The 144,179-nt window shown below is 41.2% G+C and overlaps 1 protein-coding gene across 1 annotated transcript; it reads right to left on the bottom strand.

Moving 5' to 3' along the window:
• Positions 1-61,742: 61,742 nt before the first annotated feature.
• FRMPD2 (FERM and PDZ domain containing 2) lies at positions 61,743-143,135 on the bottom strand (the record flags this gene model as incomplete). Its single annotated transcript, XM_084245431.1, has 26 exons — positions 61,743-61,791; positions 65,528-65,868; positions 69,257-69,355; positions 71,806-72,020; positions 73,729-73,873; positions 75,661-75,746; positions 76,912-77,005; positions 77,997-78,098; positions 78,538-78,743; positions 81,844-81,958; positions 82,042-82,151; positions 82,748-82,840; positions 84,009-84,109; positions 86,380-86,584; positions 94,375-94,522; positions 101,633-101,818; positions 106,138-106,293; positions 110,572-110,710; positions 111,323-111,473; positions 113,958-114,132; positions 115,601-115,672; positions 125,268-125,504; positions 127,599-127,664; positions 132,604-132,761; positions 134,318-134,443; positions 143,111-143,135. The coding sequence occupies 26 exons, from the start codon at positions 143,133-143,135 to the stop codon at positions 61,743-61,745; spliced, it is 3,600 nt and encodes a 1,199-aa protein (XP_084101557.1).
• Positions 143,136-144,179: the final 1,044 nt, after the last annotated feature.

Genomic DNA, 144,179 nt, shown 5'->3' with positions numbered 1-144,179 from the left:
ATAGTATAATATCAAAACCAGGAAATTGACTGTGGTACAACCTCCAGAGTTCGTTCAGATTTTGAAGTTAACTCAGAGTTTATTCAGTTTTACATGCAATCATCTGTGAGTGTGCATGTATGTGTTATCATGTGAAGATTCAGATCTGCAACCACATCGAGTTATATAACTATTTCATCACAAGACTTCATGCTATTCGACAGAACTAATCTGTTCTCCATCTATGGTTTTATTATTTCAAGAGGATTATATGAATGGAATCATGCAATAGTTAGCCATTTCAGATTATTTTTTTCACTCAGCATACTTGCGTTCAGATGCATCCAAATTGTGCCTGACAATAGTTCATTCCTATTTACTGCTCAATAACACTCCATGTTTATATATATATATATATATATATATATATATATATATATATATAGTTTGTTCATCAGCGTATTGAAGGACATCTAGGTTGTTTCCAGCTTGGGGTTATTATGAATACATCTGCTATGAATGTTTGTGTACATGTATTTGTGTGAAAATAAGTTTTCATTTCTTTGCGCTAAATACCCAGGAGTGCTATTAGTGGGGTTACACAGTAAATTTGGTTTAGTTCTTTCCTTAGGGAAATTATAAAACTCTTCCAGAATGGGTACACCATTTACATTCCTACAAGTGATGTTTCTTCAAATCCTCTCCAGAAATTGGTGTTATCACTAGGTTTTAGATTAGACTTTCTGACACAATCTAGTAATACTTCCTTATGGGTTTAGTTTCATTTCCCTAAAGGCTAATGAAATTGAGCATCTTTTCGTGTGCTTAGTTGTCATCTACATTTGTCATCTCTTTGGTGAGCTGACTGTTCATACCTTGCTTGTACCAATGTTCTGAGTTTTTTTTTCAATTGTTTGTTTTATTTTGTTTGTTTTTGCTACTGAGTTCTTTATATGTTCTAGATGCAAGTCCTCTGTTGGTTATGTGGATTGCAAACAGTGTCCCCAAGTCTGTGTCTATTCATTTTATTCATACAACCATTTACAGAATAAATGATTTTAATTTGCTTTTCCTCAAATATCAGTGATGGCAAGAATGTCTGCCCTCACTACCTATATTTAACACAGCACTTAAAAGTTCTAAGTGGCACAATAAGGCCAGACAAAGAAACTAGGGCAGAAAAGGAAATGAGGCATACAGTTGGGAAAGGAAGAAATAAACATGTCTCTATTTACAGATGGAATTATTTTCTATGCAGAAAATCCCAAGGAATATAAAAAGCAAAAAAAGGGAAAAAAAACATAAAAACCTCTTAGAAACAGTAAGTTCAATAAAATCACAGCATATACAATAAACACACAAATATCAACCATTTCTTCATACTAACTATGAAATCATGGAAACTGATGGCAAAACAAAATAATTTACAACTCCTCCAAAGAAATGAAATAAATCTAATAAAGCAAAATACAGAATCTGCATTCTCAAAATCACAAATGTTGAGGAAAGAAGATCTAAATAAATAAGAAGACAGACCATCTTTTCTTAGTGATACCACAGCTTGACAAATTCAGGAACTGGTTAATGAAAGAGTGGTGGTACCAACTTATGTAACAAATTAAAGTAACAACGTTTTCACCATTGTAACTTAATGCATAGATAGTGCTAATATACTGATTTTTTTAAATATTGTGTAATTTGAACATAATGTGATAAAAAGAGAATTCTTTCTTTTTCCAATTTGGTTACTGACAAACACAACCAGTTCTAAACTGTAGAAAAAAGCAAAGTACTACGTTGACAACAAATGTGATTTGGATCTTAAATGTTGTATTAGGATTATATTCTGGTTGTAGAACTACAATGACAAGTGAACAGTCAGAGGTTTAGTTATACAGATGTAGGACTTTATATTGGATAATCAATATACTGCTTCATCAAAAAGGTCTTGTTACAAAAAAAAAAAAAAAGAAAAGAAAAGAAAAAGAAAAACCCTGGCAGATGAACCAAACAATAATAATAGTAAGAATTTTGTGTGGATTATTCGCTTCATTATATGATGATAATATTGTTACTGACAGTAACTGCTACAGCATGCTGAAAATGGTTAGAAGAGAAAGTTTCATGGATAATGTTTGAATTACAGAGCAATCTCAGTTTTCTCTTTGTCAGTTACTGTCTCTGCAAGATAATGTCTCTGCAAGATAAGGATCACTTTTATTCTCAATGTTTTAAGGATTTTAAGCAGGTTTTGATTGAAAATAATTTTGGCAATACACATAACAATAAATGACTACATATTCTCAGATTTTCATATCCTTGGAATTATAATTCATAGACTAATCTTAAAATATCATGGGTCACGACTCATTCGAGTTCACACAACTGGTAGTCAGCTTGCAGCATGGAGACCACCCCCCACATACGCTCCACAACTGGCAGACTGGTCTACACCCTACTAAACAAGACCAACCCACTGGTCTTGCTCTCAGATGTCACAGCAATACACCAAATTGCTTTCAAAGTTCCTAAATGCTTACTCTCAATTTCTATAAATTTATCTTGCTGCAGATAACAAACATCCACAGATTGGTGCTGGTCCAAGACCTTATTTTGAGTAGCTCTGGTGGACAAAATTTCTGAAAAGAGTAGAGAGGAACACCTGTAAGAACATTTGACAGTTTAAAGCTCAATGGAAAGCCAATAAGGAAACAGGATTTATTTCCTGTTTTTGAACCACTATATTTCATCAAATCTAAGCATCCTCATTATAGAATGCACCATACCACTAGAAAATACAGCACCAATTAAACTCACATTTACTGTGGACCTACTATGTTCCAGACACTGTCCAAAACCAATCGCTTGCACTTTGTATTTAATCCTCACAACCACCACCAAGAACCTGCAGCAGTTAAATACCAAAGCAGTTGATCTTTCCGAAGCAGGTACACAATGCTCACAAGTTTTCTATTCACTAAATTGTTTTCGAAGGTCACAAATTGTCTTCAGGTACTAGAAGGCTATTAAAAGTAGTGTGTTTACGAACACTATCAGTATATCTACTTAGTTCACACTTACTGGAAAGTTCTTTTCAATGGCACATAACACAACATCCACACACAGGAGCACCCCTGTCCGGCCCACGCCAGCACTGCAGTGAACAATCATGGGTCCTGTATGGTGGCTCTTCCTCACGTAACGAACATACTTTATAAAACCATCTACTGAGTCAGGAGTGCCATGGTCTGGCCAGTTGGTGAATTGCAATTGTTTTACAGAATGACTCTTTCCTGTCTGTAGAGAGAGAGCAGAAGAGAAGGAGGGAGAGGGAGGGGGAAAGATTTATCAACTTCTTATAGTAGAGATCTGATTTCAATTTCTAATATGTATCACTACTAATACCACTAATAAAAATATCTATATGGTAATAAAAATAAGAATACTACCAGGTAACACAAATCGAGCACTTATTATGTGGCAGGTAGTGTCACATAAGGCTTCACATACATTATGTCACTTAATCCTCACACCAATGTTGAGAAGTAGGCACTATTTTATCCTCATCTTACAGATGAGAAAATAAGGATTAGGGTGACTAAGAGGTGGATGTTAGGTCAAAGGGCTCTCAAATGTTTAGAGCTGGGACAATAATGTAGGCCTCCTGCATCCATGAGGCTGCAGAAAAACCAAGAATCTGAAAACCTTAGAATGAAAGGTGGGTTAGCATGTTAAGAATAAGATAGAAAGGCAATCTGTCTTAAATATTATTCTAGCAAATTTAACTATAACATAAAGGTGCTGTCAGGTTGCTTGATGAGGTGGGGAGAGGAGGTGTCTGCGAAGGTACCAACCTCCTCTGGAAATGAGAATAGGGTGGTTAATGGCCAGCTAAGTTCCCACTCTTACACTGAGGGCCCTGGAAGTAGAGTCATGAAACCACCCTCAGGAGAAAAAGGACTTTGACTTTACCCACCATCATCCCTTCCAAGAGATCACCCATTGTCCAATATGGAGTCCTCACTAAACTTCACTCGGGCCCCTTATGGGAAATCCAAACATCTACTCTGCTTCTCCCCAGCGCACCTCCTTTTCCTAAGTTCCAAATAGAAGTAAGCTATTTTAAACCCCAAATAGAAAACTAAAGTTTGAATCCTAGTACGTGAGGATGAAAAACAATACTTGAAAATCATATGATGGTACCAGGTTTAGGATAGCTCTTACTCTACCAAATATTAGCAATGAAATTTCTCCTAACACTGTTGCCCACTGAGAATCTGCACAAAGGTAGGACTTTCCACTTTCCTGACTCAGTTTCATGAAGACTGAACCCCTGGCACAGATTTACTCATGGTTTTGAGGCATGTGGGTCTCAGCCTGAAGACCACCATTCTAGACTCCCATACCAGGGCTCCACAGGTAGAGCCCAGAATTTGAATCCTGGAAGACAGAACATTCCTTTGTTCCTCCTACCTCACCTATATTCTCCCAGCAAGCTGTCCTTCTCTACCCTAGCATGTACCAAACATTTAGAACTGATGTGTTTGGTGCCTTCTTCCCCACTAGACAGTGTAGTACTCTAAAAGTTGAGATTGTATTTTCTTTCTATCTCCAGCACCTGGCACAATACCTAGTTAATAGGATGCAATCTGCAAGAACTAGAGGAGTAAGGACCAGGCCAATTTCCAGGTGTACAAAATAATAGTGTCTAGCACATAATCAGCAAGTTCTCCAATCATTATATTGGCTCCCCTGGTCACTACTCTGTGCTCCAGGTCCCCCACCTTTCAACCTCCCTGCTCCTCTATGTCCTCAACTTCTCATTCTGCACTTAGGACTCCATCCCATAATAAAATCTCTTTCCTAAATGTTTCTTCCTTGCCTAGTCTTCCGCAGGCACAGCACTCCCTGCCCTCTCTAATCGACGTCACCTATTCTCCTGTGTTCCTGGCACTGCAGAACATAGAGATTAAATTGAAGACTCCCTGCTGCCCATCCCTATTTCCAATTCATTATTTCTTCTTTTATATAAAAAACCCTCTTACCTCTGAGTTTCATACCGCTTAGCTTCATCTTCCCGATTTTATCACTCAAGGGCTAAATCTTCCAGTTGACCTGCCACATTCAGTGGAGATTCTGATCTTCTCCCTACCACAAACTCTGACATCATCCAGAGCAAATTCACAGTCTCAATAGCCCAAGAGCTACTCTAAACTCACAGCAGTTTTCTCTCTTGAAGAGAAGACCACTCCTATGTTCTAGTCTCTATAGTGATAGTCACTCCTGGGATTTACCATCACTTCTAATGTCCTGTATCAAAAATCTTCCAGGTTCTTAAACCCCAATATCACTCCTGACCAGAAGGACATCTGTCTACTACTGCCTGATTTATGCTTCATTTCAAGTGTAACAACAATGTAATCAAGTGGAGCTCTCCTGCCCCTTATATCCTCCATATATTTCTAGTTGATTAATGCCGGATTCCACTCATCTTCCTAATAAATTTAAACTACATGCCTAATCCCAGTCAGTCTGCCAAGAAGAATATATTAACATAGATGCATATTTTATTGCTCTTACAAATTGATGGGTTCCAACCTCAGCAACCCTTTTCCTGGTCAATGTCATCACTCCATTCAACATCTTTGGTGATGATGCCAAATCTCATCACTCTTTTTAAGTTTCCTATATAATTTCCACCCCCTTCATGCCACTGAACACATGCATTACCTACCTGCTAATCCATCCATGTAGGGCAATGTAACTCATCACTGTAGGGTAAGGAAAAATGTCAGGCTTTTCTGCCCTTCTGCCATCAGGATAGATGATGGATCCTTGCGGTCCTGAATGCATGCCTGATGGCGGGCACCCAGAGTAGGGTGTGGGCCTAGGTAGATGGGATTCACCTGGGCTAAGACTGTGCTTTTAAGGGCGGCGTCACGGGGATGCCAGCAGAAGCAGAAAAAAGCCGAAAGAGAAGCTGAGAGAGAGAGATCACCGGAGAGCCCAGATAGAGTGAAGACTTGCTGGGGGCTGGGAGGCCTGCCAGCCTCCTGGCCCCCCAGCACCCCTGCCTGCTTTGTACCGGGTAAATCCCAATAAAAGACCTGCAAAAACCACTGAGGACTCTGACTCCTCCTTTACCCGGTCTGCTGGATCAGAAAACCTGCTCAGTGGCCCATTCCTGACCTTACAATCACTTTCTCCTAAATACCATTCCTTTTCTATTTCCCAAATCTTTCAGAGCAAGACATCTTATTAATTATACTAGACCACCAGTCCTCAACAGAACATTCTACAATGATGCAAATGTACTATATCTGCACTGCCCGACATGGTAGCCACAAGTAGCATCTGACTAAACACTAGAAATGTGCCTCTGAAAGTGAGGAACTGAATTTGCTATTTCATGTAAATTTAAATCATTTAAATTTAAGTTTAAATAGCCACATGTGCCTACCATATTGGATAGTATACTTTTACCACTCTTCCTGTCACTTTTAAGTTCATAAGTCATGTCACATTTAAGTCTGCCAATTTTACCTGAAAAACAACAAATTCTCTGATTTACATCTCACTGCCAACTGATCATGTTACCTTCTTACCTTCAGTATCTCCCAATTACCTTCATGATAAAGTTCGTTTTTGCTCCTTAGCTTAAATCAAGACATTTCATGCTGACTGCTCCCAGTTTACTTTCTATAGCTCATCATCATATCTCGTTACTCCCTGTCATTGAACTTTTACATTCCAAAGAACTTTTACATTCCAAAGACATTGAATTAGTTACATTTCTCTATATACATCTCATGTTATTTTATATCTAAAAATTTACTTCTTTCCACATTTCTCCTTTCGATAATTCTCACTCAGTCGTTGCCTTGTCCAGCAAACATTCTCCCAAGTTCCAAGTAAAGCTAAGTTCCACTAACATCAGTGAGTATATCAGACTCTCCACAGTCAGTAGAGATAGTACCTGGCACAGTGATTAGCATACCTAAGGGAATGAATTATATCTCATACTCAGCAGAAGTATCCCAGGATTAGGCAACTTTATTCTCCCTGCCCCAGCTCTCCTTTTTAAGTTTTTAATCTCTCTAGTCAGAGTTTGGCTAAGCAGAGGTGGTCGTGTCTTACTTTCTGGTACAAAGAAGTAAAAACAAGTTACTTAAAAATGTATTCCCAGTCTATATCCTATCCTACTTCTAACTGCAACACCTGATATGTGTATTTATATAAACGCTACACATATATAATACTTATTTTTTTAATAAAACTTACAGGCTTCCTCACAACTTGAAATAGTCGAATGATGAAATATTGAAGTATCTGGTATTTTTCCAGGAAGATACGATAGTTTTTCAATTCCAATGGCATTTCCTTAGAAATGGGCCAGTAACGCTGGCATTTGACAACTCCACATTCTGTCTCTCTGGTTATCATGACAATAATATTAGAGTTATTTTCTAAAACCATTTGCCAAAAGTCTTCTATGGTTTCTGTCAGTGGTCCTTGGGTAGCAATATAAAAATACTCTTCTTCAGAATTGACTATTCTAATATAACTAGCATTGATGTAGTCCTTGTTTTCCCCAAGAGGAACCCGTGTTGAATCATCTGTTACAAAAACAGAAACATCCAGTAGATAAAAGGAAAAGCAGGAGATGCAATACACTCAGACTTCACAAAAGCCTTTCACACAGGTAAATCCATTTCTCTCTTTGAGCAATAGAGAAGATGTCATGGAAGTTTCTTTTCAAAAGGATATTTAAGTTCATAAATTTACATTTTTCCCTCCCAAAACCTATTGCTATGACCTTAGAAATATAGAATTAAGGGAATTTTTTGTTTTGCTTTAAATCAGTTTCCACTAAATAGAGGATACCATCAGTATCCAGGCACTGAGAGATTTCAGTTAGACGTGGCACAGGTGGGTTTGGATCAAAGAGGCTCCTACTAGTCTGCAGCTGAACACAGGAAAGGAGGAGCCTGCTGACGGAGCAAGTTAAAATTATTCTTTTACAAATCGGGAGAATTTGTATACTAGAGCAATACTAGAGTAACAGGGTCCAAGACACAAACGAAAAACAGGCTCTGGTAGTTGATAAAATACAAATACTAGGATTAATGGAATTGTTTCAGTGTCCCCACACAAGGCAGACATCTTTTATTTTACCCTCAGCCTTCACCTGGTGAAGTAGCTATTACCGGAAGGGTATAGTAGCAACAGGATGCTATGAAAGGGGTTTGCTCCAAGTAACATGGGACTCATTATTATAAATTTAAAAGGGAGAAAAACAGCTCCTTGGCTCACTAATGAAATTCATTGGCCCAGGAATAGTCTTCATCTGGGAAGTCTTCACCACTTTACAAAGATACCTGGGGCTACTGTTACTGCTCCCCACAAAGAGAATAACTGCCCCCAGCAAAGGAGGGTCTCCCTGCCAGCCAGAGGTCTCAATAGCCCCTCCTACTACTTAAAGTTATGTGGAACCGCATACCTAGAAAATATGCTCTGACCAGGATAACTGATCAGGATAACTCACACAATGTCTGACAAAACCCTCCTCAAATTCCAACACAGCAAACATACTCCTCCTTTTGGAATTATGAATATTTAAAGGAAACAATCCACTAGATATAGAAAGATATCACAAGAGGAGACCATTCTGAGAAGCGGCAAATGCTTTCCTTTCTATGAAAGGGAAGAATATCTTAAAAACTCCTACTTATATTTTAAATGAAATCTGAGAGAACAATATTTTATCATTTGAAAGGATAATGCTTAGTGACATAATTATGTCACAAGAGGATTTAGTGAAATCATTCTCTAAGAGCCATCTGTTTTCTGCACAGGTTAAATACATGAGTTAAATGAGGATGTGGGGCCTCCCCGGTGGCGCAGCGGTTGAGCGCTGGGTTGCGAAGCTGCCCGCGGCCTCTGCGGTGCCGGTTCGATCCCCGGCTGCTCCCAGGCCACTGGAGGAGGGTCCCACATGGCGCGCAGACCTCTCCTGCCGCCCGCTGCTCCCCTCAGCAGTGTACTTCGGTCCTTCTGTCTGCTCTGCTCCCCGCTCTGGCTCTGGTGAATTCTCTCACCCTCCCGCGCTTCTGACTGTACCCAGTGCATGTATAAACAAAACAAACAAACAAACCAGCAAACAAATAAAGCATGCCTCTATAAAAAAAAAAAAAAAAAAAAAAAAAATAAATGAGGATGTGGTAGGAATCACCACCCCTGAGTCTTTTTAAGACCTTGATAGTAGCACTAGCCTCTGCATTATCTCCAGGGATACAGTATTGCTTTTATTTTACTAATTTCCTAGTAAAGGCAGTTCTCTTGACTTCCACTTGGCCTTTTTCGCCACAACAGTCCTTATTCCACAGGTCACAGAACCAGTGTGGGGGAGTGGCCAGTTATTGAGTATGTGTAGGGTAAAGAAAACGTCAGGCTTTTCTGCCCTTCCGCCATCAGGATAGATGATGGATCCTTGTCCTGAATGCATGCCTGATGGCGGGCACCTGGAATAGGGTGTGGGCATAGGTAGATGGGATTCAGCTGAGTTAAGACTGTGCTTTTTTAAGGGCGGCGTCACGGGGACACCAGCAGCAGCAGCAGCAGCAGCAGCAGAAGCCGAGAGAGAAGCCGAGAAGCAGCAGAACGAACGCTACAGAGTCCAGATAGAGTGAAGACTTGCTGGGGGCTGGGAGGCCTGCCAGCCTCCCAGCCCCCCAGCCAGCACCCCTGCCTGCTATATGCCTGGTGAACCCCAAATAAAAAACCTGCAAAACTACTGAGGACTCTGACTCCTCCTTTACCCGGTCTGCATGGGATCAGAAAACCTGCACTGTGCCCAGTCCTGCTCTACAGTATGTCTGTTGCTATTATGCATTCCAAAACTAGGAAAATAACTACAGTGAATCAAGACCCACTGGACCCACTGTGAAATGGACCTGAGCTAAACCTCCATCGATTATCTGACCTCCTAATGTGCTTCTCTAGCTGGTAGCCCACAGTGATGATTTGGTTCTCCTGGAATTAGTGTCAGATTAGGGCCGGTATTAGTACTAATGTCAGAGAAGACCCTTCAGGGTTTAGGAGCTTGATGTGTTCATCTTCATATTCATCTTCCCATGTTTCCATTCCAATTTGCAACAGCATTCATTCTCAAGCAATGTCCTAACTTTAACATCCTGCAAAGCTGGGAATTCAATTCCATTGTAATTCTATCCTTTGCAGAATGAGACTCTGGGTTTGATTTTCAGCAGTCTCAGCTCCATATCTACAGAAGGTAAGGGTTTCCTCCAAGGCAGACAAAAATTCTGGGACATTTATGTGGCTCTTGAGCTGGAAATTTGAAACCCTGAGAGCATTCTTTCCTTTCCCACTTTACCCAGTATAATTAGAATCAACCAGTCAATTTCATTATACTTGTTAGTTTGATAAAAAATGTTCTAAGGTATGAAAAACACAGGTCATCCAGAACCTTGCTTCATGTTAAGTATTGGAGTAGGAACATCCAATGGTGAGATTTTGTATGTCTCCTCTGCCACATCTCACCACAGATTACCAGTGCTCTCTTTGTCACTGGAAAGAAGAGTCATTAATTTCTTTTAAATTTTATCACAATGAACCAATTCATAATATTCCTCTTTAAGATTTTGTTTCTCTAGAACAGAACTACTCTTGGTACCAAAATTAGTATTAATCAGTGTTCTCCAGAGAAATAGAATTAATATAGTATATAGAGAATGAGGTTTATTTTAAGGATTTGGTTCACATGACTGTGGGGGCTAGCCAGCCTGAAATTCGCAGGACAGCTTGTGAGACTGGAGATCCAGAGGAGAGTTGATGATGAGTCTTGAGTCCAAAGGCAGCCTGGAGATAGAATGCCTTCCTCCTCGGGGGACCTCTTTTACTTTTAAGGCTTTCAAGTGATTAGATGAAGTTTACCCACCTTTACAAGGACAATCTGCTGTATTAAAGTCTACTGATTTAAATTTTAATGACATCTAAAAACACCTTTACAGCAACATCTGCACTAGTGTTTGACCAAATATCTGAATACTGGGCCAGTTAAGTGGCCCATCAACCATCACATGAGCTAAAACACCTAGCAGAACATTTGAAAGAGAAGATCTTTCTTTTTTCTTTTTTTTTTTTTTTATAGAGGCATGCTTTATTTATTTGTTTGCTGGTTTGTTTGTTTGTTTTGTTTATACATGCACTGGGTACAGTCAGAAGCGCGGGAGGGTGAGAGAATTCACCAGAGCCAGAGCGGGGAGCAGAGCAGGCAGAAGGACCAAAGTACACTGCTGAGGGGAGCAGCGGGCGGCAGGAGAGGTCTGCACGCCATGTGGGACCCTCCTCTGGTGGCCGGGAGCAGCCGGGGATCGAACCGGCGCCGCAGAGGCCGCGCGCAGTTTCGCAACCCAGCGCTCAACCGCTGCGCCACCGGGAGGCCCGAGAAGATCTTTCTTGAAACTTCAATTAGTTACCTAGAAAACCAAGTGATAGAAAACAAGAAAAAACCGAAAAGAGAAAATACATGCAAAAATACCAATAGAAGTAAAGAAATAACTAGAGAAAATATGAAAGCCTTTGAAGGCAGATCCAAGACATGGACCCTACAGGGAGCTCCAGAAAAAGAACAAAGAGTAGACTGAGGAAGAGCAATTACTAAATAACTGAAGATACTTTCCTACTGCTAAAGGAAGATGAGTCTACAGACTAAACAGTTCTATAAGGTTGATGAAATGAAACACACCAGATAACATTTCTGAATTCCAGAAGACAATAAAATGTTGAAGGGTTTGAGGATAAAAGAATGTGTTTCATAAAGAAGTGACATGATTAGTCACTGATCATGATACCCTCTGTTATTTACACAGTGATCTAATGACTGATAAGCTAGAAGTAGAGTATGTATCTTACATAGTCAGTCATAGTTAACATATCATTACTGAAATTTGAATTGTGTGGTCAAGGGACCGGTATTTATCTAAACATTGTCTGAAATTTATGCATGTAGGAGCCATGCAAAGCGGGAACTGCTGTACTTGCAGTGTCCTGCGCTGTGTGAATTCCCCCCAGTTAGAATGCTCAGCACACTTCAAGAGGAAGAAAAATTATTCCTCTGGCTTTCTTGATGTGATTCTTCAAGAACCTTCTCTATAAATTAAAAAAATGTGTGGCAGAGAGATCAAAGAAACTTTCTATGAGTTATCACTTAATTTGGCTGGTTTTAAATTACACTGAGGTATGAAGTAAATAACTCAGCGGTCTTTAAAATAGAACTTAGTTGAATAATAGTTGATTCTCTTAAGAGAAAAGAAAAAAGCTTACATGATTTTCTTTAGTTGTAATCACTTAACTCTTTTTCATATTTTTGCATCATTTTAGCTGCCATTCTTCTTGTACGGAGAATAAAATGTTTAAGTCAGATCAAATGCTAAATTACCCTATGCCCAATATTCTTATATTCGTGAGATTATAAAATGCCAATTGTATCCAGTCTCCCTGAGGGCTACTTGTACATGTAGGGGTAGGAGTAGATAATTGGGATATTTGAGCTCAGGGTAGGACCCAATTGTTTGCATTCTCTTTTAAAATGTCCAATAGCAGTCCATCAGTCATATTTCAGAAATATTCAGCAACGCACTTCTGCACACTCTCTCCACAAAAGATAGCAAAATAAATTATTATTTTTTTTAACTATCTTGGGAGGGTTACTCATTACATTTAATATCATAAACTTATTTTAAAGCTGAATGAACCAAGTAAATATGAAGGTGTTTAGCCACAGATAGCCATCACTATGTTCTACTCTGGTATTTATGATAACCACATCAATTCTAATAGGAGAAACAGGAAAGAAAACAGACAATTAAAATACACGTTTTGGGTGAGTGGGAGAAGGTATTCACAAGATGCTTTGAGGAAAACAAGGACCGCCTAAGCAAACTAAATCTGAAAGACAGTAGGGATTACCTCAGCAAAGGGTGGATGGATGGAATCACAGGTTCAAAGGCCTGCAGACAAGAAAAAGAGAATGATAAATTTCAGAGACCAGAGCAGCTCTGTGGGAGTGAGGATAAAGAGATGTAATTTATGGCATGCTATAGAATTTTACCACGATGGTAACAGAAAGCCAAAGAAAAGTTTTAAAAGGATGTTCTGATTTACATTTTGAGAAAATCATTTCTGTAGCTGCTGTTAGTATATGGGACTGGAGGCAGTGAAGATGTCAGATACTAGCTGAGAGATCTAAAAGGCTCAGTCTAAGTTAGCAGAATCGGGAATCAAAAGATGAGGGAAGATTCTAGAGGCATTAAGAGGGTAAAATCAAAAGGATCTAGTGACTACTTTTGGATATTGCCATTTTCTGGCTTGGACAAGTAGGTGCTTATGGCAAATAAGATATAGAGTAAAGGGTGAAGGTCAAGTTGGAGAAAGAAAAATGACACATTTAATTTGGAAAAAAAAAATCTATCTTGAAAGGAATGAGAGGCCCTGAATGAGATTTCCTGCCTAAGATTAAAACTGTGCTGTATCTGTTTCTGCTTTTTGGATACTCTGAGACAGATAAGTCCTGTGACTACCTTTGGGTGTAGGGGGAGGGTGGTGTGTGGTATCACTAGCATCACTGAGTAATGTGTAAGGCCCTCTGTGGAGACAATCAAAGGGCAGCCTCCTGTTGGAGGATAGGTTAACAGCTTTGTTGGCCTACACAAAGGATATAAATAGCCGCATTATATTTTTGTCCTTTTGTGTCTAAACAAAGGGATAGGTAGGTAGTCAGGGATCGGGGTACCAAATATGACAGATGTCTCAGACTATTAGACTTTATGTTTTAGATGGTTTATGACCTGAGAAGTAGCACTGCACAGGAATTAGGCTGAAGGATTGCTATAAATAATTCTCTTATATTGGCTAGAAGTACTACTTGGAATGGAAGATTTGACCTTTACTATGTCCTAGCATATCCAAGAACATGCCCAGGCCACCCACTGCTAGCTATCAGAACTCTTCATCATGGTCATGGTCAAAAAGCTTAATACTGAAAGACATACAACCAACTTTTTATCTTTTCCCAAATGTCAACAGGAAAATAATCAAAACCATTTTTAGCTTACATGGAAGAATATCCCGATATCTGTTTTTATCTCTGTTGTGTGGTTCATTCCCAGAGTTGAACTCACCAGGCAGATTCTTATTTTCTAAAGACTTTAAAAGGTAAGAAATATAAGTCATGTATTTACTATAACAAAGACATCAGGTTATGACCTGATGTGAAATGTATTGTATAGAGAAGTCAGAACCCTATTAAGAAATACTATATACAATATCAAATTTGACATGTCAATCAACAAATTGCTTGATAAAATGAATTTCAATATCCTTTCTCATAAAAAAAAGGCAATGTAGATTATTCACTTCTTAGGACCTACCCATAAATCTATCATTTTATAAATAAAAATAATAAAATAACATCAACTAAGTTATATACATATAAACAAAGAAATATAAACAGTTTTAAAATGCTTCTTGCCCCACAAAAAACAGTATAGCCAAGATACCAATGAAAGAATTCTTCCTATTAAAAAAAAAGTCTTAAATAAATAATCTTACCTAATTGGAATGTTTCCCATAATGGCAATTGTAATTCTAGGTTCTTTTTAGTCAGATCATGCCATTTATCTAAATATGTGCAGATTTTTTAAAAAAAAATTTATTTAAGTAACATGGCACCATAACATTATAAACATTTCAAATATGCATTATTAAAAATGTCTTTACCAAGTATGAATTCAATAAGCATTTATTGAACTTCAGTAATGTACTCAGCACTGTTCTAGATATTGGAGCACACAGATGCATCTGAAATATGCTCATCTTTTTTTTTTTTTTTAAAGATTTATTTATTCGGGCCTCCCCGGTGGCGCAGCGGTTGAGCGCTGGGTGGCGAAGCTGCCTGCAGCCTCTGCAGCGCCAGTTCGATCCCCGGCTGCTCCCCGGCCACTGGAGGAGGGTCCCACATGGCGCAATAGACCTCTCCTGCCGCCTGCTGCTCCCCTCAGCAGTGTATCTCGGTCCTTCTGCCTGCTCTGCTCCCCGCTCTGGCTCTGGTGAATTCTCTCACCCTCCCGCACTTCTGACTGTACCCAGTGCTTGTATAAATAAATAAATAAATCTTTAAAAATAAATAAATAAATAAAGATTTATTTATTCATGCATACAAGAACTGGGCTACAGGTCAGGTATACGGGAGGGTGAAAGAATTTACCAGAGACAGAGTGGGGAGCAGAACAGGCAGATCTACTGAAATACACTGCTGAGGGGAGCAGCGGGGGAGACAGGAGAGGTCTGCTGCGCCATGTGGGATTCTCACCGGCCAGCTGGGATCAAACCCGCACTGCAGCGGCTATGGACAGCTTCCAGCGCTGTAATCAACCGCCTGTGCCACCAGGGAGGCCCCATGAAGTGTGCTCATCTTTAAGGAGTTAACAGCACATGGTCAATGTAGAGATACTGGTACAGAGGACAGCACCGGCTTGTACCTGAGGTATGGGAAGGAAAGCTCCAGGAGGGAAGCAGTACTTGAACAGGGCATTCCTGAGTCATCAGAACTTAGCCACATGAGCGTGTGTGTGTGTGTGTGTGTGTGCACAAGGAGAGCAGAGTGAAGGTGCAGTGCACCACTCTCGGTGGGACAGGAACGTCGCATATATGTCCTCATGGGGAATCCTGAACTGTATGGGAACAAACGCATACAACCTAGTCCAATGAGACTCAAAATTAGCTAGTAAGACCTAGTCTCAGCTAAAAAAGAAACTGAGATATATTTATTTCTACTCTAGTAATAAATATTTGTGAATAAAACCTGAAAGTCTGTACATTTTAAAAGCTTTTCAGTAACTCCTGAGTAGCCAACTTGGCACTCGGTCATTAAATAGTAGTGGTGCTCACAGCCAGTGGGCAATGAGGAGCCAGTGAAAGTTTTAAGAAGTAGGATAATATGGTAAAATTTTCACCTTTTAAATCTTTATGCAAACCAATTCTAAAATTAATCTGAAAAATTCTATAGGGAGAACCAGAATAACTTTGTAGAAGAAGAGTAATGAGTAAAGATGAGTCTTAACAGATGGTAAAAGATAATAAAAGCTATGCTGATTGAAAGTTTGGTATAGTACATGAATAAGCAAATCAATGAAAAATACCCAAAAATAAAATTAAAATACATGTGGGGCTACAGTATATGACATAAGTGACAGTTTAAATGACTAAAGAGAAATTTTAAGAGGATATTGGGACAACTAGATAGCTATATAATGCTTGGTCTACCAAATACCTTCTGCTTGGTCTACCAAGCTATATAATGCTTGGTCTACCAAATACCTTCTCTTGAATTAAATTCTAGGTGAATCAAAGACTTAGATATTTTGAAAAATAATAAAAGTATTAAAATACTTTTAATATTTTATTTAAAAATATGAAATAGTTATTATTATGATCCTAGAGTGAAAGGGGCATTCCCAAATACCATAGAAGAACCTGAACTACCAATCAGTTAATATGACCCTGCCACATTAACCACTAACGATTAGCTATTTCTTCTTAGTAAATGTGTGGGTGTGCACACACGTGTGTAACACAACCAACAAAGTGTAAAATTTTACCACATAGAACACAAACAAAATGGGTGATTTCTTCTTTATATAAAGAGTTATTGATTGTAAAATGTAATAGAAAGTTGGGCAAAGAATTGGAACTAGCAGTTCACTGAAAATAGGCATGAAAGGCTTAAAAACAGATGGAAAGCAATTCATTTGTTCTCAAATAAAGAAATACCAACCAATCATCAGCAAGAAAGCATTTGTCATTTAAGAGATGAGCAAAGTTCCAAAACTTTAATAGCACATAATACTATCTTTCTAGGAATTTGTTCTGAAGAATACTTACATTCTCAAGCATATGAAGAAGGATAACTGTTGTTCATGATAACAAAAACTAGAAAAATCTAAATGCCCATCAAAGGGGACTGTTTAAAGAAGGTCTTTATCATATAATTAACTACCATGTAACATGCAACACTTAAAAAGAATGTGACAGAGCTATCCATGCTGATAATACAGTTAGAAATAATTTTGAACACAAATTTGTTTTTAAAAGGAAACAAAGGTTGGAATAGTGACAAGTCCAACAATTTTATATTTTATATGTAAGCTGATATGACAAAAAGTTGATATGACACAAAGTCAGGAGAAAGAGAGAATATCCATTTTATAGCCTTTTTGGCTACCTGACTTTTGCTACATACTCCTATTACTTTAAAAACAAATTTTAAAAACATGATTATCAACATATTTAATCTGAATAACAGAAAAAAAAACCTCCCTCATAGTAATGTGGAAACAGAGCACATAGAGGCTTTATTAAAAGGAAAACATTTACCAAAAACTCCGCATTGATCTCACTTTCTATTACTTTTTTCTGAAATGTTTTTATATATTCGTTGATGGTTGATTGCTCATAAGACGTGAATATGAATGGTCGAACCTGAGCCAACTGATCTAGTTCCACTTCAGTAACAATTTGCATGTCTAAAAAAGGAGAAAAATTTGTATTTGTAAGTTATTTGTATACATGTGAAAGGAAATTTTGTTTCTGTTGCTTTCTCTTAAAAAAGTCACTTAAAAGTTACAAATTTATTTCACCAGAGAAGGGTCTATTACTTTGAAAGAAAGAATGCCCATTTTGGAAATATCATTGACTATCTACTTTTGAGAACAAAAACTCACTATTCTTGGAGAAAACTGTTCAGTGCTATAAATACAACAGATGTAGTGTGCTGATAAATGTTCTGTTGTACAATGTGAGTTGGTTTATGAATTGACAATTATTCCAAGGTAAGCACAAATAAGACTTGGATGAGAAATAGAAAGAACTTATGCCCTCCCTGGGACCAAGTGTTTGGAAGCCCCTAGAGTCAGAGATGAAAATGTAGAGAGTCTAATACACTTTATTTTAAAACAGATCAAGTATGTACACACACACATACACACACATCACATACAATCCAAGTACAGAATTTATATGATGCAATATTTATAAGACTAAAAAATATATAAATATACCATATAAATATGGTATCTATATATGAGATATACTATATACTATATAATACAATATAAAACATAATACAACACAACTATGTTACGTAATATATTTCATTATACACTTATAAATAACAATAATGGAAAAGAATACATACTATTTAATAGTACATATAGAATCTTTTTTGTAAATAACAACATTTTAGGTCACTTGACAATTTAGATTCCAAATATCTGAAATTTTATAGATCATATTCAGGCCAAAATGCGATAAATATACAAGGGAATATTAAAAGATTATTTTAAAAACTTTTGAGGTAAAATGATCATGTAAAATCAGTTCTTAGAGGATTTTTTCCAAAGCCAAATATGAACAAACACCATGTTAATGCCAGAAAAAAATATACAAAAGCAATTCAAAAACAGGCACAAAAAGTGATGGAAGTTTATAAGAATCTGCCCTGGGAAATTCATCTTGTCTTGGAACCCCACTATTCCCAAAAAGCTCTTGGTAGGGTTGGAGGTGAGAGACTCTTGGCTGCAAGAGACAATCAAAGTAATCTTAAAGTCTCTTGCAAATACATCTACATTTAGTATGAGAGGTGGTCTAGGAAGTCTAGAAGGGGTGGAAAGACTCCCACAAGAGTAAAAGCCATTTTAATCATCTTGGATTCCTAACACAAGGAAAAGAAACCTTAATATCTTCCCACTGTGTTCCAGACTTAGCTACAAAAAAAAAAAAAAAAAAGAGAGAGAGAGAGAGAGAGAGAGAAAGAGGATGGAGAGAAAAGGCATTTGCAGCATTTTCAATAGAAAATCATATTTCCCCATTTTTAAGTTTTTCCTAGTTTTTTCTTGCATTTATTTTAGAAACTTCTTTGTGCATACTTCTGTAGCTCAGTATCCTTAAGAGTCTGCTAATAAAAATAGGGTCAAATCCTACCTTCAAGCTGTGGGTTGGACATCCGGGAAGTTCCTGCAAGCACTTCAGACTCACTGCTCCAAATGCCTCTTTGATAGGAGACATTGGTCATCCATGAGCTTGGCTCACTCTCACTAGAAAAGAAATTTTAACATTTGTTTATGGTTTTTCAACAAATGTACACACTTAATAAAGAATCTCTGATAATCTATATTAATTATTCAACTGGCATTCACCTCCATTCAGTTCAGCTATCTACTTCCATTGTCAGCACTGAGAACTGGCCCACTTCCAAAGAGATAATTCCAAAGTCCAATGTTTGATCACAAACTCCATTTTCGCCCATGTGTTTACTTGGCTTGAAAATTAGTTGTTTTTGGATCACCTATTCACCTTCCTTCCTCCTTTACCCTAGGCTATAGGAGAAAAGCACTGTGGTCCTGGGGTTTCTAATATGAACAGAGAGCCACTTGGAGAACACTGATGGGCTCCTCCTGGGCTTTCTTTACCTTTCCGCCACTGCAGCTAATTTGGAACGAGAGCCCTCATGTAGGCCCCATCTCAACTCTGCTTTTGTAAAAATGTAGCCCTTCTAGAAAATGCAAGCCAGAAACTCTGAACTCTGTCAACTTACTCTCTTTAAAGTGTATATTTAGATGGATCGGCATTCTTCATTACTTGGTACACTCCCCCTGTTCAGATTTAATCCTTCCATGTTCTCAACACCAGACCTTCTGTCTTTGAGAGATTTTTTAATTTATTTTTTCACATAGTATTAATCTCTCCCTATCTACAAATTCTTCCACATTGTGAGAATACTCTATTGTTCTTCATCTTAAAAAAAAAATAAACTATCTCTATGTAACTATAGTTCTATCTCTTATTAGATTTTTCAATTATTATCCCACATTCACTTTCCATTTCCTTTCCAATTTCTCACTAATTAATTGACTCACTTATGCTAAATGCTGTCACTTATGCTACCTGCGACTCCACTTAACAAATGCATCTTAACTTAATTTCTGGTTCTAACATCCAATATAAAGAAAATTCTTCCTAAAATTTAAATTTCATTACATCTGCCCACCAACTCAGTTTTACCTTAAGTCAACACTGCCCTCTTCTAAGAGCTCCAAACACATATACAAAGATTGGAACTGTGAAACTGTTACGATAATAAAGGAACTGAATTCTTTAGAAAGATCTTTTTCTTGTGTTAAAAGCGTACTCATGAGATCATAAATATACTCCACTTCATGTCAAATCAGGTCATACTTACTACAAAGAGCTGTATCTTAAAATGATTAAAAATTTGAGGATCATTACTCACTGTATCCACTCAGAGGATTAGCTATAAATATGAATAAACAGAAAACTCACTAAATACATTAATGATACCTTTCTGTGTCCTCTTTATAAAGATTCTCATATTTACTATTTTGAAAGTTTGGAAGATAGAAATTTGCATTCTCTGAGTTAATTTCATCTTCAAAAACCTACAGATATAAGGAAACAAAATTATGGCTATGATTTTAGGATAGATTGAGAGAAATATGATCACTATAGCTCCTTATGAAGAATACGGTCTTCAATAATAGAGTTAAAACCACAACAGTGCTACTACTATTCTTAGAAATCACTTGAAATGTGCATCTCCCTATTAAGTATTTTCTAATCTGTCAATACAAAGTATAGAGTAATATGCACATACAAGTGATTTTTATGGAATCACTCATATTATTTTTCAAAAATTGATTAAAATAGCTTCATTTTTTCTTAAAAATATTAACAGAATCCAGATCAGATTTTGTAATGACTGCTTATCACATTTAATTTACAATGAACATAAAATTCCTAGCACTATGTTTATCAATATTAATCTAACCCAGTAATTCTAAGTATGTCTCTGCCACTGAGATTTTGTGATGCCTGAGGGAGAGACTTGACTTTGTTGCATTTGAAACTTCCTTTTTTTTTTTTTGTGGGACCCTCACCGGAGGCTGGGGAATGAACCGGCACTGCAGAAGCTGCGGGCAGCCTCGCAGCCCAGCACTCAACCGCTGCGCCACCAGGGGAGGCCCCATTTGAATCTTCTTGTAAGGTACCTGGTCCACTAGTAAACAAAACTGAATATATTTAAGGAGGAAAAAATTACAAAATAAAAGATTCAGTAATCAATATTTACTCCTCAATTTTGCTTCGATTAATCTACTCATTCATTTGACATTTCTTTTCTTGGGGCCTAGTATGTGCAGATATTATTTAAGGGCTACAGATAAAACACTGAACAAGAAAGGCATATGTTCTTCCCTTGTGGAAAACATAAATTCTAATCAAGAGAGAGAAAACATACCAGCAAGCAAATAAAAGTCACAAATGAGCTTTGTGTTAATAAAGTAACAGAGAATGGTGATACACAAATTCCACGTACCTAAAAGGTAAAAGGAAAGGCTAAACAAAGAGGCAAGGAAGTATTCTGAGCAAAAGGAAGAGCAGGTCCAAAATCCAGGAGGACTTCCACTGTCTGCTCTCTACCTAATTTACCACCTCAGGCCATTCTATCGCTCATGCAGTATTTCTAGCCACAATCTAAGTCCTGTCTTTTCATCCTTTTTTGAAATGTCTTTCAATAACTTTGATTTCATAAAAACTTATTAATCTTTTCCCCTCTTGCTCTGTGTGTGTGTGTGTGTGTGTTTCGCTTAATTCCATGAAACTTCCTAGCTCTGGAATACCTGTTGTGGGCTATCATTCCAGAACATGGTTTAATCAATTTCAAAACCAAGCATCTATTATGATAGATATTCTAGCTACACCAGCTGTCCTTTATTAGAATTGCTCTGTGTATTTTAGTATTTGAATTATTTTACTTTGTAATATCAAGGGAAAATGCCCCCCCACAAAAAAGAGTCCTTCTCATAAATCTACATAGATGACCAACAAATTAAATGACTTAGACCTGAAAATTAGTTTACCAACACTAATTGGTAAGGCAAGTCCCTAAAAATTAAATTCAGAATAATGAAGAGTACAGAGATTGTGAAATGGATGAAATGGATGAAATGGATGGAGGAAAGGAAGTGAGAATCATATCACACCAACATAATCCCTCTCATCTCCAAGAAGATACGTGTAAATAACCATTTGTATAGAATTCATTTACTAAGAAAAGTGACATCACCTGAATGAGAAGTCACAGCACAATTTAAACCCAAGACATATTTCAAGTCATGCTTCAAAATCAACTCGATTATATTTATCAAAGCAGCAAACTGTTCTAGATGGCTGCAATTCAAATTAAAGGTTCGCTGAGGACTCTAATATGTCTTTCAATGAAATGTGATTTCACTAACAATGCCAGCAAGGCACAAGGAGAATCATACTAAATTACCAAGGTGCCAGGTCTTTTTAGAGACTGATCACTGAATCAAATTATGTCAAGTTAAAGAAAAGGCTAGATAAATGTTTCCGAGGAGCCTAAGTTAGTTTTTCTGAACTGCATATGCCAAGGATTTATGAGAGCAAAGTGAAAACAGTAATACCAGGAGATAGAAGCCTGGTTTCTAGTCTTTTCTGTGTGGCTGAAGAGATATATGAGCGCAGACACAACATCAGCTCTCTAGGACTCAGTTTTTTCACCTCTAAAATGAATGCTGGACTAAAAATTTCTTGATCTATCCTCCAAACCTAACCATATACAAGTCTATTAGTCCACACAATTCCGAGGGATACATCATAACCAAAAGGGCATCAAATGCCTATTACATCAAATGAATTGCTTCATGAAATATAATAGCAAATTCTGGTAAAATCAGCTAATTTTTTTCCCACACACTCTAAAAACTATCCTAACTAAAAAATATCCTAAGATACTTTTTTTCCCAAAAAGGAATCTTTGATAGCACATCAAAACTCATCCTAGATAGGTTCAGTCATAAAATATAGGGGGAAACCCAAACCATAAAATGTACTCAGTTCAAGAAAGGAGTAATTATGTGGTATATGAAGGATCTGCTCTATTCTATGACATTGCTCACTTCCACATCATCTCTCCCTCAGAAAATTGCTGTGATGAGAGAAAAGTATCAACGGGGGGACTAAAAGGCCAGCACCACACTGAGAGTTAGAGGCTGCCAGTCAAGAGATGTGATGGTGGCCTTCACCAGCCACCTTAAATAGCACAAGGGTGGACAGATTCCTACAGAGAGAACAACCAAACTACAGTTTTATTTTCAAAGCAGCAGCAGATTTGGGTGAAGGTGGCAGTCAAACTGGGAAAGTGGGAGAGGCAGAGATTTACCTCTATTTACATTGGAATTTACAAGAAGTGAGTATAAGGACAGTAAAATGATACAGTCCCAAAGTTCCAGTAGATCAGTTAAGAAGGGAATAAAGCAAGGCACACAAAAGATGTAAATGCTTCCTTCCTGACAGTATCTCCACAAGGAAGGTAAAATGTCCATGTGAGAGTTTTTACCTGATTTTTTGCAACCCTCTCCTTTTCCATAGTCCAGACACACTGCACCATGCTGTCTCTATCAACTAAAAATACCAACGTCAGTATATTGAAAGCTGCTTGAAATTGTATGTAAAATTCATCTTGTATCCCTATTAGTAGCACAAAATGAAATTAGATGTCAAAAGAAAGTATCAAGGATAAGGCCTCCCTGGTGATACAGGGGGCTAAAGTCTCAGTGCTATCAAACTATTGCCAGCCACTGGGCATAAGTTCGATCCCTGGCCAGGTTGCTAATCCACATGGTGCAGCAGACCTCTCTTGTCTCCCTCGCTGCTCCTCTTACCACCTGCACATCTGGCCTACACCCTAGTTCTTGTATGTATAAATAAAAATAAATATTAAAAATATATATCCTGGATAGCATCAAAAGGAGTTTTCTTTAACTTGTGAAATGTCCCAGTCTTTCAAATCCCTGTTTTGGTCATCTTTAACAGCAGAGTGTCTTGGAATTGGGAAATCATTCTATTAATGAGAACAAAATGGACACCTGTTCCTTAGAGTGCTTCATAAGTGATATAGCTATTACCAGTCAATTAGCAGGGATTCCTCTTCTAGTTTTACCTCATAAGCCACTGATCTAGTTTTCTTTTTCTGATTTGATGAAGGTATAGGGTTCCAAGATTTCCGGTCTTTCTTATCAGAGTCATCTCCCTCCTTATCTTTCCCTGAACAAAGAAAAGGGAAGAAATTGATCAAATGCTGACAGAAAGGTTGACCCTAAATGAGAAAAGCCAAGCTACATGAAGGGACTGTTAGCCTAATTTTTCGCTTTTGGAGTCATCTCATCTTTATCATCTATATTAATTATTTTTCTCCCTGTTTTGAAAAAGTAATTTAGCAAAGATGATTATAGAATTCTTTTAGAATTATTCTCAAGAAGTTGGTATTTTGGTTGTTTTTTGTTGTTGTAGTTTTTGCATAGACCTGGGGTGAGAGGATTCACCAGAGACAGAGTGGGGAGGTGAACAGATGGATCTCTGAAATACATTGTTGAGGGGAGCAGTGGGCAAGACAGAAGAGGCCATAGTAGTGATAGCGCTGAGACTTAACCCCTACGCTACCAGGGAGACCCGCAGGAAGTTGGTGTTTAACAGGCCGTTTGTTCCTACTGCCATGTTATTCAAGAAAGCACTTTTGAGGTAAATTCTAAACATATTCAACCAACAGAACTATGCACTGGGATCTACAGAATAAAATTATTCTTTGTTTCAGAGTCTTGGAAAAAGAATAGTGTGTCAAATACATCTCACTTTAATATCTTGTATTATTAATAATAAATTAGCAATATGTTAATAAATACAGAACATTGTTTTAGTCTTTATTGATTAACATAATAGAAATCATCCCTAGGAAACTATTGCTGGTTTTATTACAGGACTGTTGCTAATTATTCTGTTAATTTCACTGCACAGTCTATTTTTCTCAAATTTTATTAATTTGTCAGTCATGTACATAACTATATAATTTGGGGGATACAACTTTATACCTCCATATGTGTACATGCTTGAGTCACTGTCCACCAAAACGCCTATGCCAAAGAACTATCCCCTTACCTTCCTATTTCCTCCTTCCTCCCTCCCTAAACGCTCTGGTTAAAGCATTTTTCACAGAATCTAAAAAAGTATTTTTGCTTTACGTTATCAGTTTGTTTTCTTTAGTTGTTTATACTTCACAAATGAGCTCTACTGAGTCAAAACAGTTTGTGAATACAGCACAGTTAGTTACAGTAAGAACTAAAATACTAAAGTTGTAGGTCATAAGTTATAATAGAAATTATTAATTTATTATCATTTTGTTAAGCTGGCTAAGAGGATAGGTTACAGTTCCAATGCCACAAAGAGCATTCATATTTAATTCAGCAAACTTATTTCAAAATGCATTTCCTAGTAGATGATACATACCCTCTTCCTCAAAATGCTCTTTTTCAACCTTCTTTAACTATCCTCTGATTATCTAATGAGTTGAATAAATTACTTGAGACAAGTCCTTTCTATATATGTGTGTGAATTTCCCTCTAATATAATGCAGTTAAATGAACTCACACTTAAATGCAGAGTGATTTTTCAAGCATAATTTTTAAGCTACAAAGAGGATTGTGTCTACTTGTAAATAATGCATTGGATCATTTTGTCATATATTACACTTTCAAGATTTGATTCAAGTAAATGGAGAACCCTCATGTTCATTACACTGTGCTTCTCTAAAGGAATGCAGGGCTCTGTTAAGAACTTTTTTTTAAACTAAAACAAAACCTTGCTAGATGAATAGATCCAATTTTCTTTTTTGCCTATGTCAGACAGTTTCCTCTCATAATTTATACAATAAAATGGTATTTATTGTCATAACGAGATCTTATTGTTTAGTTAGATTTTACATGAAATAGTCTAGCAACCTCTCAAGAGGCTGTCTTATATAATTCTATCATAACTGCATGGGTTTGTATTAGACAATCATAACTTCATTACTGAACAGCATAGGACTTTAACAAGTGAAATTGTTAAGGGGAAATGATGTCCTGAGTTAATCCCATACAGGCTTTGTGGACCCCACCCCCACTCCAGACTAAAGCGATCAAGACATTGGGAAAGACAAATCCCATCACCACCAAAGGGAGGGTGGCTGGGACCTGAGGGTGGAGTTGGGCAGCCAGTGAGATAATTTGATGCTATTCTCATTCCAGAGCACATTCCTTGATATGTGACCTGTTTTAATCATCCTCCCCTGGAAGCTTTGGGAACTTTCCCCTGTGTTTAGAAATTCCAAAATAATGTACCTTGATGTGATGTTTCTTTTTCCTTTCATTTTAAAAACCAAACACGTGGGCCTTGGGGGGCTCGCTATCGCTCGCTTGCAGCCAGCTCTCAGAGCGCCATTTTGGGATTCCTGATCGGCGGATCAGGTAGGACTCATTTAAAACTTTGTCTCCTACTTTTCTCCCTGAGCTGTACATTTCCTCATTTCCCCTTCCCTTGTAAATAAACCTTTTATTAACTTTTCAGGTGTGCCTGCAGTAAAGCATTGATAAGTCCTTTTAAGTGCGTGGGTGAGGACCCACAGTCAGGCACCCCGTTTTGTATCGGGGTTGCTCTACAACAAAACCAGAGTCTCCCTGTAATCCTTGATCTGCTTCCTCAGTCTGAAACACCTCAGAGTGCTGGGGTCCTTTCCCAATAGCTCTGGAAATATTTTCACACTGGTGTATTATCTACTGTTAGGTTCTCTTCTCCAGAATGAATATATCTACTTTCCCATTCCACTCCTTTAATTCCTTACTTGTTCTACAATGAAAATAAATATGACACTTACTTCATGTCTGAGAAACCCTTTATTCTGGCTTCCAGTGAGATAATTTGATGCTATTCTCATTCCAGAGCACATTCCTTGATATGTGACCTGTTTTAATCATCCTCCCCTGGAAGCTTTGGGAACTTTCCCCTGTGTTTAGAAATACCAAAATAATGTACCTTGATGTGATGTTTCTTTTTCCTTTCATTTTATTGCATACTTGAACTCACTCTCAATCTACAAACTCATGTCTTTCAGCTTTTCTTTAATAATTAGCCCCTCAATCTTCATTTTCTCCCTGGATTCCTAGTAAATGCAGGTTGTCTTGTACTCATTCTTTAACCATCTGTTTTGTTTCCATTTCTTTATCATTTTGTTCTAGTTTCTGAAAGACATATCCAACTTTATCTTCAACTCTGAATATTTTTTTTCTGCTAACACTTGACAAATATTTAAGAGTTCTTTTTTGTTTGTTGAATAGTTCTTGTATTAAACATCCTGCTCATGTTTTCTCCATATATAAATTTTCCATAAATCCAAATTGTTAATCTGTCATTTCTTAAAGGATGACAGTATAGAAACTGCAGATTAATAGTGCTCCTTTTATTCTCTGATTTCTTCCAGTAAGAGCAGCTCTAAGATATTATCAACAAACATTGATTAAACATCTAAATAACATACTACTAATCTTGCTTAAGCAAAGAAAAAAATACTCAACTTTAATCCTCAAGGAATTTGCACTTCAATAGGGAAATATGTAAATAACTTTAACACACCACAACAAGAAAGTCCTCTAATAAGAATATTAATAAAGCCTTATGGAGTTCAGAAAAGCAAATACAAATTCCGGCTGGAATTCTAAGAAAACTACATACCTCTTTAATAAATGATTTTGGGATTAATTAATTTGAAGTAACTTGGTTCTTGTTTTTTCTATCTGTATCTTTTTTTTTACTTTAAATTCATGTATATATTTAACTTTTCAATTTTGCAAAGCATTTTGCTTCTTTGAGAAGAGAGCATTCACTAGGTGGCAATAAAGAACAAAACTATGAATTCCTATAACATAATGTAGTAGTGCTTGGATAAGAAAAATATAGATTCTCAGAATCTCGGCCAATAAAATATAAGAATTGCTTTGTTCCTTAAGAAAACCCACCCAGTTTGGCCATTTGCATATTAATTTGCAAATGTCTTATGTAAATAGGTGTCTCACCTATCTTTCTGTGTGCTCTTTTTGTCCTTTTCAGGAAACTAAAATAAAAACATGGAGTATTTAGAATAAAGAAAAGCTAAGTCAAACTGCATTTTAAAATATTCCAGGAATTTTTATAATGTCAACAGATTCTTAAATAGAAGATTTTAGAAGGTAATTAACTGATAGAACTGTTAATGTAGTTAACTGCTCAAAAAGCAAAAATTTCAAACAGATTTTTTTTTTAAATCAAGCTAACACATAGGGAAATCAATAATCCTGAACAATAATCAGAGAAATGTAAATTAAGCTAAACTCAAAGCATCATTCTATAACAACCAGATTAGCAACATTTCTTCTTGCTGTAAAAATACCATATAATGGTACAGTTACAGTATAACTGGTATACTTCTGGGAACAAGATTAACCTCTTTTGGAAGATAATATGGCAATAAGCACCCAAAACCAAAAATCTATAAGCATTAAAACATTATCAATGCTAATGTCTATAATGGAAGAGAAAAAAAAACTAGAAATAGCCTATGTGTTATGGATAAGTAATACCACAATGAGAAAGTTGCTCCGAGTCTTTCAAAGTGCAAAAATGGAACCAGACGGATAGACTCATGGAGTCAGCTGCAGGGCAGAGAAGAAGCCAGGTAAGGACTACTCTACGCAGAACTCTGGCATAAACCTCTAGGAGAGGGAGCACCACTGATGGCAAAGGAAGGCTACAAGAGGGAACAAAAGTTGAGCTGAACATGGAAGGAATGAGGAAAGGTATAAAAGAAATGATCAGGGCCTCCCTGGTGGCGCAGCGGTTGAGCGCTGGGTTGCGAAGCTGCCCGCGGCCTCTGCGGCACCGGTTCGATCCCCGGCTGCTCCCCGGCCACCAGAGGAGGGTCCCACATGGCGCGCAGACCTCTCCTGCCGCCCACTGCTCCCCTCAGCAGTGTACTTCAGTCCTTCTGCCTGCTCTGCTACCCGCTCTGGCTCTGGTGAATTCTCTCACCCTCCTGCGCTTCTGACTGTACCCAGTGCTTGTATAAATAAATAAATAATAAATAATTAAAAAAAAAAAAAAAGAAATGATCAAAAGTGAGGTATGAAGCAAGATGATGACATTATGATCTGGTTGGAGGACAGCTGACATGTAATTAAAACAGTGCATTAATATAAGTTACCAAAAGATATCTTTGCATTTTTGTATTTTTACATATCTTCCAAATTTTCTGTAATAAATATATATTACATTGATATGGGGAAAAATGTTATTTGAAAAGAGTAAAATGTATCACAAGCGTCTACTCCTTACTACTCTAAGTGTTCTGCAGAACCTTGGGTTCTACCATAGACCAGTAAATCAGAGAATCTTTAAGTTAACAACCACCCAAGTGGTTCCCACATATTTTACAGTACAAGAAGCATTGCTCTGGATCCTCCTTCTCCCGACAACCCCCAAAGTGTGCAAAAATAATAGAACCTACCAGACCCTGCTACGGTTTTCCTGAATGAAGACATGTTATACCCATTCCCAGATGAGAAGGGTAAAAGGCTTCTGCAGGTACTGAGTCTGTGTTCTGAGAGTTGGGCAGAAGGTCTAGTGGTAATTCTGGAATGAGTGCATAATTGTTATTTACCTGGTCAACCAATGAAAAGGAATTTCTATTAGATATCTTCAGTTTTCACACTGTTGGCATATTATCACTGATTCATTCAGTCACTGTCACTGAGTTACTTAATTCTTTTAATGCTCACACATAAGCTGAATTAGATGCTGGGGATTCAATACTGAATAGATAAGAATTAACCACAGAGCTTGTCTTCAAGAAGTTCATGCTCAATCCATTAAAAAAAGTCCTGACACATCAAATAAGCATTTTTTCTTTTCTAATCTTTGCCATAATAGGTCTATAAGCTCATGTTATATTGCTCCCATTGGTTTAAATCTAAAGTATTTTTTGTCTGGTGACCTTTCTATTGGCTATATGTATAGGAGTGGAATTACTATAATAAATCTAAAAGTTAATATTTTGGCACATATATACTTTACAACTTTGAGATACAGGATGTTAAGAAAGAATATTTAAAACATGAATGTGAGGCAAAAAAGGAGGTGGCATGTCCTTTCAGTGCTATATGAGGCTGATGTTTAGCAGGCCTTCTCAAGGATTATTATTGTGTACAGAAGTTCTATATTTAATTCATTGCTTATTGTTGATTAAAAGTACTAAACTTAGTGAAATTACATGTTCACCTACAGATTTCTGTCCAGTAGGAATACAAATAATTTCTGTCTGACAGAAAAATAATACCCCAGGGCCTCCCCGGTGGCGCAGCGGTTGAGCGCTGGCTTGCGAAGCTGCCTGCAGCCTCTGCAGCACCAGTTCGATCCCCGGCTGCTCCCAGGCCATCGGAGGAGGGTCCCGCATGGCGTGCAGACCTCTCTTGCCGCCCGCTGCTCCCCTCAGCAGTGTGCTTCAGTCCTTCTGCCTGCTCTGCTCCCCGCTCTGGCTCTGGTGAATTCTCTCACCCTCCCGCGCTTCTGACTGTACCCAGTGCTTGTATAAATAAATAAATCTTTAAAAAAAAATAATAATAATAATACCCCAAATTATCATTTTTTTTTTGCCCTGAAAACATGGTCCACATTTTTTAAATCAAATATAACATTCCTACTCAAACATTCTTACAAAATACCTATTAAAAAACCTAGACCCTCAAAATACCTATTAAAAACCTCAACTACCTTTGCTACCAACCTGGCGCCTTCATTGAATAAAGTATTTAAACATGGTTTAATTTCTAATTTTAATGAGTCATGTTTTGAAATTTTTTGAAAAGTCTACTTTGACAAGAAAAAAAGGACAGCAGTGGACTTATATCTGGTATGAGATAAAGGATTTAAGAGATGAGCATCCCCAAAGTACACCTGAGAAATTAAATGCCTCGTCGTAAAGCAAAACCACTAAGAATGATACCCAAGCTTCTGCCTCTCTAAACATGATTGGAAGATTTTTAGTGGTACAATCTTAATTAAAGACAAAATTAATTTTCTTTAGAAATTTTGTCAGATAATTTTAAGATACTCCTAGAAAGCTAAAGATATTCTTACTTATTTAAATGCCCACATCTGAATATAGCACAGGTTGCATTCCACCAATTAAACATAAGACAACAGTGAGTGTATGTCCCCCAAACTTACCTTCTTTATATAAACACACACATACATTAATAAGATCTCTCTAGCACACAGATGAGTAGACTGAAATCCAAATTAATCGATACCACAGTCAGCAGTTTCAAATCTTCCATAAAAGTCAGCAGTACTTCCAGAGCAAACAGCTTTGATCAGAAATGCATACCCACTTCTGGTGTTAGTGCAGTGAGTTTGAGATAATCCTATAGAAACATAAGAATCAAACCAGATGAATTTCTCCTCTCTGACATTTTACCATATTTTAGAACAAACAAACAAAATAATGTCAACATTAAGCTGATTAGCATTTAACTCAATGTTTGAGTTGCAGCTACTGTAGCAAATCAGTAATAGCGGAAGATTAGACAATTCACATCAATAAATGTGTACAGAAGGCCAGACAGCTGTCTATAAACTTTTTCAAAATAAATTATGTAATAAATACAGAATCTTTATTTATTATAAAGTAAAAGTTGTCAGGAAATAAAGTGAAAACTTCCACCACATTACCTACCTCTGCCAGGATTGGCTAAGTCCTCCTCCCATTATACTTACTGATTTTTATAATGATTGCTGGACTTATCTCCCCAAGTTGGATTATCGGCATCTTGAAGCAGAACTATAAACTTTTCATTTTTACATCTTCTAGACACTCAGATATGTCTAATGGGTTAATTAGTGAAAAATGTTTATGTATAATGAGGAAATCTGCATAATCATGTCAAGAACTCTGGGAAGTCATGAAAGTCAAATTCTTATAATAAAGTGTCCCTTCAATTCCTGAAGAAGGTGTTGTATTAAGGGAATTAACCTTGAGAAAGAGGATACCTAAAAAAAGTATTATTTGCTTTAGGACATAGTAATGAGGAGAGAGGGAAAAAAGCTCCAGTATGGTGCAAAGTGGTTCCATCTGATCATAAGAGGAAGAAAACATAAGAGGTTTGCCCAGCAGCAAAAGCAGGATATTTTTCTTAGGGTTACAGTGACACAGAAGAGCCAATGAATACTATACATATTCTTAGAGCATTATTTTCAGTCTATCTCAAAATCTCTCAAAACTAAAACAGACATTAGCAAAAACTATTTCTTTATAGGACTTCATAGTGGTGCAAAGTGCCAAAATACAGAATTTGAAAAGACATGCTGAGCATGTCATCCTGGCAATGCTGACCTCTAGGGCTGAATCCACTTCCAATCCCTTTGAATGTTCCATTAAGCTCCACTCTCTAAGACTTATAGTGGCCTGACAGAAAGAGAGTGAAATAAACCCTATAGATCAATACTCACCAAGAGAAAAACAAAAATCAAATAAAGAGGAACAAAGGAAAATTCAGACTTCTTAGTTGAAGTGATTCAAGTCAGAAGACAACAGTTAACATTTTTATTTTTTTAAAGATTTATTTATTATGCATACAAGAGCTGGGGTACAGGCCACAGGTGTGGGGGGGATGAAAGGATTCACCAGAGATAGAGCGGGGAACGGACTAGGTAGATCAACCGAAGTACACTGCTGAGGGGAGCAGCGGGCTAGTCAGCAGAGGTCTGCTGCGCCATGTGGGTTGCTCCCTGGCCAGCCAGGAATCAAACTCGTGCTGCAGACTCTGCTGACAGCTTTACAGGCTGCATCTTAACCCTTGCACCACCAGGGAGACCCCAACAGTTAACATTTTTAAAGTACTGAAAGATAACAACTATCATCCCAGAATTTGATTTCCAGCAATAATATCCTTCAAATATGAGATGAGATCAAAATAAAAAATCAAAAAAGAAAAACAGAATTTAGGGCCAGCACACCTGAACTGAAATAAATGTGAAGGAAGTTCTTCAAGAAAAGATATACACATGGAAATTTAACTCTACCTCAAAAATGTGACAAATCCTCAGAAATGATAAAAATACAATTTTTTTTTCTTGTGTTTAATCTCTTGAACGATAGAAGTTCCAACATGCAAAGTGCTAGGAAGTCATCATTCATATCCTCACAACAAAAAAAAGGAGCTGAAGAAACTAAAAACCATTTAGTTCTTAGATCATTTAGAGAACTGCGTTTTAGGAGCAAATCACCACTTGAGAGTCTGAAGAGACAGAAAAATATGAAGAATCATAGCTAAGACTGACTGACTTACAGTAGAAGGTACCAGAGCCAATAAGTAGTAGAAACACTTAAACAATGACTTTTACAAAGTGCTGGAGGCTGAGTGTGGACTGCTTTGAGAATAAAAATCCTTGAAGAAAAGGTGATAAAAAGGTATAAACTTCCAATTATAAAACAAATATTGGGGATATAATTTACAGCATAGTGATTATAGTTGACAATACGGTGTATATATATAATGATATATACATAACAATGCAGTACCAAATAAATTGTGTATTTCAAAGTTGCTAAAATGAAAGATATGAAATTAACAACTAAGCTCCCACCTCAGGAAATTAGTGAAAAAGGAGCAACATAAATATAAAGCAGGCAAATAAAAGAAACAATAAGAATTAGGGCAGAAATAAATGAAATGGACAACAGAAAATCAATAGACAAAAGCAATGAAATCAAAGCTGGTTCTTGATAAAGATAAACAAAATCAATAAACTAATGGCTAGAGTCAACCAAGGAAAAAAGTGAGACGATACACATTACTAATGTTGGAAGTGAGTGTATGGTGATCAAGAAAAACCATGTTATCATACCAGCATATGCAAAAAAAAGCATTTGGCAAATTCCAAATTCCTTTCACAACAAAAACTCTCAAAAACCTAACACTACAGGAGGGGAATTTCCCCAAGTTGATAAAGAAAATCTACCAAAAAATTCTAAGGTAACATAATAGTGTGAAGTAGATGCTTTCTTTTAAGATGGAAAATAAGCAAGAATGTCCTCTTTCACCCCTCTACAACACTGATGGAAGAAGGTAAAGGTCTAAATAAATGGAGATAATATTACATGTTCCTGGATAGAAAAACTCAATATTATTAATACCTCATTCTTCCCAATGTGATTTCTAGATTTCATGTAATTCCAATAAAATTCCAGTAAGCCATTCTGTGGTTCTCAACAAAGTTATTCTGAAGTGGAAAGGGCAAAAGACCCAAAATAGGCAACACAATACTGAAGAACAAAGTTGGAACACTGGCACAACAGGATTTCAAAATTTACTATAAAGCTACAGTAATCAAGACAGCAGGGTACTAGAAAAATAACAAATAGCTCAAAGGAAAAGAATAGAGGCCAGAAAGACCCATACAAATACATTCAACTGACTTTTAATGGAGCAAAGTTAATTCACTGGAGAAAGAATAATCTTATTGACAAATGGCATTCAAACAATCGAATCTATATATAAACAGAGAATCTTGACAGACTTTATACTTTTCAAAAAGTTAGTCAAATGGATCACAAGCTAAAATATAAAACACAAAACTATAAACATTCTAAATGATAACTGTGGTGGTGCCCAAGGCTACCATAAGTTGGTGGAGGGAATTTTATGGGGATTACACCAAAGGGAAGAAATTCAACGTTGTACAAAAATGAAGAATAATGTAAAATATATATTTATAAGATAAAAAACAAAAACAAAAAAGTTGATAGTGTCAAATAAATGAATACTCAAAGCTGGACAATAAGAAAACAAATCAGTTTAATCATGGGCAAAAGCTCTAAACTGACACTTTACCAAAGAATATACACAAATAGCAAGTAAACATGTGAAAAGATGCCTTACATCACCCATCATTAGAGCACTGTAGAATGATGAAAATCCAAAAACTAGCAATATCAAATGCTGATAAGGATGTGAACTCATTGTTAGGAACACAAAATGGTACAGCCACTCTGGAAGAGGTTTAGCAAATTCTGACACTTAAACAGAGTACCGACATGATCCAGCAAATGTTTTCCTAGGTACATTCCAACTGAAACTTATGTCCACACAAAAACCTGCATTCCAATGCTTGGTCAAAAGCTGAGGAAGAATGGGGACTGAAAGCAAACAAGATATACTGCAATAGATAAGTGGATAAACAAACTGGTATGTCTATACAATAGAATATTATTCAATTATAAAAGGAATTTTATCAAATAGATATGGAGGAAACTGAAATAAATACTGCTAAGGGAAAGAAGTGAACCAGAAAAGGCTGCATACTGAATGAGTAAAACTATAAAAAACAAATTTTTTATCAGATTGAGATGGATTTTATAAACATCTCCCAGTGTGAGGCTTGACTTTATTCTCTTAACAACATATTTCACAGAACAGAAGTTTTTAATTTTAACAAAGTTCAACTTACAAATTTTTTTCTTTCATGGATCATCCTTTTGGTGTTGAATCTAAAACTCACTGCCAACCAGTCACCTAGATTTTCTCCTATATGATTGCTGTGGGTGAACTGTGTTCCCTAAAAAGATATTTTGAAGTCCTAACCCCAATTACCTGTGATGTGAATTTACTTGGAAATAGGCTCTCTGCAGATGCCATCAAGTTAGAATGGGGTGATAAACCAAAGACTAGTGCCCTGGTAAAGACAAGGGAAATTTGGACACAGACCCAGAGAAAGAAAACTATGTGACAAGAGGGGCAAAAGCAGGAACGTTCTAACTACAAGCCAGGGAACATCAAGGATTCCTGGTCATTGCCAAGTTAAGTAGAAGCAAGGAAGGATCCTCTGTCCAGCCTTCAAAGAGCGCATTGCCTTGCTCATACCTTAATTTCAAAATTTTGCCTCTAGAACTATTAAAGAATATATTTCTGTTTTGTAAGCCATCCAGTATATCCATCATAGTACATACCTTTGCTATGCCAACCCTGAGAAACTAATACATATTTTGGTACCAGAAGTACTGCTGCAATAAATACCTTTTAAAAGTGTGGAAGTACATTTGGAATTATGTAATGGGTACAGACTGGAAGAGTTTTGAGGTACATGACAGAAAAAGCTTAGATTGGGCCTCCCCAGTGGTGCAGCGGGTTGAGCGCCGTGCTGTTAAGCTGTCTGCAGCCTCTGCAGCACAGGTTCAATTCCCGGCTGGTCAGGGAGAAACCCATATGGTGCAGCAGACCTCTCCTGCCCCACCTGCTGCTCCCCTCAGCAGTGTCTTTGGTCCATCTGCCTGTTCTGCTCCCCGCTCTGTCTCTGGTGAATTCTCTCACCCTCCAGCACCTCTGACTGTGTCCCAGTTCTTGTATAAATGAATAAATCTTAAAAAAAAAAAAGAAAAGAAAAAAGCTTAGATTGCCTTCAAAAGACTGTTGGTAGAAATAGGGTGTTAAAGGTGATTCTAGTGAAGGGTCAGAAAGAAAAGCGAGCAGGGAATATCAATGAGGAAAAAAATATTGCTAGAAATATAGAACTTCAAAGGTTCTGGGGAGGCATTAAAAGAAATAAAAATATTACGGACACTGGAAGAAATGTGATTCTTGTTACAAAGTAGCAGAAGCTTGGCTGAATTATACTCTGTTGGGTGGAAAGGCTCCTCTAGTCATACATAGTACCCTGCTTTCTTTCTCTTCATAGTACTTTTCATTATCTTAGTTTGCTTATATATAAATTCTGTGTCTAGTGGTACATATACACAATGGAATACTACTTACTCAGTGATCAAAAAAGATAAACTCATGCCATTTGCAGCAACATGGATGGAACTGGAAAGGATTATGCTCAGTGAAATGAGTCAAAAAGAAAAAAAAAATCAGATGGTTTCACTTATAGGAGAAATATAGGGAAACCAAACAAAGGTTCAGAGAAAAAAAAGACAAAACTAGCAGGAGGAGGGGGCGGAGCAACATGGCGGTGAGGAGACGCTGCGAGTAAGATCTCCCATTAAAAACAGTTAATAGGGAGGAAAAGCGGCAGGTCCCAGTGAGAACTGGGACACGGAAGATAAACGGGTGACGCCAGCAAACTACCCAAAGAAGAAAGTTGCCATAAAAGAGGACCAGAAGGGAGGGAAGCGCAGAACCCTGCTCCCCTCCCCCGCCCACAGAGGCGGCACTCTCCGACCGGCAGAGAGGAGGAAAACAACAAACCAAAACGGCCACCAAGAACAAACGACGCAGCAAGTGGGACTGTGAGTGGAAAGGAACTATTGCAGCCACCACACCCCGTGAACGGGAGCTGTGGAGATCCCTGCAGGATTCGCCGCGGCGGTGAGCGAACGGCTTCGGGCGCCATTAGAGAAGAACAAAGACCCCGGGAGACGCGCACACAGCCCGGGCTGCCAGTAAGCTTGCGCGGAAAGCGGCGCGCTCGGCGCGCTTGAAAAGCAAGTGCAGACCAGGATCGTGGCTGCCCAGGTCCCCGCGCCTGCGACCTAGGCTTGCGGGGAGACGCGTGGAGGTCCTCACTGAGGTGAAGGTCCCTCCCTGAGTAAGCAGGAACCAGGCTCCCAGGCACGGGAGCGGTGCAAAAGGCGCCATTCCCGCGCCACTGAACTGGGCTACAGCCCGCGTCCTGGAACTGAGGGCTTTGGAACTGAAACCCGGGGCACGAAATTAGGGGCGTGGGTTCCCCACGACGGTGGGGCACAAGGCAGACACAGCACCCCAAAGCCGTTGAGGTGTACCCTACCATCCCCGCTCTGCTCCCTGTCCCACGGGGTGGAAAATCAGCTCCCCAAGGGCTCTAGGAGAGATCTCTGGCGCCACCTAGCGACTTGAAGCCAGCACAGGCTCCTGAAGGAGCTAGTGGCCAGCTGGGGAGTTAGCCCACACCCGGCCCCTTCCGAACAAGTAGTCTGAGCCCACAGGGAGAGCGAGCACCCACAGCCAGGGCAGACCAGGCACGCAGAAGAGTGTGCCTGACACTGGACGCGCAGGGAGTGTGTCCCACATCACCATTTTAGAACAGGGACATTTCTTCAGTAAAGACTACCTGCAGAAGGCTTCCTCAGGAGCCAGAGGTGAGCGGGGGAAGTTTGCCCACGCCAGGCCCCTTCCGACCAGCAGTCTGAGCCCACAGAGGGAGCAGGCACCCACGTCCGGGGCAGACCGGGTGCGCAGAAGAGTGTGCCTGAAACCGGAGGCGCAGGGACTGCATCCCGCTTCACCATTTTAGAACAGGGACATTTCTTCAGTAAAAACTGCCTAAAACCAGCAGAAAGCTCCCCCAGAAGACAGAGATGGCTCCTGGAAGAGCCAGAGGGGAGTGGAGAAGTTCACCCAAGATGCCAGTCAGTCCGAGCAACACAGTGTCCCAACGCATATGACAAATTAGAAAACAGACAGTAGGGAGTAGAAGAACCACACAACCTAACAACTCCTCAGGAAAGAAGAACACCACAAAAAGAAAACCACTCCCCAGATTGCAACGACAGCAACTTGGAAGAACTTCTGAGCCTTCCAGAAAGAGAATTTAAAATTGCCATGATTAAAAAAGTGATAGATCAGAAGAAGGAAATTGAGTCCCTAAAGAGGGAAGTAAAAGAAATGCAGGAGATCAAAGAATTAATGGAGGAACTAAAGAACTCTGGGAAAAGCAATGAAAGCAGAATAGGTGAAATGGAAGAGCGAATAAGTACTCTTGAAGACACAGAAATAAAAAGAACCAAAACAGAAAAGGAAAGAGAAGTACAAAGGAAAAAGAATGAAGAAAGACTTCGGGAACTATCTGACTCCATGAGGAAAGGAAATATAAGAGTTATAGGAATTCCAGAAGGAGAGGAGAGAGATGTAGGAACAGAGAAAATATTCATGGATATAATTGAAGAGAACTTCCCAAATGCGAAGAAGGAGCTGAAAATTGATATACAAGAAGCAAGAAGAACACCAAACTTAAACGACGAAAGGAAAAACACAGCAAGACACATAATAGTAAAGCTCCCAAGAATCCAGGACAAGGAAAAAATAATGAAGCTGACAAGAGGGAAGAAACAGATAACATTCAAAGGAAAACCAATCAGGCTGACATCAGACTTCTCTGAAGAAACACTACGGGCAAGGAGAGAGTGGAGGGACATAGTCAACAGACTCCAAGAAAACAGATGCCAACCAAGAATACTCTATCCCGCAAAGCTCTCTTTCCTCCATGAAGAAAAAATATGGACCTTCCCAGACAAAGAGAAACTCCGGAATTTCATTAAGACTAAACCCCCACTCCAAAAAATACTACAAGGAATCCTAAAGCCAGAACCTCAGAGGGACGAATAACAACGAAAGAAGACCAAAAAAAAAAAAAAAAAAAAAAGTTATTAAAAGAATAAATAAATAAAATCAAAGGAAAGACAAACATAATGGCAAATACAGATGCTAACATATCAATATTAACTCTAAATGTAAATGGACTAAACTTTCAATAAAAAGACACAGAGTTGCAGCCTGGATTAAGAAACAAAACCCAACCTTTTGCTGTCTCCAGGAAACACATTTAGCTACAAAAGATAAAAATAGGCTCAAAGTCAAAGGATGGAAAACAATCCTACAAGCAAATGGGCCAAAAAAGAAAGCAGGAACAGCTATACTTATATCAGATAAAACAGACTTCAAACTCAAAAAAATAAAAAGAGACCCCAATGGTCACTACATTATGATTAAGGGGACAATACTTCAAGAAGAAATAACACTCACCAAACGAAAGAGCACCAAAATATATCAGACAACTGTTGTCCTCTCTGAAAACAGACATCAGAGAAAACACATACGTAGTGGGAGACTTCAACACACCACTATCAACAATGGATAGATCAACAAGACAAAAAATAAGTAAAGAAACTAAAGCTCTAAATAAGGACCTAGAGCATTTGGGCTTAACAGACATCTATAGAACACTAAACCCAAAAAAACGGAGTACACATTTTTCTCAAGCGCACACGGATCATTCTCCAGGATCGATCACATACTGGGGCACAAGACAAACATCAACAGATACACCAAGATTGAAATCATACCAACCATCTTTTCTGACCACGAAGGCATCAAACTAGAAATAAATCATAAAAAGAAGGCAAGGAACTATCCTACCTCATGGAGATTAAAAGCCACACTACTGGAAGACCACTGGACTAACGAGGAGATCAAAGAAGAAATTAAAAAATTCTTTGAATTGAATGACAAGGAGGACACCAATATCCTAAATGTATGGGATGCAGCAAAAGCAGTAATAAGAGGAAAATATATAGCAATAGAAGCTCACATCAAAAAACAAGAAAGAACTCAAAGAAACAACCTAATCTTGAAGCTCAAAGATCTAGAAAAAGAACAACAAAAAAACCCCAAAACCAGTAGAAGAAAAGAAATAATAAAAACCAAAGCAGAAATAAATGAAATTGAAACTAAAAAAACAATCCAAAAGATCAATGAAACCAAGAGCTGGTTCTTTGAAAAAATAAATAAAATAGACAAACCCCTAGCCAGGCTCACAAAGGAAAAAAGGGAGAAAGCACAAATACACAGGATCATAAATGAAAGAGGAGAAATCACAACGGACACAGCAGAAATCAAAAGAATAATCAGTAACTACTATGAACAGTTATATGGAAACAAGTTCAACAATCTAGAGGAGATGGACAAATTCCTACAACTCTACAATCACCCAAAGCTAGATAAAGAAGAAATAGAACACCTAAACAGACCAATTACAAGCAGCGAAATTGAAATGGTAATCAAAAACCTCCCCAAAAACAAAAGCCCAGGACCTGATGGATTTACAAATGAATTCTACCAAACATTTAGAGACGAATTAGTGCCTATCCTTCACAAGCTCTTCCAAAAAATTGAGAAGGAAGGGACAATACCAAACACGTTCTATGAAGCCAATATTACACTAATACCAAAACCGAATAAGGACAACACAAAAAAGGAAAACTATAGGCCAATCTCCCTAATGAACACTGATGCAAAAATCCTCAATAAAATTTTAGCTATCAGAATCCAACAATGTATCCATAAGATAATTCACCACGACCAAGTTGGATTCATTCCAGGGGCACAAGGATGGTTTAACATCCGAAAATCAATCAACGTTATCCAACACATCAACAAAAAGAAATGTAAAAACCATATGATAATATCAATAGATGCTGAGAAAGCTTTCGACAAAGTGCAACACCCATTCATGATAAAAGCCCTTGAAATTCTTGGGATACAAGGAACATACCTCAACATCATAAAGGCCATCTATGACAAGCCAACAGCCAGTATCATTCTCAATGGTGAAAAGCTGAAAGCAATTCCATTAAGATCTGGAACAAGACAAGGCTGTCCACTCTCACCACTGCTTTTCAATATAATACTAGAAGTCCTAGCCAGAGCAATAAGACAAGAGAAAGACATCCAAGGAATCCAAATAGGAAAAGAAGAAGTCAAACTATCACTATTTGCAGATGATATGATAATATACATAGAGAACCCCAAAATCTCCACAGAAAAACTAATTCAACTCATCAATCAATTCAGTAAAGTGGCAGGATACAAAATCAACGCGCAAAAGTCAGTAGCCTTCCTATACACAAACAATAAATCTGAAGAAGAAGAAATCAAAAAAAACCATCCCTTTTATTATCGAAACAAAAAAAATCAAATATTTGGGAATAAATCTAACAAAAGAGGTAAAGGACCTATACAAAGAAAACTATAAAACACTGTTAAAAGAAATAGAAGAAGACACAAAGAAATGGAAAGACATCCCCTGCTCATGGATTGGAAGAATAAACATTATTAAAATGGCCATCCTACCAAAAGCAATATACAGATTCAATGCTATTCCAATCAAAATCTCAATGGCATTCTTCAAAGAAATAGAACAATTATTGATGAAATTCATATGGAATCACCAAAAACCCCAAATAGCCAAAGCTCTACTGAAAAAAAAAAGAAGGAAATGGAGGCATCACACTCCCAGACTTCAAACTATACTACAAAGCCATAATCATCAAAACTGCATGGTATTGGAACAAGAACAGACATACAGACCAATGGAATCGAATAGAAAATCCAGAAATAAACCCACAGATTTATGGTCAGCTAATCTTTGACAAAGGAGCAAAGACTATGCATTGGAGCAAAGAAAGTTTGTTCAATAAATGGTGCTGGGAAAACTGGGTCGCTACATGCAAAAGAATGAAGCTTGACCACTACCTCACACCATACACAAAAATCAACTCAAAATGGATTAAAGAACTAGACATAAGACCTGAAACCATAAAATACATAGAAGGAAATATAGGCGAAACACTACGGGATTTGCACATCAAAGACATCTTTACAGACACATCACCCAAAGCAGTGATAGTGAAGACAAAGATAAACAGCTGGGACTACATCAAATTAAAGAGCTTCTGCACAGCAAAAGAGACAATAACAAAAACAAAGAGAAACCCCACCAACTGGGAGAACATTTTTGCACCCAACACTAATGATAAAGGACTGATCACAAAAATCTGCAAAGAGCTGATGAGACTCAGCAACAACAAAGAAAATAATCCAGTCAAAAAATGGGCAGAAGAGCTAAAAAGAAACTTCTCTGAAGAGGAAATGCAAATGGCCAACAGACATATGAAAAAATGTTCAACATCACTTGTAATCAGGGAAATGCAAATCACAACTACCATGAGATACCATCTCACACCAGTGAGAATGGCACATATTAAAAAAACTAGCAACAACAAATGTTGGCGAGGGTGTGGAAAAAAAGGAACTCTTCTGCACTGTTGGTGGGAGTGCAAACTGGTCCAACCACTATGGAGAGCTGTGTGGAGATTTCTGGACCTACTAAACATAGAGCTTCCATATGATCCAGCAATTCCACTCCTAGGTATTTACCCAAAGGACACAGAAACATCAATTCCAAAGAGCAACTGCACCCCTATGTTTATAGCAGCACTGTTTACAATAGCTAAGCTTTGAAAACAACCCAAATGCCCAAAAATAGATGACTGGATCAAGAAGATGTGGTACATATATACCATGGAATATTACTCAGCATTCAAAAAAGATAAACACATGCAATTTGCAGCAACATGGATGGCGCTGGAAGAGATCATGCTCAGCGAAATAAGCCAAAAAGAAAAAGAAAAATACCGGATGGTCTCACTCATAGCAGGAATCTAGAAAACTTAAATAAGGGACCAGGAAAATGAATATAAGAAAGTGAAAATCAAAATCAACAAAAAACTATGAACCAGAGACACTTTTTGGGGAGTGGGGGGCGGGAGGGGAAGGATTGGGGTCAGAATGGGGCATTTGCAATTGTATGGGGGAATATAAAAATAAAATTTATTATTTAAAAAAAAAACTAGCAGGAAAATTATAGATCTGAGACATATAGCAGGGGAGAGTGAGGGAGGGTGTCAAAACAGGGGAGGAAAGAGCACAAGGGACTATGGCGACGGTTCACAGAGGAGATGGTGATGGAAGTTTTATGGGGATTACACCTGAGGGAGAAATCAAATATTGTGCAATGTAAGATGCACACTGTACAAGGTGTAAGAAAATAAATAAATAAATTTCACATCTAAAATCTGCTCACATGTATACTGTCTACCTCCCTCAAATATAAGCAGCATGATGCTGGTGCTTGGTCTACCCCTTCACCATTCTCTCAACTCAGCATCAGTAAGAATGATACAAAGTAGAATTCAATATATATTTAATGAATGGCAAGAAGCAGAAGAAAGGAAGCAGATATAAATGAATCTATGGCAGCGAGAAACCCTCCATACAGACCAGCAGTCTACAGAGGGACAACCAGCTGGTGTAGATGAACTGAAGATGAACTGAAACCATCAAGAAGCTACATGGTGTGATAAAGTGATTGCCAGGCTCAGCGACATTAGAATCATTTGGTTAGCTTTGCAAACTCCTGATTCTAGATCACACCAAACCAATGAAATCAGAATCTGAGAATGGGACCCATGTACTGATCATTAGAGGTTGAGAGCCACCAAGGAAATATCAATAGAATCTAGACTTTGGAGCTGTCAACACCTGAGTGTAAATCTTGGGCAAGTTACTAACCTCTTTCAGTCCCCAAGTTCTCATCTATAAAACAGAAATATCAGATACCTCCCAGAGTTGCTGTAAGAATGAGATTAAATATAAATCTCTCAGTAAATGTTAATTTTCTTCTGCAGGGCAAACTTGATGAAATCTTCATTGCTAAGTGTGAGAAATGCTAATTCAATCCGCAATTCATATCTTTCATTGTTACCTGATTAGAGTGAACATTTCATGGAGGAAGTTCAGAAACGCCAATTTTTTTTTCACTTTCCTGATGATAAGATGCGGCCTAAAGCGATGTCTATTTTAAATCTAGGAACAACTAAACTATGGAGGAAAATCTAGTTGATTATTTATGATTCTCAAACCTGGTGGCAGATTACAGTCACCTAAGAAGCTTTTTAAAAATACCAAAAATACCAAATACCAACTGTTCAGACCCTGCCCAAGCCAATTAAATCAGAAATCCTGGGTAGGTCCAGAGCTTCAGTACTTTTTTTGAAAAGCTAACTGCTGATTTTAAAACACAGACTAAAATACCCTGATTTTAACGAATGATATCCCGGGCTCACTGCACATTAAAGTCACTCAGAAACTCTTTTAAAAAGATTGATTTGGGCCTCCTTGGTGGCTCAGGCGGTTGAGCACTGCACTGTGAAGCTGTCCACAGCCTCTGCAGTGCAGGTTCGATCCCAGCCGGCCAGGGAGAAACTCACATGGTGCAGCAGACCTCTCCTGTCCCACCCATTGCTCCCCTCAGCAGTGTATTTCGTCAGTCTGCCTGTTATGTTCCCCGCTCTGTCTCTGGTGAATCCTCTCACCCTCCCGCACATCTAGCCTGTACCCTGGTTTGTGTATAAATAAATAAATCTTAAAAAAAAAAAAAAGATTGATTCCAGGACCCTGCCTTGGATTACTGATCAGAATCTATGAACATGGAGCCTGTCATTTTGCAAGGCATCATAAAACTCCCCCTGATGATGCTGATGCAAACACACTGGGACTCACTACTTTAAATCATACATTTATGCACCACGTTGTGTGCCAGCAAAAATCATTTAGCACTTTCAAGGGCCTCCCCTGCCAAGCCTGCCTGGTTGCTTTTAATCAGGAACTGATACAATGCATCACAGTAAATGTCAATCTTACAGATCTTTTTAGAACATTTTCATGTGCAGCCCACTGACCCACACCATTTGCCATCTCTTGTGCCCAGCACCAGCTATGTAGTCCATTGGCCTTTCCAACCAAATTCCACTAATAAGCTGCCAATTTGGGAACGACAAAATAGAATCACTTTATCCACCAAGCCTAACTTACCCTTAAGTAGTATGCAAGGCCAGGACTAGTGAAATGAACCTCACTGGTCTGATGAGTCTAAATGAAATCTGAGTTGCTTTCTTCCCCTGGAAGCCAATTGTCCTGTTTATTTTCCTCAGAGAGATAATAAAAGCAAAGGAAACAAAGGTGGTCCTTGAGCAGAAATAAAGCACTCTGCAAGTTTCAGACTCTACATAGGTACTGTAAAAGACCCTTACAGACTTTAAAGGCGCCAATAAATAAGTACATATCACACCATGCTGGCGTTATCAGGCAGGTTAACAGAGGCATTTAAACAACCAGGTAGTGGGCTTCCCTGGTGGCGCAAGAGGTTAAGCACCGCACTATGAAGCAATCAGAAGCCTCTGTAGCACGAGTATAATCCCTGGCCGACCAGGGAGCAACCCACATGGCATGGCAGACCTCTGCTGTCTTGCCCACTGCTCCCCTCAGCAGTATATTTCAGTCAATCTGCCTGTTCTGTTCCCCACTGTCTCTGGTGAATCCCCTCCCCCCCCTGCATCTTTGGCCTGTACCCCAGTTCTTATATGCATAAATAAGTAAATTTAAAAAAAAAAATAAAAAATAAGCAACCAGGTACTATTTTAAGCATATTATATATATTAATTCATGTGATCCTCACAATAACCATATTAGACAGGAACCATTATTACTATTCCCACTTCAAGGGTAAAGATATGAAGACACATAGAGGTTAAATGACTTGCCTAAAGTCATAGAGCTATTAAGTGGCAGTTTTTTAACCCAGGTAAAGTGCTCTAGACTATTACCTTAACTATTACAGTGGTGATGACAGCCAAGCAGTCCTCTTAAAAATATTTATATCTGCAGCAGAAACTGGCGATCATACTATGTATGTTTTGGGCAAGTTGCTAAACCTGTCTAAGCCTATTTTTTGCATCTTAAATACAGTACTAACCTCATAGAGTTGAAATGAGGATTTAAAAGTTTTTGTATATGATGTGATTTGAACTTGGCACTTTTAAGAGCTATCAGTAACATCAGCCATTATCATCACTTATGATATTATAGCCCAAGTGGCCAGGGAGAAATGACAACATATTACCGAAAATTTCAGATCCCCTGATCCTAGATCTATAGATTCTGCAGATTCCCAGTACATCAGGTCCAATAAGAAATGCAATAAAAAATATTTTCATAAAAACTACCATAGTGGCAACCCCCAGTCCATTCAATGCAAGACCATCAATTAGCCTGACAATGGGAAACTCTATTTGCTATAGTTTTAGCAAACATTCTCAATTATTAATTATATAAATATAAACACCAATGGATGCTGGTTTGACTGCAGCAAATACCACAGGTTTAAATGCCTCAGCCCTCCTCAGTCACATTTGTATAAACAAAAGAAAAACAAAATGAGAACTCATACAAAAGTAGGTAACACTCAAAACACCCTTTCAAAATTGAAGATTTCATTAGAAAACCACTCAACCCTACTGGTGGATCTCACTTCAAATGCGTAACTACATAGCTCAAATTCAACACTGCTTGGCAATCTAGTTCCATTTCCCTAGGTCGTTCACTTTTCCTCTCCAGAAGGACTATGCTGTATGTCTCGCCTCCAAGTTCCAATATTTCTTCTCTCCTCCCCTACTGCCCTTAATTCTCAGCCAAAGATTACCTTCACAGAGGGTCTCTTTACCATGTATGTACTACTGCACCTGTTTTCTCACCTTCCCTTCTAGTTTACAATGGAATGTGTGGCCCTCTCTCTCCATTTCAAAGCTAACCACCACCTGCTCTGGGGACACTCTTCCTCTCAGGTATACAGGACTTCCCCCTGCAATGTTCCACTCTCTCAGGTGGATAAGTTCTCCCTTACTGGAATATAAACAACTTCTTCTTTGTCTACAACAACAAAAAATTCTGCTAGGCCTTAAAACCCCTCTTGCCTAAAGTTGTTGTCAAAATGATTAAAATCCTCATAATTGCTAAATCCATCTTAATTCACTGTGGTTAACCACTACCTTCCCTTTTCTGGCTTCAGTCCTTTAGTTTAAGTACTATCTTAATGGTTCTATCATGATGGTTCTAAAGACCAACTCTAACACTGAGCTCCCCCAGGATTTCAGACTTAATAGGTCATTACCTATTTGACATCTCAGCTTGAAAATCTACTAGGTGACTTGTATTATGTATATTTTACCACAATTAAAAAATAAACCTACCAAGTGACTGAGAGATGGAGACAGCAATGGAGAGATGCATAGATATGTAAAACAACAACAACAAGAAGAAGCATATATAACTTGATGGCAGGACCCAAGTGGTGTGTATGTGGAGTTCACTGTAGAACTCTTTCCAACTATACTACCCACATGTTTTTTGTTGGAAAATACCTCCTACGCATCTCAAACATAACATACTTAGAAACATAATTACTGATTCTATTTTCCTAAAATGAAACCTGCCCCCTACCTAATGTTTTCCCCATGGCATTAAAGAGCAAGGCAAAAACAGAAAACCGAGGACTGGGCCTTGGCTGGCTATCTCCCACTTGGAATATAACTCCGTGAAAGCTGGGACCTTGCTCTCATCTTGTTTATCCATATCCCCAGTTTCTAGAATAGTGCCTGACACACAGGAGGTGTTCAAAAATAGCAGTTAATTGCTTAATTAATGCTATTTCTCCCTAGGTCCCACAAGCTCCACTGGTCCTTCAGTGAGAATGGAGTTCTTGGCCTCGAAACAACCCGGGTCCAGGCCAGCAAATACGGTGACTTATTACCCGATGATGGCTTCTTACCGCTCATATTAGATCCATGCTCCTCATGGAGAGTTCAAGGACTTTCTTTACCACAAAATTAAAAGTGTTTCCGGTCCCCAAACCTGTCACACAAGGGAACCACAGCATGTTACAGGCCAGCCAGGCATCACACTGCCCACAATGAGTCTCCCCCCAGGCTTCAGGGGTCTGCGGCTGCCCTCTGGCCCAGGGCCTGCTTGAATCCTCCCACTTGGGCCCAGCCTGCCTGGTGTCCACTCTTGGGCCCTGCGCATCAATGGCATCTTCCCTTGGGGAGGCCTCTCTCACCACAGAGCAGTGACCTCCCTTTCCCCTCCCCCGCCCCACCTGGCTCCCAGCCATCTTTCCTCACCTGGACCAGTGCAGAGCCCCAAGGCCCCAACTGCCCAGGCCCGCCCCAGCCCACCTTGCCAGTTGGGTTCGCGTGGGGGCCTGCCACTCCCTGCTGGTCCCAGCCGGTGCTGCTGGGTCCCTGCTGTCCAATCCCGATGGTGCCTGCAAGCCTGCGCACTGGAGCCGGGCCGCACACTGCCCCCGCCATAGGCAAGCCCGGCGAGAGCAAGCATGACCCCCCCCCCTGCTGGTCCTAGCTGGTACTGCAGCGTCCGCCGCACGCCCAGTGACAGGTTTGCGTGGCAGCTGGTCCACGGCGCGGGTCTTGCCTGTCCTGGGGCCGTGCTCATAATGCCATTACTTCTCTGAGCCATGGCCACCTCTTGAAACTGTGGACCGTGATCTGTAGGGGCAGTTGCCTTGTTCACACCTGCCCTTAAGCCCCCTACTGAGTCACAGCGGAACATGGCCTTGGAGAGGGGCAGGGGAGGGGCTCATGGGGGACAGGTTGCTACCAGGTTGAAACAGTCTCAGCCAGGGTAATCAGTACAGAGGGTATCCACGCTACGGACATCGGCTTAATGCATGAAGCCTGAATGTTTCTCTCTTGGTGAGCACAGTTCTCTCCATTTTGTTCTGGCGAGCTAGATCCCTTTAAGTCGTGATGACACCTGACTCCCAGACCACAGCCTTCAGTACTGGTCTAAGGAAAGCGCCCTCTCCATGAACTGAACTGGGGTTGAACAAAAACGTCCTCTCTGTCCAGGCTTGGAGGGGTCAGCTTTCTGACCTACTCAGTCACTGACAGTTAATGCTTCCTCTCCATCAGAAGCCTCACCTCTCCTCAGGAGCTGAGGAATCCTCCAGGCAAGCCACAGCAGTGCCAGGGAGGGTGAAGATGGACGCATGTCTGATGTTCTTTTGTTTCTCATAATGTCTATCCTCAGAACTCTGCACTGGGGTGCCACATGAGCAGTGCGAATGAATTGAAATGTTATAATGTTGTGTCCCTACCTGACTGTCCTGGGGGCCCATAGAGTGGAGAATTCCCACCTGCAACATCATGAAATCCCTGGAGACCAGATGAACTCTTGGTGGGAATGGACCATGAATTCTCATCCTATTCCCTATCTTCCTCCTAAACCACACAATAATCCCAGAGGCCACTGATCCAGAAGGCTTTTCTTGGATGTTCCTGTTTTTACTAGTGAAAAAAATTCAAAGAGCTACAAAGTATAGTGCTTTGTCAAGATTGCTACCATTCTCTGGGGGCCTTTTAAAATCTTAGTGTCTCACCTACAGCACAAGGGTTTTGACAACCTGAAATAAAGTGCTATTCAATGGCTGGTGACTTTGGGCAAGTTACTTCATAATCTCTGCCTTGGTTTCTTTTTTATTTTTAAAGGGACATAGAGTTGTAAGTGCTGAATGAGGAAAAGAAACAGAAGCACTGTATTTCACTCTGCTACTCTCTAAGCAGGGGATTCACAGCAGTCAGGGTCTCTGACCTGTGTGGGTGAGGCATGATACCCTTCACAAATCAGGTTAAATGTATCCATGTACCTTACTATCATGCCAGGAGAAGAGTCCTGCAGACCAGGCTGCTAACATTCCTGTTCTTCTTCACCTTGCTCCTCACAGTATGTGTGGTCCTTCTCTGGTCCTCTAACCCAGGCCTCATCCCTCCAAGTCCCCTTTCTAGCCTGCCCAGAGAGCCTCTCTATTCTCTGCTGCCTCTACATGCTGCCTCCTCATGTCCTGCTTGGTCCTAGGCAAATCCCTGGGGAAGCTCAAATGGGAAATAGTAATGAGAAGCACAAAGAGATACTGATTCTGAAATCCCAAAGTCTATTTCCTATGCCTGATACCCAGATTCCTTCTGGGATGAACCCTGGGGTCAGACAAATGTCTGCTCCTCCCATCTGCCCCTTTCCAGCGTAAGAACTTACTGTCAAATGGGCTCTAATCCCAAGCCATGGGTCTCAAGACACAGAGAGGACCCAGGAAGGCCTCCCAGACCACAGAAGATAGCTCACACCCAGGACTTCAGGGCCCAACATTATTTCTTCACAACCCCTGAAACCCACATTCAAGTTCAGGATTTTCTAAACTTGGCTAGGGACCAGAAAAGAGCAGATAACTAAGAACAAGAAAAATGACAGGGAAAAAAAACCTAATCATTTCAATGACAGCCTACCACAGGCTCCACCAAGTTCCAGGTCTTGGCCTTACAACCTGGTTTATTTTTGGATGGTGTTCTTCACACCCAGTGCCACCAGGTGTGAGCTGATGAGGACCATGAGCTCTGAAAAACTGCAGGAACTTTTCTGTGCACTTCTTTCTCTCTGCTCAGCTTTGAGAAACTTTACATGAAAGACTGTAAAAATAAATTGTTGAAAGTCCAATGCCAATAAAAATCCCAGAAGAGGTTGAAAACTATTTAAAGAGCCAAAGGACAATGGATGCATTGATGTAAAAATTGTATTAAATTAAAAAAATAAAAATAATAAAAAATATATCCAAATAAAAAGAAAAAAAATTTTAAATAATAAAGAGCAAAAGGACATGTACTTACCTTGTTGTGAATTCTCAGCTGCCTGGTCCCTGAGCCTGACACATGGTAGATGTCCAGTAAATATTGATCGATTGATCTATTAGTTGGCTGCTCACCGATTTGCAAAACTTCAACCAGCCCATTGCTCTGCATGCACAGGCCGTAAGGAGGATCCTTAATCTTTGTTAGGAAAGAACTGCTATGTTGACCAGAGACTTGATACAAATTCTTCTTTATAAGTGTCCTGCCTTCCATTGCCTTCTATACTTATAAACAGTAAAACAATGATATGGCAGGAAAAAACTGCAGACTCTGCCAAATTCTAAGAAAGGAGCTAGGCTCATACCTTTCAGTCCTCATCTATTACCATTTGGTCTGTGCCAAGCTCTGTACTTTACAGCAAGGATACAGGTATTGCAATCTTATTGATTTTTATTAACTGAACAGTACATACAGATGACAACTTCTCTATTTCTTTCCAATGTCATCCAAATGCCCAGGTGCATTTTTTCCTGATCCATTGCTATAAAATCTTGGACCTATCTCTAACTTTGAATAGCCAGAATAGCTCCATATCAGTATAAAACACCCTCTAACTTCTTGTATGAGCATTTGGCTCTCTCCACTCCAAATCAGGACTGTCTTGGGCTGGAAACAGGGATGGAAAATGGCACACCAGTTTCTCCTTCCCCACCCAGTTTCATATCCACATCCCACCCTCCTGACACCATCCAGCACCTCTTCAGTTAGACTTCAGCACTGGCCCTCTGGGCCTGGCAGATGTTTTGAGCTGACTATCCTGAAAGTGAATCTTGTGGTTTTCCCCCAAAATTCCCCTGTGAGGTGTCTTCAACTGCTGCTCCATTTCCTGGGTGGTGTTGCCTCTGGTCAACTTTTTCCAATACCTTCCCTGTGCTCCTGTCTTCCATAAGGCCATCCCAGGGCTATCATATACACAGAGCTCTGTGGGTATGTAGTTTGTGGCATGAATAAAGGCACCAGACAAATAAGGAGGTAAAAGCCCAAATGCAGACATGGTTTTGTGTCCCAGTGGAGTGTTTCTCAAATTGAACTCAATTTGCATAACTCATCAGGCACAGGAGGGTGCTTTTTTGTGATTCTTGCCAGCGCTCCCTCTCAGGATCAGCTAAGGCTCTAGTTCTCTCTCTCTTTCTGCTTGGGTACACATCCCTCCTGCATTTTTTTTTAAGATTTATTTTATATTTATACAAGAGCTGGGGTACAGACCAGATATGCGGGAGGGCGAGAGGATTCACCAGAGACAGAGCGGGGAACAGAACATGCAGACAGACGAAATACACTGCTGAGGGGAGCAGCAAGCGAGACAGGAGAGGTCTGCTCGCCATGTGGGTTGCTCCGAGGCCGGCGGGGATCGAACTGGCACTGCAGAGGCTGCTGACAGCTTCACAGCGCTGCGCTCAACTGCCTGCACCACCAGGGAGGCCACCTCCTGCATGTTTTATGACAACTCCAGACTGCCTCGCCAGTAGGACTTTCACTTGACTATTAGAAGGTTTTCCATGTCCTTACTCTGCCAACGGTGTTGACAGTTGACTCCCAGGACAGCTACTATCTCCTTGCTCTCCCACCAGGCATGTTGCTTCAGACATCACCTGTCACATTTAATCCTGTGTCTCCCCAAATTGTAGGAGACATATGTTGTCTTATATTTTCTTAAATAGCCCTTTCATACAGGCAATGATGAATTAAGGCTTCCGATGCCTCCCCAAGAGAGAAAACAGGTGATGGAGAGACATGCCATAACATTTCAACAGCTCTCTCCAGAGGAATCTTCCATTCTGACTTCCTTACCCTCTCAACCCTTACATCCTGTGGGTGGGTGATCACCAGTGCTGCAGACTTGCCAGAGGAGGTGACCATACAGTAAGAGGATGTGTAAATAGAATGAAGAAGGGAAGTGTGCCATATGATTGTTTTGGGCATAGACAAACATAAGATGGAAGATGAAAAAGCATGCATATTCTAGGGTTCTCAAAGGAGCCCCATATGACTGCATGAAACGGAGGCAGTCTGAAAAACTGGAACTGGAATTGGAAAACTGAGTTGTAACCAGATCCCAAAATGTTTTCCATGCTATTCTATGAAATTTGAACATTGTCCTCTAAGGTTAGCCATAAAAGGGTAGTGCATGCTATTATTTCATTTTTAGCATACTGTCTCTGAGTGTGGCATGGAGAGGCATGGTGAAAGTGAAGACTTCTTCAATATGAGTTAAGAGCATCAAAAGCAATGTTCAGAGAATTTAACAAGCAGAGTAAAAGATTTTCTCACTTTTTTCCTATTTCTCAGTCTTCCTAACACAGTCTAAAAGCAACTCATTCTCTTTCGTTTGTCAAGACCTCAGGGAGGCATCGTGATTGGGAGAGAAGGGCATGGACTTTATTCCAGTGCTTCTTTTATTTCAACATCACTATTTTCTTGTGCCCTCTGACAAATTATTGAAACTCTCTTAGTCTCAGTGGCTCATATATAAAAATGACCCTAGTAAGGGTGAGTCAGAGTAAACTAGATTATGTTGCTGCAATAAACATACCTCAAATCGTAGTCATGCAGTAAAGGTGTGGTTCTAGCTTTTATTGTATACCCAGTGTGGGACATGTGGAATCTGTTCCATGATCCCCGACTTCAACAGGCAGACTTAGGTAGCACCCACCTATTCACACGCTGCGATCACTGTGGATGATGGAGAAAGAACTCTGTAGAGTCCTGCCCTACAATTAAATGCCTCACCCTGCAAATGGAATGCATTATTTCTCTTTCATCAAAACAAGTCACATGACCCCACTCTACCACCAAGGGGCCCTGTCTGACTACACAAATACCTACCCCACCAGGCAATGGTGAGGGTTAAATGTGGTTACCAACACTGAATTCCTGGCACAGAGTTTGAAACCTAGCAGGCTCTGACAAAGTTCTTCTATAAAGACCAGCCTTTACCCACAGTTGTTGTTAAGACTCCCAGCTCCTCAATAAGAACTTTAGGAAGGGTTGTATCCTCAACAACACAGGTGAGCACTAGACCTTCCAGTTCAAAATGATAAAAGGAAATCTGAAAATTCCAGTGAATGAAAACTTTGTTGAGAAATACAAATGTCTCTATCTTTGAGTCATAGGGAACCTCAATGACTCGATTGGGGTCTCTCGAGGTGAACCTCAAGGACAGAATTTGGGGAAAGGTAGTTGAGTACCCACAGTGGAAGTTAGAAGACTTTGGGCTGCAAATCAAACTGACTTAGCATAAGTAGATTTATTGTCATGAGAATCAAAGTCCCACTACAGGGCAGGGTTCCAGGTTGGTTGATTCAGCCACTCAATTATATCAACAAAGGCCAAGATTCTTTCCATCATTTTTTGCTCTCACATTCACATTTGGCTTCATCTTAAGACTGGGTCCTCTCCAGCTCATAGAAAGGCTGTCAGAGCTATCCACGAGGGCAAATAAATAATTGCTTTCTGACAACTTCCCATAAAGTTGCCCGGGGAACTTCTCTAAAAGTCTCTGCAAAATATCTGTTTACATTTCATTGGCTTAAATTTAGCCATCAGTCCCACCACACACAAAAAAAGGAGTTGCTCTTAAATCAACCTTACCCTAGCAGGAAGGAGGAGGCGAGCCTACTTTAAAATCAGTGGGTACTGAGAATAGGCAGGTCTGACTTTAGTTGCTGATTCTGAGATAGTTTTCAACTTCTGATCTTTAGCACATTGCTGTCAAAGAGATGGGGTGACATGTTAGGGTATGTCAGTGAGCAGACGGGGAGCCTAATGTAGAAGCACAGAGGAGACACAATGTCTCTCTTCTCTCCTCCTCTGTCCACAGCCCTGAGATACGTACATTCACACTCTCCATTAAACTCTCCCCCTTCTGCACCTTCCTTCATATTCTGTCCATTTTACAGAATCTCTTGTAGATAAGCCATGCATAGCATAGCTTTGAAGCCTCTGTAACTGCACCTCTTGCTACAGAATTCAAGATGATCCTGCCTTAGTGAAAATATCCCTCTGGGATGCTTCATATCCAGATATACCTCTTACTCAACATGTACAGAACCAAACTGATCACCAGATATGATATCCTCAATATTGCCCATCCCAGTCAATGGACTCACCACTCCTCCTGCTCTGGAATTAGCAGTGGTCTCCAAAGTGATCTGATTAATTTTGTCTCCCCCACATCAGTCCTCCCTATACCACAAACAAGAAAAATCTGATCCAAGTTCTCATTATAACAAACACCCACAGAAAAGGCAAGCTTAGTTGTCCCCACCCCATCTCTCGGTTCTTTTATTCCCTCTCAACCCCTTACATACTCTGTCTGTATGCTCTGTCTCTGTTGCCTCCTTCCAGGCCTTTCCATGCTTATACCACTCCTCTCAGAGCTTGCCACCCCATCTCAAACCCTCCTCAGGCATGATTAATATTTCCTTCTTGGATAAATTCTTGTTTCCTATACAATTATGTCCATACTATCTTACATAATTCCCCTTGCTGACAGTTATATTTTGTCTCCTTCACAGGATGCAGCTCCCATACACAGTCACTGTCCACACTCATCTCTATTCCCTGAGCCTTGCCCGGAGCCCACTATACAGTAAGTGCTCAGTGAATGTGTGTCAAACTGAAAGTGAGGCAGAAACAGTAGAGCTGTTCCAGTATATTTCCTGTTTATTTTTCTCCATGATTGCTTGATGCTGAAGCTGAGTCCTTTATTCTGCAGCAGAGATTTATTTAGCTGACGGTCAGAATTGTAATTTATTTTTAAAAATATACTACAAGGATCACAGTGGTGGCACTGACTATGTAGATGGGCTGTTGGGGAATTGTGTGCAATTCAGATGCAGCTGGCAGCTCAATCTAAGCACCCACTCTCAGTCAATGGATCTGTAATATTCTGTAAAAGTTGCCCTGCTAGTACGTGGATCAGCCATCACACAGTTAAAGCAGAGTTGGGAAGGACTATTCTTTTAATTAAACTTCTTTATTTTGAGATAACTATAAATTCACACTATTATAAGAAATAACACAGATGACCCCCCAGGCCTTTACCCAAAACTGGTACAATATCACAACCAGGATATTGACATAGATAAAATCTCTTACTCAGATTTATTTTTTTTACTTGTACTCATTTGTGTTTGTTTGTGTAAACATGTGTGTTAAGTTCTATGCAATTTTATCACATGCATAGGTTCATGCATCCATTTTAGCCATTTTTAATTTGTTGGGTTTTTTTTTTGAGGACACGTCAATGAACATCATAAATGGAAATTTTCTAGTTTTGAATGACTTCTTTAGAATAAATTCTCAAGAATGTCATATTCAGGTTATTGGGCATATGTATTTTTATGACTTTTGATATTTCTAAGAATACTAGCATCATCAAAGTTGGGTAGTAATTATTTTTAAGTTTTGTAATTATAAACCAAAACTAGTATGCTGACACTATTTTGACTTGAATACATATTGTCCACCATTTTTATTTTTATTGTATTTATTGTCTATTGACATTCTTCATTAATCTATTATAAATAATAATGGGTTTTGTAAATATTGTAGATGTTAATTTTTTCACAATTATGAAAATTTTTTACCAATCCATTGTGTTCCAAAATTTGGCATTCCCTTTGTCATTGTTACTGTATAAAAGTTTTAATGTTAAGTATTGCAATGTTGTTCTTCATTGTTATGCTTATCTAATGATATAACCATAGGTTTGTTATTCTTCTATAGATCTGATAAAGGTAGAGTTTGTTTTCTATCAGTTTTTCCTGTTTTTAATTTAATCAACTGTATGTAAGTTTAGTAGATGAAGTAAGTGTTGAATCTAAATCATCCTTTCCAGCTATTTCAGTTCTATAAAGCATCCCCCTACCTATGCTGACATGCTGACTGCCAAGTGCCCATCACATGGAGACAAATGGATTCCCAGACTCATGTTTTGGTCCACAGGGTCTATTATTTTTGTACATTAGCTAATTCCACATGGTTTTAGTTTTTTGTTATTATGGTAGCTATATGTCCTAATACTGGCAATGAGGGTATCTAGCACTTCATTCTTCCTTTGTTATCAGAGGTTACCATTTTATTTGTCCTTTATACAATCACTAGAATCAGGCTGTTGAGTCCAAAGGGAAAGTGCTTTTAAAAGAATTTTATAAATATGCAGTTACACAGAAAAGACACAGAAAAATGTCAAAACACATTTCTATGAACTTTCAGCAAGGTCCTTAGTAGATTCCTTCCAGGGAACTTGGGGTAGCATGAAAACTATGGGTACTCCAACCAATGAAGAACTGAAAAGTGCAAACTGAAATTTTGCATCTGTGCCAGAAAGTGTGAACGCATGCAGCAACAACATGTCACTCTGTCCTTGATGTCGGAAGTTGGTTATCGAATCCTTTCATGTGGGGAAGCCCTGGAGAGCTTGTGCATATTCATGTGCACACACACAAAGCTTTACTCAACATCAGTCCCAGAGCTGGAAAGAAGTCAGAATTATTCCAAATGAGTCTCAGATGAGGCAGGTAAATTCTTTTTGAAGTTAGTTCTAACAACTAGGCCAGACCCTCCATCCCAGGTCTCTCTCTCAGAGAACCTCAGGCTTCACTGTTGATTGTGGAGCCTGTGGTCACATCTTCTGGACCAAGGACATCTGAGGGCTCTTCAGTGTAATCACAGTCAAAAGAATGTCCATGTACAAATCCTCAGGTTCTGCTTTGGGAAATTGCTCCACTTTCTCTGTTCACATAAAACAATAAGTAGTTTTTATTGAGTAGCCTCACCATTTAACCAGAAGCCTTCTCTAAGTAGAACACTTCAATTTCCTTAGGTCCCCTGCCTGAGTAAAGTGTTAACCTCATAAGAGAGAAATATTTTATGAAGGAAATAGCAGGATTTATAACTTGTGATGGAAAGAAGATGTGTGTCCACGCACGTAGAAAGGCATATTCTAGGTGAAATATAAAGATGTACCAATAGTAGAATCAGACAGATGCAGTGTGAATCCATCCTCTTATTTCAAAAAGATTGGGCAAATTAAATAAACCTAAGCCCCATTTGTAATAGAAGATTAAGAACACCTTATTAAAATAACTTGGAAAGCTGATGTAAAGATTAAAGTAAATTGTTTATATAAACTATATAGCTAGTATCACTTTCTTATTGTGCAAAAGGACTAAATAAAATCATTCATTGTAGAAGTTTAAAGAATAAACTACTAGATTCATAAGCAATGTCCTCTTTATACTCTCCCAGACTTCCTATTTCCAAGATGGAAAAGAAAATATATACAATACATGTCCTTAACATTTTGGGGGTTATGGATTTCTTAGAGAATTTAAAGGAGGATAAAACAAGCAGCAAGTCAACATTCTAGCTGCAGAAGTGCCTGATGTCTTGAGGCATGTCTATGGGCTGAGTTATTGAGTTATTGTCTTGAGTATTGTCATTCCTGTTTCATGAATGACACATTTGATTTTTCCTGGGGTCATTTAGTGCATAAATGGCAGAATCAGAATTCAAGTCAAGGGTCTCCTGGACCATGTGACCAGTGCTCTCCTCCTCCTCAGTCTCCATGGTGCCCAGGCTTGACCTAGGTCACTCACACCCACATATCTGCCTCCTCTCTGCAGGGAGAATCACTGACTACGACAAGGCTAGGACTAACTACATCCCATGTCATCATTCATACCTGAGGGCTGTTCAGTCTGCTCTGGTTCCTGACACCTTGACTATATAACAGTACTTTCCCCACCACTGCCCACCTCATGTTAGGGCACAAATCTGACTGCCTAGTTCCTTTGTCTGTGGAATAAAAACCAGTGGGATTGATTATAAGGTTGCATCATCTCACTGAATTCATTTCCTTCTTTATGATTTATAAAGCTAACACCTTTTGAGTCCTTACCACATAGTAGTGTGCTCAACACTTAACATGCATTGTCATCTAACTCTTACAAGAACAGCATGAGGTTGGTTTCCTTATTGCTGTTTGGCAGTAGGTTAGCTGAGTCTCAGATGGCTTAAAAATCATTTGTTGCTGGTCACCCACCAAGTGAGTGGCAGAGCTAGGTTTCAAGCATGAGCTCCTCCAATGACAAAATCCTCACTACTCTCCTCTCTGCAGCCTCCCTCCAGGGCTCTGTGCATCTCCTGGGATGTTTAATATGCACTGAAATTGCTGGTTGCTTCTATGTGAATGCCCAGAGTATTGCTGACCCTATCTCCCCTAGGCATACCCTATGGGAAGATTGCCTTCCACACAGAAGCCACGCCATGCTTGCTCTACACTTTTGTGAGCCGATAGTGCATAATTCCCAAAGTTGTCAGTGTTCAGCTTGTCCATAAATGGTGTGCACAGTCTTCAAAGCCTCCATGTCATCCCCTCTATTAACTTGTTGCTTTCAATTTTGGATAAGAACCAGCCCTTTTGTCATATTTGAATTTCAAATATCCACCCACCTTATTGGCTTGCCTGACAGTGGCCTCTAAGAAGCCAGGTCAATCATTTGTAGTAAAAATGTAGCAGGGACCCAATGGAATGAAGTGAGTCAGTGTGTTTCAATTATACCTAAATCTTCATAAGTCAATGCCTCAGTAGGTTTCAATGTGCCTATGTATTTATGTGAAAGTTTCTGAAACATTTAGCCTAATTTTTTTATACTGGGATATGGGTAGGCACATGTAACTCTTACAAAAACAGCATGAGGTAGGTTTCCTTATTGCTGTTTGACCCCAGTTGTGACTCTGGTGGCATCTTATGTTCTTAATCAAAAAGGAGTTCATTGTTTTGAGATATAGCAGCTCAATCAAAAGCTCAATGACACCCAAACTCTTCTCTGAACTATACCTAGCCCAGACATAGGCAGGAAGAAACAAAACAGAAATCAGCACTTCATAAGCAGTCACCAAAGAGAGAGGTCTGACAAAGACTGTGTATCCAGTCCCAAGCTGGAAGCTGAGGAGGAGGGGAGCACTGGTCACATGGTCCAGGAGACCCTTGACTTGAATTCTGATTCTGCCATTTACGCACTAAATGACCCCAGGAAAAATCAAATGTGTCATCCATGAAACAGGAATGACAATACTCATGACAATAACTCAATAACTCGTTATTGTCATCATGGACTATGGACTACAGTAAGCGCCTTGATGAGGTGTGACACTCAGAGGGGATGCCTGCAGATCACCACCCAATCAACTGCACCAAAACATTGTGACCCTGAGTTCCCCTAGAATAACTCAGCCCAGCCTCATTCCACTCAGACAAACCTGAGGACATCATCATCTGCATCCATGGCCTCCTCTAGGTCTTCCCATTCACTCTCATTATCATGGGACTCTTCTGGAGGCAAAGACTTTGAGAAATAACCCCAGGAGCAGAACTGTGGCAAAGGAATGGTCGCTGAATCTGCCTCCAAACATTCTCCACAAGGTAGTTGGCCGTCTGTTGTAGAATAAATGGTAAGATATGCTTCGGCTGCCATGGTAGGTGAAGGGGCTTCAAGTGGATGGCACATGTCAGCTTCCTCAACATCCCTGTTCAACTCAGGACTAGAAAACAGAAATCCATGTGTCTTCCAGCATTGATCACAAATTCCTCTCCCCACCTTCTCTTGCCTTTCAGGGTGTTGCATCATGACATCACATGAGAGCTATCAGGGCTCAACAATTTCTGCCAGAGACTGCTCTGAGACCAAGAAGAGAATAATGAACAAGGGATGGCCCCTGACCTTGAGGTGTCTCAAATTGAATGGAAAGAGCAGGTGGTTAAAAAAAAAAATGTTTAACAAAGCAGGGAGTAAGTGCTATGATGGAGGCGGCACAGTGCATTATAGGAGCTGGAGGAGCACCTTACTGAGCCCAGGAGATCATGGAGGATGTGAAAGAGGGCATGGCATGGAAAGCAGAGCTCTGACCCAGATCTAGCACTGCACCTTCACTTAGAAAACAAAGTTGTGTAGACCTCTAGGAGGTTTATTAATTTCTCTGGGACCTCAGTTTTCTCATCATCTGCAAGAGTCCCATGATAATGAGAGTGAATGGGAAGACCTAGAGGAGGCCGTGGATGCAGATGATGAGAAAAACGGGAATGTCAAGAAACTTATAGGATTGTTGGAATGCTTAAATTAAATAATTTTTATACAGCCATCCATGGCTCCTGGTACAGGATAAGCTCTCAGTAAAAGGCAGATGCTATTATGACTACGATGGTTATGATTGTTATTATAATGGAGGAAATAGATGGAAAGGGTCAAAGAAGAAGGTTGGGAGCAGCTCAAATAGATGACCTTCAAAGCACTTTGTGCAAATATCAGGTCCTTTTGTAGGCAATGAAAAAGTGCCTATTTGGAGAGGCAGCCAGCTGGAATGACATTTACTCCCCATGTGACACAGGAAGCAGACAAAGGGTGAGGCTCATTGTCTGGCAGTGAAGCTGCAGACACAAAAGTGAAAGAATAAGGCTTCCATAATGTGCCATAGATGCTTTGTGACTAGAAAAAGCAGCTCATGCAGATGGCAGAGCGTGTTGCATAGTACTTCAAACATGCAGAGAAGATGCTCAGAAAATATCTGTTGAAAGTCTGATTAGAGAGGATGAGTAGGAAAATCTAAGAGAAAAACACACAAATTTAGTTTTTTACTGAATACATAAACCCTTGCTCACCAGCCTCCCTTCCCCACCTCCAGTCAATGGGTTGACTTTGCTACATGCCCCCACCCTCCTGCTCCCCTTCCAGCAATGCCTCTTGCTCTTGAAATTAGCTCTGGCACCTCCCAATAGCTATAAGCACCCACACACACACACCCAGAGAGTCAGTCCCCCTCCCCAGTAGAGTCGGGGTGTCTGTCCCAAATTGAACTTTGCTATCAAAGAGACATGATTTCTGCTCATGAGAACATGTCAATGTGCATTTCATGTGAATACATGTACATTCATGTGTGTGAAAGGAGACTGTGCTATAAGGACTAAAGAGGAATTAAGAAAACAATATTTAAAAAAATCTAAGCAAGTAGTTTAAGGGATATTTTATTTTAAAACTTAAAGTACTCAACAGCACTGCATAGAAAATTCAAATTTTCTTGTAAACATAGAGGTGACATCAATCAAGTTTAGTCCAAGAAAATGGGAAATCCAGCCTGTTGCCCAGGCCAACCCTGTCCCAGCCCCTCACAATCCCCCAGCAGGAGGCCTCTCCCTCCCTCCCTGCCAGGAAGCAGGGAGTAAAGGTGCCTAAAGCACACAACCCCTGGTTGCCCTCGCCGCAACTCCCAGCACCATCATCCTCCAGCTGTTTCCAGGAGCCCCTTGCTCTCTGGGTTTGATATGGGGTTCCAGCTACTAACTCTGCTGAGACAGAGACCCAGGGAGGCCATCAGTTTGAGAGGCAAGAGGCAAGGTAGTCAGACTGTCCAGAGGGGGCCTGGTATCTCTTCCCACCCCCCATATCCCAGGATCAAGTCCTGGCCATCATCCCACTAAGCCCAGGAGAATGACTGCTTTTTCATTCCCGGGGATAGGATCTGGTATGTGATTGTAACATGGGAAAAGGTGAGCAAGGAAAGAAGAGGTCCATGAGAGTCCCCAAGTGGAGACTTTCATGGAAGGGGCAAGACTGGCAACCTGGGGAATCTGATAAGGACAGTGGATTTGCTTGGCAGCTGAACACAGCAAGTAAAGGCAAAGTCCTTCATCCAGAGCTCAAGTTTAGATCAGGGGTCTGGGGCTCATACAGCAGGACTCCTGTTCAGAGCCTTAAGGGATGAGGGGGCCCAGAGCTCTCTGCTCACCTCAACTACATTTAATGACCTCAGCTGCTCCCTGCATTCACTCCCTCCCTACCAAACTGTCTGTTGAAAGAAGCCTTTTCTAGACAGACTAGAAGAGAATCTGGAGACCCCACCAGGGCTCCCTGCCCAGTTTCCTCCCCCGTACAAGCTGGCAGAGGCCTGGAATCAAGCCCCACCCCAAATCCTGCAACTCGTTAGCAGCTACTTTTAAGGAAAGGAATCTCAGTCCAACTCTGAGGTGAGTGAAATCATTTCTGCTTGCTACATGATATTGACCCACGCTGGAAGACACAGTGTCCGACTTCCCTGGACAGTTGCTCTTTAGAGACTTGGGCTGCCAAAATCATGTCCTTCTTTCAGGAAGACAAGCCAGATGAGTAGATAGACTTTCAGGCCTGAAATACGAGGATATTATAATTGCCCTATTGGCTGGGATTGAACTCACAACAAAGTTCTGCTTTTGCATCTCTTATATGAGGCTCAGCTTTCTCCAGCTCTCCAGTATCAGCCCCACCCTGTCAGCCCCAGCAAATGTAGCTAAGAACTTAGGGCTTCTGTTCCTGAACTTTAGCATTTGGCAGGTTGGGGCTGTGGTGTGACTAAGACACCAAATAGAGAAGTCCAGCAACTGCTGGGTTTGAAGTTCAAATGATAATCCTGAGCTGCAAGAGTCGTGGGCCAGGTTAGGTATGCCTGGGGTGGGTGCTTTCCCTGAGAGCCTCGAAGTATGTAGAGAGAACCCTACTGAAGGCAGCACCTAGGCCCCCGACTGCTACTGTCTCTGCTCTGCTGTTAGCTGTACAGCTGCTACTGGCCAGGCCTCTGTGTCTGTCACAGTCCAACTCCAGAGTGGCTTTCGCAGGGGTCTTCTCTGCCCCCCATCTGATCAACACCTCTGCTTACACGGCAGCCTCCTCCCTCAGTCACCCTACCTGATAATATACCTAGCATGGCAGCTGCAGTTAAGTTACACCTTTAACCCCCTAATCATCCTCTGCTATTTCAGGAATAGTGGTGCCCAGAAGCTGTAGAGAAAAATTAGGCTCATTTCAAGGACTCTGGTTTAATTTTGTATCATGAAATCTTGTATCATCACTTTTTCACTAAATGATACTTCCTGAAACTATATGCATGTTGGTTACACGAATTTAAGTATATGTCTAGGCCGAGAAAGAACCTTAAATACTAAGTCATGACCACTCAGTGAGCGTTCCCATTCAGCGAGCTCAGCACTGAAGTGAATGTGACTTGGAAACTTGAATTTGACATCCTTCCATCCTGTGAGTGCAGTATTTACAGATAAGCATTTTGCAACGGTGTGGCCATGTGAAACTCAAGCAAAGAATAAAATGGTATGTTCCCATAACAGGGGATCAAATAACATCACACCTTCCAAAGGAATGAATGATATTCAAGGGTAATATGATCTAATGTTATTTTCACCTTTTGCCCTAACTTTAGAAATGAACCCTGCAGTAGATGCCAGTCCAGTAAAGTGCCAAGACCTCCTTCTAACAGGCACACAATTCCAACATTCCTCCATGAAAATGAACTGTATTGCTTCATTACAAAATGTTTTATGAGGTGTATCAATTACTGCCTAGACTATAATAGTAAGGAACTATAAATACATTTTCAGGCCATGAAAATGAACACCGCTGATGAGTGAATGTGTCTGCCCACTCTGTTTCACTTTGGAAAATAGTTGGCTTTTGTTTGGCTGGCATGGCATTCTTTGAAAACACGTATCTGAATGCTCTTAGGGAAGTACATCTGACTCCTAATAGACATAGATCTCATTCTGCTTAATTGAATTAACCAGTTGCTCCATACTTGAAGTTCACCTACCCTTGTGAGTGTCCTAGAATGACCAACAAACGATAACATTCAATCTCAGCAGGTGTGTATTGTGTCAAACACATTGTTCTCGGTTAGCCTGCTCAGTGTCCATGCATTAAGGTAGTACATTCCTAGAAACAGCATGTTACCCTCTCTCAGTATTGGTACCCCTCTCTCTGCTTCAAACAGGTTTCTGAGCCCTTGAGTATGCAGAAAATATATCTGTCAATCTGAATAAAAGAGTATGTTTTCCTTAAGAACAGAACTGAGAATTGAAAATACATAAGGGAGATGTGAACAAAAATACAGACTAAGTTAAAAATTCCTGTTAAAATGAATGTTTCGGTGTGGTTTTGAAGGGGTGTGTGTGTGTGTGTGTGTGTGTGTTTATGTACTGATTGTGAAACGTTATAACAGCAACAGAAATGATGATACATACAATAGAACTTCTTTCTTATTACAATGCTTTAAGAGGGTGTATGTGGACAAAGATTTGTGTGCTGGGGAAAAAAACAAGACCTGCCATCTGGAGGCTCCAAAACTATTAGAGGACCACTGGGTGGTCCCCAAAGCTCACAAGGTGTGGTTAAAACAGCTTCTGACTTTCTCCTCCTATTTTCACCTTCTCTCCAATGCCTACAACAGTGCAGCTCCTGGGTGAGCATCTGAGGTACTGTTTGTTCCATTGCAGTTTCTATCATAGAAACACATGCTTACCTGTCAAGTCTCCTGATATCGCAAACTGAGTAGCAGTTTTGCCTCATATCCTTTTCCAAAGAGGTAGCCAATGCTAATGCATCCATTTCTCGAAATTTGCATAAGTGAGGGTGGGGATCCTGAGGATGCATCAGATAAGTGGCCCAGGGTCTCTCTGGCTCTTGATCCCATTGTGCTTCTCTGGTAGCCTTTTGGCAAGACTGTGGCCGGTGACCCAGGCCCTCCCCTGTGCCTGGGATGGCACAGCCCCTTTGGCTGTCTTCTTGATCCAGGCTGGAGCTCCGCTCTGAATCAGTGCATGTTGCCCTGTTGAATTCTTTGTCTGCTGAGAGCACGGGTGTCTATAAAAGGAACTGCTAAGGATTACTGGATCCAAGGTGCATGCTGAGAAAAATCTAAAAATTACTTCTTTAAAAAATAAAACTTTTTTTTTTCCCATGTGATTGTAGAACAGAGCAGTTAAGAGATGGGCTCTGGGATCAGTCTCCCCCTGTTAGGACCCCAGCTCCACCAGGCCTAGACAATACAGTTCACCACCTCCAAGCCCCTTGGCTCGGGGACATTCGGAAAACTGTTGATAAATGTGAGCATTATTTATTTTTTAACCAAAAATATTTGGTAAACTTAGAAAATATAAAAACAGAAATAACAATGACTTTTCTCTCTCTTTCCATTAAGAAAAACATTTTCAATCTCTTTGTCTTAATCTGTCCTCATCCAAGATAACCTGTTTTCACAGCTCCATCTCCCCTCCCAAACGTTACTTAATTTCTCATCAACTGCTTACATCCTTGTTGGACCCTCTAGGTCCTAGATCCTAATCTTGGTGACCTGCTATTACACACTAACATGGCTCAACCTTCTACAGAAAAAAAAAATCTTCATAGAAAATGCAATCTCTGCAGAACAACCTTCTGGGTTATCTGATTCTAGCTGCATTCATTGTTTTGAGCTATCTTATAGCTCTACATAAATTAACATGTTCTTTGAAATCTCTTTTGAACCAGTTTGCCTGGTTTCCTCTGAATTAGTTAGATAAAATTTTTAGCATGCGTTCATATTTTTGTATCTATGTGACAGCTGTGACTTTACCTTTTCTAGGAAATTACCTTTTATCCCATGACCTACATGCCTGGGCCATAGAGCACATGGAGTTGTGACCCAGGGTGAGCTGGGCTCTCACTCCACTCCCACCTATCACAGCCTAGTGTCTCTTCACCTTTCTGATTACCCACTCCCTAGAGTGAGAGGGGGATACAGCCCCAAATATGCACTTTTACTTAATTATAAATCATAAGCATGTATGATACTACTAATATACAATGTATACCAAAAAATCAAAGTTTGAATGGGTAAGACAAAAATAAATACTAAGCACAGTTACATTTCTCTCATACTCCTTGGAAGAACTTCAGAACTTCGTTTTTAAACATTCCTTTCTTTTCTTTCCAGCCCATCATCCCTAGTACTTGCTCTTCAGAAATCTTTCAACCTCTCCAAGGTTTCCAGTCCATGTACCTGCTATGTGTTCACCCCCATGTCCTTCCACCAGTGTCCTTAGTTTCCTTTTATTCTGCTTAAACCCATATCCCGCCCTCCCTCCCCCTCTTTCAGTTGCCTAATACAGTTGCCATCTTCTACCTTCTCTTCCAAACCGGCAACTTCTGATGCCCTTTCCATAGCTCTTTTCTCAGCAAAGTCTTGTCAAATGACCTCTTGTGGTCCCAGCATCATAAGAATCTAAGTCACCAAATGCCCTGTGTCGTCTTTAGTGACAGTCACTCTCAATAATAAGCGACTGTCTTTATCAGCGTCTTATAGATCAAGCATCATGACACTTAGGAATGTCAGACAACTGCTGACGCCCGGGCAGCAGATGCAGGGCAGAGCAGGTACAGGAGATTCTGGGGTACCCACACAGGCTCCCCTCTGGGACTGAGATCTTCCTCCCCTGCCACTAGGAGGGCCAGTTGCTCTGGCTCACAGCCACTGCTTCCCAGGAATTGTACTCAGCTCCAGGGAGCTGCCTCAGTCAAAGTTAAGTCTCTTCCCTTGGAGCAGCTCATATGCCAGTGCTGGTTACTGTAGGGGCCTTTGTACCTACAGTAGCCAATTCCAGACAGCTTTTAGGGGGCCATCCCAGCTCCAGAGCAAGCTGGGGGCTTAATCAAGGCCTCTATTGCAGCTACTTCACATTAACTTCCCTTTCTGCTCGCCCTTCTTCCCTCACTCTTTTTTTTTTAATTTAAATTTTATTTTATGTTCCCCATACAATTACAACCCCCTTATTTTGACCCCAAGCCCTCCTTTCCCCGCCCCCCAGCCCCCATAGAGTATCTCTGGTTCATCGTTGTTTGTTGATTTTGATATTTTCTTTGTTACAGTTATTCTTTTTCCTGGTCTCTTATTTAAGTTTTCTAGATTCCTGCTATGAGTGAGACCATCCGGTATTTTTTTTTTCTTTCTGTCTTATTTCGCTGAGCATGATCCCTTCCAGCGCCATCCATGTTGCTGCAAATGGCATGAGTTTATCTTTTTTGAATGCTGAGTAATATTCCATGGTGTATATGTACCACATCTTCTTGATCCAGTCATCTATTTTTGGGCATTTGGGTTGTTTCCAAAGCTTGGCTATTGTAAACAGTGCTGCTATAAACATAGGGGTGCAGGTGTTCTTTGGAATGGATGTTTCTGTGTCCTTTGGGTAAATACCTAGGAGTGGAATTGCTGGATCATATGGAAGCTCTATGTTTAGTAGGTCCAGAAATCTCCACACAGCTCTCCATAGTGGTTGGACCAGTTTGCACTCCCACCAACAGTGCAGGAGAGTTCCTTTTTCTCCACAACCTCGCCAACATTTGTTGTTGATAGTTTTTTTAATATGTGCCATTCTGGCCCATAAACCCCCACACTCAAATGTCTACCACAGAGTGTGTGTCCTGGGAACCCAACCAAATGGGTCCAGGTGCCAATTCATTGGTTAATTTTATATGCTAAATCAGTTAAGCCACAATATCCCAATGTGTGATCAAATACTAGTCTCAATATTTCTGGGAAGGTATTTTTTGGGTGAGATTAATGGTAAGCAGTAGATTTAATAATACAGCAGATTCCCCTCCATAATATGGGAGGGCTTCATCCAATCAGTTGAAGGTCTTAAAAGGAAAAGACTGAGATTCCCCGGAAGGAAATTTGGCCTCCAGGCTGCCTCAGGACTCATATTGGAACCTCAGCTCTGAGTTTTCAGCCTGTCATCCTACTCTGCAGAATTTAGACTGGCCCATCCCCACAATCACATGAGCCAATTCTTTAAAAGTCTTTCTCAACATAGATATGAATACACACACACATACACACCCTATTTGTTCTGTTTTCTGGAGGACCTTACTAATATAGGTATCAAGGTAAAAATTCTGAATTTCCCTGCTTTTCTGGACCATAATATGTGTTTAATTCATACATTAGGAGGGTGGATACAGATCTTGTTTTCCACTGCATTTCTCACAATGGGAATTCTTATCTTCTTTTTTTAATATCTACTCTCTTTATATTTGCTTTATTCTTAAATAAAGACTAATCGAGGTTTGCAGTCAGCTATTTTACTGCCCCAGTGGAAGAAGGTGGCATTGAACCCTATTTAAAGCAAAGATGGGTTTGTTAGGACTCACCAGACAGGAAAAGTGGCTGAACATGAGCCCTGTGGAAAGAGCAGAGATCACAACATCTTACCTGCCATCCCTGGTCTATTTCAGGTAGTGCACCTGGAGGAGGTCTGCAGAGTAGCAGTGTGACTTCCTGTGGGGTCCCCCGAAGTAAATGCAGCACTTCCTATGAGAAACAAAGTCTGTGGTCAAATGTGGGGTTGGCATGGCTGTGGTCTTGTGTTTGCTGCTATCTCTCCAGTCCTGGTCCTTCCAACACTCCACCTTGATCTATTTCCCAGCCCCAGAGAACTTTGTGGAATACAGCTGTGGGCCTGAATGCCCTAAGTGTGAGTAGTCAAAGCCACTAGCCTGTGTTCCTGCAGAGGTGATACATCAATATTGGACTAGACGTGACAAGGGTCCACCAGTGCCTGTTCATGGCAGCACCCACCAATAGTGATCCCTTTTCTTCACAGAGCAAGTGAAGAACTCCCAACTCCCCTCATCTCAGGGGCCACCAGTGCGGGCTCCACCACCCAAACTCTAAAGCCTATCACTTGGCCCTGAGCTTCCTGCCATGGCATGACTATCAGGATCCATGGACACTCTCACCTGTTAGGTTTCCATGGCCTTCCCTCTGCTCCTTGTCCTCCAGTGTGGGGACCTGCCTTTCTCCATACCTGGGTGCTCTTTCCAAAATACATATATAACTAGGTTCTTCTCCTGCTGAAGACCCTTGCTTGTTCACCTCACCCTCAATATAAGCTTCTCAGCACAGCATTCAGACCAACTGCCTCTCACCCCATTCACTCTTCCACTCTGCACCACATCATGAGTTCCCTCCATGCTGGATCTCTTGCTCCTATTGGCCCAAGATGGAGCCACTCCTGCTGGGGATGCTGCATCAGCAAACTGAAACTTACACAACTTTTGTGTTCCTGTAATGCTCAGTTTCACCAGAAACCACATATTCAGTAGGCCAGTCCCCAAGTGACAAGTCAGCTCTGGGTCTTCTTACCCTAAACCAGGTTGACAATGTGGCCCTATTCTATCAGTTATTTTCTATTTTTCTCTTCCTTTTCTTTAGTCTTTATCCTAGAAAATTTTCCCACCTTCCACCCCATTTTTCAGTCTCTAAAATGAAGAAGTGTTGCCTTGATAGCACTTATTTCCTACTTAAACTATTGGCACTATTGACATTTTAGGCTGGATAAATCTCTGTTGTAGGTGTTCTCCCGTACATTGTAGGAGGATGAGCAGCATCTCTGGTATCTACCCACTAGATGCCGGTAGCACCTGTCAGTTGTGGCAACCATAAATGTCTCTAGACTTTGCCAACATCCCCTAAAAAGCATAATCATCCCTACTTGAGAACCTCTGATCTGTATGCTACTTAGTAGCCCCTTAGCCCCAAGGGATATCCACGAATGTGTTCCCCAACCCGGGTCACTGGTGCAAGCACTGCACTGGAAGCTTTAATCTCTTACAACATGCACTTTCCACAGTCTGTTGTTTTCTGCTCCATCCCACCTTCACTGATAGTTGAAACTGCATGAACCATCTGTCTCTATGTTGTTAGGTCTTACAGAATTGATGACCCAGCAACAGTTCTCAGAGAACGGTCCTTGGATCAGGAGCTGATGGATGAGGACACCTCTGCCCTAATGTACACTGTCCCAAAGGTGCGCTACCCCTATTCCCCAGCTTGCTCGGAGCCCCTCTTCACTTTTGTGTACCCTTGCTCTGTGCTCTGCAGGCAGGGAGACTTGTGCAGCTGTGACCACCTTGCCTGTTGGGCTGAGCCAGAGGGAGCTTGGGCAGAGACCAGACATCCAGACACAGGGTGGGGAAGGAGGTGGTGTTTATTTTCCTGCTTTCTTCCCTGTGGGGTTGTCACAGGATGACTATCCCTCAGTAAAAGTCACAGTTTATGTCCCAGGTGTCACAGAAGCCAAGTGGTCTATACCACCCAGCTCTCTCAGTTTCCAGGCTGTGTAAATGCTCCTTCCCATATGTCTTTGGACTTGCAGAAGCAGACAGCTACAGCTACTTTTCCCAGCACCAGGGCTCTATATTCTTTCTTGAGCTTCCTATCAACAGCCCACATCTTTAGTGAACTATTTTCAAATACCCCAATTTTCCTCCAGGACCCTGTCTGATATATACAAGATATCAAAAAATATGAGATTTTTGTGCTATAAGCATTGAGAAGTATCCACTTTTCACTATTTTTTGAAATGACATCTTATATTGTACACAGGATAACCTATGCAACACTATGCATTGAAAGGTATGTTTGATGGGGAAAATAGGAGGAACCACTATAGCCCTGTCAGCTCTCATACCCACCTTCCAGAATGTGCATTAGGAGAAATGCAGTCAGCAGAGAAACCCAGAGATTTAATCTTGGGTTTCATTATGAACCTAATTAGAAGCAAGGCTTACTCAAGGTCAGATATTTAAGAACTAAAGTGGAAAATTAAATTAAATGTAAAGAACAATTGTTCTTTGTATGATCAAATTCCAGGCTCCAAGTGTGGTTTTCTAGAGCCCAGAGTATTCCCTCTGGGGAGTGGCCCAAGAGGACCAGGCCGGCATCAGCTTGTACATGGCCGCATCACTTTGGCCTCCCACCTGGAAGACGAGGCCTTCTGTAGGCCTTCCGTTCACAGCCAGGATGATGTCACCAGCTGCGATGGCCCCATTCTCCTCAGCTGGCTGCCCTGGGAAGAGCCTTTTGATTCTCACAAGATGGTTCTTGAGATGGCCACAGCTTTCTCTCTCCATCTGCACAAAGCTGAATCCCAGGCCACTGGCATTCTTTCTCAGTTTGACTTCAAACTTAGGACCTGTATCATGAGATGTGAACAAGATCAATTCTTCAGTAGATATTATAAATTAAATCAGCCAGCCTCCAAATGCAAATTGTCAGATAGATGAATTATTTGTTTTATATAAAAAGATTTCATTTTGCTAATTTTTATGACAGTTCATTATAATATTATAAATCAGTGCTTTCCAATGAAAATACAATGTGAGCTGTAGGGAAATGTCATATATGTCATTTCAAAGTTTTCAAAGAGTTCATTTTAAAAAGCAAGCAGAAACAGGTGAATTAAACTTAATAACACATTTTATTTAACTCAATATAGCTAAAGTAGTACCATTCAACATGTAATCAAATGAAAAATTATTAATAAGATAGTTGACATTCTTATTGTGAAGTAAGTTTTCAAAATCCAGAATGGACTTTTACAACTTGGATTGACCAGTTCAAGGACTCAACAGTGACATGTGGCAAACAGCTACCATATCAGACTGTACAACTGCAGATAATCAACAATATTTATATAGAAAGATACAGTTTATAGCCACATACAATATGCCCATGGCATTTAGTAAAACTACTTTTCTGTATGCTCCTACTACTCCTTTAAAATTTCAATCATTTTTGGTATACTTGAAACAAAATTTTGCATCATTAAACCATGGGCACAATTATGGCCAACTTTATGGAAATGTTTTAGCTGCTATTTCATTTAGCTGTGTGGACTGACATAAGACAGAACAGAGCTGCCTCTGGGCACCTAAGAATGACACTGTCCCAGGAACATAGATAATATGGCAGCTACAGAGGCCCTGGGCTTCCCCTAGTCTGCCTTCACTAACTCAGTTGTCAAGCAATCAGTAGAGACAGAGTATTAACTTGTAAACTTTGATCCGAGGCAAGAATATAGGATCCTAAAGAGGTTAGATTCAAGTGTGTTGTATGGACAAATTTACCATCACCATAAGCTCATTTTGTAGTCAGTTTCTCAAAAGCCCTCACTGGAGTAGGCAAAGAAGCAAGAAAGAGGACACAGACTTGTTTTAAGTTGCACACTTTTCTCTCCATCCAGCCCCATTATTCACCATTGCTACCTGGCATTCAGTCTGACTTATACCTCCTGCAGCAGGGCTGGAAATTCTCTATAAAGGCAGTGAAAAATAGCTAAGCCCCAATTCATGATCTACTGAGGAAATAAGTGCTTTCCTAGCAGGAAACAAAACCACAAGGAGGTGCAGAGAGGCAGCCCATCAGAAGATTTGTCATTATTTGAAATGACACCCCTGTAAATTCATCTTGGATTTGCTTTATAAATTGATGCTGATTACAAGACTAGGTATTTTCCTCTTCCCACCTGCCACATCAATCCTCAGCTCTTTTGTTACAAATGTACTGGCTGGAATGCAGAGCTTTGGCCAGAATATGCACGACCTTTCACTCCAATTTCATCCCTGAAAATCTTAAACACAAACATTCCAGCTGCTGATCAGAAAGGCTCAGGAGACTTGGGGAAAGAATCATTTTTGGCACAATACATTATTTTTTCTAGAAACGTATTTCACTAATTTAGCTTCCATTGCATCAGAAAGTCAGCTGCATCATGATCAGCACTGCGGGCTTTTCTTTTAAGAACCCAGAAGAAGCCTTCCTGCTTTCCCTTTTGAGCTGACAGTTCAAAAGCGGCACAGGATGACATGACAATAGTAACACTCGATTCTCTCTCCTCTCACCATCTGTCGCTGAGACACAGCTCAGGGGCCTGCCAGGCAAGGCTGTTGCCAAGGAAACAGTTGTGCATTCATCTCCTATCCTGTCATTAGCAGGACACTGCTGTGCAGTCCTGGGGCCTCTCCTCTGTAAGACCAGTCTTGCAACCTGGAAGGACAGATGGACAAACTCCATTTATACTTCATATGGCAGACAGGAATCTCTCCTTTCACTCTGCAAATGCCTCTTAATTTTCTGATAATTCCAGTAGCTGCTTCTCAAATCAAAATCTTCAATTTAGGCTATTTGATAGGATCCAAAACTGTATTTCCAACTCTCTCTTGGACAAATGCTCCTAGAACTAACACATGTACCACTTTTTTAGTGTATTTAAGGCCAAATTCATCTTCTTCCTTTTATGCATCCTTGTCTCCCCCTCTTCATTCTGCCTAAAACATTAAAACAGGCCTTCCCTTGCATATGCTCTCTCAGAATTTCGAACTATCTCCAGCTAGCCTCCCCCCTTCCCCAAGGCCATGCTGCAGTGGTCCAGCTTTCCCACCTCTGCCCTCCAAAGAGCCATCTGTTTCCTATGGCTTGCATGCTCTCCAAATCTCCCTTATTGCTCCTCTTCCTCCATTCCCTCTCCTGCTATCGATGCTCAGCCGATTGTGGCTAACTCGGCTTCCTGGCCCCTAACTACAGCTCCAGCCCATCGTGGTTATCTGTGGATCTAACTAAGCCACAAATTGAATGTGCAACACTTCTGATTAAGAGTCTCCAATTTTTCCTGTTTCTTAAAAGTCAAAGAGTCCCTTTTCCCCCTCCACAGCATGGTATCCCAAGCCTATACCAGTCTTGGCATCCCTCTTCTTTCTGGTTCAATTTCCTCTTCTTCTTTCTTCCACACATACTCTATACTCTTTTAACCAAAGTATAATTCAAGAACCCATTGCTAAATATCACCTGGCAGCCTTTTGGAAATGTCAAGCTTCCAATCAAGAGTCTTCACTGTCTGCTGCAATAATCATTCAGCACCAAACCCCTGATCCAGGTGGCAATGCCCTCCTGAGATTGCTGCCAATAGGCCAGCCAAGTATCTTCTATAACCAAGTTCATTTGCAAAGATTTATAGAACAAAGATAACTAATAAATTATGGCTCTGTTCTCAAAATATATCAACCAAGTTTGCCAAATTTAAGTAAATGCCAAAAGACTGCTTGGAAAAGGAAGGAAAAAGGGACCCTTCTGCCCTGTGGTTTGTTAGAAGGGCCCCCAGAAGACTTTTCTGTCTCTCCCAACTCCTAACTTACTGAGATGGCAATGCCAGCTCTGGTGTTTAGAACACAGAGGCAAGAGGCAAGTAAAGGCTCCCACCCTCAAGCAGAGGCCCTGACACCCAGAAGCTGCCTGGGTACTGCATAGAATAGGAGTTATGTAATGAGTGAATGCCTGGGCATTTTGAATATCTGCTTATTTGTTATGAAAAGAAGCCCAGGAGATTAAGGCCTGCCCTCACACAGAGGGATAATCTGGCAGGGGTTGGGGGAGGAGGAGGGCAGGTTGGTGAGAAGGCCTGAAGGCAAAAGGAAGCACTGATCAGCTAGGGCTGGACTAGAGAGGTGAGGGGCAGCCAGAGTCAGACAGGAGATCCACAAGGTCTCACTCCATCAGCTCTGTTCAGCTGTCTAATTCCAGAATTCTCTGCAAATGAAAAGACAGTTATTCAACCTATTTATAGGGGGTGAGGTTTTCTACTTCAAAACATCTGTCTGCTTCATCCTGGCTTTCTTTTCTCCATAGAAAAGTGGTGGTTAAAGGAAGTGAAAGAGAAGAAAAAGAAAGAAAGTCTTGTTTTGCTTCCTGCTTGCCCCACCAGAGACAACTGCAATTTCTGATGCTGTCCAGGAAAGCCCTGGAAAGGAAGGGAATCTCCCTGCTAACCACGCACTCACCTGTCCAGAACCCTTGAGGCACTGCACGGCCTGCTTGTGGGTGAGGCCACACAGACTCACTCCATCCACCTGCAAGAGCTGGTCACCTGGGAAAGGGACAGATGTCATGCTCCTGGGGCCACAGGAGCTTTTCCACAGGGCCACACAGCTTTTCGGGGAAGCTCCCACCCAGCGTCCCTCCATGTAGTCTCAGGAGGGGCAGGGAACATGCTGCAAAAAGCCCTCCTGCCCAGTGCCAGCCACTCTGAACCTCTTCAGGAGCAGTGACGGAGAAGATGATAGAGAAGGCTCTTGATAGTTGGTTTCTGGGGTGGTAGAACTTGCTGTGACAGTCTTGCCTTTCTGCCTCCCTAGGTAACAGTTCCTGAAGGTATTTTCAAATTTCTTAGGGGTAATATTTCTGTTTTCTGAAAGTGTTTTACTTAAAAAAAAAAAAAGTCAAAGGGACGTGGTTGACGCCAGGAACACAAATTCTAGGGGGATTGGAGATGAGTACGATGTGAGGTGCCTTTTTTGGCTCAATTCTGGCTGTTTTGAAGAACAAAGCTTCCTCAGTGGACATGAGGAAGGGCAGAGAGAAGGCTCACAGTGCTGCTCCCACACTAAACAGGAAATCATTATGTGAGCACACTCTGTTCTCACGAGAAGCACTATTTTCTGCCACAAAAGCCAAACAGCATCAAGCTCTTTAAGAATTTATCACTTTAAGGGCCTCCCCGGTGGCGCAGCGGTTGAGCGCTGGGTTGCGAAGCTGCCCGCGATCTCTGCGGTGCCGGTTCGATCCCCGGCTGCTCCCCAGCCACTGGAGGAGGGTCCCGCATGGCGCGCAGACCTCTCCTGCCGCCCGCTGCTCCCCTCAGCAGTGTACTTCGGTCCTTCTGCCTGCTCTGCACCCCGCTCTGGCTCTGGTGAATTCTCTCACCCTCCCGCGCTTCTGACTGTACCCAGTGCATGTATAACAAACAAACAAACAAACAAATAAATAAATAACATGCCTCTATTAAAAAAAAAAAAGAATTTATCACTTTAAGTCATTTTATGCTGTGCAATGTGCCACCAAAAACATTCAGTCCCCACATCAGTGGCCTGGCCAGGTTGAATTACCCCCTTTCCAGGTGAGGAAACATTGACCTGGAGAGGCAACATTTACACAAGGTGTCAGAGTAGAATCAGGGAGGCCAGGAGCTGCCTTCCCAGGCCAGGACTCATCACACCTCAGAATGCAGTGTCCAGTACGACCCTGCGCCTCACCCTGCAGGATCTGCCCTTCCTTGGCAGCCGGCCCTCCAGGAACGATGGATTTCACATAGATACCACCATGGAGCACACTTGTGTTAATGCCACCCTGAAAAACACAATGGAAAACACACCACCTGTCCATCTCCTTCTGGAGGGACCTTCCTGACCTCCTTGACTAAGGAAGCCCCCACTTGCCTGCCGCTCTATCCCTTCAGTGCATCATCATGTGACACCATCTTAGACATTCACCTCTTTGTTTGGACCATATTATCCCCTGGACAGTCAGGTTTGGAGCTCATCAGAAGTGTGAGGAGACAAGGCAATTAAGGGGGCTGTCCACATCCCGCTCCTGCACTGGCCAAGGCACGTGCTCAGGAACCAGTCACATGGATGTGCCACACCACTGCCCCTCTCTACAGGCAGCGACCAGGGTAGGTGGATAGGCCACAGGGCCGAAGGCACGTCTTGTGTCTTGTGTGTGTGTTTGTGATAGAAAAGTAGAATTAAAGTGCCTATTATACTTCAACTTACTTTTTTTTTTTAGCTTAATAATCATCAAACTTCTCCACAGATCACTAAAAAGCTCTTTTTCTTTTAATTTATTTTATGCATGTATGCACACATATTTTCACATCAGTGGGATTGTATTTCGAAGTTTTTTTTCCCCTCTGTTCTCTGCAGAAACCAAATGCAAAATGCTCATCCTGGCCTTGGAGGCAGGAGGACCAGGTTCATCTATGAACATGACCCAGCCCTGGCTGGCCACGGAGCACCCCACTCAACCTTTGGCCTGTGTCCCTGCAGCCCCACCCTTTTGTCTTCTCCTCGGTATTCAGCATAACCTTGGAATCAGCTCAGCCACACTGCTGAGAGTTCCTGCTCACCCCACATTTGCTCTGGGTCTCCCAATTTGTCCTTAAACTCCCTCCCTGACCCAGGCATCGCAGGGTCTTTTTGGTGCATCCACTTTCCACGTGCTGCTGGCACCCAGAGAGCACACTTCTGGAGTTGTGGGCTGAATGAAATGCCCACCAAGGTTTCAAATGAGCGTCTTTCCTACTGTTTACTTTTCTGTAAGCTCGCCTAATAACTCTTACAGTCACGCTGAATCCAAGTGTGTCATCTTCTTTAACCAGTTCTACAAAGTAGATTTCACTGGCATTAGTTTCTGAAGGTGCTGGAGGACAAGACCCAGGACCCTGCATCAAACAAGCAAAAATAAAGATAGCATGAGGGCAGTTAACCTGCATAGGCAGTGGCACCTCTTAGCACTCACCTGCTCACCTGTTGGCACCTTGAGACCAACTAGAGGTCAAGAATATGAGATAGGCCTGGTTGTCCACACATTGACCTTGGCAGCAACCAGCGGTATTATAAGGAACAATTATAGTTAATGACTAAGGACACTAGAGGTTCAAACACTGAGCCCTGTGACCTAAGCTTTGCCTTTCCCACTTTACAGTCTTCTCAACAACCATAAATTCATTTACTTCCATTTTGTACTTGAGAAAGCTGAGATGCATCCCCCTCTGACATGGCAAATAAAGGGCAAAAAAGGACTTGGATCCAGCACTGTTAGGCTCCACAGCCTATTCTCTTTCCTCCAAATTCTACAGAGGCAACCAAGGGGATGATTACCTTTAATGGCAGAAAGGAGACCTGAGGTCCCAACCTGGGCATTAAACTCTGAGTCCCAGCCATTTCAAGTGCTTCACTGTTTCTCTCATGGTCTCTTGTGTGTGACAGAAAACTTTCCTGGTGCCCATTGCTCAGGCTGTCTGTGGAGAAAATCCCAGAATTGGCTGTGTTATCCTTCTCCTTGTTTGAGGGATTACCACAAACACCTATAAAAACAAGCCAAGAAGGAGTCAACAACTTGGAAAGGTTGGTATCTCAGTGGTATCTCTACATGGGGTGCAGGGCTTTATTCCAATGACTGAGAGACCTTTTATAGCTGCTGGGAATGATGTGAGCTTTGCACATCATGATGGATGTTGTATTTAGAATGGAGGGATGATTCTGGATGTGATTCGAAACTTAAATGAAATTTTGCAATACAACTATGAAAACACAGGAGTAATAGAGAGTCAATAATACCAGATCCCCCATAGTGTGATGGGCAGTACGCATACACACAGAGAAACACACACACACACACACATACACACACCCCTCCATCTTTCAACATACCCACCGGGAAGGTGTTATCTCTGTTCAAATATGAGAAAGCATAGTCAAAAAAAATTAAGAAGCTTACCAAGATTCCATAACTAGCAATTGGTGGTGCTCTTAAACCCAGTCTCATCTATAGACCCTGCTGAGCACACTTGTAATCCCCAAAGCAGAACACATCAGATCCTTTTTGGGAGCTTGGCAATAACTAACCATGGACTTCCTATGAAGGCTGAGCCACCTATTACTTTTAAACCCTGTGTCTGACCTTTGAACAAGCACAGAACAAAGGAAAGACGACAAGGTCGAGAATCAATAGATAAAACCTTGGGAAAAATACTTAACATTTCTGAACCTCAATTTCCCTTTACCTAGAGATAATATCAACTACCTTGTATGGTTGGTAAGTCTTACAGATGAAATCTAGAGATACTATATATGAGAGAACCAGATAGAATGACTACATCTCAGAAGGCCCTCAACAGATGTATTCACTGTTAATATGTTTATGTTAACTAGTCAACAAATGCACACGGGAAAGAGGCATTTTATTTATATTACCTTTGGATCTGTATATGTAAACACACCAATAGGCTTACCGCTTTTGATACAGATCCATTAGCATCCAGGTTCATTGGATTCATTAGTTCCCAAACTCACACACTGAATTTAATTTAATGAATTAGATTTGAAGACATTCAAATCTAAAGGGATCAGTAGGGATTGGTGGGGTCACCACTCCATAATGCCTCATTCCTGGCCAATTTGTTCATAGAGTCCACTTCATTGTCCTCTAGCAATACTGAAAGCATCTGTTCCATTTCCTCGACACCCTCCGTAAGAGACAAGAATGGGACTTATGGTTGAATTTAAAAGTCAAGCTGTGAACTTGTGTCCTGTCTAATAGAAACGCAAGCTGGGAGACCTTCTGTGGCTAATTAAAACTCAACCTATTGTAGTCAGTGATGGCTGTTTATCATGGAAATATTATCTGTCTTGTCCCTGATCTGAACTGCCTGCCCTCACAGCAGCTTAGCCAAATAGAAATTCATAGAGGTCAAGACCTATCAAGCATCACCATGGAGACATCTTCCTCTGGTAATGGTAGCAGTTGTGTGAGGAATCCCAACTGTGATGAGGCAGTGTTAGCAACAAGTCACTGAAGCCCCTGGGAGAGAGGACAAGTTATCCATGGGCACTGTGGGAAATCTGCTATCTAGTATTCTTTTTTTTTTTTAACTTTTATTTATTTATTTATTATACAAGCACTGGGTACAGTCAGAAGTGCGGGAGGGCAAGAGAACTCACCAGAGCCAGAGTGGGGAACAGAACAGGCAGACTGACGAAATACGCTGCCGAGGGGAGCTGTGGGCATGGCAGGAGAGGTCTGTTGTGCCATGTGGGACCCTCGCCAGCAGCCGGGGACTGAACTGGTGCTGCAGAGGCTGCAAGCAGCCTCGCAGCCCAGCTCTCAACCACTGCGCCACCAGGGGAGGCCCTGCTGTCTAGTATTTTAAGATGTGACTGTGCTTTGAACCTGGAAGACTTTGAGTGTCAATTTTTGACATCTCCCCATCACAATGGGCCATCATCCTTAAACAACACTATATTGAGCCCAGATCAATTGCATTATATATCTTGATTTAAAAAAAAAAAGGATGATTTTATTTCTCCTTTTCTTCCTACCCCATGGAAAGTGTGGCAGGGAATACAAGGAGAGTAAATTATTGTGGTAAGAACTTTGGGAAATCCAACAGCGTAAGTGAGCTGGGTCTCTGGTGTTAGAAGTGCTGGGGCAGGCCCCTCGGTCAACTCTAAGATTGGGATGAAAGGTCCTGACTGAGGCACCAGCTTTGCTACACCTCTTCCCTCCATGACCTCTGAACCAGGGAGATTGTAACACCTGGGAAAGTCATCTGTTGGTGATGATGTATAGATGTCAAGAATGAGAGAGTGTGCATGATTTTCAGAGGGCAGGGAAATGGAATATCTATAGTTAGGACCTAGAAAATGCTGGTTGGTGTGATATGAAGGATTGTGTACATAAGGGAAATTGTGCAATGCTTCTGGAGTGTGAGGATAAATCCCATGAGCCTGAATTTGCAGGCAGTCAGCTGTAAAATTACAGGATCATCCAAGCAAAATGCAGGTAACTCAGAGCGAATGTTCCCCTCCCCCATTACCTCCATCAGTCCCCCTCCAAACCTGCCCCAATTAAGCATATTTTTCTTTGCTGTAAATGATTGTTTTGCCATACTACTTATATAAAGGATGAATAAAATCATGTTGGAAAAAAAAGTTACCTTTTTGGTTGATCTCTAACATGCACGCCAAGTAAGAACAGCATGCCTGCTATGCAAATTCAGCTTCAAGAACATTTCCCCAGTGTCCTTCCCACACCTAAGCTCCACCTATGTAGAAATCCTGGAACAATCACTTTCTATACTGACTTCAGTAACAAAAAGAATGTCTTCCCTGCCATGCAGGAAGAGTGAACCAAAAAAATCCAATGGGTGTATTGGCCATTTCCAATAAAGGATAGCATAGGCTACTCCTATTCAGCAGGACAAGCACCAGTAGAGTTCATTCTGCCCCTGAAATTGCAGGGCTTATTGATTTGTGCCATTACATTGCTTCTTTGAAAGTCACAAGGAAAGCAATGCAAAAGACCTGCATGGGCTTAAAGATCCAAAACCCCATAGCAATAACATACTGATAATAGAGGAGGGTCCCCCCCCACCCCGCCAAACTTCTGAAAGCAGGCTGACACACCTTTTGACTGAGAGATGATTAATTCTATATTGTCAGGAGAATTCTGAATCATTCTAACAGCCATGTCAAATGTAAAGCCCTCCAGACTGATGTGATTCAAGGCTAGTATCGGCTCCTGAAAAAATTAAAGTTCTCAATACCTTCAAGAAAGAGCCATTCCTTAAAGTGGCACCTCAGGTCATTTTAAAAAGAAGACATACCTGGTTTGATCTTTTTAGCTTTTTCAGCTGGTCCCCCAGGTATAAGAGAAGATATAAAGATGACAGGATAAACTTTGCCTACATCTTCACCCTCATTAATGACAAAACCTGTAATCCAAGATGATTTTTTCATAAGATGATACTTAATGATTTTGTAGCTTAGAGAGGTTAGGTTATTTGCTTGAGATCACACAGCTACCAAGTGACTGATATTAGTATCTATGTCCTCTGATCCTCAAACAGCTCTTTCTACTCTTCCTTGACACATGGAGAAAAGTAAATTGACCCTTATCAGTAAGCACAGCTAGAGCTAGGACCACTGCCCATGAATGTGTACCAGATTTTGCTCCAGTAGATAATCAGGGATGGAAAGAGATGTTTTTTAATCAATTACCTTGTCTCCATGTATTATTTCTTATCCTAATGGTCTAAAGTGTTAATGTGGTAAGTAGTTAAGAGATGAAAAGATTTTGTGTTCCTCCCCATCGCTAAGAATCTAAATATACTAGAGAAATGTTGTCACATGGTACTAGGATTTTTTTTTTTAAACAACTAAGATTTTCATGACATATACCCTCAAACCTTATTAGCCCAAGAAGGAAAACTTTGAACCAGAAGTGATAAATGAAAAATAGTCAACTGGGAGAGGAAAGCCCAGAAAGAGGAATGAAACACTGGGCATCACCTGCTGGGAGCCTACTTACCAAAACCACAACTTGGATCCCGGTTCAGTGTCACTTGCACAATTTCTTGACTGGCTTTGGCTGAAAAGCTCTTCCTCCTGTTATTTTGTGACCCTAAGGGGGCAACAAAGACCTACACTGTGTTTCCCCAACCCCAGGAGACAGTATCTCTCTCTCTCTCTCTCTCTCTCTCTTTCTCTCCTTCTCTTTCTGTCTCTCTCTCTCTCTCTCTCTCTCTCTCTCTCATAAACACACACACACACACACACAAACACAAACACACTGAATGGATTACTGAACACATACTTCTGATGAACCTCACTGGATCAATGCTGGTTAAGTTTGAGCTAAGAGAGCAGAAGCAGGGCCATGGGATTTACTTGTTCTCCATACAACTCACTGTAGGTTTTTTGTTTTGTTTTGTTTTGTTTTGTTTTGTTTTGTTTTTTTGGTCTTGAGACAAGGCAGAATTTGAGCAGAGATATACTTGCTGGCATGGAAAACTAAAAATAAAATTAGAGCAGAGATGAGACAGCAAGGCTTTCCCTCTGGTCCTCTAATTGTCAGAGGGTGATAAGGCCCCACAGTCCAGCATACGTGCCCTACGGTGCTTCCCCCAGCTTGGGTCTTGTAGGAGACAGAAAGAGAGCCCTGAGTTTGTTCTGGGTGGTCTGGAATCCTGGGTGGGACACTCAATTCCCATCAGAGAGCCCAGGGGGAAAAGCCCCAAGTGGTGACCATCCACTCAATGTTTTCCACATTCCTACTGCCCCAGGGACCATGGCCTAACCTGGCAGACAGTTCATGAGAGTCACCCAGATTCAATTCACAGGCTTAATGCTCATTAAGCATAAATATTTCCTTCAGTTCTGGAATCTCTTTACATTCCATTGGGGAATTGCCTGGAGGATGTGGCAGAAGGCAATGCCGCCTACTCTACATATGGTTTCTGATATAGTGGAGGTGATATTTTGGGCCTGCATGAAGAGTTGTGACTAAACCGTATGATGAGTTTTCCAACCATATCATTTCACAGCAGGTTCTTCATACTGGACCAGAGTACTGGGAATCTTTCCACCAGCTCTAACACATTTCAGGTTCATAGCTAAAGGTGCGTTACAAGCACTCTTTCTGACCATATGAAATTTGGGAGATACTTTTCAAAACAAAAAGGCTACAAACATGATTGATGAAGCATAATGAAGAAATAACAAAAGAATCAAAGCAAGTGTCACTTAAAGTTTCCTTGACCACAAAACCTGGCCCCTGGCCTGGTTCATACCCATGTGCATACTCTGAATAGGTGGCTCAGAGACAGGTTGACAAGTCTTTGGCTTCTGGATCAAAGAGATACTCTCCAACTGCTCCCGGCCAATGCATGGGCTATGGGGAAAGAAGACAAGATGAGATAAAATGGCCCAGGAAGCAACTTCCTAGCATTTCTGGATGTGGCTAGTGGCCTAGGGAAGGCAAGTTTGTGCCAGATCAGCCATATGATTCACTAACAGACCGATCCACTAACAGACCCCATCAAAGACCAATCTGGTTATCAGTGTGTACTGGGAAAAAGGGCTTTGGGGTCTTTCTGCCTTAGAAGAGACTCTAGAGTCATCCAGCCTTCTGTAAATCTCCCACTACTTCACCTTTGGGTTGGATATGCAGCCCTTTATAACCTCCCTTTCCAAACCATGAAATAGGAATAATTTCCTATATCCCAGGCTTGTCTTGACAGTGTCTATCCTCCTGTTGTTCAGGTGTAAATTCTGGAAGGCCTTCTATATACTTCTCATTGGAACTGAGCCCTGGTTGCCCACAACAGCTACTTCAATGAAAAAGAAGGCTCCCCCATGCCACCCCCCTGCTTTTTTTCTACTGACCCACCTTCCCTTATCTCATTCTCTCTGCTCACTCCTGCTTCCTGGAATCATCTCCACAAAAATAACCTGTATCCAAATAATTGCTCTAGGCTGTGATACTGAGACTATCCAGATGGTACTAGAATTCTGGTTTCACATAACATTACTGGTAACCTCTGCAGTGAGTTATAAAGGCTATGAAAATTTGATATTCATAAACTAAAATTAGAGTATTATCAGTTTACTGGAAGACTTTAATTCACTTTTCTACTGAGAAGGTTGGCTGCCACTGCACAAGTCCACCGGCAGGTCATTAGAAGCCCCGTGGGTCTCAGGAAGGATGCCTTGCAGTGAACACATTCTCAAGGTGGCTTTTATTCAGTCATGGCCTCTTTGGGTTTTAAACTAAAAAGTGCTATGAGGTACTACCAATTTGAGTGGCAGATTAAAGATGGTCACAAATGCTCTGACATCAAGAAGTAGGGTCTGTTTCTACTACCCGTGAATCTATGCTGACTTGAGATTGCTTAGACCAAAAGTTTGTAGCAGAACTGATGATGTGCCGACTCTAGGTTTAGCCTTTAAGAGGACTGGCAGCCTGGTCTTGGGCCCCTGCAGCCTGAGCTGCCATATAGAAGTGCTTCCTTACTGAAGGAAGGACATGGAGAGAGTGTGAGGCCACATGGGGACTACAAAAGACCCAGCAGAGCTCACGGTCCCAGCCATCCCCAAGAAGGGGCCACATGTGAGTAATGCCACCATTGAGGATTCCAGATGAATCCTGAGTACCGCCAAGCGACTCAGTCAATACCAAGCAAAGCAGGAGAGTCTTCCAGTTACCCGCTGCCTGAATTTCTAACCAGAAAATTGTGAAATGGGATAACAAAATGATTGCTTTAAGCACTTTGGGGTAGATTTTTACCTAGCAAGAGACAGACTGTTTTGCCTCAACATTATTGATTCAGTTTGCAATGCATGGTAAGGCACATTTGCATCAACAGAATTTGGGGCAATAATTTTCTAAGAATTACTTTAAGATATAATATGTATATACATATTATATATCTATATATATACACACACACATAATGAATCATGTCTACCCACTTGCTGAAGCAGATGTATTTGTCTTCAAAAACAGCTCCTTCAGCAAGCTTCACTGGTCACGCGCTCCCTATGAATCTGCACTATTTATACAACTTGCAATGTAAGTGTAATCCAACTTCCAGGCTATTTTTACACTGTATGGATCATTGTGTTAAAATGTAAAGTTGTGTTTATATGCTCATTATTTTCACTTGTAAATTAAATTGCAAGCACTCCATCAATGGGGAAAGTAGCACAAGTAGAGGTCAGAGCCAGTTGTGTGTTCAAATCCCAAACTCCATTGCTTCCTCTGTAGAATGGAGAGAACCAGAACTTCACAGGGGTGTGATGGTTAAATTTGTTGATAGAAACAGTGCTTAAAACAGTCTCTGGCATATAATAAGACCAAGTAGGCTTTATTACAACTTGCTTATTTAGTACTGTTCAATTATGAACACCTAGTTCTTTCTCTACCTAAAGACAGAAGCAACATAGTAATAGGCCAGCAAGTCTTCCCTATGGTGTCTGGCATAGACTTTGTTCATATCTGGTCTTCAGGAAATCTCTGTGAGCTTAGTTGACAGTTACCCAATGAATGTAAATTGCCCTTAGACATTTGACCTCCTCTGAACAATTTCTTCAGGTGCAGATCACTCCAGAGCACCAAGTACATGGTGACTGGGGCTCTGAGAACAGATGTGTCAAACCCACCTGCCTCTCATTCCTTCTGCCCCTGTCTCTTTGCCAGTTTGCACGTTATCCAGTGACATGCACAGAAGGCCTCCTGTGGTGTCCTCCAACCTAGGTTCAAACAGTGCATTTTCTGTGCATGACAATCTCTGAATCCAAGTGATAGGCTTGGGTTGGGCCTGTTGTGCACGACTCAAATCGGCCATTTGCACACACTTATCATAGTCTGAAATTTAGAAGCGAGAGATCAGCATAAAAACACACAAGAATGATGTTGGTTTCATTGCTCCTGTGGCAAGAAACACCACAGACCCAGTTTCTGGTATCACTTGTTTTTTCCTGCTGTTTTTCCTCCTTCTATCTCATGAAGTTTTTCTGATTAGCCCTGAGAATGCAAGTGTTCCTAATTAGCAATCACTAGTAAAAGAAACCTCAGAAACACAGTATGAGATGCTCTCTGTAGCTGATGGGTTCTGAACCATAATGGTGCTACTTGAGAGCATTCATGGGAATGTCATGGCACCAGCAGAGGCTTGGATAAAATTAACTGCCACTGTCTGCCTTTACAAAACTGTCCTCGTCAAAATGTCAAGAGTACTCATTTATGACTGACGAGAGAGGGCCATGGATAATACTAATTTTGAGTTTTCCCCAATTTTCCTTTCTTAAAAAACATTCTTATTATGTAAAAAGGAAACTGTCTTCACAAACATTGTTTTAACAAGTGGGTCTTCCAATTACCTGGGTTTCCAAAGATGGAATACCATCTTTAGCTACAAATCTTAATTTCCCTGGCAGTCATCTTTAAGCCAAGATTTGATTTTCTGAAATATAAATACTTATCAGATATGTTGAGTTTCCCATATTTGATACTCTCTTCTTTTCCTTCACGCAGGAAGATATAATAAGTGACTCTAATGAAGTCCCTAACTTAAAACCATGGATGTGAGATGCCCCACTTCAATATTCATGTTGTTCATAAGAAGCTGGGATTATATGGATAGATCCCTTACATTAACTAGACTTTATACAAAGCCCAGTTTGTATTTTGAAAAGGGAAAATGAGGACTGAGTCTGACCATCTGCTCCCTGCTAAAGCCAAGAAAGAAAGAATGCTTGGGCACATGGCACTCATCGTGGCTCCCAGGGGGGGTGTGTATGTGTGTGAAATACTTTTTTCTGTGAGGGTGTCCTTGGGCATTTATCTTCTCAAGCAGACCCCCCTCTTTCTTACAATGGTGTCTGGTTCATTTCCAGGACTGTGCCCACTGAAAAATAGCCTTTAAAACATACTTTGTTGAGAATTCTCTGTGTCTATGAATTCTGTCTATTTGGTACCATCACTCACATATGGTGAGCTAGAAAGAACAGAAGAATAGAAGCAATTGACTATGACCTGCAGCTTTTGCACGAATTGCATGGTATCTTCTTCCAGAGATTGGACCTGGTCAAACATGTAGCAAAAGAGTAATATCAATGCCAATAGTTCATATTTGCTGAACGCTTATCATGTGCTAGGCACAGTGGTAATGTGATTTCTGCATTGCTTCATTTAATCTTCACAAAAACACTGTGGGGTAGATGTCAGTAGACCAATTTTATAGATAAGGAAACATGAGACTAAGAGATCTCATGCTAAAGATCCCAGGGCTAGTAAGTGATTAAGCAGGACTCATACTCAAGTCAGCTGACTCCACAGTCCACAGGAGAAAATGCAGTTGCTGAGGATTTGGAGACAAAAATGGAAGCTCAAGAGAGGCAGCCCAGTCTTCTCACCACGAGGGCTCAAAGGGACAGTGACCTGGGGCTTAATCATGGTAGATAGTAATACCCATGAGGAGACAGTCTAGAGAGAGATAGTGGTGGCAATGTCTCAATTCAGAAAAGTTTACCAGGTTTGAAGGAAACTGTTGTACAGAGGTTGGGGGAGCAAGAAGAAGGGGCTGTACCCTAGGGGAGGGGCTTATGAAAAGTACAGAGGAGTGAGAACCCAAGTGAGTTCTAGACAGGGCTTTATCTCAAGTAAGAAGTCAGAGAGTATCGGGGCACTGAAGAGGATGCCCCAATAACTGGACAAGTGCTATATATAGTGAGGTCAAGAAATAAGATCATGAATCAGCACTTGTATAAGACACTCAGGATGAAGCAGGGGGCTGGTGAAGCTGGTAAGAGTGATATAATCACTACTAGGCCTCAGTTTAGTGGGTCCTGATTGGGTAGACAAACAGTGCAAGAAGAATGGTTGGTAGAAGAGGGCCAAGAGTTGATAACCTTAAGGAGATGGAAGGAAGAGTGGCCAAGGATGTCCCAAAGCCATGGACACCCCAGAGACAGGATAGCTTCTGTCCACTGACCATGGGTAACTCACAGCATGACTGCTGTGGCACCAGGAAAGTTACTGACAAATGTCTGAATTGGTCTGGATGGCAAGGGATAAAACCTAAGTCAATTACAGTGACTCAAGAGCACAGGAGCAACACAGAGCCAAGGACTATGAAGAAATGGGGAAAGAAGCCAGGGTGAGATGCTGGCAGCCCTCTTCACGTCTGTGATCTCACATTCATAAGCTCATGGAAGAGTGAGAGCCTTCATTCAGCCCCCTACCACCATCTGAAAGGGCTGAGAAAAGGCCTGTGGGCCCCACTCTGCAATGTCTGATTTAGTCCTCACATTATGCACTTGTAAAAGCTCAGTGATTTTCCTCTCTCCCCAGGGAACCAAATATAACTATAAATTGAATTGTTGGGATAATTTACAGAAGAATGACTAAGAAACATTTGGAAAATTTTCAGCTTCTCAACAATCAAAGAAATGCCAAATGAATAAGGATAAATATGGTATCTATTCCAGAAAAATAGTGGACATGGAAATAATGGACATGGGAATAATAGTGGACATGGGAATAGCACTCAGGAATATAGCAAAAAAGTCCCAACATTTGTAACCAATAAATACTCTTCCAAGATCTAGCTTAAAGAAATAAAACAAGGTATAGAAGAGGGCCTCCCCTGGTGGTGCGGCAGTTAAGCGCTGGGTTGTGAAGCTGCCCGCAGCCTCTGCAGCACCGGTTCGATCCCCGGCCACTGGCAAGGGTCCCACATGGTGCGCAGACCTCTCCTGCCGCACCCGCTGCTCCCTTCAACAGTGTATTTCATCAGTCTTCCTGTTCTGTTCCCCGCCCTGGCTCTGGTGAATTCTCTCACCCTCCCGCGCTTCTGACTGTACCCAGTGCTTGTATAAAAAAATAAATAAATCTTAAAAAAATAAGATACAGAAGAAAGAAATTTCCAATGATGCTTATTACAGTATTATTTATATATTGAAAAATGAAAAGCAAATTTAAAAATAGAGTGATTAAATAAATGACTGTATTCCCACACTCAATCATCCATTCATTCAAAAAAATATTAACCAGCTCCTACTTGATGCATATTTGTTCCATGCTGGAGCTGTAAAAGCAGTGGGACACGTCCTGAGAATACCCAGTATTCTGCCGATTAGAAGCAGACATACCCACAAATAAAAGTGGCAGAATATTAAGGTTAGAGAATACAGTTCACTCAGCACTATCTGCAAAGAGAGTACAGGGAAGCCTCCTCTTTGGACTTGAACTTAATCTTAGAGAATCAGGCTTATCTTGGTCTTAGCCTTGAAGGGGGAACAGCACTGCAGGGAGAGACCATGCTGAGCACACAGGCCCCAGACTGAGACATTCTCATGAGTTCATAAGCCTCTTAGCCCGCTTGCAGTGTAGCTGGAGAGCAGAGGAGGGATTGTGGCAAGAAATAAGTCAGGGTTGGGGCCACAGTGGGAAGAATCTGATATGTCATCCTAGGATGTCTGAGCTTATCCCAGGAGAGAGTAGAAAGCCACTGACAAATATTCATTATGGAAGAAAATGAGGGGATTGATACTTTCTGAAGGTCATTTTGAAGGTTGAAAGCAGGACAAAAGAAATGACATGTGCCCAGTAGAAAGCCCTGGAGAACACTTTTGGAGAGCACCTGATGACAGGTGTGGAAGGAAGAGAGGGCACAGGTCCAGTGCCTCCCAGTTTCCTACAGGGTGGGTGAGTGGTCTCATTTGAACAAGACAAAGATCATGGTAGAGGGAAGAGTATAGGAGGATGAGATCAAATGTAGACACAGTGAGTTTAAAGACTGCCTGGACCCATAAAATTGAAATGGCCAGTTCTCAACAGGTGCAATCACTGAAAATGGTGTCTGCAGAGAGCATTTCTCACATGAGATTTTTTTAAAGGCAAGGTAAGATTGTCCCATTTTTCCAGAGAAGACATACAAATGGTCAACATGAAAAGATGTTCAGCCCCACTGATTATCAGGGAAATACAAATCAAGACCACAGCGAGGTATCATTTCACACCTAGTGGAATGACTATCACCTGAAAGACAAAAAATTACAAATGCTGGTGAAGATGTGCAGAAGAGAAGCCTTGTGCACTGCTGATGGGAATGTAAATTGGTATAACCAGCATGGAAAACTATATAGTATTTCCTCAAAATATTAAAAATAGTCATTAGAAGTCTATAACAATGATGAATCTTAATGTTGCTTGTGAATTGTCCCAAAAGGATGATTTTTCACTCAGTTTTTACTTTTATGATTTTTTGAAGATCCAAATAAAAACTGTCTAATTATTTAAAAATTAAAAATAAAAATACAATATGATCCAACAATTCTTCTTATGGATATATACCAAAGAAATGAAAGCACTAACTCAAGGAGAAATTGCATCATTCAGCATTATTCATAACAGCCAAGACATGGAAATAGACTAAGTGTTAATCAACAGATGAATGGAGAAAGCAAAAGTGATATACAACCATGTGTCACTGGAATGTGTTCTGAGAATTTCATTGTTGAGTCATTCGATAGTTGTACAAGTGTCATAGAGTGTAATGACACAACACTAGGTAACATAGCCTACTACACATGTAGGCTATATGGGTATAGTCTATTTGGGCTGCTGTCATATGTGTGGTTGATCATTTCCCAAATGCAAAAAAGGAGGCAATCCTGCCATTTGTAACAACATGGATGGACCTTGAAGGAATTATGCTGAGTGAAATTAATTATACAGAGAAAGAAAACTAGTGTATATTCTCATTATATGCAGAATCTAAAAAGTTCAACTCACAGAAACTGAGAATAGAATGTTGATTACCAGAAGTTAGGACTGAGGGATATAGGGAGATGTTGGTCAAAGGGTATAAACTCCCAACTATTGGATGAATATGTCATGGCGAATATAGTCACCTAATGTCTGTCATGGTGATTACAGTTAACCACAGTGTATTATGTAGTTGGAAGTTGCTAAGAGAGTAAATCTTAAATGCTTTCAACACACACACACACATAGTAATTATGGAAAGGGATAGAGGTATTACTAACATGTTGTGGTCATCATTTTATAATACACAGATATATCATATCATCACACTGCATACACTTTAAACTTCCATGTTTCATGTCAGTAATATCTCAATAAAGTTGGGGGGGGTATAAAATAGCAGCCACCAGCTACCCAGCCAGTTAAAGTTGTCCAGAATAATCTTTTTTTTTTTTATAGAGGCATGTTTTTATTTATTTATTTGTTTGTTTGTTTGTTTGTTTGTTTTTTGTTTATACATGCACTGGGTACAGTCAGAAGCGCGGGAGGGTGAGAGAATTCACCAGAGCCAGAGCGGGGAGCAGAGCAGGCAGAAGGACCGAAGTACACTGCTGAGGGGAGCAGCGGGCGGCAGGAGAGGTCTGCGAGCCATGCGGGACCCTCCTCCAGTGGCCGGGGAGCAGCCGGGGATCGAACCGGCGCCGCAGAGGCCGCGGGCAGCTTCGCAACCCAGCACTCAACCGCTGCGCCACCGGGGAGGCCCCAGAATAATCTTTTTAATGAAAATGTTAGAGTTCTGAAAACTTCAATGATGGTAAAATTTGTAATTTGAGAAAACAGTATATTATGAGCAAAACAGGTTTAGAAGGACTAATTTCACAATGAGCCTGTGGTGTCTTTATAAATATTTAATGTTCACTGATATCAGGCAATAAAAGCAATATTGGTGATGTTTCATACTGTATCTCAGCAATAACAGATAGGACATAATTAATTTACATTCATTATCTCCAGCTCCCTGGAAAGATCCTAGAACTGCCACTCTGCTATGTCAATGAAATATTTATATATTTATTTGGTTTTGCTGCCAATAATATGACACCTTTATTTTCTGTGTTTGATTCTGCATCCAAATGCTTGGTAATTTTGTTTCCCAGTTGATACAGAACAAAACCCCATGAGCAGAGGCAGCCATTACTACTCATACTGAACAATGAACATCAATTAAGGAGCCAGAAACATTACATGCAAGCACAGAACAAATTACCAGGGGCCAGTGTTCTCCACTGAGGACACTGAGGGAGACCAAGCTAATGAGTGGCTCAAAGTCACATGACTAGTAAGTGGCATGGCCTTGAGTCTATTGAACTCCAGGGGCCACATTCCAAACCAGTGGTTCTCAAATGCTTATTTGCATCCAAGTAACCTGTGTTCTTTTTCAAATGCAGGCACAGATTCAGTAGGTCTGGGGTGGGGTCTGAGAATCTGTATTTCTGTCAAGCTCCCAAGTGATACACATGCAGAGAGCCCTTTATGAATGTGAATGATGAAACCACTATATAATTTACTAGTCCCTTTATAGTCAAAGAGAAATAATGTTTAGAGAGTAACAGCATAAGTTGGCAAAGTCAGCACTCAATCCTTAAGTTTTGGCAGATACTGTAGGGGTGAAGTATACAGACACCAGACTCAGAAAGCCAATGTTTCAAATCTCAAGGTTTCCAAAAACCAGGTTACTTAACTTCCCAGGCCTCAGCTTGCTCATCCCAATAATGCTGCAAGCACCTCACTGGGCTGCCTGACAATTGCAGCTTGAGAAAAGAGTATATTATAAACATAAATGAGATAACGTATATAAAGACAGCATAACACCTGGAGAAAGCACTGACAGTAGTAAACAGTTTCATAGCACTTCCTAAATATACAATTAATATTAGCTAGCCTTACATGATGTGTGGTCACACTTTTAACTAGTAGTCTCTTTGCTTCATTTATTAATAATACTGTTGAAAGTTTGATAAATACTTTAAAATGTACAGAAGAGAAAACAGTCATGCCTACATACTTAACTCACAAAGGAATTAGCTAGTAGCTAATTCCATATCAATTGTGGTACAGTTCATATACATATTCTTTCTTGTTTTATAACATGTTAAAATCAACCAAATGAGTATCATGGTGCCTATTTCTATGCTACCCAACATAGGAGGCATATGTAACCATTCACATTTAAGTATACATTTGTTAAAATTAAAAATTCAATTCTTTAGTTGTCTTGCAAACTTTCAAGTGCTCAATAGGTACACCCGAGTAGTGACTTCCATGTTAAACAGTATAGATATTTCCATCATCACAGAAAGTTCTATCAGACAGTACTAGATAGGATAGATACGGTTTCATATCTTCATTTTCTCACTCAGCAACACATCATGCATTTTCATATGTCATCACTCTCCAAATACTGATTTTAATGTCTAAATTATATAGATGAGCTGTGATTCTGTTTTTGGATATGTAGGTTTCTTCCAAATATTCACTGTTTAAAGTAATGTTCTAGTGAATACACATGAGTATAAACGTTTGTGTGCTTCTATATTTATTTTTTTGGATAAATACCTATCCACAAGTAAAATTATAGGGCCAAAGGACAGGGATTTTTTAAAAAGGCTTTTGATAAATATTCCCCACTGCACTGTGTCAATTTACCCTCCAATGTTATTTAAGCATTTACAATCTAAGAAAAAATATATTTTAAATGTATTTCTTTAGTTAATAGAGATATTCAAAACTTTTTAGAGTTTCTGGGTCAACTATATTAATTTATACAAACTATTTTGTGACATAAGCTGGTCAAAATAGAGCTTGAGAGTATAATGTCTACTCACCAGTTGCAACTTGGGGAGAGCTTGTCTGAGCATTAAACCGGTATTGGGCAGAACAGAGGCCCAGTAAATATTTACAAGTTTTGGTAGAATCCGTGACAAATGAGTGCTTTTTTCCCGTGGTGCTGCTTGTGATGATGAGCTTCTTTCGCTGAAGGGGCAAACACAGGCTTTAATATATTGATTGTCTTCACTCATCCACTGAAGCACAGCAGTACAGAGAGCAATCAAATACTGGAGTCCACAGTTCAATATAACATTGAACTTGGCATCCAGAATGTATAGCAGGTATTTGAAGATAGCCCAATAGTTTTTCTTAAAGAAAATCCCTCTTTTTATACTTTCCTTCATTCATAAATCAAATGCTTATCAGGCAATTGCTATCTACCAAGGAATGTGAGCGGTGAAAACATGTGAAATGGGTAAGGTGGACACCTGACCTTCAGCAGAGTAACACAATCCTTAGTGTGCATTTTGAAAGACTATTAAATATACTTATAGTTTTCATTGCACAAGCCTCAAGAAGGTTGCAGGCATAATCTCAGCTAGCCAGGTTTTAGAAGAGATAAAACACTGTATTTATTTCATATTTCTTGCTATTATGTGCCAGTCTCTGTTCTAAATGGTTTCTGGTATTAATTCACTTAATCCTCAGAGCTATAGAAAGAGGATGTCCTATCATTATTCTTATTCTACAGATGAGAAAATAGAGCAAGAGTCCTCAGAATGCAGAGGAATAGAGGTCACATCACAAGAAATGCTTCCTCATATTCCTCAATAGAAAGTGATATTTGTATAACTCAATGGGATCATCTAAAAAGGATTATCTACATGGGGTTTTATTTATGGAGCTTCATGGGAAAAAATTCACAATAGATTTTAGTACAGTAATAGAGATGAGGTGAAATGTGAATTTATCTATATTCAAAAAAAATCAAATCTTTATCTTAGCTATTCTAGTGATTTCAGTAAGAACTTCAAAGTTACTCCCATGAAGATAACTATTAATACAGGGTTTATGCTTAAAAGGGTTCCCTATCACTCCTGGTCCTCTTTAATTCTGATCCTTTTTAAATGATAATAGTTACCATTTCTAAAAACTCCAATCACACAAGTCAGACATTAACAAAAGGCAGGTAATTGTTCATTGTTTTTCATCCAGGAAATGCTTTTTTTAACCACTAACCTAATTTTAAATAATTTGATCATTCTCTAAATACGCTTTCCTTTTATTGACAAATGTAGTGTTGAACATCTTAACACTAACGTGAATGGATTTTGAACTATATCACATTAAGCATTCTTTAAAACAATATATTTTCTCAAATATTCATAGGTGCTACTCTGGTAGACTTAAAAATTCTTCCTTAGTATTCAAATGATAATGATGCATAAATTTCACTTTATCCTCTTATCCATACTTTTCCAAAATTCAGTATTTTCTTGGACTCTACAATTTGTCAATACACATCGATAAGCTTTCATAGAGTCTTGATTATTTTAAGTTCTCTCAGGTATTAAAAATATTTAGGTAAGTCAATTTTTTAAAAACTCAACAAAAACAAAGTAAATAATCCCGTCAAAAAATGGGCAGAAAAGCTAAAAAGAAACTTCTCCTAAGAGGAAATGCGAAAGGCCAACAGGCATATGAAAAAATGTTCAACATCACTTGTAATCAGGGAAATGCAAATCAAAACTACAATGAGATACCATCTCACACCAGTGAGAATGGCACATATTAAAAAAACTAGCAACAACAAATGTTGGCGAGGATTCAGAGAAAGAGGAACTCTCCTGCACTGTTGGTGGGAGTGCAAACTGGTCCAACCACTATGGAGAGCTGTGTGGAGATTCCTCAACCTACTAAAGATAGAGCTTCCATATGATCCAGCAATTCCACTCCTAGGTATTTACCCAAAGGACACAGAAACATTAATTCAAAAGGGCACCTGCACCCCTATGTTTATAGCAGCACTATTTACAATAGGTAAGCTATGAAAACAACCCAAATGCCCAAAAATAGATGACTGGATCAGGAAGATGTGGTACATATACATGATGGAATATTACTCAGCAATCAAAAAAGATAAACTCATGCAATTTGCAGAAACATGGATGGCGCTGGAAGGGATCATGCTCAGCGAAATAAGCCAGAAAAGGAAAAATACCAGATAGTCTCACTCATAGCAGGAATTTAGAAAACCTAAATAAGGGACCAGGAAAAAACCTAATTATAGTAAAGTAAAGATCAAAACCAATAAGCAACTATAAACCAGAGACATACTATGGGGCGGGGAGGAAGGAGTAGGATCAAAACAAGGCGGGTGGGAATTGTATGGGGACTATAACCAAGATGAAAATGCATACATTGTGCAAAAATGAAAAATGATGAAAAAGTATATAAAAGAAAAAAAAAAGAAATCTGAAAAGAGTCCATCTTTCTGGCTGCTCATAAACCCTCAGCCAAACTCTCTTTTTGGACACCAATGCTGTATGTATTAAACACTACACATGTGGAATTATGATTGCATTTCTTGGCATGAAAACAGTCGTGATTGTCGTGGTTTGGATTTTTTTCCATTTATCACCACTTTGATAACATCATTTAATGGGAAAAATCCTATCTGCAGGCAAACTTTCACATAGGCGAGCTGCTCGATGAATAAGATGATGTATAACTTGAATCTCAGAGTTTTCAGCATAAATCCGAAAACTTATTTGTGCCCCTGTTGTTGTAGTACAATCATATCTATCTGCTGCTTCCTTAATCTCAGGTTTGTTGCAAGTATGAGTTTACCATTTCCAAAGTTGTTTTACTGTTGCTGCTATTTATTGTCAGGCTAGTTCATTGGTTTAGTTTGAAACATCTTTGCAAAACAAGTTAAGGCAGCTAGAACACCAGGGCCATTCCCTGAGAGAGACTGACAACATGTCCGTGGATTCCTGTAAAAATGTGGAAAGTAAGATGCTTTCATCACAATCAGTTAAGACCACTGACTTTTCTTTCCACTCCAACTGTTCCCAAGTCTCCTCACCACAGGTGGTGTGGAAGCAGATACCACTAAGAGTTGAGATGGGGACACATTAGTGTAGATATAGTGGAATTTATTTACGTGGTTGTTTGTCTTTTTTCTGCAATACTTCATTGTTAGTCATCTCAGAATATTCCTTCTATTAGGCCAACTCATCCAAAGGTACAAGGTAATGGCCACATAAAATTGACTGTTTTCTACAATACGCAGTACCAGAAGTATATGGGATGGGCACCAAAGGGGAACAAGGTCTATTTAGTACAGAGCCAGGAGTCAAACTGCAGGAAATTTTTTCAATTGTTAGAAATAAAAAGCTGCAAGTTAGTACTCGATGGCACCCAATTAAGTGGAAATTCTGACTTACAAGGAATATATTTTATAATTGCATAAAACTGCATTATCAACACACCACATAATATTCTTCTGTTTCTGATGGGCTTCACTCAAAATAGAATTGACTACCTTTCTGATGACTGTTACATAGAAACTTGTAGTAGCACTACAAAGAGTAAGTATGTCTCTGTGCAAAGCCACATGTTTTATGCATCTTATCAATAATAAAAACACCCTTCAATCAGGTAGAAGGAAGTCTATATTATATTTCTAGTCTCTCTAGAGAAAATGATTTTATAAAAGCATCATCATATGGAAAAGTAATCACAGTGTATGCCACCAAAATGTGAGAAGAAAAAGAAAATTACAGAGTTTTTCAGGGAGTTAATTAATAAAAATATTACTTGGGGCTTCTGCGATTTTGCAGTATTTGTTCAGCTTTTTAAAATTCATAGTTTTGGTGGTTTCTTGCCTCATTCTCAATGAACATTCACTTTCCTACCATAGTTTGTATTAGGAACTTTGCATTCTTTTTGCTAAAGACTGCCCTACAAAGCCTGTATCCTCCCTTACCTGGATGCATTTCCCTTTAGCCATCTTCACTGCTAGTAACCAAGAACAATTACTAACATGGGTAGGTTTATCATTCTCCACCAAACACTTTCTTGATTGAATAATCTGGTTTGATGTCTCTGTCAAGACAAGCTGCTAAAGCATCTACAAACCATGTTCTTTGAAAATGGCATTTTCCTGTTTCCTTTACTATTTCCCTGCAGGTTGGCAAGATCAATGATCTAAAATTGTTTGAAGCATTTTGGCTTCCCCTGTTAATTAGGCAATTTTGAAACCAGCTTCCTGAGCTTAGTCTTGTATTGCTTGCAGAGTTCCCCATTTTGTGCTTGCAGAAGCATGAAGAGTTCAAGTCATTTTTTGTGTAAGATTCCTGGTTTGTCACAAGCAGCTGGTGACACAACTTCATGTAATGACCTTTTCATAAAAATAGATGTTCATGCTGAGGAAGAGGACAGTTATCAGGGCATGGAAATCCTAATTAACAACAAGGTTTTTATGCTACTAAATTTGTCTTATGAACCCGATGACTTTCCAACTTTAATCAAGAAATTGTCCCTGGTGAGGGGAAAACAGATTAGCTATAAAAATTATGACAAGTAGAAAATATTTCCTTAAAGAGACTGTTAAACTATAAGGCTTCAAAAAAATTTTAGTTTTCAAAATTACTCTTTAAGTTATCTGTATTTTTATAAATATTTTAAAGCAAATTGCATTGAAAATTTTGAACAATTAAGACAACATGGGAAATAATGCATTAGTGTTGAATTAATTCAATCATTAAAATTCTTTAAATAATCTTTCAATTGAATTAAATCAATTCAAATCATTAAAATTCTGAAAAATTCACAAATGTAAATATCATTCACCTTTATATATGGTCAAAAATATTTGGGGAAAAAGCCAGTTTGCTGACATAAAGGTAATGTAAATGTACTCAAATTATGCTTACTTATTATTACTTACTTTTAGATATAAACATTTTTCCTTGAAGATAAACAATAATCTATTATGAAATTCTATCACAAATCATACTTTAACAGTATATTAACTCCAACAGCCAAGATGAAAGCAACATCGAGAAAATGAATAAAACCAATTATGTTCTAGTCAGGAAACTGAATGCCAGATAATGATCATTTAAAACTACAATTCAATTAGTAGGAAATATCTTAAAACAGAGAAAAGAAGTGTCCTGGACAAGGACAGGGCAGGACTCAAGGGCAAAACTTTGCTGTTCCCATGGCTGCTAAACAAGAGGTTAAACAAACCTGTGACTCCAGGCCCAGACACCTGCTGCCATAAATGTCCTTGGCCCACTGTTGTTATTACTAATTTTCCCCAGCCTTGGCATTCCTGAGCCATCCCTTTACAGTTTCTCAAGTTGGCTGCTATTGAAGAAAAGAGCTATAGACTTTAAGACCAGACCAATTCAAACTGGAGCTGCAGGCACACAGTTTCCATGTTAGGTCCACCTTGGCTATGGTCACAAGCCCTGCACAACCACTGAGCTGCAGCTCATCAGTACACAAATAGCAACAATAAATAGACTTTAGCCAAGTTCACTTTCTTTCTTCTTTTTTTTTTTTAATATTTATTTATTTATTAATTTATTTATACAAGCACTGGGCACAGTCAGAAGCGCGGGAGGGTGAGAGAATTCACCAGAGCCAGAGCGGGGAGCAGAGCAGGCAGAAGGACCGAAGTACACAGCTGAGGGGAGCAGCGGGGAGCAGGAGAGGTCTGCGCGCCATGTGGGACCCTCCTCCAGTGGCCGGGGAGCAGCTGGGAATCGAACCAGCGCTGCAGAGGCTGCGGGCAGCCTCGCAACCCAGCGCTCAACCGCTGGGCCACCGGAGAGGCCCTCACTTGCTTTCTTAGCCAATGAAGTTTAATTCCTTTATTCTCAAATGCCAGTCCTAGAAACTTACATAGACCCTTAGCCCTGGCATCTCAGAGAGTCTCCCATGCCCAGAGAGGTCTCTCCAGAGGGGTCTTTTCATACTCTTTCACTAATCAATAAATATGGATTCCTTGCCTGTCCTCACCACTATCTGTGGAGTCCTCTTTTTAATCTTGACCAGATGATCTCAAGAGATTCCCAGCTTGGAAACAGAGCCCCCTGATCCAGCCCTCTGATTTCTAACAAGTGGGACAGGGGAACAGTGGTTGATTTGTTCCCAGCTTATCCACCTATGTTGCAAGAAAGTATGATCAGACTGCAGGAACCCCAGATGCTCTCCCTTTTCCAGTGACAAAACCATAAGGGAAAATGAAATAGAAAGAAAAGCTAATTTTTGTCATGGGCCACAAGATGAAGAACATCATGAAATCATTGCTGAAATAAAGGCATGCCGACAGGGATGAACTACAGGACAGGCAGGTAGGCTAGCTACTCGACTTCTGGAAAAACACACGTTTTTCAGTACCAAATTTATTGTAATCAAAGTCAAGAAGTTTTAATACCCACACAAATTGTGTTCAGATAAGATTTCAAATGTTGTACATTTAATAGGGATTTTCTTTGGTTTTTTTAAAAATGAATTTTAAACCTTCAATGACGGGGCCTCCCTGGTGGTGCAAGAGGTTAAGTCTCAGCATTTAGAAGCTATCAGCAGCCACTGTAGCAATAGTTCGATCCCTGCCCAGGGAACTGACCCACATGGTGCAGCAGACCTTTCCTGTCTCACCTGCTGTTCCCCTCAGCATTGTATTTCAGTCAATCTTCCTGTTCTGCTCCCCACTCTGTCTCTGGTGAATCCTCTCACTGCCCCCACACCTTTGGCCTACACCCCAGCTCTTGTATGCATAAATAAATAAATCTTTAAAATAAAAAATAAATAAATAAACCTTCAATGGCTATCAAAGGTTTACAGTGTCCAGTGCCCACTGGCACACCAATCCATGGAGTCAGGCCAGGTGCCGTGGCATACTGTATATCAAAGGAAATTTAAATGCAAGGAAAAATGTTTTAAAACCTTGTAGACTTTATTTCAACTACGGTAGGTTTTCTCCTTCCATCTCCCACTGACATGGTGGATTCTCCAAATTAAGAAAACCTTAACCTAGATGGAAAGTGTAGCCCTTTAAGCTGATAACTGTCCCACAGAATTATGAGGAGGCCAGCAGAGGAATGATAGGGAAGAAAAGCCCTGCTAGGGTCTCAGATTCCTGGCAGTTTCCTAAAGATATCACCTGTGCACAGGCGTACAGGTCTGTGGACTGGCTGTGAACTTAAGTGGTCAGGAAATCTGACCCATTGCTCTTTAAAAGGGATAAAAGATCAAAGGAAAATGAAGTATGAGTCCTTTATCAACTATGCTTACATAAGTTGAAATCTTCCTAATTTCTCTCCACTGAAAATATAAGGTTGCGATTCTGCTGTCATTTTTCGTTTCATATACTATTACACCCTTGGCGCAGATCCCCAAGGCTATCTCCCATTCTGGCTTGGTCTTCTCTGGGAGAACTCGGTGAACCAGCACACCATATTCTGGGAGCTGCTGTGTGACCTGGAGCAAGAAAAAGGCCAATTTAGAACAGATAGGTACTCAGAAATAATGGGTTTCAAACCATTCTATGAAAAATGCCTTAACATATGTTTGAGGAAAAAAAATAAGATTGACAAATTTATTGTCAAACAAGCTTTGAAAACAATGAACTAAACAGATCTCCATACATAGAATTTCTCTGTACTTCTGATATGACAGCATTTTTTAATTTTATTAAGCAAAGAAATATTTTCTTTATGGAATATCTAAAGCACCTGGAACATAGTTATGAAAATGGTTACAACAGAGTAATAACATTCCAAATGAGGTTTTAGAATTCAGAATCTAATTGGGTCATCTCATGGTAGATTTCCTTTCTCAACTGTTTCTATCAAAGTCTACTGCAGTAATACCCTGTGTAACTAACGCCTTCATTTTACAGGTAGAAAAACTGAGGCCAAGGCAAAGAGATCACGTTTCCAGGTGGCTAGCATCACTGTTAAGCCAAGAGGAGCCATGAACATGAGTAGTCGCTGGCTTTTCTTACCAGGTAGCAGTGCCTTGGTGGGGTTCCCACTGCCCAAACTCTATCCTCAGTTGACCATGCTAGGAAACTGTATTTTATCAGGACCTGGGAGTCAATCAGAGCTGGGAACTGCATCAGGCCAAAATGGAATATAACTCACACAAATGTTTTTATGTTGGAATGGAAGTTACATCTCTGCCATCTTCACCTTCACCTGGAAAACTCTAGTCTTCCTCATAAAGTTGATGCACCAGGACTCACAGCAGAAACATCTTGCTCCAAGAATCTGAAAACCTCTCTAAAGAGAGTATCATGTCTTGTCCAATCTGTCTCACCCCAGGTAGGGTCCAAGGGCAGGGACAAATTGTGACTTTTGAAAGCTCTTTTTCAGGCTCTTTGCCCGCCTCTGTCCTATTGATAAATAATTGTTGGTTATAACCTAATAATAGGTTATGCCGCCTCCAGAGCCTATCATGTGCTTTTGATTAAGTTTCTGGGCCTTGAACCTCCCTCTGGGGAGACCTGTCATCAGCAGCAGGAGCAGCAGCATTAATAGCAGCAGCAACAGACAGAAAGAGTTATTTCTTGAGCAATAGTGCTGAAATATCAACGGCGAGACTAGACAAGTGCTTAAAGTATGACAAAGTAGGGCCACCTCCCCAAAAATTAGATAAAATTTTTTTCTAAGAATTTAATGTGGGGGCCTCCCCGGTGGGCAGCAGTTGAGCACTGGGTTGTGAAGCTGCCCACAGCCTCTGCAGTGCCGGTTAGATCCCCGGCCGCCGGGCGAGGGTCCCACATGACGCACAGACCTCTCCTGCTACCCGCTGCTCTCCTCAGCAGTGTACTTCGTCAGTCTGCCTGCTCTGCTCTCCCCTCTGGCTCTGGTGAACTCTCTCACCCTCCCGTGCTTCTGACTGTACCCAGTGCTTGTGTAAATAAATAAAATAATAATAATAATAATTTTTAAAAAAGAATTTAATGTGATATTTCTAAAAATAAAAATTGTAAGCATTAAAGTGGCTTCATTAGAATAAAGATGTATTTGTTAGACTTGATTATACTTTTAAATATTTTGCTTTCTTTTTATTGGATGAGAGGGAGATGGCATCCATGTACATGAATCTACAAAATTCTCAACATAGTGAAGCACCATTTTGAACATTTCCCCTGCATGAATTCATTTCATCTTCACACAATCAGAAGAGATGATAGAAACAGTTGAGAAAAGAAACCTATCATGAGATGACCCAGAAGATTCTGAATTCTAAAACCTTATTCAGAATGTTATTACTCTATTGTACCATTTTCATAACGATAGCTATCTCTTTTCAAAAGAGGAAATAGAGGCACAGAAGGGTTAAGTACTCTGTCAAAGTTCCCACTGGTGAGCCAGAAATGGAAATATGTGTCTGTTTGCTTCTGATTCTTTACTCTTAGCAACTAAAATTGAAAGTTTCCATTAAATCTAGAGATCTAGGTGAATATACTTAATGTCAAGGGTATCTTCAATTTGCAAAAAATAAAATAAAATAAAATAATGTTATGTGTGTCTCTGTGCTCTTCCACTCCTGAAAATATTCCTAAGAAAATATACTGAATAATCAAAATAAACTCTACTCACAGCAATGATTGATCTTGACTTGCAGGGTTGGTTTGGGGGAGAAAAGCTCCCAGAAGTAATGATTTTGTAAAGGCTATAACCCCTTAGAAAGAATGTCCAGGCAATCTTTATAAATGATATTTACAAAGCATTTGTAATCACCTAGAGGATGCATATGTTATAAAATCTAAGTTGGGCAAAATACAGGGTGAACCAGTATGAGTTCAACAACAAAAAATATATATAATAATCTCTAGTTATGTGGAAAAATTATTCCATGATTGAGGAAGTTTGGAAAACACTGAGTTAATCTTAAACAAGTTGTTCTGGAATTGATATGCTAATGTAGTTGTGAATCTTCCAGACAGTGTATGCCATTCAGTGTTACCCAAACTGGACTTCTGCCAAGTCTCCTTCTAGCGAGAGATGATGAACTAGCAGAATTAGTCATCAGTGAACTGGAAGCCAACAGGCACCATCAGATATGGAGAAAAACTGGGATGAGTTATAATTAAACAAGCCAGTGCCTATGGAGTAACTGGGCTCTGGGTAGACTTTGAGAATCAGGACCTTCTCGAGACTTATAACCTAGTGGAGGAGGCCAGAAATGTATAGAAATGACCACCATGCAGAGTGTCTCCAGGAGCAGAATCAGGAGCAAATGTTTACTTTTATAAACGTGGGGGAAAGGTTTGTCACTTAACAAACACTTGTCCTAAGGAGAAGGGGTACAATGTGCTCTGGAGGGTCACAAAGTCCTCTCTGGTTCTAGTCTCTGCACCCTGGGCATATGCTGCATTAACAAGTTCATGAGCCACCAACGGGAACCGCCAAACCCAGGATTCCTTGAAACTGATGAGATCTCATGCAAATGAAATCAAATCTATTCAGTGTTTTCCATGAAAGACTTTCAAAAAATTGTTCTGAACTTTTGCTTATGAGATGGTGGCTTCTTTGACATTTTTATCATTCAACCAGTGGAGGGAGGGACACTGAGCTCCATCTACAAGCCAGGGCCTGAGGAGAGATGAGCTGGCGCTATCCACCCCACTGGCCTAAATGCTTGGCCTCTCTGCTGCTTCTGTGGGTCTGTGGCCACTCTCTATCATGTGTTTGCTGATAGCTTTGAAGTCCCCACTTGTCCTTTGTCAATGGTCTATCCTCTTGAAAGGGAACACTCGAGAAGGCTGGAGTGCATTTCTGCCAGGTTTTCTCAGCTGAAATGCTTGCTGTTTACACCCACACTACATTGCAGAATTTTGTTAAGTGACCAACAAGAAAAAAGGCCAGACTTGCTTGAAAAGTTCTACTTTGAAATAGCCATCTCTATCAAAGGCAGGAAAACAGGGCAGAATATTTCCACCCATCTTGGGACACACTTGTATACAGCAACCTAGAATTCCTGGAGCTTCTTTTTGAAACTGCTCTAAAGGTCCAGCTGGGTATCCTGGGGAAGCTGGGGACCTCCTCCCCATAACTCTCCAGCTCCATCATGGGCGGAGTGACCACTCTCTCCCATCTTGACATAAAGTCACTGGTATTATCATCAGGCTTATAAAATGCTGCATGCCTCTGGGTACATGTTCCCTTCTCCATGAGATGGGTTTCTCAGGAGGCAGGAAGGATGTCTTTTTCTGTCTCCATTCTTGGTCCATAGTAGATGTAAGCTGTGGATGGAGCAAAGCCTATCATTGAAGGTTCTGTGTGAGCCCACAACCTGTGGCACTGAAGTGTTACTGCTTTTGCTGTAGGGCTGGAGAGAGGGTGGATCCAACCTCACCTGTATGCATGGACTATACCATCTGTGTTGTGCTGTAGCAGCCTGAAAGGCAGCTGATATGGGGTCTTCCAATAACTTTGCTTTTAGCTCATGACCCAATTTTGTACTTCAGTTGCCCCACATGTCATCTATGAGAAATGTTGTCTCCCTGTTCACAGAAAAGTGACTGTGAGCTCTAAGATTGAAGAACGACTCTGACATACCCATCCCAACCCACTAAGGCCTACCCATCTTTTGGGATCATCTCCAATGCCACCTGTTTCCAGAAGCTTCTTCATGCCCCACTGAGTGATGGAACTTCCTTCTTCCCAGAGCCTCAAGTGCCTTGATTGTACCACCTCTTAGGTCCAATCATATCTGGAGAATGATCTGGAGGAAGTCACTGACTGGGTTCCCTTAAACACCAACACCCCAGGGTATGGAGGCCTCACCCTCAAGAACTCCAGCTCGGCATCTTCTCCCCAGAGCACAGGACTGAGACGGTGCATCTCTGAGATCTGGACTTGCACCCGATGGGCAGTCATTCTCTCAATCAGACTTGCTGGGATGTAATCTTCAACTCGAAAATAAGCTCTGTTTTCTACTGGCTGGAAATAAGACACAGAAGAAAAGGGGCATCACCAGGATGCCCTCCATGGGACTCTGATGCCTATGTGCAGTTGAGACCCCAGTTAGGGGTCCTGGCAAGGAGGATCCTTGGAAATGCCCACTGGGATATCTTTTTCTACTATATCAGAAGTCAGGCCAAAACACATGACAGGAGTAGAAGGGAGAGAAGAAAGGAGGCCCTGTTCTTGGGCCCCTTCTGCATGCCAGGTGGTCCTCAGAACACTGAGTGCTCTTGATCCTCACTGTAACTGTTTGAAAGCAACATTACCATCACTGCCGCCAAGAGGAAGAAAATGAAAAAGGAGGAAAGCCATTCACTGACTGTGACAGGCACAAGATTTAGTCACCAAATCCTCACACAACCCATGATGCCATGCCACGTCCCAAAAGGCACAGCAAAACCATGGCCCTCGAATATTGTTTCTTTTTATTCATTGAGCATGTCCATCCACATGCACTCCTAGCGCGCTGTCCCTCTTAAAAGGGACATAGAAAAGAAAACTACGAAGACAAATGAAGAAGTTGCCAGGTGTCAGGGTAGAAAGGCATAAACTGGTAGAGTACAGAGAACTCTCAGGGCAGTGAAACTACTCTGGATGACACTGTAACAGTGGATACATGCCATTATAAATTTTTCCAAACCCATAAAATGTACACCAAGCGCAAACCTACTGTAAAATATGGGCTCGGGGTTATGACACATCAATGTAGATTCATGAATTATAGCAAATATTCCACTAGTGGGATGTTGATGGTGGGGGAAGCTGACCACAGCAGATGGGGCAAGAGGTATATAGGGAATCTCTATACATTCCACTCAATTTTACTATGAACCCAAAACTGCTCTAAAATAAATAATGTCTATTAAATATGAAACTACGACTTAGTGCCTTTGACTGAATATCCTATTGCTGGGAATATGTCTAAGAGAAGTCAAAATGGAACTAAAAAAATATCCAGTACAAACCCAATTTCTGTGTCATTTATAAAAAAGAAGGATCAGACGCAACTGAAACTAAAATACTAGTAGTTTCCACTCACATGACACTTCTAAGTGAGGCCCAGCACTAAGAAAACGGGCAAGTGAGGAATGGCACTTCCTGCTAAGGCACAATATGTAGCCATTCCAAATGACCATTAGGAAGGCCATGGGAAGATATACACCACTGAGTGAGAAAGCTGAATGCAAACCCAATGTGGCAGAGTTTACAACTGTATTAAATCCCCTGCATGTGATCAAAGGCTGGAAGAGAAAGCACCCAGAGGAAAGTTGTTTGGCTGCAATGATGTAATTAAGGAGATTTATTTTTATGCCAAATTGTCTTTGTCTCCCTTTTTAAAATGCAAATGTAATCATGTCACTTCCCTGCTTAGAATTCTTCAGTTGCTCCCAATCTTTCACTACAGTGGTTTCTAAATTATTTTTGCCCAACACCAGAACCATTTATCACACAAAATATAAGTCCCTTAAGAGGGCACATCTGTCCTGCCCTCCTCTTGGAAGGATCTCATGGTGGGAGGAGGGGTGCCAGCCTGCTTCATAGGGATTTAGCAAGAGCTAGTGAAATACCAGCAGTGCCCTGGATGGACCAGGCTCCTCCTCCTCCTGCCCACTTAACAACACAAACCCTGGGAGGGTCTCTCCTCTCCAGGTCACCCCTCATACCCAACTAGTGCCCAGCACACAACACAGCAAAGCCTAACTGCAATCACTAGCTCACCAAATCTCACAGAGGTACATTTCCCCTCAACTGAAGATGGAAACAACACTGGCTTTGCAGAGTTGAAGTAAGGATTAGATGATGCCAAGCCAGAGCAGGTCATCCATAAATTCCGAGTGAGTGAGTTGATGCAAAAATGAATGGGTTTGTGTAATCAGTTGGATTTATTTATAGAGAAAGGGAATGGTCGCCCTTTGAGAGCCACATGAGGGCAGCAGAGAGAGTCTTGGAATTGTTCTGGTCCCCAGAACAGAGAAGTTGATGCTGGGCAGGATCTCCTAGAGACCCAGCAGGGGTGAGGGATGAGATCAGACTGAGGCAGGAGCTGGGCAAAGTCAGTCAGAAGCTTGACAGGTACAGGGGTCATCAGAATGCGGATGTCTAGAGACAGGTATGGGCCCTGAAGCTTTGGGGCAAGTAACGTGATAGGGGAGATCTCTGCCTGAGCTAGGGTTCTGATATAAGAACCCTTATATTCAGGCTTTTCAGCTGCCTTCAGTGGGCCTGGCCCACAGTTTCCACCAATACTAAGCGCTAGAGGTAGGGTCTCAGATTTAACCATCACATGTCTGAATTTACAGTCTGAAGATGAGTATGGCTTTATAATAAAACACTCCTAATTCTAGGTAAGGGAGAAGAGAAACTTGCAAACAGCAGTCACTACATGTAGGTGTCATACATGTATTACCACCTCCCCTCCTTACAGCCACTTTGAAATAATGAAATACTATTGTTTTCATTTCGAAGATGAAAGCTGAGGCTCAGAGGGATAATGCATCCGAGAACATGTAACAGCTAACTAAAAGAGGCCATGTCTGCACCCATTTTGTCTAACTCCAAAACTTAGGACCACTCCTCTGTCCCATGGAGGCTGCTCCTAAGAATAGACTAACATTGCCAAAACCTTCTACATTGTACAAGTCATACATAGGATTGGACCAGAGATGACAGCAAGTTGTTGCCTATTTTATTGGCACCCTTGACTTATTACGTCCTCCAAATGTCTGGACACTTCTCTTCCCAAGGCCCCCAAGTATAGTAGCACAAGAGCAAAAGAGAGCTGTCCTAGGAAAAGACCTCAGTGCTGGGGGCTAAGGAGACAGGAAAGTGCTCCAGTCTAAACAGTCACAGGGCTGGAGGCTTGTCAAAGGAACAGAGAGGAGGTAGAAAAGACAGGCCAGTTCTGGAAGAATGGCTCACCCAGATCACTTCTTTTTGATTCTGCTACTTTTTTAAAGACTGTGTCTCTAAATGCAGTCACATTATGAGGTTATGGAGCTTAGAGCTTTTACATATGATTTTGGAAAGAACACAATTCAGCCCAAAACATAAGACTTCAAGGGTGGGTCTGAGTTTGGACATCCAGACACTACTGGGAAGGTATTCAAAGACCCAAGGAGATGGGGGTTAAACTTTTCTTTATTTTTGTCTTATGAACAGTGAATTCCTCCTTCACCCATCTCCAATGTTCTCTTTAGAACATTTCTTCTACAAGGTGAGTAAATTGCAGAGCCAGCCAGCTTCTGTCACATGACAGTAGTGAGGCCTTTCAAGATAAAGCCCAGTGTGCTGACTGGGAGGTCACCTGGGAGAAAAACAGTGAGAACTTCACTTCCCTTGCTTTTCCCTTTCTACTTCTGCTGATGCAGCCACAGAAAGACTCACATTTGTATACCATGTAATATTGAGGTTTGTTGACAAGCCCCTTCCCCCTCACTTTAAACATGAGCCTAAGTTTCATGAACCTAAGAGCAAAGCTGCCCTGCTTTCTGTCACAGCTCACCTGATGCTTCCTCTTCCTGTCTGGTGTCTCCATATTGAATTCTAATTAAGTAAATAAATACATTAGCAACATGCCTCCCTACTTTGATGAATTTACAAATTAAGTAGCCAGTAGCCTCTACTAACTTTGTGAGCACCATAGGAACCATCACAGGCAAACAAAATTAATGAAACCTACATGCAGTTCTGCTGCAAATGCAAATGCAACGAAATTAGAGCTGTCATGTCAGAGGTAGTGTGTCCAGCAGAATCAGCATTAGTGTTGGATTCAAATACATGTAGGTTCAAATTTAATCTTCGGCATTTTCTAGACATGTGTCTCATATCACTCTTCTAGGAAATATGAATAATAATATCTATCTATCTATGTTACTGTGAAAATTAAGTAATTTCACACTTTGGAGAATAATGTCTTAATAAAGGTTGGGTATTACTATTGATGATGATAATGATAACTCAATAAATTCATTACTATTTTTAGGAGGGGACTTAGACTAGAACTACATTACAATGTATAAATTTAACTTATCTATATTTGTATGCCTTAGAACCTAGCAAAGAGTACTCAATGAATGCTGGATGGATGGATGGATGGATGGATGGATGGATGGATGGATGGATGGAATTTAGCCCAATCTCAGTGGTAGATGCTAATAACAATTTCAAAGACACAGTCTCCACATTATTAGGACACCTATCCCATAACTGCTTTTTAAGTGACCCCACCCAAGGGCCCCAGATTTCTACCCCTACCTCCTCAGGGTAACTGCCAAACTCAGCCTGCAAGGCAAGGACCCCCAGCTGCAGCAGCGTCTCATTGTTGCAGTATAGCATGTCTGCCAGGATGTCTTTCCGAAGCTGTAGGTAATACTGATGTCTTGTCTGGCTCTGCCTAGGGGGAGCAAGCAGGAATAAGGGCGATTGGATAATGGAGAAGGGAGAACACTAAAAGCAGATTTTTTCCTCAATCTGGAAAGCATGGAAAGGAAAAAAAGCAGAATACAAGCCAATAGAACCCAGAGAGAGATGTCAGCAAGACAAGCCTGGTCTACCTCATACACATCCCCTGCCTCTAGTTGAGGGCTACTCCATCTGAGGAAGATTCAAGTGAGAAAACTGGTATCCACTTAGATGGTGTCTTTAGTAAGCACAAGAGTAAAGAGGCAGTGACCAAGATCCAAAGCCATGGCCCTCTCTCCAATCCTTATCACTGTACTGCTGGGGAAGAGGACTGTTAAGGGTCGGGGGAGAGAGAGCTTTGACCTTGACTGGCGAATATCTGAAATAAAAGGGTAAGTTCTCATTTTGACCAGGGCCTTCCCCCAAACACTGATTTTCCCCCCTTTCCTGTCTTATTGGAAACCAATCAACAAGAGTTGAGTCACTATAACCTGTTATTTATATATAATTTACAGTTTACAAGCACTTGCCTATCTATCTATCATCTCTAACCTCAGTCTGCTAAATCCCTTAAGGAACCCAGGAACAAGTTTGCAGCACTCACTGGAGCAGCTCACAGTGACTGACAAAGAACTTTATCCTCAGAAAGAGTGTGAAGGTATCCAAGGAGGCCTTCTTCTGGGGTTTCTCACTCCAGCCTTCGGGGGCTATTTTGCCCAACCTGGTTTCGTTGTCCAAGAAAAAGAACTCTTGGCCTGAAATGGAAGTAGAGAGTATTTGGAGAGAAGAGCAGTGGGGAAGACACTACCCTTTGGGTCCAGAGCCCTGAGTCAGGTCCAGAGGGGTACAAAGGAGGCATGTGCAAAAGACAGCCCACCTATCTTTTGGGTACCTGGCACCACCGGACATTTGCTGGGTCTGTGAGTCCAAGAGCAGGAGACAAAGAGGAACGGGTCAAGGAATAGAATTCCAGCACCAAAAGGAGAAAATGTATTATTATCTTAGAGAAGATACCATTTAGTATCAGCCTTCCAGCTACCATCTTACGGAGACAAAATGAAAAAGTAGAATGAGTATTTGTTCCATTCTTGCTATGGACTGGCCCTCTGTATCAACTGGAACATCCCCAGCACCCCCTAGTTATGAGTGTGTTATGGGCTGAATATTTATGTTTCCTCAAATTTATATATTGAAGCCCAAATTCCCCCATGTGATGGTATTTGGAGATAGGGACTTTGGGAAGTAATAAGGTTTATCTTGGGGCCCCTCTAAGGCAATTACTCTAATAAGAAGAGGAATTGCTCATTTTCTTTCTCTCCACTATGGCCAGGAAGAAGACTCTCACCAAGAACTTGACTATGCTAGAGCTCTGATGTTGGCCTTCCCATCCTCTGGAATTATAAGAAATAAATGTCATTTAAGTCACTTAGTGTAAAGAATTTTGTAATAGCATCCCAAACAACAGTCTAAGATGACCTGAATGTTGCCAGCTTGAAAACTCCAGCAGCCCAAACTCAGGATTTCATAATTAATAAGAGAGAACAAGGCAGGACCTACTGAGTTAGTCCTCTGTGAGGGAAGCTAAGTGAACTCCAGCCACAGAAGGCAGGGCCTCCACCCTTCTGCTCTCTTCAAGGCAAAGCTTGTCTACCCTCCCCATCCTGTCTGGGCACTCGTAGTGACTCCTTCTGGAGTCCCTGCACCAGGCTGCCTGGACACTGGAGTCATGCCAAGTTTTGGAAGGCAGAGCTTTTACTCAGGTAAGTAGTCTTTTCAATCAGATGCACACAGTAGCTGGGAAGGAAGAAGGAGGTATCCAGAGAAGTACAATAGCAGTTAACACACAATGCCCAGACTTTTGCCCCCTGTATACTTAGCCCTTACTGCTGAGTCTGATATCCACACTGACTCACCCATTCCTTAGGGTGACTTCTCCCCAGGAGATAGACAGTTGGCTCCCCATTACAGCTTGGCTGGAAAGCCTTCTTAAGTGGGTTTATGTCCAAACCCAGATTGGTTACTTTTGAATGGGAGACCCAGGAGAACCCAGTTAAACAGTACTAGAATGTTCACATGGGAAGGATCCAGGACAGGTACCTGGCTGGGAGAAGACAGTAGGGGAGAAGCCCCCATTACTCTTCACAGTGATTAAAGAGCTTCAACTACAGCAAAGGCATAAATAGTCATTGAGCCCCTCAAAGGAAGGGCAGATGCGATGGTAGGAACTCCTTCGTGATATTCAGAACAGATTCTAAACCTGGATTCCTGGGTGGTGTGTGTTTTCCCATTAGTCCCACGATTAGATGGATTTTTTTTTATGGTGGTCAAATATATATAAAAGAAGACTGACCATCTTAACAATGGTTAAGTATACAGTTCAGAGTATTATGTTCCCATGGTTTACATAACCATTACTACCATCCAGCTCCAGAACTCTTTTTATCTTGCAAAACTGTATCTCTATAACTCTTTGACCATCAATTCCCATTCTTCCTTTACCCAGTTCCCCGCATCTTTCTGTCTCTATGATTTTGACTATTCTTATGTACCTTACATAAAGAAAATCATACAGTATTTGTGTTTTTGCAACTGGTTTATTTCACTTAGCACGAAGTCCTCAAGGTTCATCCACATAGTAGCATGTGTCAGAATTTTCTTCCTTGTTAAGACTGAGTAATATTCCATTATGTATGTAGACTACATTTGATTTACTCATTCATTTACTGAGAGACACTTGGGTTGTACCCACATTTTAGCTACTGTAGATAATACTGCTATGAACACAGGTGTACAACTATCTCTTTGAGACACTGCTTTTAATTATTTGGGTATGAATGCAAAAGTGGAATTGCTGGATCATACGATAAATCTAATTTTAGTTTTTGAAGAACTGCCTTAATGTGTTCAATAGTGGTGATACCACTTTATATTTCCACCTAGATGGAAATGTTTCAATATTTATTTATGTAACTCCAATGTATTGAGATTGATCAAACTGACCTGCCACAACACAGTAACCTACAACATCTCACATGCACTATTCATTACAGCTTCTGTACTTACCTGCACTTAACACATGAGCATTTGCAGCCTTCACCAAGCAGTCAATATCCGAGAGTACAAGGTGAGGAGTCCCGTCTCAAGTAGTTTGTTTTATAGAAGGAATAACATTCAGCTACCCAGATACCTAAGTTACCTGAGGCACCAGACCAGCTGTGGGTTACCCAGGAGACACTTGCCTTTCATGTAAGCCAGTCCAAAGTAGGTGGGTTCCCCAAGGTTGGCGACAGACATGATGGCATTGAAGACTGCTCCTACTGTCGATGTGATGTCACATTTCACCTCCAGACACTGCCCATTCAGCAGAACCACACAGAGGTTCCTGAGAGCCAAATAGGATTTCCTAATTTTGGTCTGAAAACAACAATAACAGTATCAATTATGACAGTAACTATGAGACATGTTTCTTTGCCATGGGCTAACTACTGTGCTAAGCACATTATCTAAGCGCAATGTCTCATTTAATGACAAACAACCTTCAGAGCTGAGTGTGTTTATGATTCCTATTCAGCAGATGAGAAACGAGGCAGAGAGTCAGTAAGGCATTTGCCCACAGTTGCAGTTACTAAGAGGCAGAACTGGACTCAAATTGGCACTCTCTGCCAGGCTCTGCTGAGAATGGAAAGGCTGAGGAACAGCCTTTCCAACAGGTGTCCCTCCCTGCAGAAATCTGGGCAGCTTCCCAACAGGGCTACACAGTGACCTCACCAATGAACCATACACTCCTGGGGATACAGGACACCTGATACTGTTCCCTGAGGTCTTGCAGAGCACGGCAGAGAGAGTATGGGCAATGCAGATCCAGTGACGAGAGAGAGGGCTAGAGCTATGGGATTTCTTGGAATGAAGAAATTGTTCAGCAGAGACACACCCAGAGATGAGGAACAGTCTGCTTTCTGTCTCTTCACCCTACTCAGATTAATTCTAGATTCATTCACCACACACAGACTTGTCTGTCTGTGACCCTGCACATACTGCCCACAACCTAGAATGTTCTTTTCCACCTTTCCCACATTGAAGGGGAAGTTCCCCCATTCAAGTTCCTCCCTGCTGCCCCAGACCCCACCTGGCCTTTCCCTCCACCCTACCTCCCTATGCTGCTACCTCTGCCATCCCCACCCAGGGTGGCTTCTGGCTCACAGTGTACCATCACTCCCCTCTAATCAGGGATGGCTCAGGGTCTGTTCCAGTCAGGCACACCCCACACCCCAAGACACCTCAGAGCAGAGCATGACAGTGGCTGTTCCCTCTCTGAGCCAGAAGTACCTCAGCTCCTTCTGTGGCATTGTTAGGGAGAAGTCTCCCCTCATGCCCCCCCTACTCATGCACTGAGTGCCTCTCCTGAGAAGCTGGGGTTCCATGCCCTGTCTGGGCTGGGGCATTAGAGCCAAGAGAAGTTGATTTTTTTCCTGCCCCTCAAAATGGGCAAATACATAAGCACCAGAACATATGCTCATGTGAAAAAGACTGTTTTGTTCTCATTATAGGTCAGAGTTCGGGAACAGTGTCTAGCACCTGCTCTGTACCTATACAATATTTCCTGACTGAATAAGGAGATGAGGCTGAACTGAACCTGATATAAAGAATAAGTAGGGCTTATCCAGGGGTCACAGAGGACCTCTTAAAGAGGAAGATGAAGTGCTGCAGGGCTGAGGTAGGACGATGACTTGGTGGAGGACTCTGGCAGGAGTCTGGAGGAAAGAATGAGCACCCCAAGGCCCTCCCAGCTGGAGAACCCGGCAAAGCTGTCAGCCTCCTGGCCTGCCCTCTGGATAGTCCCCTTGACACCCTCCACCCTTGCCTAGTCTAACCCAGCAGTTACCACAATTGATCCAGGCAGATGCAAAGTCACTGGGGCCTCTCCTGCCAGCAGGACAAACTCTGGTCTAGAGAACTGGAGAAAATACTCAGTCACTCACAGTAGAGAAGGCATTTCCACGGGGCTGGACCCCTGCTTTCAGACTGGGCTTCCTCTGTGGATTCACCAGCTCCCCCACCCCTCCACCAGCATTCTGTTCCTCAGAGCTTGCAGGAAACAGCTTTAAGTGAAACGGAGCTCCACTGGCCGCAGCCCCAGCTAGGCTGGGATCGGAAGCAAAAGTTTCACAGGTGGTATAGTGGTTTAATGATGGTCTAACTCTTAATTTGAGTGTCTGCTTCACTGTACATTTCATAACTCATGTGTCATTATGTAATATTTTATATCTATGAAAATTAAAAAGCACATTATATATTATGAATATATATATAATATGCAAAAAGGTATTTTGAAAAAAAAAAAAAACCTTTGGGTTCAGACTCAATGAAACATGTTTTTAGCTCTGAATGTTGAATCAATGACAGATATGGACAGCCGTTCTCCACTGAATACTTCTTGTTTGTACTTGTGACCCAGGAAATATTTTAATGCCCATGATTATTTAGAAAGCAGTCATACTCCCACGGGGTACATAGTCTCAACCAATTTGCAGGAAATTAAGGCCCTAAGAAGTTAAGAAACTTGCCCAAATCCAACATCAATGAGTGATATGACTGGGGGGCCTTCCACTATGTCCCCAAGGTACCCAGCAAATCTCCCTTTTTAAGAAGCCAAAAGCCAAGCCAGGGGATAACTTGTATCCTAAGTGAGTCCCTTAGTGTCTTTAGTGAGTGATCAGGAAGGAATGACAAAGAAGGTGAACCGGATTTCCAGAATTTCCCTCCATCCCCCCAGGTCCCTGAGGGTGTGAGAGTGGCCTAGGAGAGAAAGCATGGATAGGAGTGTGAGAATCCAGGACCATATGGGAGGATGTTCTGAGGCTACTCCAGGCTCAGCTCATGTTCATTTGTGGAGGAGCTTAAAGCAAATCTCTCCGTAACAGACGAGGATCTTTGGGCACATCTGGGTCTGCACCTGAAGGTTCTGAATGCTCAAACAGTAGACCTAGAGAGGCAGTCTCCTTCAGTGAACAGCCTGCCCAGAAGGGGGCTTTTCACAGCTCTAGGGGGATGTCAATCCCTCACAGTTACCATGAGATTATGTGACTATTAAGTAGTTTTTCAGCTAATGGCAGTATGATGGGTTTGAGGGAAGGATGATTTTTTTTTCCTAAACACCAGAAGTGTCTATAACACCTGGTGCCAGGCTGCTGCTGACAGAATATGCATTCTGGGACCACCCTGATCTCACCTTTCAACCCAGGATTATCAAGTTGGTCCCCAATAGAGACCAGCCAGCTTTTAAGAAGTCAAGTGTCCTGAAGGCATACTGGAGAGGACAGGGACATCCATCCTGGCATCCAGGCTGGACTTCAAAGCCAGGGCAGACTGATTTGGCTACTCTTGAACCTCACCTCCTCACGTTCATCTAAACCCTATCATCCTATTTACCAACCAAGAGGGAGAATCTATGACTATCCTATCTCCCATACCTTTTGCCAGCATTTTGTCAGTTCAAAAGGCTCCTCCCAGGCACATTCAACCTTTGTCAGCTCTCTTATCACACACTTTGCTTTCATCACCCACTCCAAGAGCTGTCAGCTTCCTGAAAGGTAAGACCTCCCATCTTCAACTATCTTCAAGTCTACACAGTGTCTACAACAGCAAGGTCACTCAATGAACAGCCCACCTGCAATTGTACATTTCAGGTTGATTGTAGTCCAATTTTATAAAGCTCAGCCCAGCCACCCCTCTGCCCCCTAACCCACCCTGAATAAGATACCCATTTCATTTGCTGTGTCAGCCATCCACAGCTCCCGGTTCAAACCTCTTTAGGGACTATCTTTCAGGTCTCTTTTGCTCACCTTTCCCTTTCTTTGCAGAAAGTTCCTTTGAAATGGAGTTGCAGACAGAGAGTTTTCTACTGCCAGAGAGAGAGCAGATCCAGATCCAGAGCCAAGTGGCTGGCCTTCCTGCAGGTCCTGGGGAACTTCAACTGGAAGAGCACTGGTCGGCAGTCAGAGGAGGGGAGGAGCAGTTAACAGGAGAAATGGCTTCCAACTAGTGAAAGCCCACCAGGTACACTCCACCTTCTATGGGGTATTATCACATTCACTTTCGAAATGCCCAGCCTGTTTCTTTCCTACCCCACAACCCTGTCTCTGTGCACTGTGCTCAGGACAGGTAGGTCCCGTGATCCCAAGTCCTGAATATCCTGGAGTAGGCAAGAGGGTCACAGAGGATTCTGACTTTCTCCCTTAGGATTTTATATATTTTTCAAAATGTGCTGCTAATAAATATAGATTGTTCATGGAATCACAAAGAAACAATAAAACAACTTTCACTGGGAAAACAGGTTTTTTTCCAAACAATTTTTCTTTTTTTTTTAAGATTTATTTAGGTATGCATACAAGAACTGGGGTACAGGCCAGAAGTGCGGGGAGTGGTGAGAGGATTCACCAGAGACAGAGTGGGGAACAGAACAGGCGGATTGACTGAAATACACTGCTGAGGGGAGCAGCGGGAGAGTCAGGAGAGGTCTGCTGCACCATGTGGGTAGCTCCCTGGCCAGGATCAAACTCATGCTGCAGTGGCTGCAGACAGTCTCAAAGGTTGTGTCTTAACCCCTGTGCCACCAAGGAGGCCCCAAAACAGAGTTTAATGGCAGGAAAAATCATTGTGATGTAAGCCCTACAACATCTAGTCAAAGCCTCCACTGTGTATTTGACACCACAGCCCTTAGATAAACTGTGTAGGGACAACACACTGTCACAGCCCGCTACAAATCAATAGGTAAATAAATACCTAAGCTTCAAAATGTCCAGTGTTCCAAGATCAGGATGATTTAAGCCCATGTGAATTTTGAGCAAATTTAAACATCAATGTTAAACTGCAATAGTAGTCACAATTCTTCTCCCTGATTCATGTCCTTTTCAGGCTTACTTTGTCCCAAACACCATTAAGAAGAGGAGTCGACAAAGTGCAACACCCATTCATGATAAAAGCCCTTGAAATTCTTGGGATACAAGGAACATACCTCAACATCATAAAGGCCATCTATGACAAGCCAACAGCCAGTATCATTCTCAATGGTGAAAAGCTGAAAGCAATTCCATTAAGATCTGGAACAAGACAAGGATGTCCACTCTCACCATTGCTTTTCAATATAATACTGGAAGTCCTAGCCAGGGCAATAAGACAAGAGAAAGACATCCAAGGAATCCAAATAGGAAAAGAAGAAGTCAAACTATCACTATTTGCAGACGATATGATATTATACATAGAGAACCCCAAAAACTCCACAGAAAAGCTAATTCAACTCATCAATCAGTTCAGTAAAGTGGCAGGATACAAAATCAACACGCAAAAGTCAGTAGCCTTCCTATACACAAACAATAAATCTGAAGAAGAAGAAATCAAAAAGACCATCCCTTTTGTTATTGAAACAAAAAAAATCAAATATTTGGGAATAAATCTAACAAAAGAGGTAAAGGACCTATACAAAGAAAACTATAAAACACTGTTAAAAGAAATAGAAGAAGACACAAAGAAATGGAGAGACATCCCCTGCTCATGGATTGGAAGAATAAACATTATTAAAATGGCCATCCTTCCAAAAGCAATATACAGATTCAATGCTATTCCAATCAAAATTTCAATGTCATTCTTCAAAGAAATAGAACAATTATTGATGAAATTCATATGGAATCACAAAAAACCCCGAATAGCCAAAGCTCTCCTGAAAAAAAAAGAAGGGAATGGAGGCATCAGACTCCCAGACTTCAAACTATACTACAAAGCCATAATCATCAAAACCGCATGGTATTGGAACAAGAACAGACATACAGACCAATGGAATCGAATAGAAAATCCAGAAATAAACCCACAGGTTTATGGTCAACTAATCTTTGACAAAGGAGCAAAGACTATGCATTGGAGCAAAGAAAGTTTGTTCAATAAATGGTGCTGGGAAAACTGGGTCGCTACATGCAAAAGAATGAAGCTTGACCACCACCTCACACCATACACAAAAATCAACTCAAAATGGATTAAAGAACTAGACATAAGACCTGAAACCATAAAATATATAGAAGGAAATATAGGCGAAACACTACGTGATTTGCACATCAAAGACATCTTTACAGACACATCACCCAAAGCAGTGATAGTGAAGGCAAAGATAAACAGCTGGGACTATATCAAATTAAAGAGCTTTTGCACTGCAAAAGAGACAATAACAAAAACAAAGAGAAACCCCACCAACTGGGAGAACATTTTTGCACCCAACACTAATGATAAAGGACTGATCACAAAAATCTGCAAAGAGCTGATGAGTCTCAACAACAACAAAGAAAATAATCCAGTCAAAAAATGGGCAGAAGAGCTTAAAAGAAACTTCTCTGAAGAGGAAATGCAAATGGCCAACAGGCATATGAAAAAATGTTCAACATCACTTGTCATCAGGGAAATGCAAATCAAAACTACCATGAGATACCATCTTACACCAGTGAGAATGGCACATATTAAAAAAACTAGCAACAACAAATGTTGGCGAGGGTGTGGAGAAAAAGGAACTCTTCTGCACTGTTGGTGGGAGTGCAAACTGGTCCAACCACTGTGGAAAGCTGTGTGGAGATTTCTGGACCTACTAAACATAGAGCTTCCTTATGACCCAGCAATTCCACTCCTAGGTATTTACCCAAAGGACACAGAAACATCAATTCCAAAGAACACCTGCACCCCTATGTTTATAGCAGCACTGTTTACAATAGCTAAGCTTTGGAAACAACCCAAATGCCCAAAAATAGATGACTGGATCAAGAAGATGTGGTACATATATACCATGGAATATTACTCAGCATTCAAAAAAGATAAACACATGCAATTTGCTGCAACATGGATGGCGCTGGAAGGGATCATGCTCAGCGAAATAAGCCAAAAAGAAAAAGAAAAATACCGGATGGTCTCACTCATAGCAGGAATCTAGAAAACTTAAATAAGGGACCAGGAAAATGAATAACTATAAGAAAGTGAAAATCAAAATCAACAAAAAACTATGAACCAGAGACACTTTTAGGGGGGCGGGGGCGGGAGGGGAGGGATTGGGGTCAGAATGGGGGGCTGCAATTGTATGGGGAATATAACAATAAAATTTATAAAAAAAAAAAAATATTTAAATTAATCAAAAAAAAAAATATTTCTAAGGCACTTAATAAATGCAATCTAAAATGTAATAAGAATAAATTGTACTGAAAAACTTAAAAAAAAAAAATATGTGAAATAAAATTTTTAAAAAAGACATGAGCCACAGCACAAAAAAAAAAAAGAGGCAAGAACACGTGTGAATAAATTAAAAGCATGATAAATAAAAAAAAAAAAAAAACAAAATATAGTTGTACCTAGTTATATATAGCAGCTATAAAGAGACCTAAAATAATATATCAACAAAAATACAATTGTTGTTGGAGACTTCAACACACCATTGATATGAAGGACTAGATCTTCCAGACAGAAAATTTACAAAGAAATAAAGTTCTTAAGTGAAATATTATATTAAGTGGATTTACTGGACACTTACAGAGTTTCTCCATTCTAAAAGCCCTGAATGTACTTTCTTCTCCAGTGCACATGGAACATTTTCAAGAATAGATTATATACTAGGACATAAAACAAGTCTCTGCTGAATCCTCTCACCCCCACACCTCTGCCTGTACCCCAATTCTTGTATTCAAAACAAATAAATCTTTAAAAAAAAGAAAAAAAAAAAAAAAAAAAAGAAGAGGAGTCTATTTCCCACCCCTTGAATCTGGGCTGGACGATTTGGCCAACGGGATGAAACAGAAGTGGTGGAGGACACGTTTGGGAGGTTCTGTGCACCCCTCCCCCTTCTCTTCCTCTTCCCTCCCTCTCAACTCTGTCACTGTGATAAGAACACTCCTGGTCCCTCTGACCTCCCCCCCGTAGTGTGTCTCTGGTTTATAGTTGCTTGTTGATTTTGATTTTTACTTTATTATAGTTAGTCTTTTTCCTGGTCCCTTATTTAGGTTCAAAACAAGGGTAGGGTGGGAATTGTATGGGGACTATAACTAAGATGAAAATGCATACATTGTGCAAAAATGAAAAATGATGTAAAAATATATAAAATTTAAACATAATAATAATTAAAAATGGGGAAAAAAATAAAGTCTATCAGAACAATGCTGGGCTAGCCTATGGTTGAAGAGTCATGCCCCCAGGTAACATCCCTCTACCCTGTTCTAGAAGCAATGCTGCCTAGACAACCTGCAGTAGCACATAGGTGCACAGGGCATCCAGGAGAGTCTAGAAGAACCTCCCAGCTGAGGTTCCCAACTCTGACTCAAGAAGTAAATAAAATGACTGATTTTGGCCACTGTGTTTTAGGCTGTTTGTTATGCTATAGAAAATCATGACAACATGCAAGTGTGTTGTTGATCCATAACCGAGTTGGAACTTCATTCCCAGAGGAGACAGAATGCCCTGACAACACAGTGCCATCAAGCCTCTCATCACCTTAGTTTCCCATCTGCCTAAGTGTGGTTTCTCCTCCCCTTGAAATAGGATCTGTTTTTGTTGTTGTTGTTTTTGAAAAGCAAGAGCTTCTCAACAGTACTCAGTAAAGAAGGAGGATATAGCAGCTCCCACAATTAAATCCTACACCAAGGTCACATTCCTGTACACCTTGCTGCTTACCTGCTAACAGAGAGGCTGCAGGGACCATGTGCTGAGGTGCTGGGGCATGGCTCCAAGGAGCTCTGGGTCTCTGTGCTTCTCTCTGAAATTAGCCAAACAGCATGATAAAGGCATATGCGGAAGCTAAGAGCATGATTTTCTTGTATTAGGCAGCCTAGCATGATCTACATCATCACATACTAGCTGCATGACCTTGGCAAAAGTTCTTAAATGAGTCTGTTTCCTCATGTGGAAAATGACAGTTATAGATGGTTCAGGGAAGTATGACGGGGAAATACAAACCCAAAGGGCAAAGAGTACTTAGCTTTAGGGACAACAGACAGAAAACACCAATTAAAAATAAAAACTCAGATTTAGTAGAAAAGTCAAGAAGAGTACAAAATTTGAAGATTATTCCAACATTCATTCCTTTAACACACCTAAAACAATAAAAGCATCTATTACTAATTGCTTTTCCTTTCACTCCACCTAGAAACTAATTAAAGGAATATTTTTCTTTCATGTTCCTTATTTTAATTTGTCTTATCAACTTGGACAGTTAGAACTTTATATAAAGGGGTTTAGGTCTGACATAAATAAATGTTAAATTTATCTCCAAATGAAGCTTTCTTTTACACAAATGAATCCTAAGCCTAGCCTCCTCTCTTCAAGGGTTTCCTGTAAGAGTGGCACTTGCATAGGCTTTCTTTGCCAGGGCAGCATCTGGCCACACGGACAGGAATCAGTAGAAAGGGTACCCATGAAGGGGATCCTCAGCTTGCCGCACTCACCTCCCCAGGGATGCAGACCCATCAGGGCCCATACAGCTGGGTTCTTACAGCTCGCCTCATGCAGCCTATTCCTGAGCAGGTGACTTCTGTCCTGATGCACAGGGGAGCGCTCTTCCATAACAGCCCTCTCCACCTGAAGGTCAAGTGCATTATACATTGGCATTGCAAGAAGGAGGGCATCAGTTTAAGTCATTGTGGAAGTGTCTGCCCTACAGTGAGAGCCTCACGATGCCTTCTCTAGCAACCAGAATACATATTGTACCCAGCACCCCCACACACCCTAAAGGTATTCACTCCCCTGCACCCTACATCTGTGTACTCATGCACCCTATACCTTTATTCATGCACTCTTTCCACTGATTAAGGTCTCCATGTTTTACTCCTTTGTGCTTCTAAGACCCAGAGTTATGTCCTCCCTACTTCCAATCCTCTCTATCTCTGTGCCCTCTTTACCTTCCTTTATCACTTTGCTCATATCTCCCTATAATACAGTGTGTCACCTAATTCAGTTCTCCCATGAATTTCAAATAAGTGATCAAAATTCATGTCATGGATCCCTGAGGAAAATGCTGTAGATCATTGTCATGTCCACCAGGGGACCAATGGATGATAAGCTCTCCTGTCTTTCAGATAAAACCCCACCAAATCCCCTGACTTAATAGAAGTAACAAGTTCAGGGCCTCCCTGGTGGCACAAGGGGTTAAGACAAAACCTATAAAGCTAACCACAGCCACCACAGCACAAGTTCGATTCCTGGCCAGGGAGCAACCCACATGGTACAGCAGACCTTTCCTGACTCGCCAGCTGCGTCCCTCAGCAGTGTATTTCAGTCAATCTGCCTGTTCCGATCCCCACTCTGTCTCTGGTGGATCCTCTCACCGCCTGCACCTCTGGCCTGTACCTCCAGTCTTGTATGCATAAATAAATAAATCTTTAAAAAAAAAAAAAGAAGTAACAAGTTCATACACTAAAAGAGAAGGATCCAAGAAGGAGGACAGGAGGGGAGTGGCACATTCTGATTGTTAGCAGCATCCCCTCCGACAGTCCCTCCTCTCCATCCACATGACTTCTGCACTGGTCTTGGTCTCAGTTCTCCAACGTGTCCCCTAGACAAGTGCAGCAGCCACCCAGCCTGTCTCCAGTTGCTCTTGCTGATTCCTCTAAACCACGAACCTCCTTTCAGGGACCATGTACCTCACTTGCCTCACCCTAGCCCCAGCCCTGCCCTGGCATCAAATGCAGCAGGGAGGGGACTAACCATGCTACAACCCCTGGTCTGGAGCTCCCTGGGGGATCAGGCTGAGGCTGCCTCCAGTTGAGAACACCTCCTTCTTGGTTTGTCCCCCATCCAGTCCTCCTTCCACCAGTCCGCCTCCCCTGGGAGCATGTCCCTAATAAATAACATTTAAGAATCCCTGCTGTGTGCCAGGCCTCATGCTAGGTGATGGGAGCAGCAGTGTGACAAGCAGCAGTGTGACAAGCACAACAAGACCCCCTGCAGGTACAAAACAGCTGAGGGAAGGGAGACCAGGGACCACATAAGTGCAGCAGGGGAAGTTTCTTATGAGAGGCCCAGGTGGACTGAATCCTGGATTATAAACATGACTGTTTTTATGTTAAAAAGACCCTTTCAAAGATCCCCAGGATCTTAGCCACATTAAGAATGTGGGTTTGGGGCCTTCTTGGTGGTGCAAGGGGTTAAGCACAAGCTACCCACATGGCACAGCAGATCTCTCCTGTCCCACCTGCTGCTCCCCTCAGCAGCGTATTTCAGTCAGTCTGTTTTGTTCCCCACTCTGGCTCTGGTGAATCCTCTTACCATCACCAACCCCCGCCCCTGCACCTCAGATATATACCCCAGTTCTTATATGCATAAATAAATAAATAAATCTTAAAAAAAATAATCTGGGTTTGCTCCAAGGTTTTTGCCAGGACTACTGAATAGAAAAGTGATGATGGGAATGTTTTAGAACTGCCCTGTCTAATACAGTGATCATCAGCTACTTGAAATGAGGTAGGTATAACTGAGGAATGGAATTTTTTTATTTTATTTCACTTTAATGAAGTAAATTTTGCTAATTAAATTTTAACAATCAAGCCTGGCTCCCAGATTAGATAGTTCAAATCTATACTGACCTCAGAGATGGTGCCCAGAACTAAGCCGACCAGATGTCTGACATGGAGGTTGGCAGAGGCTGGATATATAGCCACTTCTTCCCGATGAACCCGACAAGCTTCCAGTACTGACAGCAGTGGCAGCCGCCTGTGAGGCTGGTCTTCACACATGTTCAGCAGCACAGTGTGCAAGGGCTCTCGGAGCTGCAGAGGCTGCAGAGCAGAGAGGCTGGGTGTGAAATCTGGAGAACCACTGCCACCCAGCCCAGCACCTTCTCAGCTGTGCAGTGGGAACTAGCAGGAATGTGTCCTTATTAGTGCCAGACAGATGCCTGCTCCTCCTGGGAGCTCAAGGATGGATACAAAATATATCACTGTGGCTACAAGATGCAAACCAGTGATCTTGGCACCAGTTGTGTATGATTTGCTGTTTTCTGATCTGGAATGCACTTTCGTGCAAGGAGAGACGAAACATGTGCTTGGAGTACTTAGGAAAAATGGGTGCTTGACAGAACGGATTTCCACTCACCTGGCACCCAGTTGAAGAGATTGGCCTTCAACTTGCATTCACCTGGGTAGCCTGTCATTTTTGCAAATTATTTAGATGGGTTTCTTTGGGTCTTTCCCCTGGCTGTGCTCTTTCCATGTTGGAATGACAGTGGTCAGCACAGTGTTCAACAACGGCTTGAAATGTTTGTTATGGGCCCATGCCAAGCAAAACAAAAAAATGATCTTTTATTAAGCACTTCCCAATGCATGTAAATGGCCACTGCTTATATGGGGAAGGCCTCAAATTCAGACACAAAATAAGGCCTTTTCTCACTGATGATCCAAGCTGCAAATCAATTTCCAGATAAAGATGCACTAACATTTTTACATGGAGTATCGGTTGAGAATCCCTCACTTCAAGTGTCACCAGGCTGCTGATCAAATCAGAGTACCCGCTATGCTCCTGGATGGCACCTCTATGGAGATGGAAAGTGGGAGAAAGTCCTAGCCCCCCATACATTCACAATCTTGAGGACAGTCACCTCAAGAGACAAGGGCCCAGAATGATATACCTGTGGTCTCTGGAAACACAAGACAAGCTAATGACATGAAGAAAAGTGTCGAACCCAGCCTGAAGAGGGAGAGGGAGGTAGGGAAAGTAAATGGGGCTAAATCCCAAAAGGCACCCTTGGGTTAGCCAGAAATATGGGAGAGTGAGATGCAGGCAGAGAGTGTAGCTTCAGCAAAGGTGTCCATATGTCTAAAAAGAAGGTGGTTATAAGCAGGGCCAGGGTGCAGGGCAAAATAACAATGTATGGTAGATTCCTTGTTCAAAATCATTACTGTATAGACAGTGACAGCAGAGCATTAAATCAGGCATAGGATGAGCACAGGGCCCTGTGCTATTATACAGAACACATGCCCATGAAACTGGCCTGAAACAGCAGAATACCAGCAAGGTACCATGGCTACAGATAGGAACCCAACTCTGGCTCCAGGTATGCCCTGCTATGAAGTAGAATGCAGCCCCATGGGAGCTGCGAAAGGTCTCACAGTGGGAGGGACATGAGTAGGACTCTATTTTAAAAAAGAGCAGTCATACATTGTGCAAAAATGAAAAATGATATAAGAATTATATAAAATAAAATAATTTAAAAAAATAAAAAGAGCACTCAGGAGCATGGGGAAGTAGGATTGGAGAGAACAAAGGTGAGTGGTAAGGAAAGAAGGGATAGGGGTGGGGGAGAGAGGGGAAGGGGTTCTCCAATGTGCTCTTAATTCTAAGGAATTCAGTGTCAGATGAAAATTTACAAATACACATATTCTATATTCAAAATTTGTATAGCATGCTATAATAGAGGTAAAACATTTATTTTAAACCTTCTTGAGTTTTTAGTAAACCACCTTGGGAAATCTTCAAGAGGGAGATTTAGGAAGCATTTTAATCTATTGAGCACAAAACCCTTTTGCAGGAAAACATCTTACTTCATGAAGGGTACTTTAAAGCTTATTTTGCAAATCTGTATCTTCAATGTCTATAAAATCCTCTAGGTTGCTACTTCCTCTGAGTAGGAGTGACAAATAAGTCTGATCCTGCTTGCCAATTCCAGATTGCAACTTCCTGGAGTGCAATTGTTGGGTGGGATTCTGAGATTGTTTCTGGACTTAGCAGAAGCAGTTTTGTAGCCAGTTGGCAAAGTCATCCCAGAATCTAATAGGACAAAGTGGTGACACACAGTTCAATGAATGTGACCCCTACCCTGGATAAAATCACTAAATAAATGTAAATGCAAGACTTTGAGGATCTTGTTTACAGACCTGAGTGGGTGGAACATGGAACCCTGCTGACCAGTAGAGGGTCATTCCTAAAGAATAGACATGCATCTGCCCAAGAGAAAAAGCACATGATTAGATTTTAGCCACCGCTGTTATTCTTTGTTCTGCAAGAAATACACAACTCAGTCTCCAACACTGTTGGCTGACTAGTTCAACAACCACCTGCATCTCCCTTAAAGTTTGGGGCCTACTCTAAAAGCTGAAAGCCACAGTGACCATGAAACTCAGTTTTGGCAAAATATGTAAGGGAAGTCTGTTGGGGGCTTCTGAGAAAGTTGGGTTTTTTTTTTTTTTTAACTGACAGTCGTAACAATTGCCTCATCCCATCCTTTCCCCCCTGTTTCTGCCTTGAACACTGATGTGATGCATGGGATCACAGCAGCCATCTTGTGGCCATTAGGCAATAAGCATATGCACAGAAAGCCAGCAGCTAAGGAGGGTTTAATGGAATATACAGCCTGCATCCTTGATGACATTTACTGAGCTGCTGACCAATCACTGGACTTGTCAAATAAATAATAACTTTATTGGTGGTCCCAGCCACTGAAACTTTCTGTTTCTTATAGCCAAAATCATTTGTATACAATATACTATATTTCCTTTTTTTTAAAGATTTATTTATTCATGCATACAAGAGCTGGGGCACAGGCCAGAAGTGTGGAGGGTGAGAGGATTCACCAAAGACAGAGTAGGAAACAGAACAGGCACATGAACCGAAATAAACTGCTGAGAGGAGCAGCAGGTGAGACAGGAGAGGTCTGCTGCACCATGCGGGTCACCTCCCTGGCCAGGGATCGAACCCATGTTGCAGTGGCTGTGGACAGCCTCATAGGTTGCATCTTAACCCCTGTGCCACCAGGGCCCCAATATACATTTCAATCTGATTAAAAAGCATCACATATTTGTTAGAAAGCAACATGGTATAATGGAAGAACAATTTCTCACTTCTCTGAGGCTCAGTTTCTTCATCTTTAAAGTGAGTATTTTGGTTGAGTGTTAATGAAGATTAAGTGAAAATTACATGGAGATGGTGGTAATAATAGTAGTAGTAGTAATAATAATAATAATAATAATAATGTTATTGTTACTGACAGAATATTTATAATATACTAATATAATATATATAGTCTTGTTCTGAGTCTTTCATGTTAACCAATTTAGTCTTCACCACAATCCTGTAAGGTAGGTAATTTAATTGCTCCTCTTTACAGAACAGTAAACTAAAAGCAAAGGCAAGGTAGGGAATCTGCCCAAATAAGGCCTAAAGCCTAAACTTGAACCTAGTCACCAGAGCCCTTGCCCTGAGTCACTTGGCTAAGTCACCTCTGGCTCACAGTAAGTTCTCAAAAAATATCACCTTATTATCATTGTGGGACTTCAAAATATAACTAGCAGTCTCCTTAAGAACTCTCTTCTCAGTAATGACTTTTGGCACTTTGGAGGGGAGACAATGAATTAATGAAACATGGTGTGTAAGATGTGTGGTTACTAGAGCAATCCATGGACTTAAATACAAGTAGGTGTTTCTTTACATCGCTAGGTCAAGGGCATGTGTCCAATCATACATGCCCCAATAATCTCTCTCTTCTTGCCAGTATTATACACCTAAACTAGTCAAGCACATCTCTGATGAATGTGACTGGACACCTGAAGGAAAGTGCATAAGGTACACCCTCATTTCCAGAGAAATGACCCTGAGAGCAGATGCTGGAGCTGCATCCTGAGAACTTCCAGAGGCACTATCCACACCTGGACCTTGTCTGGATTCCAAGGACTCAGTCTAAAAGTGTCCTAGGGCAAGGCCTAGGGCCGTAACAAAGGGTTCCATCCCAAATCCCACATCCAGACCTTTGGTAGATGATGCTTGTGGAAGGGTAGTGAGAAGGATTTTAAAAGCAACTCCCAGCTCAGTGGGAAAGAATGCTATGGTTGATTGGCAATGTTTGCCATGAGCATGGTGAGGTGATGCTGGCATAAGTGACTTGTACTTAATGCCTTGCCCACATTATCCACCTGCACCCAGGACCAACATACCAAGCAGTGGGGCAGAACATCTCAATATGCAAGTTAGAGCTGCATGTTGACTGAGGAGGGTTTAATCAGGGTATCTCCTCCAAACCTTAGGAGGGGGCTGAGGGCTAGGACAGGATTCTGAGTGTAACTCTTCTAGAGACCACTTATCTGATTGCCTACTCCCTCCTCCCCTCCCAAGTTAAGTTAGACAAAGAAAGGAGCATATGATAAATGAAAAAGAAAGCAATTTAGAGAACTGAATGGCAAAGATGTTGTAAGAGTAAGACTAGCCAGGCAACCCTGCCTCCTGGCTGATAGTCAAGATTCAAAGCTGTGGCTTCTGCCCCATAAACCATACTCCCATATGCCATGCTTCATAAGCTGCCAAGAGAAATGACTACTCATTTTATTCAGGACTCAGTGCCTCCCAAAATTGGCCCTCCCCCAGATTAAAATCACCTTTAGCCCACAATCAGCAACACACCTCTGGCCCACACTCAGCAACACACCTCTCCGGTTTTTAGCTCAGATTCCTTTAGCTTTGGAACTTTTGGAGTCCTCACTCCTCTGCATGGATGACCAAGTGCAGAAGAGAGGAGCATATATATCTCTAGCTCAACTCAGCTCAAAGATGCTGAGCAGGGGGGGCCTCCCTGGTGGCACAGGGGTTAAGCTATCACTGGCCACTGCTGCATGAGTTCAATCCCCAGCCAGTGGGCTAACCCACATGGTGCAGCCGACCTCTCCTGTCTTGCCCGCTGCTCCCTTAATCATTGTATTTCAGTAGATCCGCCTGGTCCACTTCCCACTCTGTCTCTGGTGAATCTTCTCACCCCCCACACCTCTGGTCTACACCCCAGTTCTTGTACACATAAATAAATAAAAATAAATCTTAAAAAAAAATCATGTTGAGCATATTGACTACAACTTCATAAGTCAAGCTGCAGTCAGCAGGGTGAAGTCTGTTCCTCACCAGTGAGTGGTGGTAGGGACAGGGAAAGACCCCAGGAGTACATAAGATCTGTCTAAACTCAGGTACTATACAAAGCAGAGACTGAGACAAGGGTTAGGTGTTGATGCCTCATTCTGGAACTGTAAGCCCAGAGTAATATGTGGGAGGGAATAAATGGGAAGGGAGGCAAGGACAGAGGTGACATCACCTTGCAGACAACCTCCCTGCAACAAGCCACATAACTCAGCTGAAAGCACAAAAGACAGAGCTGCCTAGCACCTAGGACGTCTCAGTAAAGCTTGCAAAACTTAGCCATCTCAAAAAAGTCCACAAGAAAAGAAAGGAGAATTTATTTTCTCAGTTCCATCAAACTTTCATTTACCAGTGATTAAGGGTCATGTCACAGAAATTGGATCCCCTGCATTTTCAAGTTGCATCAGTAGGACCCTTCACTTATCACTCAAAAAGTCAGATCCATGACTTAGGATGTGGCATCTTAGCTGAGTAGATGCAACCCGCTGAAGGTGGAGCATCATCACAGACAAACAGTGGGAATCTGAGAGGATTTACCCCCGGGGTTCTGGCAATGTAGAAAAGGGTTTAGGGGCTGGAGAACTAGGGTGACTGGCAGTGGGGTGATGGAGCCAGGGCCACTGCCATGGGGACGCTGATGCTTTCACTGCTATGATGTCACTTGGTGACACAGGGACCCAGACAAGCCAATCCTGGAAGCCATCAAAGCCCTCTTCTCTGAGCCTAAAGGAAAAGCAGCCCCAGTGACAGGAAGCCTCCAGAGAGGAGCAGAATTTACAGACCTGCACTTTCTCCATGAAAAGGCGTGGAAGCAAGAGCAGAACACATTGACTAAATGCCTATTATGTCCTTCCCAGTGCTGTGTGCCTGCCTTGCATCATACCTTGCATCTTGAGAATTTCATCTCTTTTAAAATGAAGATTAGGTTTATTAGAACATTTTGTTATTCAGAAGCAAAACACAACCGTGGGGAAATAAAATCATCACTGATTTTGCCATCCAAAAATAATCACTGTCGACACCTTAGGGTATGTATTTTTAGAATGATCTCTCTCTCTCTCCCTCTCTCTCTCTCTCTGGGATCACATTGTACATATTGTACATGCATATATTTCATTTATTCCCAAGACATTAAATAACCTTCTAGATTTCATTTTAATGCTGTCTTGTTTCAGTGGACATTTAGCTTGTTTCCAATTTATAACAAATGTCAACAATGCAGTAATAAATATTGCTGCAGTTAAATCAATCATTATTCATGCCTTAGGATAAATTCCTGTTTGAACACTTGTTGGGTCTTTCTTAGGGCTTTGCTGCATGCTGCCAATGGTACCAATGTGGCAGGCCATATACCCACAGCTTTAAAACACTTCATTCTTTTTTTTTTTTTTAATAGAGGCATGTTTTATTTATTTATTTGTTTGTTTGTTTGTTTTTGTTCTGTTTATACAAGCACTGGGTACAGTCAGAAGCACGGGAGGGTGAGAGAATTCACCAGAGCCAGAGCAGGGAGCAGAGCAGGCAGAAGGACCGAAGTACACTGCTGAGGGGAGCAGCGGGCGGCAGGAGAGGTCTGCGCACCATGTGGGACCCTCCTCCGGTGGCCGGGGAGCAGCCGGGGATCGAACCGGCGCCGCAGAGGCTGCAGTCAGCATCACAACCCAGCGCTCAACCACTGCGCCACCGGGGAGGCCCAAAACACTTCATTCTTAACATTTATAATAAGCTGATAGATTAGGTCATGTTAACCCCTTTTCACACATGTAGAAATTGAGGCTCAGAGAAGTTGGTCTTCATTAAAGACTAATATAAATTGCCGGCAAGAAAGTCTGGGAATAAAATTCTATAAATCTACTCTACTCCATTGTTCCTTGGGGATGAGTTGGAAGCTGAGGAAGCCATCCCCAGGAGGACAGATTTGAGGTTCTAGGACCAGGTCTTTCCCCAGGGACAGGGCCCAAGGATGTGCAGAGACACCACATGCCTTACCTGAGAGGCATCAGGCTGCTCACTGTCACTGTGTCCTTGCAGCAGTTCAGGGGCCTTGAAAGGAGCAGCCTCTATATAAGAAATATGGTCTTGGAAAGAAAGGCTTCCAGTCACAGAAAGCAAAGCTGACCAGGGACAGATCACATAGTCCGAAGAATCTGAAACCAAGGCAGTGATGGGTATAGAAAACAGGCCACCTTCTGCAGAACAAGCTGTGGGATTGTGCCCAGAGTATCCCTTCCAGTACCCACTCTGGGGTGGACTGTGAGCCACAGCCAGGGAAAACATGAGCAGAACAAACTCAAACCTCACACCTGTGTTCCCAGGAGCATGTGTTAAGAAAGGTGGGGACTATGACGGGGGGACTAGCTCCTGCATCCAAACTCATTAGTGACCCGAAGTCTCGATGTAAAAGGTAGAGGAAAGTTGGGTCACCTGGAGATTGGTACAAGCTCTAATTCACTGGAGCCAAGCCAAAGACCAAGGCAGCTGGTCTTCTGAGCATACCGTAGCTGTTCATCAGAACCTCCAGGGCAGGGAAGGAGTGAAGCTTGAGGGAGAAGATAAAGCCGAAGGTGCAGGTACATAGGCTCCCTTCATCTCCCCACATTAGGACCCCCACCCTGACTGCGCTTGTGTGAGCTCACGTGTGAGGAACCTCCACTGAGGCCTGGCAACCCCCAGGCATGGGTGACTTTTGAGTTGATATCTGAGACTGGGCACCTGGTATTTGTTCCAGTTATCAAGTTAATGCCTTGCAGCTCCAAATCCATCATTCAGTAGCTGCTCCTCTCTTAGACACCTCTCCTTCATAGCGAGTGCCAGGAGAAGCATTCTCAGTAGGATGTGCTGGGGAGATATGTGGGAGGCTGGCTCCATAGAGGGCCAGTGGTGTGTGGGACATAGGCCCTGGACCCACAGCAGCTCCAGCACCTGGCAATCTGACCTGGCCTTGTGGTCAAATTCTCCTGACCCTGTCTACACAGGTGCAGGGGGCAGGGGAAAAGGTAGCTCTAGGTCTCCTGCTCATACCACCATCCAGGGTTGTGTCTTCCCTGCACCCACCACCACCCAGAGGGTCACCCCACCCACGTCAGTGACTGTCTGCACCCTGCTTTCAAGTGACTGCTTTCAATAGACAATCTATGACCACGCAGATTAGCCAAGTTTTCTGTCATCTTGGACTGCGAGCATAACTCCAACAGATCTGAACCCCAATTCCAGACTTCAAAGCTTGTCTCTCACTTGATAGTGCCCTTGGCCTGAGGGGGCCATGTGGAGTTTTCTTAAATCAAAGTTTATTAATTCTTTATATTAACCTTCCCTGTTTAGACTACAGAGTGTGGGGGTCTCTCTCCAAATGGGGACAGGGGACAGTGTGGGGGTGTTAGCTGACCCTCTGCCTCCAATCTCTGGTTATGCCCAGGCTGCCCAGGTGTTGGGAGAGTCCTATAGAGCTGCCTAGGCACCATGCCTGGAAGAACTGCAATATCAAGGCAAAAGCAAGGTGTTTCTTCCTACTCTGCAGCATGCCATAAGTCCAGGAGGCAGACCTGCCCTCCCAATGCAGCTCCATGGGTGGGTGGCATTGCCTACTTGTTCTTATCCTTCAAACCTATAACACATCAGGAAACAGCAGCCAGAATTGTGTTTGTCAGAGAAGCTTCGCATTTAATTCCCCATGACTCAATCACCCCAAACATATTTCTCTTACCATCACAAAGGTCTTCCAGGAGCCGCTCAGCAGCCAGGGACAAGAGGGACCAGATTTCTTCTTCAGACAGAGCTTTGCCCTTTACTTGTAGGGCACTGGCCAGGGTCACAGAAGCCAGGCTCATGCCTACAAAGACACACATGTGGCAGAACTTCTGCAATGTCCAGGAACATGTCAGAGCCAGCACTCGCCACTCCAGCCCAGGTGTAGCCCATGCCTGCACCATGCTTTTATCATTTGTGTCCCCAGGCTGGGTACAGGGCCAGGGACACAGGAGAAGATAAGGAAACGTTCATGGGGATGGGGGTGGGAGAGCCGCCAGGCTGACTAGGTGATGCTTCTCAGTAAATGAGCACATATAGCACATACAACATAATACAAGTATAAATGTATGTATGTATATGTATGTATGTATATACACATTCCCAAATGAAGGGTTAAGTGAGTAAATAAGTGAAGGAACAAATAAACCCGGGAGAATGGCACCTCCCTCCGAGCTGGCATGCACTGCAGCACAGCTACCTATGCCTGGGTAGTGTCTGTTGCCTGTTCTCCTCCTCTGTCTGGGAAAGTGGTTAACCATCTTTTTTGCCTCCAATACATGATTCATATCATTTCCTCTCTGGCTGCCACATGCAGAGCAGGATTTGGTGCCAGCACCCGTCCTTGTCTCTAGTGATTGCCAATACCTGCCTGAAGAGCGAGACTCATTAGAAGGGATAGTAAGGTCTGTGTTTTGCAAAGGTGCAGACTCACAGGGAAGCACGGGCCTGATTTGCTGAAGGAGTGAAGAAGGCTGGTTCTCTTCCCACTCCTTAGCAGCACTCCTTTAAACCAAAGCTGACATTTAAATTTCTCTCCCCCAAACCCCCCCAACAAAGTGACTACCTACTAATCTTTGTATGGAGGGCCCCAGGTGCTGTGGCAGCAGGAAGAGGCCAGGCAGGCCTTCCTAATCCATTTACGTCACTGATCTTTTCTACAGCCAGATCTCATGGATGGTGTGCTGCATTGGGGGCAGAGTGGGGAGCACAATGTGGCACCCCATCCTTCCATCCAACATGCTAATCCAAGTTCTCCACTCACCAGCTGCTCAACTCCCTACATATGCCTCTCAGATCAGGCTCCTCCAGTCTCAGGAAGAGAGGCAGATTCCCAGGAGATTGAGGCTTGCTCTTCTCTCTCCCGGGGCCAGAGGGCACTGTAAGAGGACTTAACTGAGAAAACTTTATGTGTGAAATGTTACTTATCCAAGGACTGCTGTTCCCATTTGCAGACAGCAAAATCCAAATAAAAAGTGATAGATGGGATCTGTACGGTGATGAAATTGTTCTGTGTGTTAACTATGGTATTTTATGCACAAACCAACACATGATAAAATCACTTGAAAGTAACCACTTGTGCGCATGAACACACACATACACACACATGCACACATACACACACACAAATGAATACAAGTAACAGAAAATCAGAACCAGATCTAACATTGCATTCATGCCATTATCCTGGAGTGCTATTTTACTCTAGTTTAGGTAGATGATGACAGCTTTTAGGTGAAGGATCTCTCTGCATTATTTCTACAACTGCACATGAATCTACAACTGTCTCAAAATTAAAAGTTTAATTAAAAATATGAGACATAATAACTAAATGAGGAAAGACAAGAGATCTCCTGCCACCACTTGTTGGCAGATAGATGGAATAGAGACTCCCACACCGCAGGTGGGAATGTAGTTTGCTTCAAGCAACCACCTTGGAAAGCAAGTTAACATGAACTAATAAATTTGTACATTCATGTAAAAAATATCCACAGGTGAATCCAACAACTTGCATCAGTTATACTAAACTTTCCTAAAGAATTATCCTAAAATCTTGCCAGCAAATGATAAAGAGCTAAAAATATCCATCATTCTTTTCTACCATATAAAGTCAATAAAGGAGCATCCAATATCTAGAAAACCATATAACTGGTCAGGCTGGCTGATTAAGCACCTTCTGTGGTTTGAGCTAAGAGTTCCTTAGGGCTTGACGTTACTGCTCTTGTTGTTGGAGACATCAGGATCACAGCTGCCACATTAAATACAAGTCTGAACCCATTCATCAGTGCCAGTAAACTATTCATCATTCTTTCCATGAAAAACAAACAAATAAGCAAAAACAACAACAAAAATCCCTTACACTTTTTTTCATGTTAACACATCCATGATCCTATTGCAGAAAGAAATGTGTACTTTTCTGTACAAAATCCTCACCAGGCTGCTCCAGTGTCACAGCTGAATGTGACCCTCTGCCCACAGCGGTAAACTGATACCTGGAAGGAGCACCTACAAGAGGGAACCAACCACATAGGATTCTGAATTTCCACAGTGACCCTAGCCACACACCTCCACAATGAAAGGGAGCAGGTTATTAAAGGACAGTCCAGGGAATCCTTTCCAGTTCACCAGGCCTCAAGAAGCAACCTGTATTCACATTAACATTGTTATCTGTGGGTGATGTTGCAAATTCCATTTCAGAGCCAACTGATATTTCCTCTAATAACACAAGATTCTATAGAGCTTATTGCATGCCAGCCAGTGTCCTTCATGCTTTCTGTGTATTAATCTCAGGCTATGAGACACTCGTCACTGGCCTTTCACCAGCTGTGATGTCTCTGGGCTTCTCTCCAAGTTCTTCTAAGCAGACTGGTAGGCGAGGTACTGCTGTACCATGGAATAAAAAGGGGACTGTTATCTAAATGCCAAAGGGAATTAACCACACAGATAAACCTGGTCGCCTCAACAGTGAGATATTCAGGGAAAGTGTTCAACTGAGGGGCATGCCTTTTGGAGGCAGCTCTGCTGCCCTACCCTCATTGCTCATGCACCCTCCTGGATCTCACCTCTACAGGTCAAGTTTTTGACACAGACTCCATTCTCTGTAGGCTTCTGTGTCTATATAGTAACCCCAAAGTCACCTTTTCCATGTTCAGTCCCAGTGCCCATTCAGCTGTTTCCTCAGACTCCCTTCTATTAGTTCCCATGGATGATCTGGGGCATCCCGTCTGCCAGGGGTTCTCTTCATTGACCTCAGACTTCTAGCAGCCCCTCTAATCTGGTCTGGTCCCACCTAGAAACCCAGCCCATGCCCTTCTATTAGTGCTTCTGTTCGGACCTTCCTTTCAGGTGGGCTGAGGTGGCAACAAACTTGAGCTTTCATTTGTGAGATTTTCCTTACATCCTTTCCTCAGCCAACCTCATTTAACAAATGCTTATCAAATATCTAATATATTTTAAGCTCTGTGCTACAAATAGAAGGGCAAATAATAACATCCTGGCTTTCTGAGGTTTACATTATAGTAGGAACAGGCAGGTATCCAAATAAGATAATTCTATAGAGAGAGAGGCTGGAGAACCAGTAAATGCGATGATGCACCACAACATTCACTTGAGTTGTGTGACCTCTCAGAGCCTCTGTTTTGTCATCTGGGAAATAGAGTTAATCATATTAGCCACCTCACAGAACTATTAACATGCTCAGTTACAGTTAAAGTGCTGAGCAAATCTTCCTTCCCTTCTTTTTCCATCTCTGCTCCAGTCACTCCAAGAGGGATTTTAAGCATCAAAGCTGCTGAGCAGCTTCCAACTATGAGATTTTTAAGATATGGTGTTAATTGTTTCCATCTGTCTGCCAGGATTGAGGTGCTATAAACATCCCATTTTAACCTTAGCAAAATGCCTAAAATATCTCAATGTCTCCAAAATAGACACCCGAGGGAGAAACCAGAGAAGAATGTCGGGCTCTGGAAGAACCAAAGCTCTCAGGGCCATCCTGTCCCCCTCCTCCTTTTGTTTCTTATGTCTTCCTTCTCCCTTTGGACTCTCAGTAAAAGCCATCTGCTAACACTCAGACCAAGATCTGGGCAAAACCTTCCAGAAGGCAATGGCAACCTTCTCCCCAAGGGTCCAGTTGCTTCTAGGATTCTCCCACAGCAAGCTGCTTGGACTCTAACCACTTCAAGCAGGTGATGGATGAAAGTGTATCACCCTTGCATTCTCCACACAGACACTGTCCCACTCCCTGATTCAAATACTGGCTGCAGCACTGACGTGGTATAACCTGGAACAAGAAAACTCTTAAAGTCTCACTGCCCTCATCTATAAAATGGGGATGATATTTCCCAGCTTACAAGATGGCTGTGACAAAGAGAACAAGCTTATAGTGAAAAGACAACTGGCAGATACCCTTCCTTTCTTCAGTCTTCCAAGGTGGAATCCTGCATTTCTAGATAACAGATGGATACTAGTGCATGACAAATACTTGGAGCATTTTAGAATAGTGTTTCTCTCAATTTTTCTTTATCTTTCACATACCATTTTCCTAATATTAGTCATTCCTATACTACTTGTACAAATAGGCAAGATTTTTTTTTAATTTCAGTGCATTTATTTTATTTTTTAAAGATTTATTAATTTATGTATACAAGAAACCGGGGTACAGGCCAGAGGTGTGGGGGGTGAGGGGATCAACCAGAGACAGAGTGAGGAACAGAACAGGCAGATTGACTGAATACACTGCTGAGGGGAGCAGCAGGCGAGCCAGGAGAGGTCTGCTGAGCCATGTGGATATCTCCCTGGCTGGGGATCGAACTCGTGCTGCAGTGGCTGCGGACAGCTTTATATGTTGCATCTCAACCCCTTGTGCCACCAGGGAAGCCCTCAGTGCATATATTTTAAAAGGAAACTATCATTACCGTAAAAGAAAATGAAAGTGACTTTACCTAAATAAAAGGTAATTATGACTAATTTTTTTTAATCATTGAATTTTTGCCAAATAATAGTGCCTTCCACAGGCTTAAGCCTGAGACCTGATCTTTCACAGTAAAAGGAATAATAAGTTCAGGAAATATGAAAGGCCTATGGTTCTGAGCAGTTTCTTTCTTGGCATAATCTGAAGAATTGAAGCAAAATGTCAAAAATATAATTCAATGTTATTAATGCAGTTCATGTTTTACCTATGTTCCTCCATGAGGCCTGTCCTTTGGAAAGTGCTGCTGCATTGTTTCTTAAGGCCACAAGACCTAAGGTCTTAAAAATTATGCTATCTGTATTCAGAGTGGATTAACTGAATCCTCACCTATTATACTTTAAAATAATGCTTTCTAAGGAGAACAAACCTTTATACATTTCAGAATTTTCATAATTTTTTTATTTCTACCAAAATTCTCCAAAGTAGGAAAGGCAAAATGATTCCTAATTCCAGATGAGGAAATAAAGAATTTAAGTGACAGAATGTCACAAAAAGCACATGGCTAGCAAGTGCCATTTACATTTCTAAAAGAGGGTTGTGGCATTGTAAACTAATAAGACTAATTAAGGCTACATATGTTTAAATTAGTATTCTGTACATTAAAGCTGTGAATTCATAAAAAAATTTATCTTGAAATTCAACTTTAAACTATTTTGTTCCATTAATCTAATGAGATACACACACATACACACACACATAAAACCATTCACATATTTAATTAATGTTCAATCTAATCTGTCAGGGGTTTGCCAGAGAAACAGAATGAGGTATGTGTGTATTTGTGTGTATCCTTTATCAAGGAATTGACTTCTGTGATTATCAGAACTGGCAGACCTGCTCAATGAATGAAAAAATGAAGGAATGAAGGGAGATATAAGGAACAAAAGGAGGAAGGAGAAAAGGATCACTTAGAGCTTTGATTCCTTGGGAGGCCTACATTCTTCCCTGATTCCTCCATCGGGAGTCAATTTTAGAGACATTGAGATATTTTAGTCACTTTGTTAAGGAAGAAAATGGAATGTTTATAGCACTTCAAACCTGGCAGACTGACGGAAACAATTAACACCATATCTTAACACCGTATCTTAGGGGGCTAGACACTCCAAGGTAGGGGCTGATACTGTAATCTTGAGGCAGAATTTCTTTTTGCTCAAGGAATCCTCAGTTTTGTTCTATAGGTCTTTCAAGTGACTAGAGGAGACCCAGCCATGTTACCAAGGATAATCTCCTTTACCTAAAGTCAATTATCTCAAGCATAAACCCTTCTACAAAATAACTTCAAATGCCAGATTTGTATTTTATTAAATAAATATTATAATCACATAATCAAGTTGATACATGAAACTAACCATTACAGTCCACCTCTTCATTTTAGGTTCCAAACAGAGAGGTTCTGTCTGTGGCCAATTAGAATTTGGAGGCAGGATTGCTGTTTTAAAATAAATTACATTTATTTTACAGAAAGATGAAGTAAACATAACTTTAAAAATAAAAGGATTTATATAGAATAACTAAGCCAAAATGAATTCCATTGAGCACCAACACATTAGGATTGGTGGTTTAGAGGCTGGGAATTCAAAGTATATAATCCCACAAGGGTTTGCTGACAGGGATGTGAGGACCAAGTCCTCAGACATCTGACGAAGTCCAGTGACTTCTCTTCCAATGTAGAAAGAACACTCAAACTTCTCTCTGTTCTACATTTAAATTCATAATTATCATTCACATTGGTCTTTTCAGAATCCAACATTGACTTTCAGCCTTAAATCTATTCCTGTATTTTCTATTTTGGTAAGTATATGTTTGTCTATAGGAAGAAGTAACTATTCTTAATTTCCTTGCTTGTCTACCTTTCTCCCATCACCACTAACCATAGCCCACCCACCCCTGGATTCTCTCTCTAAAACTCTCTTGGATCCCAAGATGTGCTGAAAAAGGATCCAAACTGACCGGTGGGAACCAATTATTAAAATTCCAAGAATTTTGCAAGCTGATTGTTAAACATAAGCATAGCTTAAAAATTAAGATATAGGGCCTCCCCTGGTGGCGCAGCAGTTGAGTGCTGGGCTGCGAAGCTGCCCGTAGCCTCTGCAGCACCGGTTTGATGCCCGGCCACCGGCGAGGGTCCCACATGGCATGACAGACCTCTCCAGCCGCCCCCACTACTCCCCTCAGCAGTGTATTTCGTTAGTCTGCCTGTTCTGTTCCCTGCTCTGGCTCTGGTGAATTCTTTCACCCTCCTGCACTTCTGACTGTACCCAGTGCTTGTATAAATAAATAAATAAATCTTTAAAAAAAATTAAGATACGGAAACAAAAACATTAACAAATAAATTATATTAATCATATAGTCAAAACTCACCATTTCCTAATTTTACTATGTGTGCTTGAGCTTAATCAAATCAATGGTGTGTGTATGTGTGTGTGCATGCCTGTGTATGTGTGTATGTTAGAAATACTGCATATTGATGTGCTAATGCAATTTTCTTCCAACTTCCTATTCATTGGCATCACATCAGGAGTTTGGTTTTGACCGTGGTGGAATATTTACACCAAAGAATTGGCAAGAGCTACAAATAAGGGCTTGGTTTATTATTTTGCTGTGTATCTAGACCTAAGAAAGTGATGGGGAAAACAGTAATAATTAGATTAAATCTAAAAGTATGTCATATCTGTAGCTACAAATAGTTATAATAGGTACAAAAAACTATTAGAATTGTGAATTGCACAAAAATTGAGAAAATATTCTTCCAGAATTTAAAAACTGTTACTTAATTCAGCAAAGAAGATGCTCATGTCATTGACTAATGAAATGAAGAGTCCACCCTCATTGTTTAATCGTCTTCTTGTCAACTAAATATGGGAAAATGTATACAGTGTAAAAAACACAAGCTAATATTTGTGTTGGAACAACATTCCTCAGTCAATTGCAAACACAGACTAAGGATACAAGAGGTCAGCAAATACTAGTGAATTCATTCCGTGCAAATCAGTTGACTATGTGGTATAACGAATTTTATATTTTATTACTTATAAATTGTGCAATATACATCCTTAATGTCAATACAATTTTTAATGAACTTATTTATGCATGTTGAATTTCTTCAGCCTGCCAGCACCTGCTTGGTGGTTCTCTGCGTCCCCACTATTGTTTCTTTAGGTTATCATCATCTCAAGCTTTACCTCGTCCAATCCCACATTAATAATACTACCAGAATAATTTTCTATAATGAAACATTATCATGACATCTTCCTCATTAAAATTATCCATGTTTCAGGGCCTCCCTGGTGGCACAGCGGCTGAGCGCTGGGTTACGAAGCTGCCTGCAGCCTCTGCAGCGCTGGTTCGATTCCCGGCTGCTCCCCGGCCACCAGAGGAGGGTCCCACATGGCACCCAGACCTCTCCTGCCGCCCGCTGCTCCCCTCAGCAGTGTACCTCAGTCCTTCTGCCTGCTCTGCTCCCTACTCTGGCTCTGGTGAATTCTCTCACCCTCCTGCGCTTCTGATTGTACCCAGTGCTTGTATAAATAAATAAATAAATCTTAAAAAAAAGATTCTTTAAAAAAATTAATAAATAAAATAAAATTATCCATGTTTCTCCAGGACATGAGAAATTAAATGCAAGCCATAGAAGGTCTCTCTGGCTCTGCACCGTTCACCTCTGGAACCTCCTTTCTTATCAGATGCCTATGCTCACTCTTCACTAAAGTGCTGTTCCTAGAACACTTACTCATGCCACTGGGACTTTGTGCATGCTTTTCTCTGCCTGAGAAGACTTTCCCCCAACCTCTGCCCTCCCAAATCCTGCTAGTTCACAGGTGGCATTCAAACTCTACTCACCTCCACTCTTCCAGGAGTCTGCACCACTTCAGCAGATACTACAGAGTCCTTAACACAGGGCCTAGTCCAGCCATGCTACGCTATTCCTGCTACCCAGACCCAGTGCATGTCCTTCCCTCAAACTAGATTTATAGGAAAAAAGTGAACAATACCAAAGATTACCTGTGTCCTGTGTCAAAGGCTGCATCCAAAGTCTCTGTGACCCCATCTAGGCCGTCCTCATGGACAACGTTCTGACAATGTGCTGAGCTTCCTGCTGTCTCTCTGCTGAGCTACCACTGCCACTGGTGCTACTGCCTTTGTTTACTGTTTGTTACTAAGCACTTGGCTGTCCAGTAAGTGAGTCAACAAAGGCCGTTCCCTTTCCTGCTACTTGCTCTCGGGGTCTGAGCCCTGTGCAGTTTCTGGCCTGTTAACAGGAACAGTAACACCAGGAGCCTGAGTCCTCAAAGCCAGTGACCCATGAGAGAGCCTGTAAGAGCTCAGCGGGATTAGGTGCTACTGGAGGCAATGGGATTGCAGGCCAGAAGGGGCTTTTACGCTGTCATTTTATCTCCAGGGCCAATCAAAGGATTTCCCAGTGAAGATCCAGAGGCCAGTGATGAGCTGGGACTTAGTTGCATTAATTCAACAATTCCCCCTGCCTTTTAACTGAGACAGTCTTTCTATCTACACCCAACAAGACAGAAATATGCAAGATCACGATGAGGAGCCATAACCAGAGCTGCCAATGGGAAGGCAAGAGGAATGTATTTGTGATCATTTCACAAGCACACACATATAATAATAGTAATAATATTAATAATAACATTTAATAAAGAGGGCAAGAGGAAACTTTTTGAGGTGATGGATATGTTTATTGCAGAAATTACAGTGATGGCTTCATGAGTGTACACCTATCTCTAAACACATCAAGTTATAGACATTAAATATATGCAGCTTTGATGTTAATCAAATCAATACCTCGATAAATTTTTTAAAAAGAAAAATACGGTCATAAAAAGGAAAAGGAATTCTTACACTCTAGTACTTTTAAGTTCAGAAAAGAAGGAAGAGAAAGGGAGAAGAGTAAAAATTAGATGAATGTTCTGTAGAGATCAGGTTAAAGGAGCAGGTCTTTGAGGCCCTTTAAATCAATAGCAGCTTCAAAATTGAGACTTTTTGAGAGAAAATATGCATTTCATATATTGACCAAAAAAATAATGATGTTCTACAAAAAGGCAATGCTGAC

The sequence above is a fragment of the Talpa europaea genome, assembly GCF_964194135.1.
Source record: "Talpa europaea genome assembly, chromosome: 10".
In the NCBI taxonomy this organism is placed as follows: Eukaryota; Metazoa; Chordata; class Mammalia; order Eulipotyphla; family Talpidae; genus Talpa; species Talpa europaea.
The sequence above is the reverse complement of the archived record's forward strand: the minus strand, read 5'-3'. Positions and strand labels throughout refer to the sequence as shown.